The sequence below is a fragment of the Callorhinus ursinus genome, unplaced genomic scaffold, assembly GCF_003265705.2.
Source record: "Callorhinus ursinus isolate GAN/ISIS: 27379988/994484 unplaced genomic scaffold, GSC_fseal_2.0 scaffold10, whole genome shotgun sequence".
Lineage (NCBI taxonomy): Eukaryota > Metazoa > Chordata > Mammalia > Carnivora > Otariidae > Callorhinus > Callorhinus ursinus.
Genome location: NW_027397072.1, coordinates 53,508,143 through 53,652,321, shown reverse-complemented (window position 1 = coordinate 53,652,321; position 144,179 = coordinate 53,508,143). Strand labels below are relative to the sequence as shown.

The 144,179-nt window shown below is 40.5% G+C and overlaps 2 protein-coding genes and 1 non-coding gene across 8 annotated transcripts; 1 reads left to right on the top strand and 2 right to left on the bottom strand.

The window, feature by feature from the left end:
• Positions 1-53,442: 53,442 nt before the first annotated feature.
• GFPT1 (glutamine--fructose-6-phosphate transaminase 1) lies at positions 53,443-109,387 on the bottom strand. The gene is made up of 19 exons (XM_025868547.2): positions 109,196-109,387; positions 96,722-96,829; positions 94,044-94,151; positions 88,450-88,575; positions 87,001-87,059; positions 85,129-85,263; positions 83,688-83,749; positions 82,230-82,309; positions 79,018-79,123; positions 76,814-76,977; positions 75,791-75,886; positions 72,133-72,230; positions 67,647-67,767; positions 66,659-66,816; positions 60,599-60,713; positions 60,204-60,331; positions 59,268-59,435; positions 58,471-58,632; positions 53,443-57,215 (listed from the first exon to the last, which is right to left on the bottom strand). The coding sequence occupies exons 1-19, from the start codon at positions 109,200-109,202 to the stop codon at positions 57,171-57,173; spliced, it is 2,046 nt and encodes a 681-aa protein (XP_025724332.1). The 5' UTR covers positions 109,203-109,387; the 3' UTR covers positions 53,443-57,170.
• A 9,211-nt stretch (positions 109,388-118,598) lies between these two features.
• On the bottom strand, positions 118,599-144,168 carry NFU1 (NFU1 iron-sulfur cluster scaffold). 6 transcript variants are annotated; one of them, XM_025868545.2, is made up of 8 exons: positions 143,906-144,168; positions 140,591-140,691; positions 136,454-136,589; positions 131,529-131,595; positions 127,093-127,207; positions 122,680-122,740; positions 121,105-121,181; positions 118,599-118,759 (listed from the first exon to the last, which is right to left on the bottom strand). In XM_025868545.2, the coding sequence occupies exons 1-8, from the start codon at positions 143,965-143,967 to the stop codon at positions 118,749-118,751; spliced, it is 630 nt and encodes a 209-aa protein (XP_025724330.1). In that variant the 5' UTR covers positions 143,968-144,168; the 3' UTR covers positions 118,599-118,748. The 6 variants fall into 6 exon arrangements, with proteins under 6 accessions (XP_025724330.1, XP_025724327.1, XP_073753726.1 ...); XM_025868542.2 differs by having other exon boundaries at positions 121,007-121,181; positions 143,906-144,136; XM_073897625.1 differs by lacking the exon at positions 143,906-144,168 and adding an exon at positions 143,039-143,258 and having other exon boundaries at positions 121,007-121,181.
• On the top strand, positions 125,394-125,500 carry LOC112821379 (U6 spliceosomal RNA). Its single transcript, XR_003207431.1, has one exon. It is a non-coding gene; the product is annotated as a U6 spliceosomal RNA (small nuclear RNA).
• Positions 144,169-144,179: the final 11 nt, after the last annotated feature.

Genomic DNA, 144,179 nt, shown 5'->3' with positions numbered 1-144,179 from the left:
CCAGTTTCACTGCTATTTGTCTAAGGAAAAATTTGTTTCTATTGCTATCAATTTATTGGACTTCCTGAATTGAAAGTAAGCATGTATGTTTCATCAATTCTGAATAATTTTCAGTCATTATCCCTTCGAAATTTGCCTCTCTTCCTTTCTCTCTCCTTTCCTTCCAGGATTAGCCATATGTCAGACCATCTCAGCCTGTCCACCATGTCTCTTAACCTGTCTTTCATATTTTCTACCTCTTTGTCTCTCTGTTACGCATTCCAGATCACTTCTTCAGATCTGTCTTCCTGTTCATGAATGTATCACCTATATCTAATTTTCTCTTTAAATCATCATTTGAGGTTTTTTTTATTTCAGTTTTTATGTTTGTCTTTTGTTAAAAGTTCTTTTTGGTTGGCTTTCAAATATGCCTGTTTATCTTTTTTTTCCTTTAAATTTTTTTATTGTTATGATGTAAATCATTACTTTTTGATGTAGTGTTCCATGATTCATTGTTTGTGCATAACACCCAGTGTTCCATGCAGAACGTGCCCTCTTTAATACCCATCACCAGGCTATCTTTCATAATCTTTGTACCTTAAATTTTGAATCACCACTTTTCTTTCTTTAAATATATTAAACATGCGTAACTTATATTTTGTGTCCAATAATTCCCATATCCAAAAGCTTTTCTGGCCTGATTTTGTGGTTTGTTGTTCCTGCTGACTTTTGCATATAGTGCCTTGTCTCCCTAAATGCTTTTTGACTTTGACTCTGAGCCCACATTCCTCAGAACTTTACTCATGGAAAACTCTGAGGTTTGTGTTGTGATTGCATTTCTCCAAAGAAAATTTATGTTTGTTTCTTTCAAAAATCTGGAATCATTGCCAATCCAGAACTGTTTTAAAATAAATGCTAACCTAAAGGTATTTAGAATCATGCAGGCAGTGTAAATTTGGGTTACAAATTGAGTTAGTGCCAGCCTGTGGTTAAGAATTCTCAAGAGAAAATTTTCTCCCTTAACCTAACAGGGACGAGCAAGCTATTCCTTGCTATTCCTATCTGTAAGTCAGAGTACTTTTCTAGTTCATTCATAAGCTAAGTTGCCTTTTAGGTTCCCAGCTTCTTACGTTGGCTTTTGTCTCCTGTTCACTCAACCAACATGTGATCATCAAAATGAAGGCTGGTCCTTAAAGAAATGACTGATTCCAGGATTGGTACACCAAAAAAGTACAAGATAAGACTAGAACATAGATGTACAATAAAGATAAATAAATGATAGATAGATGACAGATAGATAGATGAAAAAAATCTTCCTTGGGGGGTGGGGGGCCTGGCTGGCTCAGCTGGTAGAACAAGCGACTCTTGACCTTGGAGTTGTGAGTTCAAGCCCCACATTGGGTGTAGAGCCTACTTAAAAAAAAAAAAAAAAAACTTCCTGGGGCACCTGGGTGGCTCAGTCAGTTGAGCATCTGCCTTCGGCTCAGGTCATGATCCCAAGGTCCTGGGATCGAGCCCCACCTCAGGCTCCTGCTCAGCAGGGAGTCTGCTCTCCCTCTGCCCCTCCCCCTCCCCCTGCTCATGCTCTCCCTCTCTCTCAAATAAATACATAAAATCTTTTTAAAAATCTTCCTTAAAACATAATGTCCACAAATAAATGCCAACTACAGAAAGAATAATATAATTAGACAATTGGCATTTTGGCAACCACAATAGTAATAATTGTTTCAAGCAAGAATGATAAAGAGATATTGAAACTAATGAACAAAAGTATAATGAGAAACAGGATATTTATATAGTCTCAAAATATATCAGCAGACATACTTAGTAATTACAAAAAGATAAATAGTATCTTTATAATGGAGAAACTGGGCAGATACCACCTTCAGCAAGTTTAATCACAGATGAAAAACTGTTATCATGTGCTTCTGTATAGGATGCACTGAGAAGGGCACAACATCACTTCTGTGATATTCTTGCCAAAAATGTATAAGCCAAGTCCAATCATGAGAAAATATCACACAAATACAAATTGAGAGAAATTCAACAAAATAGCTGAACTATTCTCTTCAGAAAGAAATATCCAAGACCAAAGAAAGACAAAGGAAGACTGTAGAATTATTCTAGATTAAAGGAGACTAATGAGACAAGAAAACAGATGCAGCCTGTGATCCAGGGTTGGATACTGGATCAGAAGTTTTTGTTGCTATTATTATTATAAAGGACATTGGGACAACTGAAAAAAGTTTGAATGAGGTCTACAGATTAATTAATAGTATTTTATTCATGTTAATTTTATGAGTTTGATGACTGTACTATAGTTACATAAGAGAATGTCCCTGTTTTTAGGGGAGGTAGATAGATGATAGATAGATAGATAGATAGATAGATAGATAGATAGATAGATAGGCACCTGGGTGGCTCAGTCGGTTAAGAGTCTGCCTTCAGTTCAGGTCATGATCCCAGGGTCCTGGGCTCAAGCCCCATGTCGAGCTCCCTGTTTGGCGGGGAGTCTGCTTCTCCCCCTCCTTCTACCCCTCTCCACCCCCGCACTTGTGCTCTCTCTCTTTCATTCTGGTCTCTCTCTCAAATAAATAAATAAAATTTTAAAAAAAGATAGATAGATAGATAGATAGATAGATGATAGAAAGATAGATAGATAGATAGATAGATAGATAGATAGATAGATAGATATACACACCTATATAGATATGTAGATGTCCAGAGAGAGATGGATAATAGATATAAATACAGATCCAAATATAGATGTAGATATAGGCATATAGAAGGGGAGTAGAGAATAAAACAAAAGTGATAAAGCATTAACCACATGAACACACGGGAATCTGGGTAAAGAACATACTCCAGGATTCTTTGCACCATTGTTTTACTTGGAACATTTTTGTAAACCTAAAATTATTTCAAAATAAAAGTTAAAGAAATGAATGCTGATTTGGACAGAGTCCAGAACCTAGACTGGAAGTAGGTCTGGTCCTGGTCTCCAGTCTTGCCCATCTCCCGGATTCAGGCTATGCCAGAATGGAGGAAGACTAAGAACAAAGTCAGCATCAGTGGTGCTGGAGAATGACGTGGACTGAATGAGCTAAGAGGTGAGGGAGAGTGAGGGTTGCAGGCAGATGTGCCACCGATACCTGGCACTTATGAACAGCAACAAAATCACAAAGATATGCTATGAACTATCAGATTAACAGATTAACAGAAGCTCTTGGAGAAACAATAGTCTGTACAATGGTTTCCAAACTATCCAGTGTCTCGTATTAACTTCAGATTTCAGAAAAGAAAGAGCAAATAAATCAGTTGCAATGTAATGTGAACTCATTTGATTTATTAATACTTGTTGAAACTCTCCCAACACATATTGGTCTAAATCCTCTAGAATTTTACTGTCTAGTACAGTAACCATTAGACCCATGGGGCTATTCTAATTTAAATTATAACCATTAGACCCATGAGGCTATTCTAATTTAAATTATTTTTTTTAATGAAAGAAAATTTAAAATTCAGTTCTTCAGTCACACTAGCCACTTTTCAAGGGCTCAATGGCCACATGTGACTACTGACTACCAGCTACTGTACTGGGCAGCATAGATGTAGAACATTTCCATCATTGCAGAAAATTCTGGACATTCTGGAATTCTACAGAAAACATTATACATCACTGTTCCAGAAGCTGAAGAGCTCATCACTAATGAAGATGGCTGTGATTTTTTTTATTTCATTTTCTTTGACTCATGGAAAATACCAGACAAAACATGAGAAAAAAACCTCCAATAAAACTCAAACATTCCACTTTCTGTAGGATTCAATATTAGGAGAGTTCTTTCTGCCAGATGCAAGAAACTCATCTAAAAGAAATGGAAGTATAAAGAACCTTGAGGAGCGCCCAGCTGGCTCAGGCAGAAGAGCGTGCAACTCTTGATCTCAGAGTTGTGAGTTCAAGCCCCAAGCTGGGTGTAGAGATGACTTAAATAAAAATTTTTTTAATTTAAAAATTAAAAAAAAAAGAGCCTTGAGACTGTTGCAAGCATTGTCAAGAAGATTCTGATACTCCTATGTCCTCCAACTTCTTAGTTGATCCACATTTTCCCCCACCTTCCACACCCACCTCTGCACTGTGGAAAATACTGTTCATGTTTCATTCATTACACTTAATGGTTTGGCAAGAAATGCTTGAGCAAAACAAGCTACCAATAATAAAGCCTGTAATATTATCTAAGGAAGTAAGGAAATTGACTTAAACATCCAAATTAGGGAGCTAAGGAGTTAGAACTCTGACTTAACAGGGCTGGAAGGGAATTGTGAAACACTGAACCTTCAGAGCTTATGGTCCCTGCACGTCAGAGCTGACAATAGCTGATTGCTCAATGCAAGCTGAAGTCAACCACCTACAATCTCCAATCAATATCTTAAATGCCCTCAAATGGAATTAGAAAAAAAAAAGAGCAGACTTTGATACCATTCTTGAAACACTTGAAAGCATGCAAAATAATACCATAGATTGTTTTTATATAGTACATATAATAAAAATATGAACATTCCCATAGTAATAATAAACATCAACTTCAAATAGTAGTGACCTCTAAAGAGAGGGAAGAGAAAAAAACATCAGGAAGGGAGACACAGAGAGCTTCAACTGGATTTGTGTACATTTTCTTCTAAAAATCTGATGCTGGGATGGCTTAAGGTTAAAGTCTTATAGAGCTATCATATTGTATTCTTGGAATGTTCCTGTTTGTCTGAAATATTTCATGACAAAAAAAAGATTAATAAAATAAATTCTACTTCTCCCACTTAGTATTTGTGTGATCCTGAGTTTCCGTTTTTTTCTAGTTGCAAACAAAACCAATATAATATCCACCAGATGGGCTGTTGTGAGAAGTTCAGAAGACCCTCAAACCAATCAAGACACCTGTGTGGAATCTGGAAGGAGGCCTCCTCGGGAGTGGCCAGGCACTGGGATGTGTGGTGGTCCAGACCAGCCAATCGGGCATGTGGCATGCTGTTGTCATGCTCTGCTCCAAAATGTGAGACCAGAGATGGCCCATTTTCCTTTGGACTGGAACAGATTGGAGAAATGAAGCTGGGTCCCAACCGTTCCAGTTAAAACAGAAAGGAGGTTTGGATTTGTAAGCCTCTCTGCTTACTTTGGCTGGCCACACTTACTGTTTCCACATCTGTCCTGGGGTCAGGGGAAGCCAAATATGTGAATGTAAATGTACACAGTGGTTCTACACATCCGCACTTCAGGGACTCAGGTTCCACACTGCAGCTCTATAAAGGCAGCAACAGGCAGCCACCTGAGCAGACTAGAGGCTGGAGATAGCTCAGAGAACAGAGGCCAGTTTGGAATGGTTCCCAACCTTCCCTCACCACCACCACCACCACCCCCGCTGTGGTGCCCTCGGTCACTGAACTCTCAGTCAAGTGGCCTCTCTCCACCCCAACACTTCTGAATGCTATCCTCCCTTTCTTCTGTTCCCCCTAGAGTCCTCATTTCTGGGAAAACCTCTCTCCATTCCTGCTTCATCACTGGCCTCCTCCCCCTGCCCTTCGGAAACCTGGCTCTTCCCTGAGGCCACCTCCCTCACAGCCCTGGCCCCACACGCCAAAGCTGCCCAGAGGCAGTACTGGAATCTTCCTCACTTCTCCTGCCACCTCACACCCATCCACCTCTTCTCAAGGATTTCATCAACCAACTTTTTAGGCATGGTCCTCACAAATTCTGATGCTTCCCCAGACTCTGACCTTGGCTTTCTTCATACCACATATTCTCTTCATATCCATTCCCATGATTTCAATTTTCCTTATGAGGAAAATGAGTTAGTGACTCCTAACTCTGTACCACCAACACAGATGTCTCCCGAGCATTCCAGATCATCTCATCCTCCCAACCACTCCTGGACATGACTACCTGGATATGGTACAATTGCCTCCATGGCCACATCCTCTTTCTCGCCAATGTCCAAAGCATGCGTATCTTGAACACCAGTGGCTCAGCCACCTAATTCTGGCCCCATCTTCTCCTTACTGCCACATCTAATTAGTGACCAAGTTCTGTTGATTTTGCCTCTGAATAAATAATAACCTCTTCCACTGCAGCCCCATTTCCCTTCTAACTTTAGGATCTATGGTGCAACCATCCCCTAATTTGCTCTCAGTTTCTCTGACTTTGGCCTTCCAAACAGGGGCTCCAGAGTTATGTGTCTAAAACACAACACTGATCATGTCACACCCCTACAATGGACAATGGAGTTCAATACATTTCTGAAAGACAGAAAACAATACATAAGGAGCTGGCAAGGGATGAAACAGGATGGAAGATGCTACAGCCTACAGGACTCATGGAAGGGCCGCAGCTGAAGAGGGAGACCCTTGCCCTGAATAGCCCCAGAGAGGTTCCTGACTCAGAAATGCCAGGTGTTAGAGAATGGGAGGAGAATAGAAGATGAAAGGCTGAAAACAAAGAGATTAATGGAAAGTTTGTATACAGAAGAGTTGTCCCCCAACTTGTGCAGAACTCCTAGCAGACCAGTATTCTCTAATCACCCCCTCTCTACTCCAGACAGACCAAACAGAGGGGTTTTCCCTTTTAAGAGTAGACAAACTGGGGAAAACTAGGTGGCCAGAGTAGGGCATTTGGAGTCTCCTTGGTAAGATCCAACTTCCTGTCCATTGTCCTTCCTTAAAGCAAAGCCTACCAGTTGAAAATTCCTCCCCCACATGTAGACTTTTTCTATTGCCTCATCCTTGAATATAACTAAAACCTCACTAGACATTTAAGAGAAGCCTACCTACACTGTGAAAGAGAAAGACCAATATAAACATTAAGAAATGGGTAATTCAGAGACAAGAAGATCTCTAATTAGGATCCTCAGTGAGATTTGTGACATCACATAAAATATAACAAGATACTATGAATAATGGGAATAATCCAAGAAGAACTTTAAAAATCATCAGAAAGATTGGAAAATAAAGTTAAGAAAATTTCCTAGCAAAGAGGATAAAAGTAAAGGAAAATGTTAAATAAAAGAAAAAAAGACAAAAGACATAGAGGATCAATCTATCTGAAGTGTAGAAGTCCCAGGGGAAAAAAGGGAGAGTATAGAAAACAGAGAAGGGGTGGAATTGTTTTTAAAATAGTACCCCAATATCCCAGAGTTGAAGAATTATTTTTTAAATTTTTTTAAAGATTTCATTTATTTATTTGAGAGAGAGCATGAGCGGGAGGGAGAGGCAGAGAGAGAAGCAGACTCCCCACTGAGCAGGGAGCCTAATATGGGGCTCAATCCCAGGACCCTGAGATCATGACCTGAGCCGAAGGCAGCTGCCTAACCAACTGAGCCAACCAGGCTGAAGAATTATTTTTTAAAATAGTACCTCAAGGGGCGCCTGGGTGGCTCAGTTGGTTAAGCCACTGCCTTTGGCTCAGGTCATGATCCTGGAGTCCCGGGATCAAGTCCCACATCGGGGTCCCTGCTCAGCGGGGGGTCTGCTTCTCCCTCTGACCCACTTCCCTCTTGTGCTCTCTGTCTCTCATTCTCTCTCTCTCAAATAAATAAAATCTTTAAAAAAATAATAAAATAAAATAAAATAGTACCTCAATATCCCAGAGTTGAAGGATACCCCAATATCCCAGAATTGAAGAATCTTTAGATTAAAGGGTCAACCAAATGCACTGCAAAAAAGGAAAGGGAGGAAAAGAGACAAAGATACATGTTATGAAATTTCAAGACCCCCAAGGATAAAAAGAATAATCCTAAAAGCTTCTAGAAAGGAAAAATAAAATTGTCTACGGGGAACAGAACCAGACTGGTATGAGAAATTACATCACAGATATGGGATTCTAGAAAACATTGGAACAAAGCCTTCAAATTTCTGAGAAAAAATTAATCAACATAGAATTATATACCCTGCCAAACTATCACTGAATTATAAAATTAAGATATTTTGAGACCTTCAAGGAAAGAAAACTTTACTACCTTTTTATTAATATACTTGAGGATGTGATCCAGCAAAAAAAAAAAAAAAGAGAGAGAGAGTAAAACAAGAAAGATCCACAGGATCCTGGAAACAAGAGATGCAACCCAGAAGGTTAAGGATCCAGGATAAAAGCTATTCACCACAGTGAGAAAGGAATCAGGAGATTGGAGCAAGACAGCAGTGACCCCTCAGAGAATGAAAATCAAGGAGAAAGATGGATTATATAGATATGATACTATTCTTGGTTAGTTAGAAGAACTGAAGCTTGTAACTCAGGAAGACAATGCAAGAAGAAAAGAAAGTCAGTGGAAAATTCCAGGAAAAAACTAAAACTGACCCCCCAAAAAAAAAAGTAATCAATGCTCTAGTTGAATATGTAATAAAAGTATATAATATTTATAATGTAAACAATTTTTATTATTGATTTTTAACTTTTGGATCAACATATAGGCAAAGCATAAAAATTAATAATGACTATAGTTATGAATGTATTAGCCTTAGAAATGCAGGGGGAAAATGCAGAGGGAAAATTACAGATGACAAGAGATTTAGGTGGAAGAGATGTAAGTGAAGGAGAGATGAAAATGAAAAAGAAGAGAAGTCAATGGGTGCCTGGGTGGCTCAGTCAGTTCAGTGTCTGGCTCTTACTTTGGGCTTGAGGTCATGATCTCAGGGTCTTGAGATTTAAGCCCCATCTCAGGCTCCACACTCAGTGGGGAGTCTGCTTAAGATTCTCTCTCTCTCGGGTGCCTGGGTGGCTCAGTTGGTTAAGCAACTGCCTTCGGCTCAGGTCATGATCCTGGGGTCCCGGGATCGAGTCCCGCATCGGGCTCCCTGCTCAGCAGGGAGTCTGCTTCTCCCTCTGACCTTCCTCCAACTCATGCTCTCTCTCTACCATTCTCTCTCTCAATAAATAAATAAAAATCTTTAAAATTAAAAAAAAGATTCTCTCTCTCCCTCTTCTTCTGCCCCTTCCTCTGTGTTCCCTGCTCACGTGCTCTTGCACTCTCACTCTCTCTCAATAGATAAATAATTAAAAAAAAAAAAAAAAGAGGGGCCCCTGGGTGGCTCAGTTGGTTGGGCAACTGCCTTCGGCTCAGGTCATGATCCTGGAGTCCTGGGATTGAGTCCCGCATCAGGCTCCCTGCTCAGCAGGGAGTCTGCTTCTCCCTCTGACCTTCTTCCCTCTCATGTTCTCTATCTCTCATTCTCTCTCTAATAAATAAATAAAATCTTAAAAAATAATAATAAAAAAAGAAAGAGAAAAAAAGAGAAGAGATGCTGTCTATAGTTGATAGAACAAGAAAAAAAAGGTGACCAAAGTCTTTAAAGTTATAAAGATAGTTAATGAAGGAACTAAAAATAGTACTGTAACTATATCACTGAGTTCAATCTTCATCTCTTATTGCAAGAAGCCATTAAATAATGTCTAAATTTAATATATCAAGAAGTGGTAAGTAGATATTAAGTAGAAGCTCTGATGAAATATGACAGATTGAACACAACATGTTAGTCTCTACTAGCTCCCAAAACCCGACTAGATACGGTAAAAAAAAAAAAAAAATTAAGGCATAAACACACAAAGAAAAATAAATTGAAGTGTAAAATAAGTTGAAGTGATGGATACACAACTCTGTGAATATAATAAATCCATTGAATTCTACACTTTAAATGGGGGAGTTGTATGGAATATTAATTGTATCTCAATAAATTTGATTTTAATGCAAGAGAATGGACGATGAGAAAACAGCGAGAAAATTTCAGAAATTGGACAGCAGATGGATGAGTGATAAATAACACACAGATCCTCTCAAAAAAAACAAAAAACTGTATTCCAAGACCACAATGTAGAGAGAGCCTTGAAACGATTTACCCTATGGATGCCTCAAAAGATCTGGGAATCTGCCATACCAGTACTGGAAGTGAGAGTGAGGGAGGAGTCAAAAATAGGAGGCTGACAAACAAAGAATCAGTTAAACCCTTGGAAGTCCTCCTCCACGCCACACAACCGAGCGGCTGCCAATGGAGTGTTTATTCTCATACTAATGTAAACACAGAATACTGAACTAACTAAAATATTAGTAATGCTGTATTAGAAAGATGGGGGATGGGAAGTGCACATTTGGAATAGTGGGGGCCAGGGTAAGTGATATGAAAGAAGGTTAAAACCTCATCTTTTTTTAACAGGAAGTCAATAGTAAATGACTAAAACCCAACAATCAAGAAATAGCATTGCAAGCAAATTAGTTTAGAAATGCGGAGGAAGAGGGGTGCCTGGGTGGTTCAGTCGGCAAGTGTCTGCCTTCGGCTCAGGTCATGGTCCCAGGGTCCTGGGATTGAGCCCCCACATGGGGCTCCCTGCTCGGTGGGGAGCCTGCTTCTCCCTCTCCCACTCCCCCTGCTTGTGTTCCCTCTCTCGCTGTGTCTCTCTCTGTCAAATAAATAAATAAAATCTTAAAAAAAAAAAATGCGGAGGAAGAGATCACACTAATTGAAAGTGGTTGCCTTGTGAAGCGGGAAAGTTGGGGGGGACTGTCAGGAGACTGCCTTTGTTGAAAGTATCTATTGTCCTTCCTTTTCTTAACAGCTTTATTGAGATATAATTAACATGCCGTAAAGTTCTTCAATTGAAAGCGCACGATTCAGTGGATTTCAGGGTGTTTACAGAGTTGTGCAACTGTCACCACATTCTAATTTTAGATCATTTTCATCATCTCAAAAAGAAACTTGTACTGCTGTTTTAACAACAAGGCTTGTAGGACTCTTTCACTCGTTAAACCATGATAAAATAAAATAATATAAAAACTAAATTTAAAAAAGAGACAAAGCCACAATTATGAATGGTTTCCTCTGGGAGGTAGGGCTTGGGGTGGGTAGCCTGAGAGATAGGAGCTTTTCATTGTTGGTTTTCTGGAATATTGTCTGCTTTTTTATTTTAGTAGTGTACACATACTGTCTTTATTTTATCATTTTCTTCAAAACTTCCAGCAATTCCTTAAGGACCATAGAAAGTGAGAGATCCTGTGTGAGGCAGCGTGTGTTAATACCCTTCAGAAGCCCTGTGAGGTGAGGACTGTCCCTCTGGTATCACAGGTGACTTCAGCAGAAAGCAGCCACCAAGTGGTGATTTGGGGACTGTGGCTGGGCAGCACACCTGCACGCTGGGTGGCCGCCGCCTGGGAGATAGGGCTGTCACCACAACAGAGGCGCTTCTCAGAGATCCCTGGGGCCGGGCCTGGGGGAGTCTGTCTTTGGTGAGAAGGAGGCAGAGGACCACGCCTCAGAGCACTTGGATGTGCAGCCTCCACCATCAGACACCCAGGCCAGGGCTTGTGATGTGGGAAGCGAGCATCCATCTCCCAGGAGGAAAGACAAACATGGCATCTGACATCTCAGCCACAGTCTTCTCTCCCCAAAGGGCAGTTTCCACTCCTCTTGTGATTAGGTCCTTTTTAAGTTTTGCATTTTCCTACACTTTAAAAAAAAAAAAAAGGGAAAAAAAGACCAAGGAACGGTGCTGGCCACATAGGCATTGTTCTCGCCTCCGCCTTAAGCTCTGTTTCTCATCTGGCTGCCGAGAGAGGTGGCCATTACTCTGCCAGCAAGCTGTCTCTGGGAAGAAAGGAATGGAAAATGTGAGGATGTTTTCTTCCAAACTCCCAAAGAATCCTCACCTCAGCATAACCAATGAGAATTAGCTACACAACGAACCACATTGGAAAAAAAGAAAAACAGAGTCATAATGCCTCAGTGCCTGATGGCATCTGAATTTATAGCAAGATCTCTTTTCCTGGACCCCAACATGTTGCCGTGTAAGAGAAGGACTTCCCAAATAGGACTGAAGGAGTGAATCTCTTGGGTGAGGACCGCTTTTGCAGGGTCTTGATGGAGAGATAGGACTAGCCACCCAGAAATGACGAGGAATTTGACTTAGATTTGAAGCCGGAGGTGGTAAACTGTTCATAACCTCCAACTCCTGACCAAGCCTGCCCAGTCACGACCACCTCTTACTTGTCCCTAAATGTAAACCCCATTGCCCCTGTTCCCAGCCTATCAGCGGTGCAGCCTTTGGGAACCCAATAGCGCTATAACACATGTGCCCCAGAAAAGTCTATTTCATTGATTTTTTTTTTTAACCAGGACAGCGGGGTGAGATCTCTGTTATAAGATTCAGGCATAGAACAGGTAAGTTTTTACTGGGAAAAAAGAAAAACAGTCAGTAGGAGATCTTACTAGGAAGACAGCCCGGCTAAGGAGATATGTGTACCAACTTTGGGCAATACTCAGTGGAACAAATAGCAAGGAAAATGGATCAGAAGTGATGCAATGCAATAAACATTGATAGGGAAAATAAAAGTAAATGATACAATAATTTATAGCTAATTTTTCCTTTAATTTATTTCATTTCAGTTACTGACAGCCATTTTATCTTAATTACGGTTCTTGAAAATAAGAACACTTATATGCAATGCAAATATGCAACTAAAGGATTACACACCATGAAGAAGTGGGATTTATCCGTGGGATGCAAGGATGGTTCAACACACACAAATCAATTAATATGATACATCATATAAAAAGCATATAATCATCTCAATACATGCAGAAAAAGCATTTGTCAAAATATAATATACTTTCTTTTTTCCTTTTTTTTTAATATTTTATTTATTTGTTTGACAGAGAGAGACACAGCAAGAGAGGGAACACAAGCAGGAGGAGTGGGAGAGGGAGAAGCAGGCTTCCCGCCATGCAGGGAGCCCGATGCGGGGCTGGATCCCAGGACCCTGGGATCATGACCTGAGCTGAAGGCATATGCTTAACACCTGAGCCACCCAGGCGCCCCAACATACTTTCATAATAAAAACTCTCAACAAATTGGCTATAGAAGGAACATATCTCAATATAACAAAGGCCATAAATGACAAGTCTACTACATACATCATACTCAACAGTGAGAGGCTGAAAGCTTTTCCTCTAAGATCAGGAGCAAGACAAGGGTGCCCACTCACACCACTCATAATCAACATAGCACTGAAAGTCCTAGCCAGAGAAATTAGACAGAAACGAGAAATAAAAGTCATCTACCAATACATATAAAAATATTCTATGGGGCGCCTGGGTGGCTCAGTCGGTTAAGTGTCTGCCTTCAGCTCAGGTCATGATCCTAGGGTCCTGGGATTGAACCTCATGTCAGGCTCTACTCAGCAGGGAGACTGCTTCTCCATCTACCTCTCCCCCCTGCTCGTGATCTCTCTCTCACTCTTTTTCTCTCTCTCTCAAATAAATAAGTAAAATCTTTAAAAAAAAAAAAAGAGAAAACTTTCCAAAAAAAAGATATTCTATGTTCATGGATCAGAAGAATTAATATTGTTAAAATGTCTATACTACCCAAAATCATCCATAGATAGATTCAATGCAATCTCTGTCAAAATTCCAACAGCATTTTTCACAGAAAGGGAAAAAACAATCCTAAAATTCATATGAAACCACACAATACTCTGAATAGCAAAAGCAAACCTTGAGAAAGAATAATAAGGCTGGAGACGTCACAGGGTCTGATTTCAAAACTATATTACAAAGCTATAGGAATCAAAACAATATGATTCTGGCCTAAAAATAGACACTCAGACCAACGGAATAGAATTGCAACCCCAGAAATAAACCCTAACATATACAATCAACTAATATTTGACAAGGGAACCAAGAATACTCAATGGGGAAAGAATAGTCTCTTCAATAAATTGTGCTGGAAAAACTGAATAATCACATGCAGAAAAGTGAGATTGGACCCTTATCTTATACCACTCACAAAAATTAACTCAAAATGGACTAAAGACTTAAACATAATACCTGAAACCATAAAACTCCTAGAAGAAAACATAGGGAAAAGCTCCTTGACATTGGTCTTAGCAACAATTTTTTGGCTATGACATCAAAAATTCAAGCAACAAAAGCAAAAATAAATAAATGGAACTACATCAAAACACTTCTGCACAGCATGGGATGCCTGGGAGTCTCAGTTGTTAGACGTCTGCCTTTGGCTCAGGTCATGATCCCAGGGTCCTGGGATGGAACCCCACATCGGGCTCCCCGTTCCATGGGAAGCCTGTTCACCCTCTCCCACTCCCTCTGCTTGTGTTCCCTCTCTCGCTGTATCTGTCTCTGTCAAAAAATAAATAAAAATCTTTAAAAAAAAAAAAACCACTTCTGTGCAGCAAAAGAAGCAATCAACAAAATGAAAAAGCAACATACAGAATGGAAGAAAAATATATTGCAAATTGCCAATTATATATCAGATAAGGAGTTAATATCCAAAACATATAAGGAACTCATACAACTCACAGCAAACTAAAGTCCAATTAAAAAATGGACAGAGGAACTGAATAGATAATTTTTTCAAAGAACACATCCAAATGACCAAGAGGTACATGAAAAGATGCTCAACATCACTTATCATCAGGGGAATGCAAATCAAAACCACAATGAGATATCACCTCACACCTGTTAGAAGGGCTATTATCGGGGGTGGGGGGATGCGGTAGCCAGGTGTTGGGTATTAAGGAGGGCATGTGTTGTGATGAGTACTGGGTGTTATAGGCAACTATGGAATCATTGAACACTACATCAAAAACTAATGATGTACTATATGGTGGCTAACTGAACATAATAAAAAAAAAAGAAAAACAAGGGCGCCTGGGTGGCTCAGTTGGTTAAGCGACTGCCTTCGGCTCAGGTCATGATCCTGGAGTCCGGGGATCGAGTCCCATGTCGGGCTCCCTGCTCAGCAAGGAGTCTGCCTCTCCCTCTGACCCTCTTCCCTCTCATGCTATTTCTCATTCTCTCTCTCTCGAATAAATAAATAAATCTTTAAAAAAAAAAAGAAAAACAAGTAAAGACTGAGAAACAATCACAACTAAAGGAGAGTGGAGAGACATGACAATTAAATACAATGTGGTACCCTACGTCAGAGCTTGGAACAGAAAGAGGACAATATTGGAAAAACTGGTCAAATCTAAATAAAGTCATGAGTCTCGTTTTTAAAAAATAAATAAATAGGGTGTTCATCCCCAATTCCATAATGCCACGCTAACAATGAGAAAACATCAGACAAACCTAAAATAAGGGACATCTTAAAAAAATATCTGACCAATGCTCTTTTAAACTGTCAAGGTCATGAAAGACGTGACAAGACAGAGGAACTGTCATAGATCGGAAGAGACTAAGCAAGATCATAAATGCAATGTGATATCCTGCATTGGATCCTGGAACAGAAAAAGGACATGTGTGGGTAAATTGGTGAACTCTAAAAGTTAGTAGTACTGTGTCAATGCTAGTTTTAACAAATGCACCTGGGTTACATAAGATGTTAACATTAAAGGAATAGAACATAAACTCTCTGTATTATTTTTGAAACTTTTCTGTAAATCTAGAAGTATCCCAAAACAAAGAGTTTATTGAAAACAAACTAAAATTATAACCGGAGTAGTTTTTGTTTCCCTGACTTAACCCTGATTGCTAAAGAATGTAATCATCACTGAATATAAAGTAGGGGAAGTAGACCAACAGTTTCTAATCTATGTAAATGATTTCATTAGTTTTAATCCATTGCTATTGGAATACAATGTAATTTCCAAGGATGATAAAAGATTGGCAAATCATTAAAAAAAAGTGGGGGGCTATTATCAAAAGACAAGAAGCAACACATGTTGCCAAGGATGTGGAGTAAAGGGAACTCTGTGCACTGTTAGTGGAAATATAAATGGAAAACAATATGGAGGTTCCTCAAAAAATTAAAAATAGGACCACCATATGATCCAGCATTCCTACTCTGGGTATATATCCAAAGGAAATGAAATCAGACTCTCAAAGAAATACCTCCACTCCTTGTTTATTGCAGCATTATTTATAATAGCCAAACTATGGAAACAACCTAAGTGACCATCTACAAATGAATGGATAAAAAAGATGTGGTACATATATATGTGGAATATAATTCAGTAAAGAATAAGAAAGAAGGAAATCCCGCCATTTGCAACAACATGAATGAAACTTGCATCAATGTAGATGGAGCAAAATCTTCACACCCAGACCCTATGTCTTCCTCTTCCTTCCCATTCCAGTGGTAACCACTATCCTAACACTGGTATTTGTCACCCCCATGCATACTATGGGATCTGTAAACATATAATATTGTTTTGCACTTTAATGTATCTAAAACAGTGGCTTTTGGACTTTTGTACCATACTCAGTGTAAGAAATGTGTTTTGCATTTTGATACACATGCACATGTACACATGTGTATATGTATCCATATATACCTGTATGTGTGCATGTGTACATAATCTAAAACAACACGGTCATGGAAATACCTCCTGTTCAGCTACTTCTAGCACATTCTGATATTTTCTTTCTATTCCAATTTTATTTTGTAATGCTGGCAGTGACCTACTAAACGGATTTCACAACTTATGGATGGGTTATAACCAACAATTTGAAAAAATAATTAGGATGTCATTGTAATAGCATCTTAGACCTTATATTTTCATTCTAATATTTTTTGAGAGTTAGAACCATTTTGACATAGGAGATCCAGTTGATTCATTTTTATCTAAGTGAACTCTATGCCCAGTATGGGGCTTGAACTCATAACCCCAAGAGCAAAAGTCACGTGTTCTACCAACTGAGTCAGCCAGACACCCCTCAAAACCTTATTCTACTTATGATTAGATTGATTCTCTATTTTCACTATTCCAAAGTGGCCTGCAGTAAACTTCCTTACATATAAACACCTAAGTTTCTCTAGAATACATAAATGGAGGTGAAATTGCTTAAGTCAAAGACTTACATCTCTTTAACTGTAATAGATACTGTAAAATTTTCCTAGAAATTGGTGTATGAATTTACATTGCCACCAGCACTATTAAAGTTTCTATTTCTCCACATCTTAACCACCACCTAGTGTTATCAGACTTTGCATTTTTGTCAATCTGATGATGTGAAATTATTTTATTTTGCATTCACCTCATTACTAACGAAGATTCCTTTCATGTTACCATCATTCACTCAATTTTCCTTTCTATAAATTTCCAGTTTTTCTTTTTAATTTTATTTATTTATTTGACAGAGAGACACAGTGAGAGAGGGAACACAAGCAGGGGGAGCGGGAGAGGGAGACGCAGACTCCCTGCTGAGCTGGGAGCCCGATGTGGGGCTCGATCCCAGGACCCTGGGATCATGACCTGAGCCAAAGGCAGACACTTAACAACTGAGCCACCCAGGCACCCCTATAAATTTCCAGTTTTATTGCCTGTATCCTTATATTCATTTTCAAGACTTTTTGTATATTCTGCACGTTCTTTATTAGCTATATTTGTTGCGAATTTCTCTCATTTTCATGCAGTCAAATTTATCAATCTTTTCTCTTACTTTTTTCTATTTTGTCTTATTAAGTTTCCAAACCCTGAAGTTATAAAGATGTTTTCTATATTTTCCTACTAATATCTTAAAGTTTCAAATTCTACATTTATATTTTAATCCACCTAGAAGTGTGTGTTTGTCTGTGTGGTGAGGTAGGAACCCCATTTTATCTGTTTTCATAGCTTATTGTCCAAAATCAATTTATTAAATAGTCCATTCTTTCCCTGCTGCTTTGTAATGCTATCAGACATAAACCAAATTCCTAATATACATGAGTCTGTTTCTACACTCTCTATTCTGTTCCATTGTAGATTTCTCTACCCTTATGCCAATATCACACTTTTAAATTACTATATAGCTCTGTATAATTTTTTTTTAATTTGGTAGGGCAAACCTCTTACTATCATCATGATTTAAGATTTTTTGGATATTTTTGGCCTTCCCTCTTTTGTTTGAATTTTTAGACCTATTTTGTCAAGTTCTATGAAAAACTCTCTTGGGAATTTTCATTGGAATTGAATTAACTTTAATTTAATTTAGACAAAAAACTGACATCTTTTATGCTACCAAGTCTTTCTATCCATGAATATCGTATTTTATCTCCAACTACTTTGGTCTTATTTTATGTCTTTCAATAAATTGTCTTGATTTTTCCATAACAGTTTTGCACACTCTTATTATATTTATTTCTATGGGTTCATAGTTTTTGTTGTTGGTGCTGTTATTGTAAATAGTATTTTTAATTAAATTTTCTACATTTTGTTACTGATGATTTTGTATATAAATCCTGTTCCCAGCAACCTTTTCAAATTCTCATTATTTCTAATATATTGCCTATAGATTCTCATGGATCTTCCATGTTGGCCATCATATCATCTCAAATAATAACAGGTGTTTTTTTTTCTTTCCCCACTTTTGGCTTTTTTCTACAACCAAAATAATCCCAACCAAGCTCAGGGTACTAACAAGAGAGTGGACTCTACTGTCTCTAGCAATACTGCAGTGGAACATGAGCAGGTGGAGGAGGCAAAGCTAACATCGATTCATTATACTGATGGTGGCTGATTATCAGGCATGTCCAGTACCAAGTTCTCTACTATGTATGCTTGAATTGAACAATTGTACAATTTTTAAAAAACAACACACTAAAAAAAATTAAAATTAAAATAAATAAATAAATAACTTTTTTCCATCTCATGACTCCACTCAGATTCTCCATTCACTCTCTCCCACTCTTTGCTCTTATGGGGCTGCTCACAGGAACCCTGCTGGTCCAGCATTTCCAGTTCTTTCCAGTATCATGTCTTTATAACAGAAAGATTATTTTGGTGTCCTAGGAGACCAAGCTTAGTGTCTACATTCCTATCCTCATGATAATCTTAATGCTAGCTAGCATATTTTACAAGAGTACATAAACCATGCTAAGCTTCAGTGGGTTGAAATATGCCAGGACAAGATGTGTGCCTCCCATTTTCTCTTTCCAGGTTCTGGCTTTTGGACTTTTTTGGTTTTGTTCTTTTGGTGGTGGGGGGTGGAGTTTCAGAGGATGTTGTTGGGTTTTTATTGTTTTGTTGGTTGATTGGTGGCAACTTATTTTCCTCAGTTTAAACCTAATTTTTTTTTTTTTGAGAGAGAGAGAGCAAGCATGAGCAGGGGGAGGGGATGGGGGGAAGTGGCGGCGGGGGAGCAGAGGCAGAAGGAGAAGGACAAGCAGGCTCCTCGATGAGCATGGAACCCGACGCAGGGCTCAACACGAGGCGCAATCCCAGAACACCAAGATGGTGACAGGAGCCAAAGGCAGATGCTTAACCAACTAAGCCACCCGAGTGCCCCAGTCTACTTATTCTTAAACTGAACATGAACTCAAATATGTTTTATTATCAGCGTTATGCCCATTCTTTCTCATTAGTGTTATTCTTTCCTTGTGGCTTCTACATTTTCCTTTTATCTCTTTAATTGTTTAAACATCCTTATATCAATGGTCTCTTTCAGATTGTATTTCTATGATCTTAAGTTTGGAGTTGCTGATCCTCCTGCTTGTTGTGTCTCTAAGTTCCTGTTTATAGTGAATCTTTCAACAGGTATTTTATCATTTTTTACTGGAAGTTCATCTTCAACTTAGCTAAATCAAGCTCTCCTATGACCAGAGTGATTTTCCAACTGCTTCTGCATGTATCCTAGCAGTAACATAATTTTTATGTGCATTTCTTTTAATTCAGGATATCCACAACTCATAGGCAGGATACATTCAGTCTCCAGAACCTCTCAAAGCATAATGTTGGGATTTCATTTTTTTCTCAAAAGGCTTTTATATTTTCTACTCAGGACCCAGGCAGAGGCAAACTTCCCTGGCATCTTCCTGATTCAATGGATGGATTTTTTTTTCCTAGTCCTCCTCTCATGGAGAGGTCAGCCCTGCAGTTGCCCCACCTTTTTTGCTTTCTTGTTCAGGCCTCTCCATGGCACAGGCCCAAGGCCTTAACTCGCATCTCTGCATGGGCCCTACCCCAGCCTAATAAGAGCAGAGACAGACACACCCACACCCCTGGCTCTCTGCAGCACCACTCACCACTTCCGGCTATGTTTTTCCATTCCCTCTTCATTTCCAGCAACTGAACTAATTTGGTTTTTGTTTTATTCCATATTTCTATGTAGTAGGAAGGATTCTACATTAGCCCACTCCTCCTGGGTCCCCTTTTCCCTCACAGAGGCCCAGAAACCAACCAGGCCTTAAAACCTCTTATAGAGACCAGAAGCAGATGACGCTGGGATCTAGGGTAGATCCTACCTGCAAAGAGTATCTCCAGAATTTGGCAAGAATCTTTTTGGGAAGAAGGGGCTGGGCTTGTCTGATTACTGACTGGACAATTTCTGCTTAACAACCACCTTTCTGTTCTTGTGCTGGAACGAAATCAGAATGCTTCTTCCCTGCCAGTTTCAGAGGATGAGATCATCTTTACAAAGTCCCTGGGGAGCCATTAAGTCAGGAATCTTTTACAAAAGAAACACAAGGCCTGTGAGACTTGCTGAAGTACTGTCGTCTTAAGAAACAAACCAGATAGGTCTCTTTGTTGTTACTGTTGTTGTTGTTATTGTTGTTTTGGGAAAGAGGTCCTCGAGTTTTTGTTTTTATTTTTTAAGGAAAAATAGCAATAAACCAGGGACATTGGCTCTTTGTGGAGGGAACACATACCTTCATGGGTCAGCAGGCTAAAGGGTCATAGCGAAGTACTCTGACCGTGTTCCAAATGATCACTTTCAAACAGAACTGGTGTGGGAAGTCAAGAGGAAAGTCAGCAAGTATCTCAGGAAAGGAAGGTCAAGAAAAGCAGACCCCAGGTCTTGAAATCCATTACAGAGACAAACCCCTTACCAACATTCCCAGTGATGGCTTTCTGCTACATGGACACGAATGTTTAAAGCCCAGTGGGCACCACACCTATGCACCCAGGCTTGAGAATAATCAGCCCCCGACTAACTGTGTAGAAATCTCCTTCATAAAACTCCTGGCCTTTAGCCTTACTGACGTCTTCCTCTCATGGTATTTCTTTTCTCCTGCTCTTCAAAGCTCAATACTGTCCTTAGAGTCAAAACTGGCTCCAAGGGAAAGTTTGAGTAATCTGTCAATCCACACCTTAGTAGGAATTTAACCCAATGTATTATCCATCTGGAGATGCTGTCTCTTGAAAATCATCATCTCAGTGAGATAAAAATTCACCTGAAATTATGGTGCAGTGTGAGGGCTCAGATGAGACCCTCCAACTCCAAATCCCAATCTCTTTCCAAACCTCACCACTATTTCCAGAAAGAGTAGATTGGAGCCTCTTCTCTGAGCTGTGAGGCCCAGACAGGCCTGCAATCTTGAGCTTTCTCTGTCTATGGGAAATGGAGCTCTGGCCAGGCATTAGTGGTGAACACTCACAGGTTTAATTTCCACCACCTCCGCCACTGAATACACATCCCCACCAGTCAGATCTGTCTGCTGGAGTCATAAAGAAAATAGGAAGGATGAGAAAACTCACTTATTTTCTCTTAAAGAGTTCTACCTCACGGTGAAGTATCTTTGGGGAGCCATTAGCTACTTCCTTGTTATCCCTTAGGGAGATTTCAGCATCCCAGAGAAATAACCAAAGGAATTTTCCTGAAACAATCACATTCACATCAATCCAAAGCCTGATGCACTCAATTCTTTTGAGGGTGTTAATCTCATTAAGAGCCTCTTACATAAACTTGCTCATACACCAGCCACAATTTCTGCTGAAGGGTGAGGCTGTGGGCCCATATTTGTAACACTTGACCCCACAGGTGGGCCAGAGCTGACGGAAACATGAGTGGAGACCTCGCCCACGAGAAACCAACCCACTGGCTAGGCTGAGCCAATCAGATTCTCCCTTTCAAAAGAGAGTCCCAGAAGGTAAGAGGGAGGCAGGCCCTGCATCTGGAATTCCAGACCAGGCCAGAGTTGTGCCCTGGTGAGTTGAGTGAATTGCAGACAGATGTTCATAGATCTGAGAGGAGGAGGCTACTTCCTAAGGTCAGCCAGAGCCAGGAAGCAAACTGAGGAGGACTCATGTGCTTCTCCCTGCACACAGATGCCATGTTGGAAGAGAGTGGGGAAGGAGGAGAAATTCTGAAAGACAAGTAATTGCCCCACAAAGGCTAGAGCCCTCACAAGTACAGTGCATCCACTGCAGGCTGCTGTGGCAGAAGCCCTGTCAGAGGGAGGGCATGGGCAAATACATAAAGGGGGCCCACATGGTGAAGAGATCAGGGACCACAGAACACGGAAAAGGCCCCCTGGCTGCTACCTCTCCTTTCATTTCTCTCCAGAGGTTTCTGGTGTCTCTCCTGACAACAGTGTTTACTAACCTTCCTCCCCAGCCCTTCCCCCTTTACTTTCAGCTGGAGGTCTGCCTCCTGTCAGTAAAAAAATCAAAGCACCTGAGGGGAGGGGGTGCCGATGCCCCTTGCCCTCCACAAAGTCCCTGTTTCATCGCCCACCCATCCTTTCCTCCTCATCTGAGGAAATATGCCTCCTCCTTTACAAAGCTGCCTCTTCCACATCGTGTATTGATCCTGAGGCCTTGGACGCCCAGGACCCCTCCACCCATCATCCACCTTCCATCTCTCGCTCTCTGACAGCACCCTTCCTGTCTGCCTGTAAGTGGGCTCCAGGCTCTCCCGCCCTTCATTCCCCTTCCTCAACTCCAGGATTCCCTCTGGTGACTGCCTGGCTTCCCTCAGTGTCTTCAAAACTTCCTGAAGGAGTAGTCTATACTTCCCCAAGTCTCGTTCAACCCTCAACTCACTATGCCCATCATATTTGGGAAATGGCTCTGGAGAAACAAGGAGAGCTCTCAATTGCAAAACACTATGTCCTGGTTCCAGGCTTCCTCTGGCAACCTCTGGTGCTGCAGACCATCCCCGCCATATTGGGGATGGTCCAAACAGGATATGGACGGTACCCAAGCTTGTTTGCCTTTCTCAAACCAGCCCACTCCTCTATCAGTAGTCCCTTTAGTCAGAAGGAATGGTGCAGTACACCGGGGCCAGTGACAGAGAAGAGCTACCAGCGCAAGCGGCTGTGTGTGAGAGGGCCACCCCCAGCAGGAGCAGAGGCCTTGATGGTGGCTGAGAGCCTGGCAAGTACACTCTCCAACTCTCTCCTTCCCTCCAACACCCTGCCTGCCCTCTTCAGGGCCCATTGCTGCAGTGTGGCAGGCACTCCTCCCAGGGCTCAGGGCACTGTGAGAGAGTGGGCATGGAGGGTCTGGAGGGGAGAGAAGGACCCAGCACTCCCTCTCCTCCCAACTCTTCTCGCTTGGTTTCTGTCCCCCGACCTGATTGTTCCCCTAATACTCTAACCACTCTTGGTCAGGCTTCACTGGTCTCTTTTCTTCCAGCATCTTCAATGTCTTGTCTCATCCTGTGCCTATTCTTTCTTCTCTTCACAAACTCACTCTCTCTCTCTCCCCTTAAGCAATTTCATTTCCACAAGGCACCCACTCTGACCTCCAAGGTGGAGCTGACCCAGATTTGCATCTTCACCTCTGACCTCTCACTGACCTCTTGCTGACCTCTCCTTGAACGCTAACCCCACTGGTCATCACGCCATTCCCCACAGGAAAAATATGAGTGCCCCCAGCACAACACCTCCAAAAGAAAACTCATTCTTTTTTCCCTCAGACTCTTGTCCATGTTCCCCTCTTCATTAACCGCGGGTGGGCACCTTGATTTCTTTTCCTTTACAAGCTTTTGCTGCTCACGGCATGGTCCAGACGCTGTGGTATGGCCACACCGGGAAGTGCGTTAGAAACGCAGCATCTCAGGCCCCAGCCGGGCACTTTAACAAGATAGCAGGGTGGCCAAGATTCACAGTCAAATTGAGAAGTGCTCGTTTACAGCATGTATTGTGACCATTCCTTCTTCCACTTAACACTGTGTTAACATACGCCAGCCTACAGGCTCCCCATCCCACAGCTCTGCCCCGCCCAGAAATCCTCTCTGCCGCTGCTCCAGCCTCCATCTTAGAGGAAGAGCCGGAAGGAGGATGCTGTGCTGATAGACTTCATTGTTTTAAGAAATCCTTACCTGTCCCCTCAGTCCTTCTTGCCTATATCCTTGGAGGACTCTGAAAGGCACCCAGGTTACCCCCTTGTTAAAAAGAGAGAGAGAGAACCAGAAAAGACCCCAAATAGCCAGAGGAATGTTGAAAAAGAAAAGCAAAGCTGGCGGCATCACAATTCCGGACTTCCAGCTCTATTACAAAGCTGTCATCATCAAGACAGTATGGTACTGGCACAAAAACAGACACATAGATCAATGGAACAGAATCGAGAGCCCAAAAATGGACCCTCAACTCTATGGTCAACTAATCTTTGACACAGCAGGAAAGAATGTCCAATGGAAAAAAGACAGGCTCTTCAACAAATGGTGTTGGGAAAATTGGACAGCCACATGCCGAAGAATGAAACTGGACCATTTCCTTACACCACACACAAAAATAGACTCCAAATGGTTGAAAGACCTAGATGTGAGACAGGAGTCCATCAAAATCCTAAAGGAGAACACAGGCAGCAACCTCTTCGACCTCAGCCGCAGCAACTTCTTCCTAGAAACATCGCCAAAGGCAAGGGAAGCAAGGGCAAAACTGAACTATTGGGATTTCATCAAGATAAAAAGCTTTTGCACAGCAAAAGAAACAGTCCACAAAACCAAAACACAGCCGACAGAATGGGAGAAAATATTTGCAAATGACATATCAGATAAAGGGCTAGTATCCAAAATCTATAAAGAACTTATAAACTCAACACCCAAAGAACAAATAATCCAATCAAGAAATGGGCAGAAGACATGAACAGACATTTTTCCAAAGAAGACATCCAAATGGCCAACAGACACATGAAAAAGTGCTCAACATCGCTCGGCATCAGGGAAGTCCAAATCAAAACCTCCATGAGATACCACTTCACACCAGTCAGATTAACAGGTCAGGAAATGACAGATGTTGTTGGGGATGCGGAGAAAGGGGAACCCTCCTACACTGTTGGTGGGAATGCAAGCTGGTGCAACTACTCTGGAAAACAGTATGGAGGGTCCTCAAAAAGTTGAAAATAGAGCTATCATGCGATCCAGCAATTGCACTACTGGGTATTTACCCCAAAGATATAAATGTAGGGATCCGAAGGGGTACGTGCACCCCAATGTTTATAGCAGCAATGTCCACAATAGCCAAAGTGTGGAAAGAGCCAAGATGTCCACTGACAGATGAATGGATAAAGAAGAGGTGGTATATATACACAATGGAATATTATGCAGCCATCAAAAGGAATGAGATCTTGCCATTTGCAACGATGTGGATGGAACTGGAGGGTGTTATGCTGAGTGAAATAAGTCAATCAGAGAAAGACATGTATCATATGACCTCACTGATATGAGGAATTCTTAATCTCAGGAAACAAACTGAGTGTTGCTGAGTGGTGGGGGGTGGGAGGGATGGGGTGGCTGGGTGATAGACATTGGGGAGGGTATGTGCTATGGTGAGCACTGTGAATTGTGCAGGACTGTTGAATCACAGATCTGTACCTCTGAAACAAATAATGCAATATATGTTAAGAAAAAAAAAGAAGAAGAAGAAGATAGCAGGAGGGGAAGAATGAAGGGGGTAAATCGGAGGGGGAGATGAACCATGAGAGATGATGGACTCTGAAAAACAAACTGAGGGTTCTAGAGGGGAGGGGGGTGGGGCCATGGGTTAGCCTGGTGATGGGTATTAAAGAGGGCACGTTCAGCATAGAGCACTGGGTGTTATGCACAAACAATGAATCATGGAACACTACATCAAAAACTAATGATGTAATGTATGGTGATTAACATAACAATAAAAAATTTAATGAAAAAAAAGAGAGAGAGAGAAAGAGAGAGAAATGACTTGGGGTTTCCAAAATGAGAAGCCCATGTGTCTGAAAGAGTCCCAGCTGACATTTGTCATGGTGGCCATGTAGAGTACCTGACACCTCACTCAATCTTATCAGGATTTTTATCTCTCTGAGCCTCAGTTTCCCGATCTATAAAATAAGGAGATAATTGTAACTCCTTTAAAATGTTTCCAGAAGGACTAAAAGTGGCAAAACAGAAAATATGCCCTCCAAATGGAAGGTGATCAAATATTCATTGAATGAAGAAAGGAAGTTGTTTAACATATTAGAGCCTCAGTTTACTAAAATGTACAATGAAGCATACAATACAAAGGTCACTAAATGTCGGCTCCCCAGCTCTTCTCTCTCATACCCTCGCACAGTCTCCACGCACACTCGCACACGTGCACGCACTCATACCTGCGTGCACACACGTGCAGGCACATGCGCTCACTCCTGTACACTCACACATACTCATACTTGCACAGGTGCACGCGCATGCACATGAAACAGCCAGCAGCAACCCTGGCCGCTCTCCCCTCACGTCTCCTGCATGGCCTCCTTCTCCCCCCATCCTCTCACAGCGTCCGCTCCAGAGCATCTACAGGCGTGCCCACTGCTCTCCCGCCCCCCCAGCCCTCCCTCCACACCGGACACAGTGATTGTTCCAAAACACAAGCCTGAATGTTTCCCTCCGGCTTGAAAGCCTCACACAATAGCCCGGCCAAACCCACTCTGCATCCCCAAACACACTGCGCAATGTCAGCCCCTGGGCTTTCACACACAGTCCATTTTCTCTGTCAAAAATCCTCGGCTCCAGGCAACAAATTCCTACTTGCCAAGACCCAGCTTAAGCGTGGCCTCCTCTGGCTTTCCCTGCTGCTTCGCGCCAGAGGTGGCCCCTCCTCAAGGCCCCAAGCCCCCACAGCAAGAGATGCAAAGCTCTGATGTCACCCTGTCCCCCTCCCCTCAGGCCGCGAGGGCTCCTCCAGGGCAAGGCCCACCATCCTGGACTGTGTGTTTTCAGTGTCCACCCTCCCAAAGCCGGGAGCACAGTGGGTGCCCAGTAAACGCTGGTTGTAGGTGCTGAGCCCAGGAGAACGTGAGGAATACTCCAGGCCAGCCCACCACCACCCCCCACCCCCGCTACCAGTCACAGTCATGGGAGCCCCAGCTCCACCAGAAGGACCACAGAGCCTCCCGTTCCCGGTGGCAAACCGAGGCACCAGGACACTTCAGGCCTTGTCCCCTGAGTTGGACCTGCAGAGCTGGAGTAAGAATCCACACGATGAAACTTGCAAGAGGCCAACTCCAGCGTCCGCAGCACTGCACCCGGACCGCCCCGGCCAGCCCCCAGGCCGCGCCTCCCACATTTCCCTTCGACTGCCTTCAAAGCAGAAAAACAACCACCCTTTCCAAAAGGCAGGAATGTTGGGAGTTGCTTGCCCAGAAATAAAGATCCAGATTTCCTTTCCCAGCCTGAGAGATTTCCCCAGACTGGACATCACCACGTGGGCAATGCAGCCCGGGCCCCCAGGACAGCGGGCCTGACCGAGATGCCTTGTGAGTGCCAGCATCACAGAGGCCCTGTGGACCAGGACACGTGAAAGGAGCAGAGCGGGATGTGAGTGGAAGCGAGTTCTGCCCACAGCACCGCTGCCTGAGGGAGAGGCCACAGTCCTCTCCCTCACCCTCCTTCGTAACAGGCGCCATCTCTGCAGATGCCACAGACGCATCCAATTTCCACTAGTTCAGGGAAAGCTTGCCGCGGGCAGGTACAGCGCAAGGAGCTTGGAGAGGCTCGAAATATGAGACCTGACTGGGCCTCTGCCCTCAAATATCAGTGAGCTCCGTCCTGGGCTGGGTATCAGTGAGGGTCTGAAGGAATCAGACAGCAGTTTTGCCCTGGGGAAGTTGGCCTCTCATTGGAGGCAGGGCAGGAGGGCCCACATGTGGAAAATAAAGAATCTCACGATGCAGGATGTAACCAGGAGCTAAACCCGGTGGCACGGACATGAGCTGCCCTGCAACTGCAGAGAAGAAATGGAAGGTGCTGTGTGGACAGGAATCATTGGGAAGGTTCATGAAGGAGCACCTGGAAGGATGGATAGGCAAGGTGGGGAGGGCATTTCAGATGGGGAACAGCTCATGCAAAAACACAGAGTATGATCTATCATGGTGCATCTGTAGCAAAGACATGGGTTTCTGCTCGTTACGTTGGTGAAGGTTTATTCTGACTGATGATTCACTTTGAAATCAGCCCTGCCAGGGCTGCATGCTGCCTAGGAGCCTGGGCGGGTTAAGCCATCTCCCTGCCCAGCCATGCGATCAAACCACAGAGCAAAGCCAAACCACGGGGAGCTAGTCAGACAAGGAGAGGAAAAGTCAGCTTGAGAACAAGCGCTCTCTCCTTCTTCAAAGTCCAAGGAGGAAACCTTGTCCTTCCAATTCTCTGCAACTTCACCATCTGTGCTTAAAAACATCAATGTTAGTAGGAGAGACAGCTGCAGAGAACAGGGGAGAGCCGCTCAAAGATTTGTCAGCTTATTTATCCACCTAATCTTTCCTCGGTTTCACTGATCCATCAAAGTTCCCTGCAAGATGAAACATCCTGCGCCGGAAGACAGCTCTGTGGTAGGCAGCTTCTAAAATGGCTCCCTAAGACGGCCCCACCTCCTGGAGGGGTGTAGCCCCTCCACTCAAATGTGGGCTAGACCTGGTTTCACACTTTTTTTTTTAAGATTTTATTTACTTGTCAGAGAGAGAGAGCACGCACATAAGCAGGGGGAGCGGCAGGCAGAGGGAGTAGCAGGCTCCCCACTGAGCAAGGAGCCCGATGCAGGACTCCATCCCAGGACCCTGGGATCATGACCTTAACTGACTGAGCCACCCAGGCATCCCCTGGTTTCATATTTCTCATTAGGAGAAAAGAGTCGAAAGTGATCGGATGTCACTTCTGAGATTTTAAGATGGTATTTTGTCTCGCTCACACTTTCTCTGGCTCCTCTAGCTTGCTTGCTCTGATGAAGCCAGCTGCCACACTATGAGCTGCCCCACGGAGAGGCCCACGTGGCAAGAAACATGGTGGTCTCTGGCCGACCACCATCAATGAGCTGAATCCTGCCAACCACCACTGAGTGCACTTGGAAGAGGACCCTGCCCAACTGAGCCTAGAGACGCTGCTAGCCCTGATGGGACCTTGACTGAAGCTTGTGGGACCCTGAGCCTGAGGACCCAGTCAAGCCATTCTTGACCCATAAAAATTGTGCGATAATAAATATTGTTGTTTTGAGCCACTAAATTTTGGGGTCATTTGTTACCCAGCAACAGATAACAAATCCACTCTCCGATCTGGCCTTCAGTGGTTATTAATGAAATCGTTCATGTGCCTGAGCTGTTGCCCATACCAGATACAACCAGAAATGTTCCCCGAAGCTAAATCTTTTCTCCCAGACTCACGGTTAACTAGCACGTCTCCCAGTAAATTTCGTATGCAGTTTTCATATGGTTCAACTTGAGAATTAATTTGTGTGTGTAGAAATGGGTTGGGGGACGCGGGAAGCTTCACATTATGCCAACTCTTTCATACTTAGGCAGACACTGCAAGTCCCTTTGGAGAAAACCCTCCTTCTCATAGGAGGCAGTGGACGACCTCTTTGCACAGAGCAGCAACCTGCAGACTCAGGCTAGGGTATATTCAACGAGTTTCACAGCAGGTGCGGGCATGAGAGCGGACCAGGACGGATGCTGGCTGATTCATCACATCCCAGGTAAGCCCCTGGTCTTGAGGAAAGGGTGTGCCAGAACTCGGGGAGGCTTGACAAGGCTTTCCTCTCTCTCTGACATTCTGTGACAGGCAGCATTCTGGAAAAAGGGAGTGCTGCAGGCCAAGGAAGAGCCCAGCTGCTTGTCCCAAACCTGGCAACATGGACAGGATGGATGGTCTTCTCTGAAGATCAAATTGGGAAAAGACACCAAGGGCTCCAAAGAGGAACCCGCCAGAAGGAAAAGAGGAAGCAGTTGTTTGTTTGCTTGTTTGTATGTTTGTTGGAGGGGAGGTAATCTGGGCCGGCCTGAAGGAGCCAAAGGCCATAGAGGAGGTTAGTTCCCATAAGCCTGAGGCCGAGGCTGGAGCCTGTCCAGACCCTCCCATTCCCTTGTGGCAGGGAGCTCGGAGCTCCTGTGCCTCCCGTCCTGGCGTGCAAAGCTTTGCAGGCCAGTGACTAAGCCTGTGAGTGTGTTCTTGGAGGGCTAAAACTTAGAGCACAGTGTGGGACCTCATGAGTTCAGTTCTGAGCAGATTTTGGAGGTGAGATCTCCAAATTAAAATGCCTAGCACCTGAATAAATGGGTCTTGAAATCATGGGAGTTCAATACTGCAGATAAGGACTTTTTTCATTGTGGTACTATATACATAACACAAAATATACCATTTTAACCATTTTTAAGAGGACAATTCAGTAGCAGTAAGCACATTCACACTGTTGTGCAAACACCACCATCATCCATCTGCAGAACTCTTCTCATCTTGTAAAAGCAAACTCTGTGTCCACCAAGTGATAACTCCCCACTCCTCCGCCTCCTCAGCCCTTAGTCACTACCTTAGTAACTGCCCAGCCCTAGTGGCCCTTGTGTCTGTATGCATTTGCCTATTCTAGGATCCTCATATAGGTGGACTCCTACATTTGTCCTTTTGTGTCTTTCTTTCACTTAGCATAATATTTTCAAGTTTCATGCCTGCTGTAGCATGATGAGAACTTCATTCCTTTTCAAGATTTATTACTATTCTATTGTACATACACTGTTGATCCTTGAACACACTGGGGGCTGGGGTGCCGACCCTCAGCACAGTAAAAAAAAACCACATATAGGGGCGCCCGGGTGGCCCAGTTAAACATCTGATTCTTGATCTCAGCTCAGGTGTTGATCTCAGCATTGTGAGTTCAAGCCCTGCACTGGGCTCTATCTGGATGTGGAGACTATTTTAAAAAAATGGGGGGGGGGGGGGCACCTGGGTGGCTCAGCCGTTAAGCATCTGCCTTCGGCTCAGGTCATGATCCCAGGGTCCTGGGATCGAGCCCTGCATCGGGCTCCCTGCTCGGCGGGAAGCCTGCTTCTCCCTCTCCCACTCCCCCTGCTTGTGTTCCTGCTTTCACTATCTCTCTCTCTGTCAAATAAATAAAATCTTTAAAAAAATTTTTTTTATTTTTTTAATCTGCACATAACTCTTACCTCCCATAAACTTAACTACTAATAGTCTACTGGTGGCCAGAACGCTTACTGATAACGTGAACAATCAATTAACATATATTTTGTATATGTATTATATACTGTATTCCTACAATAAAGTAAGCTAGAGAAAAAAGTATTAAGACAATCTTAGGAGAAACTATGTTTACCATACTGTACCATATTTATTTTTAAAACTGCATGTAAGCGGACCCACTAATTTCAAACCCATGTTGTTCAAGGGTCAACTGTATACAACATTTTGATTATCCTTGCATCCGTCAATGGACATCTGGATTGCTTCCATCTTTTGGCAACTGTGAATAATGCCACTATAAATATGGTTGTACAAATATCTATTTGAGTCCCTGTTTTCAATTCCTTTGGGTGTATACCTAGACAAGTAATTGCTGGATCATATGGTAATCATTCACTTAACTTTTTAAGGAAATGCCATATTATTTTCCACAATAGCTGCACCATTTTGCATTCCCATCAGCAAGGCACAAGGGTTCCAGTTTCTCCACATCCTCATGAACACTTGTGTCTGTTGTTTTTCACTGTAGCCATCCTAATGGGTGTGAGGCGATATCTCTGTGTAGTTTTGATGTTCATCTCCCTGACAATGAGTGACTGTTTTATGTGCTCCTTGGGCATTTGTATAGAAAATATGAATTTCTGAATCATCAGCAGATAGGTGCTAACATCATGAGTGGTGCCCACTGTGACTTTCCCACCCAGTATTCATCTCTTCTCTTTCTTATTAATACTGCCAGTTTGTTTTGTTTTGTTTTTTTTCAGGTCTGCATTGTGCCTGGCTAGACTTCTCACTTCCCATGACACTCTCATAGCTAGAAGAGGCTGTGGACTTTGTTCTGAAACACAAGTTCTGGGGGGGATCAGAAAAAAACAGCTTTGAGGAAATGTAACACATTCAGCCAGCATCTTCCTTTTGCCACTTTCCCGTCTTCTTTGTCCGACCTGGAATGCAGATGTGATGCCTGAAGATGTGGCAGCCTATTGTGCCAGAAAGAAAAGAGCCATGCCTGAAGGCTAGCAAAGCAGGTGTGTAAAAGTCAGCCCTGAACCGATGGCCTGCCCCCACACTCCCTGTTCCCTGAGAAAGATGAGCCCTCTGCTTCTATCAGCCACCATTTGTTGGGTTTCTATCACATGCAGCCAAACACAATCTTAACTGACCTATCCTGGGAGTGGATTCGCTCAGGTGAGTGTGCAGAGGAAAGAAGACAAGAGAGCGGTGCCCTGGGACTTGCTGGGAGATGACAAAAGGCAGCAGGAGTCACCCAAAGCAGGGACTAATGAGGAGTGATGAAATGAATGTTTTAAATATGAGGTTATGAAGAAATAAACCCACACTTATATGGTCCATTAGTATTTGACAAAGAAGACAAGAATATGCAATGGGAAGAAGTCTCTTCAACAAATGATGATGGGAAAACTGGACAGCTACATGCAAAAGCATGAAACTAGACCACTTTCTTCCATCATACACAAAATAAATTCCAAAATGGACTGAGGATGTAAATGTGAGACCTGAAACCATAAACATCCTAGAAGAGAGCACAGGCAGTCATTTCTCTGACATCAGCCGTAGCAATATCTTTCTAGACATGTCTCCTGAGGCAAGGGAAACAAAAGCAAAAATAAACTATTGGGACTATATCAAAATAAAAGCCTTCTGCACAGCAAAGGAAACAATCAACAAAATGAAAAGACAACCACTGTATGGGAGAAGATATTTACAAATAACATATCTGATAAGGGGTTAATATCCAGAACATACAAAGAATTTTATATATTCTCAACACAACTCAACACAAAAAAACTCAACACAAAAAAACACAAATAATCCAATTAAAAATGGAAAGAAGACATAAATAGACATTTTTCCAAAGAAGACATATAGATGGCCAATAGACATATGAAAAGATGCTCAACATCACTCAGCATCAGGGAAATGCAAATCAAAACCACAATGAGGGTCATCTGGCTGGCTTAGTCAGTAGGGCATGCAATTCTTGATGGCGGGATTGAAAGTTTGAGCCTCATGGTGAGTGTAGAGATTACTTAAAAATAAAATCTTGGGGTGCCTGGGTGGCTCAGTTGCTTAAGCATATGCCTTTGGCTCGGGTCATGATCCCAGGGTCCTGGGAATGAGCCCCACATCCAGCTCTCTGCTCAGCAGGGAGCCTGCTTCTCCCTCTCCCTCTACCTGCCACTCCCCTTGCTTGTGCTCTCACACTCTGTCAAATAAATAAATAAAATCTTTAATAAAATAAAATCTTAAACACACACACACAGCGCCTGGGTGGCTTAGTTGGTTCAGTGTCTGACTCTTGATTTCAGCTCAGGTCACGATATCAGGGTTGTGAGAAGGAGCCCTGCGTTGGGCTCCACGCTCAGCCAGGAGTCTGCTTGAAATTCTCTTTCTCCCTCTCCCTCTGCCCCTACACCTGCTCAAGCACACACACATGTGCTCACTCACTCTCTCAAATAAATCTTTTAAAAAAGCACAAACACACAATGAGATATCACCTTACACCTGTCAGAATGGCTAAAATAAAAAATACAGGAAACAATAAGTGTTGATGAGGATGTGGAGAAAAAGGAACCCTTATACACTATTGGTGGGAATGCAAACTGATGAAGCCACTATGAAAAACAGTATGGAGGTTCCTCAAAAAATTAAAAATACAATTACCATATGATCCAGTAATCGCACTACTGGGTATTTACCTAAAGAATATGCAAACACTAATTTGAAAGGATATATGTACCCCTATGTTTGTTGTAGCATTATCTACATTAGCCAACTATGGAAGCAGCCCAAGTGTCCATTGATAGATGAATGGATAAAGAAGATGGTGTGTGTGTGTGTGTACATATATTTGTATATATACATACAATGGAATATTATTCAGCCATTAAAAAAAAGAATGAAATCTTGTCATTTACAACAACACGGACAGATCTAGAGAGTATAATGTTAAGTGAAATAAGCCGGTCAGAGAAAGACAAATACTATACGATTTCACTCACATGTGGAATATAAGAAACAAAACAAAAGAACAATAAAGAGACTCTTAAATCTAGAGAACAAACTGATGGTTACCAGAGGGGAGGCGGGGGTGGGGTGGGGATTAAGAGTGCACTTACTGTGATGAGCACTGGGTCATCTATAGAGGTGCTGAATCACTACATTGTACACATGAAACTATTCCAACACTGTGTGTTAACTATCCTGGAATTAAAATTTTTAAAAATAGAAAACAAATAAATATGAAGTTATGATAGCAAATGAATGAAGGAAAGAACATCAGTAAGTTAGAAGCTGAAGAAACATCCAGTAAGGGAAGCACTGGGAAGCAGGAATTCAACAAAAATGAGATCCCAGGGTCTCAGAGGTATGCCAGGTTGAGGACTGACTAGGAGGAAAGGGACAGAGTGTGAGGAGTCCAAGGAGGTATTTTTAAAGATGAGAAACACTTGAAATGCTGATGGTTAGAACCAGAAGACAGGCAGAGGTTGACAGTTTAGAAGAAAGAGGATCCTGCTGTCTCCTTTTTTTGGTTAGTAACAGAATCCTCCAGCTTTTAACTGGGCCCTGGTTTCCCAGGACAGTCATGTTTCCCAGCCTCCCATACAGCTAGGTGTTGTCATCTGACTTACTTGAGCCAATGCTGTACTACCCAAACTTACAAGTGACATTTCAGGGTTATTTCCTTAAAGACACTTGCTCTGCACATTCTCTCCCTTCCTATTTGCTGGGAAATTGCAGCAGCTACTTTGGACCCAAGAAGGACATCACTCACAGAGATTGGCAGAATTGGTCCCCTGGCCTGGGTTCCTGGGTGACCCTGCCCTTGTAGAGAGGGGCCTCCACCCGCCCTAACTTGCCCACCTACCTCTGCAACAGAATGTGAGGGACTAAAAACTCTTCTGTCTTAGTTAAGCCCCTGCATCAGGAACTCTGTGAGAGCAGCCTAGCTTCCTAATACAGATGGCAGAACAGCCTACAGAAAAGCCATCAGTCTAGGAGTAAATGAGGCCATGTATGAATGGATTAAAGTTGGTTTACAAATTTAAATGTATTCAGTTTAAATGTCGCCTTTTATTTTGAGATGACAGCCTTTCTAAGTTTTTTTATATTCAAATGTATTTCCTCTTAAGCACATCAAAGGTTGAGTGAGGCCCAGGTTGAGAGGAGGGAACTGACTGTAAAGGAGCATGAGAAAACTTTCTAGGATGAGGAAGCCCTTCTGTATCCTGATGATGGGAGTTAGTATACAATTACTTATAGTCATCAAAATTCCTCAAATTTTAAATGGATGAATTGTATTGCTGGCAAACAACACTGCGACTGTGATTAAAAAAAAATCATTACAATGAAAAATGCTCCTTCTTTTATAAAAATATTAAGGAAAGTGAAAATGGGTTGTCTTTTTTCCAGATGTATTTTGGAAAATAAAAAGGAGGCAAACTTATGTGGATCCCAAAATTTTTTCAAAATTTTCAGGGCTGAAAAATTGACAAGCCTGAAGCCCCTGTATTAGTTATCTATAGCTGTCTAATAAGTTACTCAAAAATTTAGCAGTTTATAGTTCTAAACACTGATTATCTCACAGTTCCTGTGAGCTGGGAATCTGGATGGGCTTCCCTGGGTCCTCTGGCTCAGAGGCTCTCAGTCAAAGTGTCTGCTGGGGCTGCAGCCTCATCCGAAGGCTTGACTGAGGGAGGGTTTGCTTCCAGGCTGACTCACAGGGTTGTTGGCAGGACTCAGTTCCTCTCAGGCTCTTGGACTGAGGAAATCTGTTCCTTGCTTTATGAGCCTCTCCATGGGGCAGCTCACAACATGGCAGCCTGCTTCTAGGAGAGCAAGTAAGTGAAGGAGCAAGAGAGGACAAGACAGAACCAAAGACTTTTTAAAGGCTGCCTCCCACACAGCCATCGGTCTGAACATGGGGGAGCCAGGTTTGGTAGGACAGCAAGCCTCCTCCAGTGTGACAGGGAAAAGTGGGGGAGAGGCCGGGAGCTGCTATTCCTGTGTAGTTATGTGTAGTTACATCATTATGTTGTGTAGTGTACTTATGTTGTTGGAACCTGAGGCAGGTGTATTACTGGTTCTATTTTCTCCCAAAAATAGGGTAGCTGCCAAGAACAGAGAGCAAGTAGTACCACAGGAGGTTGAAGGGAATGGAGGGCTTTAAAATTGCTGGTGTGGGGAAAAGGGGACAGACATGAGCAAAGAACCCCATGTGGTGCTCCAGCTGGGACCTGAGCCTGGAGGCTTTAAGCTCCAGAGAAGCTACATCCTAAGGCTCCAAGCAGTTTGGGTCCAAAGCAGGAGTCCATACTGAAATCCACCCCTGAGGAAGATTCACCTTTTTCTGAGAAACCACCTGTGTGCAGCCAAGGCCCATCTGTGATCCCGAGGGGAAGTGGGCAGCCACCAGCCACCACCATTCAGGAACCTGAATGTGGATGTTCTGGGCAAACATGAGTTTCCCGGAAGCTCAGGGGCTGGATTCGTGCCGTTCTCCACACACGGATACAGGCCATGCAGCTGCTGGTGCACCTCGGCCCTGCGGTGCCCACCCTACAGGGCCACCCTTCCGGTGGGGCTGTTATCCCTCTCCAGAACTGGACGAGCAACCTCTCTGTCAGATGTCCTGGGAAAGGCAGATCCTTGCACAGGGAATGAGGGGATCTGAGTCCCAAGCTGCAGTGAAAAGGCATTTCCTCTTCTTTCTGGGCCTGGGGACAAAGTAAGTTCTGTCCCAGGGGTGAATTCAAGTCTCCACTCTCTCTCTCCTGCTTGAAGGCCTGGGTGCAGTGAGTATAGACAGGGCCCACCCTTGGGAGGAAAGAGGATGGCCATTACATCGCTGCAGGGAGATGCCCCTGAGGACAGGCTGATGGCCCTAAAGAGCCCCCACATCTGGTGGGGGGGATACGCAGGCGCTCTGCATCTCACTGCCCTCCGCTTGTCCAGGCCTCCGGTACAGCCCTCTTCAAAATGTCGGCCTGATCTCAGCTGCATTGCTGGGCACAAAGAGAAAAGCGTCCCCACCCCTCTGCAGGGGAAAGCAGGAAAGACAGACAGCCGTGTCTGGTCTTCCGGGCCAGGGCAGCCTCGTACTGATGCGATGTGGAGGCCGAGCCAGGACCACCGAGACGGGCTCTTCTACGACAGTGCACCAAGTGAGGCTCAGGAGAGTGAAGGCTAGCTGTGGGGGTGGAGGCCGGGGCCCTGTGTGGGCAGGAGGCTGTGAAGCTGACTGAAACGTGGTTTGACTCTAGTAGGAAACTGCTTCAAGTCACACAATACCGGTCAAACAATGGCAAGCTGCTCAGGCATTTTGGGGGTCAAGGCCAAGGCAACGGTTGACCCATTTGTACCTACAGGTGGATGTGACTGGCACTCCCTGCCTGCATCTCTTAGCCCAGCTCATCTCAGGTCAGATCAGCTCTCCCCCCGACCGCCACCAAGCCAGCTACTCCAAGCCCGCCATGAAGATAAGCCCCCAGCGGGGGCACCTGGAGGCTCAGCCCTTGGGCCTCTGCCTTCGGCTCAGGTCCAGGGATCGAACCGCGCGTCTGGCTCCCTGCTCGGCGGGAAGCCTGCTTCTCCCTCTCCCACTCCCCCTGCTTGTGTTCCCTCTCTCGCTGTGTCTCTCTCTGTCAAATAAATAAATAAATAAATAAACCTAAAAAAAAAAAAAGATAAGCCCACAAGCTGGCTGCCTCAGAGGCCGCACACTGGCCCTTCTCTGCCCCAGGGCATTGCTCACTGAGCAAGAAGCAAGGATTTGAATCAGCAGACCCAACTTTCAAATCAGGGCAGAAATCTTGCTCCCCTTGGACCCTCGTTCTAGCTCCAGCCAGAGACTGTGGAATTGTATAAAACTTCTGGACATAGGAGACTCCATTTTGAAGTTCCGTTTTCTTTTCCAACTAATGAACTCTTGAACTGGGCCAGAAGCGGCAATAGTTTTACAAGCAGTTGCTCATAAAATTTCAGCAGAGCAACTGGCATTTAGGTCATATGAGGACAGTAAAGCTAATTAATACATACCAGGGATAGTTTCATTTGATAGCACCAATAAAATAATCAATACGATCGCCATCAGAAGTGGCTCAATGGGTCCACACCAAATTAAAAGGGGTTTTTGTTTCTCTTCTTTATCTAAATCATGTAATTACCCCCTTCCTTCTTTCTCATAAAAAAAAAATCCTTGCTTTCCTCAACATAGGATTCTGGTTACCTCAGAATCTGTGCTCCCCCCAAACTGTAATCCCGAGAACCCAAATAAAGTCCTTTGTTCTTTTTCAGTGTTGCCTCCTTTTCTCAGTTAATAAGACAACGGTGCCCCGGTCACACCACAGCCCAGGGTCCTGAGGCAGACAGCGCGCTTGCCTTGAGGACACCAACATTCTTCTCTCGTCCCCACTGGGCTGTGGACTGAAAAATAAGCCCAGCCTGGCTGTGTTCCTTGTGCCAAAGGGGTAGCAGCCAAGGAGAAAACAGGCATAAGAGAACAATTTTAAGGAGAAAGATATTTACAGTTAAATTTCACTTTCTTGCTTTCAACACCTGAACTAGAAAGCCCCAGAAAGCTGCAATTTACGATCAAATGGCAAAAGCGCAACCTTCTGGCTGGGGGAGGTAGTTGTGCCAGCTTCCCGAATTCTCTTCGCAAAACCAGCTTCCTAAGGATTTAAAATGGTGGGCACGAGATGGGCTTTAGCCAGCAAAAGGTAGGAAAGAGAGAGGGCATGGGGCTTTGCACAACTGTAGGAGGGCGTGTCGCGTGTAAATGCAGCGCCTAATTTTACACACGCACCTGAGTGGTCACCCAGCAGCCGGAGCCCACTTCTCCGCTGCTCCTCTTTCCCCAGGCAGCCAGGACTCCTGGCCCCGCTCACCCAGGCCACAGCCATTTCCTGGATCCAGTCAAGGAGTCGTGAAGAAACCACAGAAATCTAAAGGACAGAGAGAAACGCAGCTTTCAGCCTAGGGGCCCGTGCCCTGCGGACACCAGCTCGTTCACCCCTGCCCTGACCCTGAGGCAGGATGGCCGCATCTTGCAGGCGACTATCTCTGTGTTCAGAGCATTCTGGGGGATTTTCTGAGCCAGGAGCGGGTAGGGAGCTGCTCCAAAGCAATACCGTGCTCGCCCTGTCACTGCGGCGGGTTGGGGCCGCCAAGAAGCGCTGGTCCCTGCGACCACGGGCCCTTTGGGGTCTCCACACGCCCCCTTGTGGTCACTGCGCGCCTCTGCGGCTTCTGGGGCTCGGCCACATTGCCGGTTGTCCCGGCCACACCCGGGGGTGCGGGAGACAAAAGTCTGTGGCCAGCCTGGAGGCCCCGTCAGCCGCCCTCCCGGAGGCAGGTCTGGGCAGCCTCAGCACCTTCCGCTCGGCCGGGTGCGTCTGGGGCTCCGGGCACAAGTGGCCGCCGCCGCCGCCGCGTGGGAGGAGCCGTGAGGCGACCTCTGCCCCCCTCCTCCTGTACCCCAATCCCGGCCGGCCGGCGCCCGCGGGGCCTGAGAAGCGCCTGACGCCCGGAGGCTGCTCCCCAGTTTTCCGGGAGGCGCGGGGGGAGGCCGCGGTGGGTGCGCGCAGCGAGAGGGGACAAGGGCTCGGAGGGCGCCCCGGGCCGCAGCGCGCATGCCTCCCCGGGGCGGCCCTGCGCTTCCGCTCCAGCCCGGGCTCCGGACGCGCCGCGCCCCGGTACGGCCGGCGTGCTGCGCCCCGCAGGGAAGGAAAGGATGGAAAGAGGGAGAACGGGCCTTGCCTGGTGGCCGCATTTGTCTCCTTGCTCCCGACTGCTGTGGGACTGTGCCCGCCCTGAGATTGGCCGGGGAGGCACTGCCCCCTGGTGGCCTCTGGCCGTCACGGCCACTGTCTTCGCCCTGGGCACCGTTCCGGTTTCCCTCAGGGAGCTTTATTCGGTCCTCTCGAGCGAGACTGTGCTTCCCCCCAACCCCCGTCACACTTCCCTGGCGGTGGTACGAGAGGGTCACATAACAGCACAAAATAGCACTTTTCTGGTTCAACCCCCTCTGCAGAATTGTGGATACTGTGGACCCAGACAAGTTCCAACCAATTAGTTCAACAAATCCGAGGGAGTCTGGGCCAGTCTGTGACATAAGGTGACCCCTTCGCTGAGCATCGCACTCCCTCTCTTCCCAGCACTCAGTTCTGCCCTCTAGCATGGCCCCTGGCCGAGGCCCTCGGGGAATAAAGCCCTGCCGCTCAGTACCCCCCGAGCTCAAAGCTGCCCTTTCCCTCCCACCCTAGGTGACATTCCTTTGGGCCCTCATGCAAATAGCCCTTCAGTGTTACTCCACCGCCCCCCCGCGGTTCCCAAATTAGAATCAAAACTAAAATCCTTGCTATATTGGCAAGGTGCCTTTTTTTTTTTTTAACATTTTAAATCAACAGTACTCTCGGATACTATTTTTGACCGGGAAAGCGTTAATTGGTTATAAAGGGGAAAAGCAGAGAATGGGGACATCTGGATCCCAGCACTGGTGGTCACCAACCGTGATTCTGGAGGTCTCTTTGTGCCTGGCTGGTCACCCGTTAAAACGGCAAGGAGTGAGTACGGAAGCCTGGAATCGTAGGACCGGTGGTGTTCGCATGGGGAGAGGGGAATAGGGGTACCTGGAGGAGAAACTTGAAAAGGAAATGGTACAGCAAAGGATGAGACAGTGAACATCATGGTGGTGTTTCAGGCTCACCCCCTCCAGGCACCGAGCCCTGTAGTACACGGAGGGTCTGGAACTTTGGGGTGACTGGGGAGGAGCTCATGAAGCCAGGCACACTGGCCCCAAGAAGGGGGCACAACAGGCGTGGCAGACATCCAACTCAGACCTGGCAGAAGACGTGAATGGATCTGTTCCCCAAAACATGAGCAAAACTCCTGAGGACTTTCTGAAATGCCTGTGTCATTCGGGGTGGTGGGGGACACTAAGGGACTCTGAAGTTGAAGAAATAAAGCTAACGGATAGACCCCAGACTGGCTGCCCCTGGGGATACCCAGGAGACATTGTCGGGGTTCATCTGGATCACTGGAATCCTGGTGCCATGCAGACATATGTCATGCACTCTGGCACCCTTAGAATAGAACCAGTTTATTCATTAGGGAAACGCAGGAAGGGACATCAGCCGAGAAGTCTGGAGCTCATGGTTGGACATGGATCCTCAGGCTCCCTGCTGGCTTTGGAGACCCCAGAAGGCAGTGATGAGGCAACAGCTGAAGAGACACCCACAGGCTGCTGAGCCTCTAACCAGGCCTAGAGACATGTGCAGATATTCAGGAGGGAGAAAAATGCAAACAACGTTACCCAAGCTTGCAGAGATTCCTGGTCACTCCATGTTCCTAGAAAAAGGATGCCTGAAAGCACTCTTTAAGTTCCTCATCTCATACCTCAAGTTTCTAAAAGGTCTGAGTCTTCCTGGAGACTGTGGGGAGCAAATAGTGTCTGATGTGCCAGAATCTGGGACCCTCTAGAGGAATGAGCATGTAAGCTGGATCCAGCAGTTCCTGAGGCCTGCCAGATCCACCCTGCCTTTCCAGTGACACGATCCAATAAATCTACTTTTGTGCTTCAGTGTAAGAGAGGATTTTTCTTTACTCATAACCAAATGAGTCCTCTACAATACAAGAGCTTGTTAAGACTTCACAAAGGATTAGATATGGGCTAACAAGAGGGTGACATCTCAGGCAATGGCAGTATGAAGTGTGACTGGGCGGGGGGGTGGGGAGGGTGGGCACTAGTCTCTTAAGAGAGATGAAGAATTTAGGTAGTAGGAGTACAGGTCTATGCTTCTGAATGCTCAGTGGAGGCCCAGTAGACTTTAGATCACAGAAGGTCTGTTTTACACTTTCATACGGCAGGTCAATCTCTCTTCCAATCACTAAACACCTCTCACCCTTGCACTTCAGATCTCAGTACTTCACACTTAATTGTGAAGTGTATTGGGTGCCTCAAAAAAACCCACACACAATAATGAAATCCTACCCAAGTCCAAATGGCATGAACTAGCTACACACAAAGAGCAGAGGCCCCTGTGGATTGAGGATTATTAAATATGAAGTATGTTTGTCAGGAAAAACCTTTGTTTATATAAACAGTAGAAGCACCACCATGGTAACCCTGCTCGGTTTGCTCTGCAGCCCAGAAAGTCTCCCGGCCAAATTCCCGCCTCCTTTTTCGCTGCTAGCCTACATTTTTAAAAAAACATCCCCAGCCAAAATTCCATGATCTGCCTGCTTGGTTTCCAGGCTCAGAAAATATCATTTTAAAAGTGCTGGGGAACCGGTTGAAACCACTGCCAAAGCTTCTAAATGAAAGCTCATTTCTCACACACAAAGACACATTTTGTTTGCCAACTACAGTACGCTTTTCCTTTTTTATGCAACCCAAGTTTCCTTGGGCCCCACAGGCCTGCAGGGCCAATGAAATAACCTCAACATATGGCCAGCAATAACCCACACTGGCCCTGGGTTTGTCTCCCACCTGCTCCCGGGGGCTCTGGCTTCCAAGGAAGTGCTGCTGAGTAAGAGGTGTCGTGTGCCCCTGAACAGATCCACCACTAGACGCAGTGTAGCCTGTCTCTGCAGGGCTCACTTGTCACATCTACACCCTGCCTGGCAGCGAGGCCATTTGGAAGTGTGTGGTGAAGCTGTGGAGAACCCCTTATTTTCCCTTGTGTTCTGCTCAGTGAATGTGCCCGAAACCAGACTGCTGTACCCACTGTCTTCTTGACACTTTTAGTGGAAGATGCCCCTGCTATCCAAAGAACCCAAGCACATATCCAAGGGCTGGTCCAGGTGGGGGCACCTGACGCTTCTACAGCAGCTAAACTCAAAGTCATCCTGTCTAATCCACAGGAGGCTACACAGGCCTTCATCCAAGTACGCTTCCGGGGGGGCCCAGTCCCCCCGTTCAGGCATGTCCAAACATGTCTGACCCACTTATACCCAAGTAGGGACCACTCATCTATCCAAGAGTGACCATTAGTGAATGTAGCAGGGACAGCCACCCTCCTGTCTGCCGCCTGGCTCAGGCACCGGGGAAAGGATTGCTCGGCTCCAAAGACAAAAGTAAACTGACATCAGATCATTTTCCAGCAGCTTTTCCCACTTCTTAACATTTGCCACATTGCATCCTACATTCCCATTTCCAAAAGGACAGGAGCATTAATAATATAAGAGAAAGACATAAAATTAACTGGAATCAAGAACTTTATTATTTTTAAGCCTGAGACTTATGGCTGAGCATCAAGTATGACTTTGACCCAAAATGTTGTCCTCGAGATACCAGGGAAACCAGACCTGCAGAGATACAGTGATGTTGCACTAAATCGAGTTAAAGTTATTAACTAAGTTTGGTCAAGTTTTGGATTTTTTTTTAACTTGGCTTGTTATAGTTTTTGCTTACTTCTTAATTAAACTTCTTAATTCAGGGGCGCCTGGGTGGCTCAGTCATTAAGCATCTGCCTTCGAGCCCTGCATCAGGCTCCTTGCTCAGCGGGGAGCCTGCTTCTCCCTCTCCCACTCCCCCTGCTTGTGTTCCCTCTCTTGCTGTCAAATAAATAAAATCTTTTAAAAAAAAAAAAATAAAGTTCTTAATTTAGAATATGCAGTACCTTCTCTCTCGATTACCTACTTCCCATTCACATTTCTGGTAAGTTCCACCTTTCATATGCTACATATATTACATATGTTACACATATTACAGGATTAAAAGTCCTTTCATACACATTCTCTCAAGTAATAAGTGTTTAAGAGCTTCAAGGCCCCAGTTCATTCTCAACTCAGGCTTCAATTCACACATTTCCAACTCAACCCAGGGTAGGTAGGAGCCAAAAATGACTTTTAGAGAACGGCAAATTGGCCTACCCTGGTGTGTTCAATCCAGGCATCACACCAAGAAAATGATGCCTCTGCTTAGTTCTAGCACCAACTGAGGAGCGGGAAGAGAAGCTGAATAACCTTCTGCATAAATCAGGCCTTTTACATCATTACTTTCTTCAAAGTGATGTAAATATTTGAACTATATTAATGATTTGATACAAATTCCAATGTGTTTGGGGGGCAGGGGGATTCCCCACACCACCAAGCAATTATCTCAATTTTTTTTTTTAAGATTTTATTTATTTGAGAGAGAGAGAGCACAAGAGAGGGAGGGTCAGAGGGAGGAGCGGACTCCCTGCTGAGTGGAAAGCCCAATGTGGGGCTCGATCCCAGGATCATGACCCGAGCCAAAGGCAGATGCTTGACCAACTGAGCCACCCAGGCGCCCCACAATTAACTCAATTCTGATGCTATCTACCCAGAGACAGCATCAGATTCCACAGGAAAGGGCTCAGTCCCACAAGACTAACCCCACTTCACGTGACAGTTGCATTCCCAGGCTGTCATCTGTGCTTCTGACCAGACTGGCTACAAATCAGAGGTTCCCACAACCCCCTCGTTGGGTTTAATTAAATTTGCTAGAGCGGCTCACAGAACTCAGGAAACCTATATACTCACTAGACAGCCGGTTTATGACAAAGGATATTAAAGGATATGAATCAACAGCCAGATGAAGCGATCTGTACGTAGGGCAAGTCTGTAGGAAGGGGCCCGCAGCTCCTGGCCCTCTCTGGGCACGCCACCCTCCCTGCACCTCCCTGGGTGCGCCAACCCTGAAGGTTTCCAAACTTTACCCTTTTGTGTTTTCATGGAGGCTTCACCACAAAGGCATGATTAATTCATTAGCCATGGTGAGTGGCTCAGCCTCCAGCCCCACTCCCCTCCCTGGAAATCAAGGGATGGAACTGAAAGTTCAATCATCTAAGCACATGGTTGTTTCCCCTGGCAACCAGCCCCTATCCTTAGGTGACCAAGGGGCTTTCCAAAAGTCACCTCAATAACATAACAAACGACACTTTTAGGACACTTAACACTTAGGAAATTCCAAGAATTTTAGGAGCTCTGTGGCCACAAACTGGACGAAAAACCAAATATATATTTATTATAAACCACAATACCACAATATGCAAGGTACTTTTGCTCTTATTATTTCACTCAGAGTCGTACCTGCAGGGCACACTGTGCTCCTTCCCATACCATGGTCCAAACAATAGACTTAAGTAGGTTGGCCCATGAATATAAAGAGATAAACAGCTGCTGGACATTGTAATGAGGATAAATCTAAATGAACATTGTATAAAATAATAAGGTCTTATGAGGTTAAATTAAAAAATATAATTAAAATATATGTTAAAAATAACATGTTAACATATATTAGGAGGAGGGAAATGAAGTTAAAATTTCCTCAAGTCCTTCCATAATCTGCAAGGACAACGTAGATTAACTTTAGAATTTGATTCCTAATAAATGAATATTGTAATTTCTACAGTAACCCCTAAAAGAACAAAAACAGACTGTAATATCCAAACAAACAGAAGTGAAAAAATGGGATGATGAAAAAATATTTAATCCAAGAAGAGACAAAAAAGAGAGAAAGAGAGAGGGGGAGAGAGAAACCGAACAGGACTGGCAGGTCAAAAAGAAAGCACAAAATAAAATGACAGAGATGAACCTAAGGTATGTTTTTAAATGTAAATTAACTAAATGATCCATTTAAAAGACAACCATTTCAAATTGGATTTTTAAAACTCCAACAATATGCTGTTTATAAGAGTTTAAATCTAAAACATAAGGGTACAAAAAGGCTGAAAATCAAAGGATGAAAAATATGTATCATGCAAATATTAACCAGAAGAAAGTTGCTGTGACTATATTACTAGGTGACAAGCTGAATTTTATTTCGTTTTTTAAAAGATTTATTTATTTGAGAGAGAGAGAGCAAGCAGTGGGGAGGGGAGGGGCAGAGGGAGAGGGAGAGTGTCCCCAAGCAGACTCCCTACTAAGCGTAGAGCTCGATGTGGGGCTCCATCTCATGACCCCGAGATCAAACCAAGAGTCGGTCACTTAACCAACTGCGCCACCCAGGTGCCCTGACAAGCTGAATTTTAAAGTAAAAGTTTATAACTAGAGGACAAAGAGGGTTCTTTCATAAGAAAAATTTTCAATTCATCAATAGCTTTAAATGTGCATACATCTCATTATAACATCAAAATATGTAAAGCAAATATATAAGAAATCTATAAAGCTGTTGCATGAGAAGAAATGGGAGAATTCCACCATTGCAGATGTTAACACACCTATCTCAGGAACTGAATGAACAAGCAAACAAAACAACCGACAAGGGTATAGAAGATCTGACCAATACAACTGACAACCCTAATGGGCCTATTGAATACCATTCCAGCAGCAGCATTAATACATACACTAAATTCAAGCACAGAACACCTGAAAAACTGACCATATACCATACTAAAAGCAAGTATTCGAGAGATTAAAATAACTCAGAGCATGTTCTCTGACCATGTTAGATACCGATAACAAAATGGTAACTAGAATGGTACGTTTGAAAATTAAGAAACACGTCTAAGTAACCTATGAGTCAAAGAACTCATAATGTAAATAAGAATATATCTTGCACGGAGCAACCCAAATATTACACATCACAACATAAAGCAATTTGTAGGGGAAATTTAAAGCCTAAAAATGCCAGATTGAATTTCTCCTAGGAAGGCAACAAACCCATTTCATTAACAGATTAAAGGAGGAAAATAATGTGATGTCAGTAGAAGCTTTTGATAAAGCAGCCATATAGGATCTAAAGACAAACAAACTCTTAGCAAACTAAGAATAGGGAAAAACAAAAAACAAAACAAAAAATTTCCTTAACCTGATAAAGGGTGTCTACAAAAATCTACAGCAAAAATAATACCTAATGGTAAAATGTTGAAAGTTTTCCTTTGAGATTAGAAGTACAAAGAAATTCCCATTACCATTTCTATTCAAATTGTACTGGATGTCCTGGGCAGCAGAGTAAGGCAAAAAAAATTTTTTTAATGTGTAAGTATTTGTAGGGAAGAAACAAACCCGGAATTATTCACAGGTAACATAATGGTGCACATAGAAAATATCCACTAGAAATAAGCGAATTTAGCAAAGTTGCAGGAAACCAAAGTCAACATACAGAATTTCATTGTATTTTCTATACCATCAAAAAAAGAGCTAGAAAATGTAAGTTTTTTAATGTTTTGTACTTTTTTTTAAAATAACATTTATAAGAAAATTATCAAGTACCTAGGAATAAATACAACAAAAGATGTGCAAGTTCTCTGAATCCGTTTCCCTGCAGCTGTTGTAATAATTTACCACATATTTGGTGATTTAAAACAACAGATTTATTCTCTTACAGTTCTGGAGGCCAAATGTCCAAAATCAGTATCACGGAGTTGAAATCAAGGTGTTGGGAGGGCCACACTCCCCCTGGAGACTCCAGGGAAAAATCCATTTTCTGTCTCTTCAGCTTCCGGTGGCTGTGTACCATTCCCGAATCTGCCTCTGGTCAAAATGCCAGACAGCTTCTTTGTCAAATCTCTCTCCCACTTAGAACAATAGTCTTTATAAATTTGATTCTGTCATTTGTCATTTTTTTCTCTCACTTAGGATAGCATGTTTGTGATTTTGCATTTTAAGCTTGTTTCTTGGAATACTCGTGGGAAGGCTCTGAGGCTTGTAACTGCAAGTTCATTGCTCCAGAACATTCAGGTTTGCTTCTGCCAGGTGCCTGAGGGCTCCATCAACTCAGGGTCACTGTGAATTCTCTCTCAGACTGAGGTTTTTTAGGACAAACAGGTGGGGCCAACATGGACACAAAACCTGCCCGGGGTCTAGATGGGGTAAGGAATTCCCGTGGGAGACTCATCCCCCACCCACCACAACCAAGGCTTTTTCCCCTCGCCATAACCCTCTCTTGACATACTTCCTGGGTTTACTCTTTTGCCAAGAATGTTTCCCATTTTGCTGACGTCCCCCCCTTTCTTCAGACTGTGGCTTTGTCTCCTGGCCCCCATGTGCAGCCCATTAGCATTGAAAAGATCTAGACGCCGGGAGATCAACAGACGCCCCCCTCCCAGGTTTGCCATGGGCTTCAGTACTTCTCCAAGTAATGCTTTCTTACTTTTTGCTTTGGAGAATTTTTTTCCCTTGAGTTTGCTTTTGCCTTTTCTATCCAGCATTAACTTTTCTATCTCGGGAATTTCCTCATGCTATCGCTACAGTATTGCCAGAAATTCCTGCTGCCACCTTTCTACACACATGGGCCCCAATTTAGGTACAAGAATGGAGAAGGGAGGGAGGGTCCCAACCTAGCTAAGAGAGAAGCAAAAAGTTCTGGCCAAGAGTCGTAACGACCTAGGTGCTTGCTGAGGGCAAAGGGAACACAAAATGGGTAATGGAAGAGAAAATATACATATTTGTGTGTGTGTGTACTTGTACAGATTTACATAAACTACATACTCTTGACAGTTGTACAAATGAGGGCTTAGTATGTTGCCTTTTCTTGATATATATATATATATACATTTATGTAATTTACTTTGCCCCCTCCCCCCTTCTAATTATTCTACTTAAAAAGACTATGACTTTTTAAACAAAGATTTATTTGTGAGAGAGAGCACAAGCAGGGAGGAGGGGCAAAGAGGGAGAAGCAGGCTCTTGGGTGAACAGGGAGCCCGATGCGGGGCTCGATCCCAGGATCCTGGGATCATGACAAGAGCCGCAGACAGATGCTTAACCGACTGAGCCACCCAGGTGCCCCAGACTATATGACTTTTATATCAAGGGGGATTTTGACTAAGGGAGAAAAGTGAACATCTCATAGGGAGAAATTTGTGAAATGTATCTTCTCTTCTTGGGAAGAGGATGTGTCTTTATTCCAACAGGGATAGTTGCAGCATGTCAAGCAGAACCACGATATTCTTCTTTCTCTTCTTTGGAAATTTACATATGGATACAAGGGTGAGTAGAGATGCTGGGTAATCCAAAGGGTGAACTGCACTGGTCAATATCTAAGTTCTCCCTTCTACTGGATACTTAGCCAGAGTTCCAATTAGATTTCACCAGCGAGCCACGTGTACAGAATTTGGAAAAGAGAAGTAGAAATAAGTATTCTCTGGTGGTAAACTGCAGACAGGTTAATGGGCCTCAGGCAGCTAATGTGGGGTTGGCCAACAACTTCCACCTATCTTTCTGGCAGTGGCCCACCCCGGTGCTACAGCAGCTGAGACCCCCAACAGTAGTGGCTCCTTGCAATTCCTACCCTGGAAGATGGCACAGTGGCCTCCCTCCCTCCTTGCCTTTCCCCAGGCCTTCTTCTAATGGCTGTGTAAGCCCAATTCCCCACGTTAAATCCTTTCTTACTAGAAATGCCAGTTGGTAGTGATTATGATTTCTTGATCAAACTCTAACTCAGCAAGTAAAGGCACTGAAAGAAAAAATAAATAAAAATGCTATTTAGAGTATAACTTAAGGTCAGCAAGCATTTTATTAAGCAACTCCTCTGGCAAAGTCATTATGCTTAGGCAATGAGAAATAGTGTCACTTAAGCAGAGCCCATTTGTCTGTAAGTCCTTCTCATATGATCTATGGGCCTAGAGTACCCAGGATACCGGGCAGCGCAAGGTAAGAAGGGAAAAGCAAGAACTGTTACATTTTGTGAAGAGTTGTCCAGTTAAATAATGATCCAAGTTTTGGGGCGCCTGGGTGGCTCAGTTGGTTAAGCAACTGCCTTCGGCTCAGGTCATGATCCTGGAGTCCCAGGATCGAGTCCCACATCGGGCTCCCTGCTCAGCAGGGAGTCTGCTTCTCCCTCTGACCCTCCTCCCTCTCGTGCTCTCTCTCATTCTCTCTCAAATAAATAAATAAAATCTTAAAAAAAATAATAATAATAATGATCCAAGTTTTGAGGCATCCTATTTGGGCATAAGCCAAGCCATGACAGATTCTTTAATTTAAAAAATAAGTTAAGGGGCACCTGGCTGGCTCAGTTGGTGGAGCATGTGACTCTTGATCTCAGGGTCATGAGTTCAAGCCCCACCTGGGGTATAGAGATTACTTAAAAATCTTTAAAAATAAATAAATAAAATAAAAAATAACTTAAAAATCAGCCTTATCTTCTGATAGGATGTCAACATTCTCAGAGCTGCCCTTCCTCAGTTTCAGCATATTGAGCCCACAGGAACTGAGGACCATTAACACAGGAATGTCACCCTTCAGGAAGGCCAAGTTGAGGAGACCAATGTGTCTACAAGTCAGCTAGCTTTTGTCTGTTCTGGGGAACTCCAGATTCTGTCCCCTTCACTCCTGGAACCAGGCATTCGCAAACAAATTTACACAAATATGTCTCTGCTGAGAAAATAACTCAAAGCACTTAAGTTATTAATGTTGTGTCAGTAAAGTCAATTCTGCTTGCAGAGGCCACTTCACTTAAACATAAAAAAAACACAAAAACCCTACATATTAAGAAGTTTTAAAGTTAATTCGTTTCTTTCAAACAAATACTTTGAACTTTAGTAACACATGGGTCCAAGTTAACCAAGAACATGAGATAAAAATCTTACAAGGGGGGGCGCCTGGGTGGCTCAGTCGTTAAGCGTCTGCCTTCGGCTCAGGTCATGATCCCGGGGTCCTGGGATCGAGCCCCACATCGGGCTCCCTGCTCGGCGGGAAGCCTGCTTCTCCCTCTCCCACTCCCCCTGCTTGTGTTCCCTCTCTCGCTGTGTCTCTCTAATAAATAAATAAAATCTTTAAAAAAAAAAAAAAAAACAACTTACAAGGATTTCCCAAGGTTCCTAGGTTTCTACATAGCAGGAGTAAAAGTAAATTCAATATTGGGTTTACATTTTATTCAAAGGATAAATACAAAATTAGGAAAGCAAGAGATAAAAGTCAAAGCAAATATGCTCAATATTTCAAAACAACTCTACATACAAAGCAAATAGAGGGAAAAAAGCCCCCATGAATCGAATTGGCTACCTGTATTCAAGTCTACCAGAATCTTGAATTTACTATTTCCCTTGCCTGGGAACTACCACCGTTCATTGTCTCAGAAATTCTCCATCCCATTAGGGGCACTGTTTGAAGACCAAGCTTTCTAACAGTCCATCTCACACTGAACTTGCCACAGAACATCCATGACTGAGAATGCCACACTGGCATCAGTGAGGACAATATGAGGACAAGAGTGTCACCTGAAAGGGGCTATTGGCAGAAACAAACTGTAGTGACCCTGGTACATGTGAACCTTTGCAGCCTGGATGTTGTAGGGCAACCTAAAATTAATGGACAGCCACTTCTGCATCCCACAAATTAAGAATGTATTAGCTAAGAACCACGGGGTCATTTCCCCTGTAGGTATAATGAATCTAGAATTCCCCATAAGTATCCCGGCAATTCTCCTTCTAAGACCTCACTGTATTCACCTCCATTTCGGAACACATAAAGCCGAGTGACAGAGGCAAAAATGAGCTCCTAAAGACTCCCCAGGGGGTGCAACAGCTGTGAGTTCCAGGATACACCTTATTACGCTCTGGTTTTTAAATTGTTGGATGCTTCTAAATCACTTAGTATACTGCAGAAATTAAAAGCATATGAAAACATGCCAAAAGCTTTCATCCTAATAGGTATAAACAGTCTTTTTAATCTTACACAAACAGAGGTAGACTGATAAGTGAGTGGAAGGAAAGAACCTCTCTCCAAAAAGCATTTCTCTAATTGTTTACAAGCTCCATTTTTTATTCCATATTTTCAACTGTACATCCATACATTTTCAAAAATCTCTTGAAATATGAAAAGGAAAATATGGCTACATAACAGCATTAGGAGAAATACATATCAGAAAACACATACGTGAACCTTGGAATTTGAGCCAATAAATCATGTTAGTATGAAGTTCAAAACGTGGCCTTTCAATCTTGGAAATAATCTCTTGTACACATGCTAACCAAAAAGAGAATCATGAATTTATCTTATTACACACATACTTCCAGGGAAGGGTAAGATGGTTAAACAACCTATAACCTGGCAGCTTGTCTGTATATTATTACAAGATTAGTTTATAGCCCCAGGATGTTTAAGGTAATAAAGTTCTTACATCATTTTTTTTCCTACATCATTTTGTAAAAGGAAGGAGAACTATTTACCTTCAGATTAATGAGAGAAACTTAACTCTTACTTCTTTCCTTCATCCAAAAAAGTTAAAAATTTCTTTTTCTTAAATGCCACTCCAATGAAAAACAGGCCTCTAAATTTTCAGGGAAATTATTTCTTGGCCTTTAGTAAGTACTCAGTAAATACTCCTAGCCAACTGAGGAGAATTCAAAGATAACTGTTTAATAAAAGTAAAGCTGGATTTTATGCCAAAATGTGGCCCATGGAAAAAATGACCCACGCTGTCTGGCAGCCCCAGGCTTTGCTGCAGAGCAACCCCGAGACAGAGATGAGACTGGGCCCAGTTCTACAGGAAGGCAAAACAGCCCAGCTATTCATTCAAACTACCCTGGCATAACTCTGTCTCCTGCAGAACACAGCGAGTGCTGTAAGCACTACGGATAGAGATTTTCGCTTGCTGTTTATAAAAGGATCCTGTAAAAGGAATCTTTGTTCTATAATTAACAGATTGCCAGATACTACAGAAACTCTAGAGTACATGCAGTCTTGCTATTCACCCATCTTAAATATCCTTCTTTTGCAACTATCAATTCACTTACGCAAAGCTGTTGATCACTGTATACACTAGAAATTCGCTAGAAACAACACATTCTTGCAAAAAAATTTTACAAGACTTGAGAAGGTATAATATCTATGGAGTATGACATCAAAAAGTAGCGCCTTTGTTTTATCTAATGATCCTTTCTAAAACAATTGGCAAGTTGAGGTGGAGACGTGAAACTTTTGATTATATTTATCCAATCATCTCTACTTTTAAAAAGCAATAGTAATGAATTCTAGCATCAGAAAAGTTTACTAACAACACTGGCTACATTCTTAGTGCAATACAATCTTTAACACACCTACAAACATGTATACACTTCAAATATTGGCAAATTGCTTCAAAATGCAATTCTCAGTAAGTTTTGGTAATTTATTCACAGTTCTAGGTTAGAGTTACTGGACTTACAAGACATGAGGAAGAAATGACCAAATGGCTCAGTAAACTACACATTTATCGTAAAGAACAGAAAACTGAAACAAAGATTCTAAAATCTCCAGCTCACAAGCAGTATAATTTAAACAAATACCAAAAGTTTTATTTAAGCAAAAAAAAAAAAAAAAAAAAAAAAAAAAAAAAAAAAAAAAAAACCAAAAAGTCAACCACAGAACATTTAAAAAGCTAACAGGATCATTTCTGTATTCATTCTGAGTACCATAAAAAAGGTAATTCAAGAATTTCCTAAAACATTCTCATTAGCCATCATTTATTGTAGATTCCATAACATTGATATCAAGCTATTACAGACTTACAAGTTAATACAGCATACCTTTACGATCTTGCTAGTCAACTACGATTTTCATTTTAAGCCTGGAAATTATTGATTCAAAGCAAATGTTATCAGTCCTATTGGTTGTCATGTCATAGATGTGAAGATATGGTTAAACTCACCAAGCAAGGGAAATACTGATATATTAATAATCCTTAAATATTGTGAGAAAAAACTGATGCGTTAATTCTTCTAAACTTGAGATTCTAACATGAAGAACAAAGAAGGTAATCTGTAGTATGTTTTCATGAAGAAGACACTCTTATCTGGCAGTCTGGTAAACAAAACGCACTAAATATGTGGACACAAGGCTAAAATACCTTCCTTTACCATTCCCTTCCATTTCTTTGGCCTTCACAAATTCCATGTGAGCTATGATTTCTTTTTTGACAAATACTTTTCAGTGACATTGTGCTTTTTAGAAAAATCAGTTGTCACATACAATAGTTAACATTAGTCTTTCCCTTTTATTGCTACAGTATATCCTAAGTTTTTAAACAGATAAAACACTTGACTCCAAAGGACTTCTTAAAATATGTTTCTGGTCTTCCTTCTTTGAAGACAATATAAATAAGTGCCAAATGAACATTACCAAGGAGCTAAAAACAAAAACAAAAACAAAAACAGGGCTCCTTTTCCTCCTGTCCTGATTAGCTTAAGTCAACAGACCTGTATTCAGAAGGGTAAGTTGGTATCATCTTAGAAACAACTTTCCACAAAACTAAGAGAGAAAATCTGTGTTAGCTCTCTTAACCCCCAGTCCCAGCTGCACACCACCCTGTGTCCACTCCTCTTGAGTAGTATTCGATGCTTGCTTCTTTCTCCCTTGTGCATTTTGCCTTTACCTTCCTTAGCGTACCACAGATAGATGGTCTACACAAGTGTGCGGTAAGAGTGCACTCTACAAAATGCATCTTCCACCTCTTGTGAACATTATATACCCCTAAACTTGGACCATTTTTTAACAACCCAGTTCACCTCCACTTTTCCACTCCCTCACCCTGTGTCTCGCAATGATCTTCGTCTTCACCACTGATAAGTCTGCCTGGGGACAAGCAGACTTTGCTTTCAACAAGATATCCTTTCCAGTTCCTGGCACAGTGACTTGCCCATAATAGGATGCTGACACAATTACAGCACACTAAAAACAGTGAACATTAATTTTCCTCTTCCCATTCCCGACACAGGGAATTAAAAAAAGACAGAAAAGCCATGTGACTGCAAAGTAACCATCATTTACTGGGCCATGTACGAGATGCTACCCATGACCCCAGGCTAAAGAGGGCTCATGGCTGAGGTAAGGAACTCTAAGTTACATATGAGTGAATTTAAACTTTAAATGTACTACAAGAAAGAACTTTTTATATAAAGGACTCCTTTTGTAGCATATCTTTCTTGAAAAATCAGATTTTCTTATCTGTTAATATTACATTCATTTTAACTGGGCATGCACAGTTATTAGTGATTTGCCTCATTAGAGTATCTTTTTTTGTGTTCATAATTAATACATAAAAGCATTTAAAAATCACTACATTAAATAAAGTAAGAAGCAAGAAGGGACAAGAAGGAGAAACCATGTTTATTTGGAAAATATCACTTCTTTGTTCTTCAATATCGGCTTTTGATATCCAGTTCAGAACTTATCCTAGCTTGAAGTGTGTGTGTGTCTGTGTGTGTGTGTGTGTGTGTGTGTGTGTGTGTGTGAGAGAGAGAGAGAGAGAGAGAGAAAGGAAGAGAAAAAGAGAAACTGAAAACTAATGATTGATTTCACGTATTTGTTCGCTCAGAATGCTGACTCAAACTTCAGACCATTAAGAAATGCTACAAACCCATACAAATCACAGATATAAAATGCTAATTTAACATAAGAATTGACACTATACACATACTAAAACTAGCAGGCCTAAACAAAATAATCTCAGAAACAATTAAAATGGATAAATATAGCTACATATATATGATACCAATAGTAACCTTATTTTTAAAAACAACCAGGTTTCTAGTCTCCACCTAGGAGGACAGTCCTTCCAAAGTACCTCAAAATATGCAAAGTATTTTTCTAACCCCCTAAAACAAGCAGAATTCTGTGCTCCCCTTGCAGCAATAGCTATTAGAAAATCTTAACCTCACCAAGAATTTCAAACACAGAAAAAAGAAAAAACATGAATTTACTTAAATAATTATGCTAAATATCTTACCTTCACAATTTAAAGGCAAAAACTCTAGAAAGAGGACTTCACCAAAACACAAACACACTGCCCTGTAACCCCCAAGATTTGGCCAAAAAGCCCCATAAAGAAATTACTACTCACAACATGTTGGATGTCAAACTAATATTCTACTCTATTTTAATCTAAATTGTTAATTTCCATTTCTGACGTAAACCAGCTGAAGGCACCTTGATACCACTTTACTTATTTGTATCTTCTTCATTCCTAAATATATTTCAGGGGTAGAACACAGACAATAGAGAAATATACCTAGGAAATAATAACTGTGTTCGATGCAATCCTTCACTAGCATCAGTGTAAAGCACTCAGCTTTCTCTAAGCCTGGCTCAGCATGTACATTTACAGTCAAATGATTAGTCAAAAGCCTTGCAAATCTTCCAAACTACAAAGAACTGCCAACTGGCAGGATGGTACTAGTTTTATGCAAAAAGGCAGTAAAAAGTTAAAATTCACTGCAGGAAATTTTTCCTTGGGACAAAAATTAGAGAATTCTGCATGTATCAGTACTGATTTAATCTCAGACGTATGACAGCAACTTTGTGTGGTGATTTCAAAGAAGAAGTCATTAAAAAAAACACATGAAACAAAAAACTACAGATACAAGGAAATAAAAATCAGTTTTAGAAGATGGAAAAACTAGAAGTAGGGCACCCCACCTGGAGGTCCCCCATCTTCACAAGAAAAATCATGTTGTCAGTTGTCCAAAGCAGCTCAAATTTAAAGTTTCTGCTATGAAACTGTGCAAATACTTGCTGTTAAGAGTGGAGAAAACCAATGTACTACCCTACTCGAGCTTCCTGCATTAACTCGACCTCCAGATAACAAGCAACAGGTCTGAGACACTCAGGTTAACCTAACTTACATAGAAATCCCACCAAGAAAAGCTTTCAGTTTTTAAGTTCTACAGTTTGATTTAAAAACAAAACACAAACAAATTTCAAAACAAACCACAGCATCTTCTCTTTATACGTAAACTTAACAAAACCTTAATTAAATGTCCAACCATTAGCAGACATTGCCACTGGCTTTAGATATTCCAAATTAAATGTACTACACTTTCTTTGGGCTGAATGAATAGAAGCACGGTAAAACAAAGGCCAATTATTCTAAAAACACACGATTCTCCCAGACTGAAGTGAAGGGCCCAGAAATCCAACACCCAGCATCCTTTAAAGAAAATGAGAGCTAAATCTCTGTGGTAACGATTCCAATATAAATTCCATTATTTAAACACCCCCACAAACTACTGGAAAAATATGAGGTAATTTCACAAAAATCACAAATTGAGTGGAATAATTATAACCGATATATAAATAAGGATTTACTAAAAAAGGCTTCAAAGGGTGAATTTTAAATCAAGGTGTTAAATACAAAAGGTGTCTTGTGTTGCTCAATCGCCCAGAGTTGCAGACGCTCCTTACTCTACAGTTACAGATTTGGCAAGATTCCGGGGAAAATCAACCTGCAAAAGAAGCAATATTTGAAAGACTGTATCGATTGGGGGGGAGAGGAGCAGTGACTCTAAGCAAATTACTTTTGTGTATAAAACCAGAAAACAACGTGTTCCTCAACTATCTTAATTACAGACTACAAAAAACTAACATTAGAAAATAGAGTCAAGGGACGCCTGGGTGGCTCAGTCAGCTAAGCAGCTGCCTTCGGCCCGGGTCATGATCCCAGGGTCCTGGAATCAAGTCCCACATCGGGATCCTTGCTCAGCAGGGAGCCTGCTTCTCCCTCACTCTCCCTCTGCTTGTGCTCTGTCAAATAAATAAAATTTAAAAAAAAAAAAAAAAGAAAAGAGTCAAGGGGCGCCGGGGTGGCTCATTCATTGAGAGTCTGCCTTTGGCTCAGATCATGATCCCAGGGTCCTGGGATCGAGCCCCGCATTGGGCTCCCTGCTCCGCGGGAAGCCTGCTTCTCCCTCCCCCACTCACCCTGCTTGTGTTCCCTCTCTCGCTTTGTCTCTGTCAAATAAATAAAATCTTAAAAAAAAAAAAAATAGTCAAATAATGTACCTTAAGAATCTTGAAATGAGGAAAAAGCATTCCAAAGGAGCCAGTTCAGCACAGGAAGTGCTTCTGTGGTCCTCTATAAAAGGGGCAGCCCACTTGGAGAGTCACGGGCCTCAGGCAGCTAATGTAAGACTGGCCAACAGCTTCCACGCATCTTTCTGGCAGTGGCCCACCCTGGTGCTACAGCAGCCGAGACCCCCAACAGTAGTGGCTCCTTGCAATTCCTACCCTGGCGGATGGCACAGTAGCCTCCCTCCCCTGCCTTTCCCTAGGCCTTCTAATGGCTGTGTAAGCCCAATTCCCCACCTTAAATCCTTTCTTACTAGAAATGCCAGTTGGTAGTGACTTATGATTTGTGTGTAAGAGCAGGACGCTGGGCTGGGAGACTGGGAATGCTAAGTCCTGCAATGTGCAGGGGGCGTCCCAAAGACCTGCCAGCCACCCGGAAGGAAACAGAAAACACATGGAGACTCCCCAAGGAGGTAAATCTCCAATCACAGAGGTAGGCTCCAAGGTTCCTTCAGGTTCAGCGGGTAAGATAAGGTTATGACGTAACCTACACACTGGACTGTGCAAATGTAACAGGTGACAGATAAATATCTGAAGGATTTCTCAAATGCTATTACTAAAAATTTAGAAGGAAACTAAGAGTGAACCAGGTAAAAAGCGAGCTCAAGATTTCTCCAGGGGCCCATCACTTACGTCATAGCCTCTCAGCACAGCAAGGTGGAAAGCCAGCAGCTGTAAGGGGATCACACTGAGAATGCCTTGCAAGCAGTCCACCGAGTGGGGTACCTTGATTGTTCTGTTTGTGTTCTTAATGGTCTCGGTATCCTCCTTATCACAAATCACCACTGGGCGTCCCTGGGAAAGACACACACACACACACACACACACACACACAAAATCAATGGTAAGCAAAGGCAGAGCTGTTGCACATGAACGTGCAAATTCTGCACTGAGCATATACACGTGGCCTCCCTGACTCAATCCTAGGGGTAACTGAGATTGAGCTCACTTGCAGCCAAGGAAACGGAAACTTTGTGGGATTCTGTAGTTTGTTTAAACTCACACAACTGAGAAATACCGAGCTCAGTTACCAGACAGTAATATCTTCGGGACTTTATAGAAAAGCCAAATGATCTGAAGAAAACGCAGGTAAGCACAACACCTGTAATAGTAACGTAAAACCCAGTTTCTCCTGAAATATACTTTTAAAAATATTAACTTAAAAGGGAGCAGCACACACCAGGAGAGAGGAGAGGATCTGAAGACTAGGACCTCAGTTTTGGTCTTGGTTCTGCTTATTATGAAATCTAGGAGCTGGGCCCTGTCAAAACTCTTGAGTATCTCCGACTCTTCACACATAAACCTCAACATGTTGTGTAAGCCTCCCACTACACACTGGTCTATCACTTTAAATGTCATGAAATTCAAATAAGCTTTAGTGACCCAGCTCTTAGATAATTCCCAGCGCCCTCCTAGCAGCCCCTACTTACCTGCCTGGCAACCACCTGCTGAAGAGCATTCTGACACTTGGCATAAGTGTGATCTCTCATGATAATCATGATGACAGGCATCAACTTATCCACCAAAGCCAGAGGGCCATGTTTCAATTCACCAGCAAGGATGCCTTCAGAGTGCATGTAAGTGATTTCTTTGATTTTCTAACAGGAAAGAACTAGATTAGTCTTCAGTCTGTTATTCAAAAACCCATTCTTACGTAAATATTACATAAAACATCTGCTGTCCAGGGATGCGTGGGTGGCTCGGTTGGTTAAGCATCTGCCTTTGGCTCAGGTCATGATCCCAGGGTCCTGGGATTGAGTCCCAAGTCGGGCTCCTTGCTCACCGGGAAGACTGCTTCTCCCTCGCTCCCTGATTGTGCTCTCTCCCACTATCTCTCTCTGGGTCAAATAAATAAAATCTTAAAAAAAAAAATCTGTTGTCTGAAGTCACTATTCATCCAAAAGTATAAAAGGCTCTGACCTGTAAATATAGGTTAATAGATTATTTCTGAACTATCAACAAGTAACTGGAAGTTTGTTAATTAGAAATTTTAAAACCACAAAAACTTTGTGAAGATTTTAAATGATCATGAATATATTCCTATTACTCCGTAACTGTTCTTTTACTTGCCTCATGTTTACTTCCATGAAATCCCACACCTAGAGAATTTTATCTTTTATTTATTAACATTTGGACAACAAATTAACCCAAGTAACTTGCTAAACCCAAATCATGGTGGTAAAATGTACTTTTCTTGATATTCACTTTTGAATTAAGTATTGTGTTACCCTTTCTCAAGATAACAAATCAGAGTGCATAAATACAGAGACATTTTCAAAAGTCCCACCTATTTCACTGGATCTAAAAGTATGACTATGTGCCAGGTCCTTAAGTCCACAGACATAATTATAAGTGAGAAGACTTACCAGTGCCCCTTCAAGACAAGTAGCATAATGATAGCCACGTCCCATTATCAAGACTGACTTCTGATGATAAAGTTCTGTTGCCAGTTTCTGAATTTCATCATCCATGCTCAGTACTTCCTTAATTAAATCTGTTAAGAAGTCATATTAACAAAGTCTATGAAAAAAGGGCAATGAACTGAACTGATATAATAACAATGATATATTGGCAGCAACCAACAAAAGACCAATGTTTCTATTCTGTAATACCAGTAAAGGATTTTTAAACACAGAGGTGCCAAAGAAGAAAGATCTTTTTGACTAAGTAGCTAAAACCCACAGCTTCAAGGACAAGAAGAGACTTCACTCATTAGCCACTCCCTTAGACAACAAAAATCTACTGTGTGAGATCTTCGTACCAGGCAACCGCTTCAATCCAAGCATGATCTCTTTGCGTCTCTCTTGCATGGAGATCCTGTCATCACACATCATGAGGGCAAACATGACAAGGGATACAAACTGGCTGGTGTAAGCCTGGAACACCACAGAAAAGCAGAACTAGTTGCAGTTGCATTTTAAGAACATGGAATTTTTAATTAAAAAAAAAGATGAAAATAAATTATTCTCCCCCATTGGTTTTATAAATATATATTGTCCATTAAAAAAAAAAAGTGTTAGCTGACAGCAAACTGAGCCAGTACTTGGGAAATCTATCACTATTCTCCTTTCTTGAATTTAACAAATGACTTAACTTTTATTTCCAAATACAGAAGTTCCTATAATGCACCGGATGCTTACCAAATCCCTAACACCCTCAGAAAAGAACAGAAACATGCAAAGGAAGATGAGCAGAGTATAAATCTGCACATGCATAACCAGATTAGGTTTTTCACATAAGTCAAAAGCAAAGCATTGAAGGACTTTCCCTAAGGTACTTGTACTGGTTTTGTTGTTTGTTTTTTTTATTGTTCTTTGATTTTTTTTTCACCTTTGCCTATTGCTTTTTCCTCACTCCCTTTTTTTTTTCCAGTTCAGCTCAAAAAAATTTTTTAACCTTAATTGTAGAAAAGTGGGTAGAAATAAGAATTGTCATCATTCTTAGGAATAATTATATTTTAATAACATGGTATTAATAACATTTGTGAATACTGCCTCCTAATCTTTACTGCCTTTCTTCTTTCTTTAAAGGGTTAAGAAAATTAATTGGTAAGTATAATTTTATAACTTGCTCTTATTCTTAATTTAATTGCAAGCACTTTCCCAAGGAAGACTGCCTTCTTTCTTGTTTACTAGTGTTTGATACGCAGTTTTGAAACTGGAGTTTTTCATCTCTTTAGGTGTCAGATGGCCCATCTGTTAAAGGTACATTTACAAGATTCTCATGAGAATCAAATGAGACCAATGTAAAGCATTCAGCATAATGCCTGACAAACAGGCTCAAAACAAACTTTTACTGAGAAAAGCTTGAACTAAGAGACATTTATTTTCCTAGGATAGAGAACTGTGAATGTTTTAAAACATGCAGTCAACTACCAAGACTATTTTCATTCCCATTAGCTGTATGAGAATGTGAGAGATGTTTTGCCACATTCTTTGCAATACTGAAAATTATCTTTTTAATAAGTTTATACCATTTGCCTGCTAGACAATGGTCTCTCACTACTACTTTATCATATATACCTTAAATCTGAAAAGACTTTTATATGTTTTCATGTTCATTAGCCATTTATGTTTTCTAAGAATTGACTATATGTTCTTGTTCCTGGACTTGGAGTTTTGGGTTTTTTTGTTTGTTCTTAGTTGGTGTTAAGAAGGTCTTTACTGTTATGTTTCAAATACTTTTTCCCAGTTTCGGTTAAACCTTTTATAATGGTGTTTAAATTAAAAGTTTTATTTTTTAACTTTTAAGTAGTATTTTTAAGCTTAATCCTTCCATCCTAACATCAGTTAAGTATTATTAAATTTTCTTAATTCTATTGTTTTTATTGTCTCTTATTATTTTTTTTTAGTCTATCTGAAATTGATTTTAGTGCAAGGTGTTTTTATTCTTATAAATAGCCAATTTTCCCTCCATTTCGCCCACACTTTCTCTACTGGCTTGCGCCATTTCCTATAATCTCAGTCCTCTGATACCCTAGAGTCACGCTGCAGAACTGACTCTGTCCCACAGATCTGCCATTTCTTTACAAAACAATCTTCCCATCCAGAAATATGGTATTTCTATCAATTTGTGGTAAAAACCTAAAAGTCTATAAGGTTATATAGTTTTCATCTATTCAACAAGTGTTTATGGAGCATCTTAGACAGTGCTTGGTAAAGTTATTTTTAAGCATTTTTATAGCTATTGAAAATAGAATCCCGCCTCCAAACACACCCCCCCATATCTCTTCTAAGTAGCCACTGTCAGTTTATAGAGAAAATATTTGTATATATTTTATATAAAACACTTTATACGAATTCTTACTCATTCTAAGAAATCTTTCACTTGCTATTCTTAAGCTCTACAGGAGTCCATCCTATCAATTGCAAATAAGAAGAATCTTATTTCATTTACTCTTCTCTATTATTAGTCTCCTTCTGCTTTACTGGGTTTCCTTTTACTTTTTTTTTTTTTTTTTAAAGATTTATTTATGTGAGAGAGAGCATGCACGCACAGGGCAGGACAGGGGCAGGAAGAGAGAGGGAGAGGATCTCAAGCAGACTCCCTGCTGAGCACAGAGCCCAAAGCGGGGCTCCATCTCAGGAACCTGAGATCATGACCTGAGCTGAGATCAAGAGATAGATGCTCAACTAAGTCACCCAGGGACCCCTGTACTAAGTCTTTTTTACAGTAGTTCTGATACTTTTTTTTTTCTGATACCTTTTTAATTCACCAGCTATTTAAAGAAACTAAATTTTACATTTCAGGCATATGAGTTTCTTATTTATATTTTTATTATTGAATCATTAGGACTATTGTGGTGTGGCCAGCTGCAGTATTATGTGTAATTATAACACAGGAAATTTATTCTGGGTTTTCTTGTAGATTATAGGCTGAATTTCTATTACTCTTCTCTGGATAAGGAATCACTTCATAAGTGACTATTTTCCTGTCATAATAGGAGGATAATGAGCCTCCTGTAAAATAAAATCACAATCTGCTAATGCTCTGGACCTTCCCAATAGTTAAATGAGACTCCCCACTTCCTCTTGCTGAGCCTCCTAGTCGTCAGCTGCTCATACATTTCTCCACAGCTACCTGTCCCTGTGCTATGATGTGGTCTACCAGAAGGTTGGGATTTTTCCCCCATAGCACCAGCGTGGATTTGCAGTCTCTTGCCTTCAGGTTAATGAGCACATCTGTATTCTAAATTCCAATCCCTTCCAGTCTACCTTTTCCTACTGACGCTTACTTTTCAATAAACCAATTAATCACAAAACACATGATCAGGACAGGATGAGAGACCCAGTATCTGGGACCCCTGGCATACCTAAACTCTTTCCAACTTAAACTGATCAGATGAGTTCCAATTCCTCGAGCCCAGGACTAAAAATATTACTCTACAGAGTAATGTTTCCTTATTTGGACTTAAGACATCTCAACACTGATTTTTAAGTATAAATATTAAATAGCTTTAACGGATACATTTTTCCATTGCGTTTCCATTACAGCTTAATTTCCAATTTCATGGTTTTCATTTCACCAATATATACCAGAAAACCAATTATGAGAAAAGTAAGTTACACCTCACACTTAGAATTTACTGAGGTTTGAAAGAATTCACCAGGAAAATGTTGACTCTGAACTTTTAAACTTGGTTTTACTTTATATTCAGCCAAAAGCTTATATCAGTTTATTTTTAAAAATCAACATAAGTCAGTACTGTGGTTAAATTTTAAACACCTGCAATAACATAAAAAACTGCTCCATCTGCACACTTATGCTATTCTTACAGAAATATCAAACTGTCTATGGTCTGATATTATGAGAAACTTAGTCATCTCTCTCTCTAACCCTGAGTTTTTCAGGTGAAGCTGGGGATTTATAAACAAGATTATAGAATTCTTGAGCTAGGTCCATCACAGGGCCAGGGATTAGGACCAATGATGAACTTCTTTGATCACCTATTAACATATAAACTTATATTTGCCATTCAGAAACGCTCTAAGATTAAACATTGCAAAACTTTATAACTCCAAGCCCAGAATGTCTAAGGCAGTTGAAGAAAACAAAATCACTTTGGAGTCCAAGAAAAATTAAAGTAAGACTAAACTGCCATACTTACTAAAATTTTTAAGGGAGCTATTTTTTTTAGAGACATTAATTAAAATATATGCTATGAAAAGATGTTTTTCTTATACAAGATGTAACCAAAAAAAAAAAAAGATGTAACCATTGGGGAAAACTGGGTAAGAAGTACATGGACTTCTCTACTATCTTTGCAATTTCCTATAAACCCTATATTTATTTCAAAATAAAAAGATTTCTAAAAAAGGACCCGCAAGAAAGAGAGCTACTGCTAGAAATAACAACATGAAAAAAAATCTCAAAAACATCAACGGTGAAACCCTTGTTTCACCATATGTTAAACAGAAGGAGCCAGACACAAAAGGCCTGTATTATACAATCCTATTTATAAGAAATTTCTGGAAGATGACATAGTGTAGCAAGAGAAAGCAATTGTAGCTGCCTCAGGCTGAGGCTGAGGTAAGAGTGGGGGTTGACTGTAAAAGGGCATAAAGGAACTTTTTTCAAGTGAGTTAGTCTTCTAAAACAGGACTGTGGTGACAGTTACACAGCCAAATTTACTAAAACTATACACTGAATATTGGTGAATGTTACGGTGGTGAAATTTACACCTCGATAGAGCTGAAAAAAATGGCAGAATCTAGGTGATGGGTATATGGGTGTTAATATGAAATTCCTTTAACTTCGCTGTGTGTTTGAAAATAATCATAATAAAATGTTGAGAAGGGACGCCTGGGTGGCTCAGGTGGTTAAGCATCTGCTTCCCTCTGCTCGGCTCACGATCTCAGGGTCCTGGGATCGAGCCCCACTTTGCGCTCCCTGCTCAGTGGGCAGTCTGCTTCTCCCTCTCCCTCTGCTCCCACACCCCGCTTGTGCTCTCTCTCTCTAATAAATAAAAAATCTTAAAAATAAATTTAATACAATGTTGAGAAAACTGAAGTTTTTGTGAACAACAGAATGAGAAATCAAAAACATTGTACCCTGGCAGCTCACAGTTCAAGCAAGATGTTTGGAAGGCAGCTAGGCTCACCACTATACCACCAACACAGACTCAAGAAAGATTTTTAAAAAGGTAAGTCAAGAGCACCCATTCAGTGGTATGACCCCATATCCCACATATACTATGGTGAAGGCCTGTTTCACCATGTGTTGTGAATAATAAAGGGGCCTTGGAATTCCAATCCCTGATCAAAGCTGTCTGAATACTGTTCCAAAAATCCATAAGCTGCTGCTGAGGGCAGCTGGTTATTTATTCAGGCACAGAATGGAAACCGAAGCACAAACATCTTACATGTTTTAATTACCACATGGAGAAAATGCAGGTTTCAGCTTTCTGTAAATTATAGTGTTAGCAACATCAAAGTAACCAAGAAACCAAAAACCTCAGAGTTTTTACATAAGAATCACAAATTAAAAAAAAAAAATTCAGATGTGGTTCTGTACATGTTAACATCATCTTCCACACACACCCTTAATTAGAATCAAATCCACCAGTACCTACGCATCCTATTAGATCATCAGCAGTAAATATTATGCTTAAGCAGAAAACCAGAAATGTTGAAATCATAAAGAGTAATACAACTGTGGAAAGAGAACATCTTTTGTATTTTAAGATTCTTATTTTTATTACTAATACTAAATTTATGGATATTCCAATTTCAAAGAGCCAAACAGTCTCAATAGGCCTTAAAAAAAAAAAAGGTGTTTTAAGTCTCCACAGGTACAGTGGAGAAACAGATATTGTCATATAATACTCATTTTAATTTTTTTAAATCGGCAAATTTTATACCAAAAAGTGTACACCCCCTTACAAACTTTCACAGGTAATATGTGTATTTTGGTATATTTATTAGAAGCTATGAGTATGTAAATTAAAATGTCAAAAATGATTAGAATTAAGGTGAAGTTTTCTAATCTGTTATTTTTCTAATTCCCTACTATACTTAATAAAAGAAGAACATCAGACTTACCATGTACCCTGCTGCACCGGCAAGAGGAATATAAGTGATGAATGGAAACAGCCAGCATGTATGTTGCATACACTTGGCCCTTTTAACCTCTTAAGATGGGAGTGAGGGACGGAAAGGTAAGTGTTGTATCTACTACTGACCATTAAACCTTACAATAATTACAATGATTGGTAAACTACAGGAGTTCTATAAGTGCTAACAAATGAACTATACGGTACAGATTAGTGTGTTTCCACCAGTACTATGATGAGATAACCAAGAGAACTAAGTCAGGAACTTACCTTCGTGCTGGCCACACCAATCTCGGGCCCAGCATTAATGTGAACGCCACAGTCTGTCTCCCTCGATATGGAGCTGCCCACAGTGTTCGTGATCCCCACAGTTAGAGCTCCTCTCTCCTTACAGTACCGAAGACCCATTAGGGTGTCTGCTGTCTCACCTATGTAAAAAGACAAAAGTAACACAAAGAGCAGTCAGCAGATACTGTTTCTTAGATGCAAAAACAAAAAACTTTCACTTTCAACAGTACTATTTTGGTTTTTGATTTTAAGATTTTTTATTTATTTATTTGCCGGAGAGACAGTGTGAGTGAGAGAGAGAGAGAGAGAGAGAGAGAGAGAGAGCACAAGCAGGGGGAACGGCAGGCAGAGGGAGAAGCAGGCTCCCTGCTGAGCAAGGAGCCCAGTGTGGGACTCAATCCCAGGACCCTGGGATCGTGACCTGAGCCGAAGGCTTAATCGACTGAGTCACCCAGGAGTCCCAACAGTATCATTTAAGTAAAATTTAAAACATGCACTAGGGGTGCCTGGGTGGCTCAGTTGGTTGAGCGTCCAACTCTTGTTCAGCTCAGGTCGTGATTTCAGGGTCCTGAGATCAAGCCCCACGTCAGGCTCCATGCTCAGCAGGTAGTCTGCTTGAGATTCTCTCTCTCCCCTCTCTGAACCACCCCCGCTGCCCCACAGGTCGCATGCATGCTCTTTCTCTAAAATAAGTCTAAAACAACAAAAAACATGCACTTTAATAAATTTGTAAAACTTTTAATAATAAGTTCCTACTTTTTAGGACTCCTTTCTTTCTTTGTCTTTGAAAACTCAGCTCGAGTATAAAATGTGTTAATTTTACTAACTCACAGAGAATTACATAATACCAATATAAATTATATTTGTCAGCTCATCTGCAATACCTGTTTATCGTTAAATATCAGTTTTTGCCAAGATATGCTATAACTGAATGACTTCCTTGTCCTTCAAGTCTTTAAAATTAGCATACCTGACTGACTAATGAAAAAGCAAACATCATCTCGAAAAACTGGCGTGTTTCTATCCAGGAAATCACTGGCAAGCTCCACCATAACAGGCAACTCAGTCAGCTCTTCAAGAACTTGACGTGTCTGCAGAGAGAAGATGATTTGGTCATATCACCTTACTTCAAATACTCTTTATTCTCACTGGACAATTTGGATTCAGTGTACACTTGTTTTTTCTGATTACAAAAATGACACACATGCATTGTTAGAAAATATAAACAATACCTATTAAAGCATAAAAAATAATCAAAATCCCACCAGCCAGGACATAAGCACTGTTAACATTTTAGTACAAGTCTCTTTGGATAGTTATCAGTGCATGTACTCCTAAAAGCAAATACACCTACACAAATAAACTGTTTTGAGAAGTAGAAAAAGCACTGTTCTGAGTCAGCCTATATATTATCTTTAACTTCCCAATTTCTAATCTTGAAATGACAATTCATATAATACCAAGTCACTGAGAGATTTCAAATGAGATAACCACAGGTATAGAAACACCTTGTGAAAAATTAAACACTTCAAAGTACTATGTATTCAGGCACCTGGGCGGCTCAGTCATGAAGCGTCTGCCTTCGGCTCAGTTCATGATCCCAGGGTTCTGGGATCGAGCCCCACATCGGGCTCCCTGCTCCGCGGGAAGCCTGCTTCTCCCTCTCCTACTCCCCCTACTTGTGTTCCCTCTCTCACTGTGTCTCTCTCTGTCAAATAAATAAATAAAATCTTTTTTAAAAAAAATACTATGTATTCATAAATTAGTACTGTTTCCAAAAAAAGTCAATACACTTTAGAACTCTTGTTTAAGAAAGCTCACTATTTCTAAATTTTGTAGTAAGGAGGATGAAGTAGGCGGTAGTATGCTTCTATTCAAACAGCACCTTAGCATTTTTTTTTTTTTTACTAATTTCCATTCTAATTCAATTCCTTTTACTCTAAATGTGAAAATTAAACAACAGAAAAAAATAAATTTTAGGCAGCAAAAATTTTAGGCCCTACAGATGCATACATTTAGTTGTAGTGGAGACCACCTGCTTCTTTAGGCAAAGGGCCCCACTCATCTCTTGCCCCATCATGGCATTCCTCCTTCACCGGAGTGAAGAACTATATAGGCTTCCTTACTTCATACCCCTTTAACTTTCTTGTCCACAAAAGTAAACTAAATGGTTTCATTCTATAACTTTGGTTGGCGCTTTTTAACAACGTTAAAACATCACTTACAGAAAGTCTTCAAAGATAAAATCTTATTTTTAACTAATCTTTTCCATTGCTGTACTTTACTTAACTAATTATACATAAATAAGTTACTGACCCTAAAATGCATTTTTCCTCAAACAAAAATCAAACTTTACCCCCTCATTTACAATATAAATGTTACACTGAAATTATATTCTTCAAAATAAAAAGAGAAAGATACCAATCTAGCAACTTAACCAGGTATTTTAAAATATACCCCACAAAAGTAATCTCAAGGTATCTGTGCTAATAAATGTCTTTTTCTTTCAGTGGAAGCAACCCTTTATAAATATACAGCATGACATATTTGCATTTTAAGAGACTAATATACTGTTATAAATTCTATCGTATGTCACTGTAAAAACTGAGAGACAAATAACATTTTGAAAAGCAAACTATACTTAGAATGATTTTAGTTGACTGTTATTCTTCAGGATACATATTATATATTAAAAAAGCATTTATACATGTGTCACTTTGGACTCCACCAAAAAAACACACACAAAAAAACAAAAACCAGATAGAACTGAAGACACTATTTTGTATGATAAACCCCAAAGGGACTTCTAATGTTTGTTAACTATAGTAGTCTCAGCATCTACCAAAAAACAAAACAAACCTTACATTTTCTCAAATTTCATAATTGGAGAATTCTAACATAGCATATACTTTCTGCCCTAAAATTCAGGTTTAGCATTAGATGAAACATTTAATTTTTTTTATTTCTGAATAGAGGGCTCACTCTGTAACAACAGATCTAAGCTACCAGGGAACTGGCCAATCCCTTCATTTACACTCATGTCTTTAATTATTTTTTTTCCCCATGTTTGAAACAAGCACTTTCTTCTTTTTTTAAGATTTTATTTATTTATTTGACAGAGCGAGAGAGCACAAGCAGGGGGAGCAGCAGAGGGACAGGGAGAAGCAGGCTTCCCGCTGAGCAGGGAGCCTGATGCGGGATCATGACCTGAGCCAAAGGCAGACGCTTAACAACTGAGCCACCCAGGCACCCCGAAAAAAGCACTATCTTAGAACTCTCCCCTTCAATACTGCCTAGACTTTCCTTTTTAGACCATGTGATCTGAGAAGTGGGTGGGTTAGAGAACTGAGATGCAAGGGCTGGACAACCACCCAGTTTCCATCACTAGTTACATGACTGGCTCCCACAAGTGCAGATCATAGATATTTTTGCCCCCAAATCACTATGTCATCAACTTTGGAATCAACTCTAGAAGTAGAAACTGAATGTGTAAGGGTCTTCTGTACTTACGGGAGTTGACCACAACAGCATTATAAATGGTGTCTTGATAAGAAAACCATATCTGGATCTGATTTGATTTATTGGACTAAAAGACCAATACTCCTAAGCTTCTGCACTGACAACCAACATACATCTTTGATACAGAATATCAGCCTCCCAAAAATTAATTCAAAATGGATTAAAGACTTAAATGTAAGGCCTGAAACCAGGGACTTCCTAGAAAAAAACATAGGAACAAAGTTCTTGACATGGGTCTTGGTGATGATTTCCTGGATATGACACCTAAAGCATAAGCAACAAAATAAAAAATAAAAAGGTGGGATTACATCAAACCACAGCAAAAGAAACCAACAAAGTGAAAAGTCACACTACAGAACAGGAAAAAGTATTTGCAAACCAGGTATCTGGTAAGAAACTAATATCCAAAACATATAAAGAACTCATACAACTCACCTGAAAAAAAAAAACCCAATTTAAAAATGGGCAAAAGACCTTAATATACATTTCCCCAAATATAAACAGCCAACAGGTTCACGAAAAGATGCTCAACATCACTAGTCATTAGGGAAATGCAAATTAAAACCACAATGCGCTATCTCCTCATGTGTTAGCATAGCCATCATCAAAAAGACAGAGATTAACAAACGCTGGTGTAGATGTGGAGAAAAGGGAACGCCTATGCACTCTTCGTGCGAATGTAAATTGGTGCAGCCACCATGAAAAACACTATGGAGGATCCTCAAAAGATTAAAAATAGAATTACCATATGATCCGGCAATCCCATTTCTGGGAGTATATCCAAAAGTAAAGAAAACACTAACTTGGAAAGATATCTGCACCCTCATGTTCACAGCAACATTATTCACAAAAGCCAAGACACAGAAACAACTTAAGCGTCCCTAATCGCTGAATGGATAAAGAAGCTATGGTGTGTGTACACATACACACACACACACACACACATTATTCAGCCATGAGAAAATGAGGAAATCCTACCATTTATGACAACATGTATGGATCTGAGGGCATTATACTAAGTGAAATAAGGATCACAGACAAAAACATATACTGTATGACTCAGTTATATGTGGAATCTAAAACACAATACAAAACAAAAACAGACTCAGAGAAAAAGGGATCAGACTTGTGGTTACTAGAGGTAGGGGTGGGGGGAGAGGGGGTTGGAGGAAGATGGTAAAAGGTACAAACTTCTGGTTATAAGATAAACAAGCACTAGGGGTATAATGTACACCCTGAAGATTATAGCAAACACTGCTGCAGGATATAAAGGAAAGCTGTTAAGATGGTAAATCCTAAGAATTCTCTCAGCACAGAGAAAAATTTATTTCCTTTATTCTGTTGTTTTTCCTGTACCTCTATGAGAAGATAGATGTTAAGCAAACCTATTGTGGCCATCATTTCACAATATATCTAAGTTGAACCATCAAGCTATAGGTCTCAAACTTAGACAATGATGTCAATTATTTCTCAGTAAAACTAGAAAAAAAACTAAATAATTTTTTTTTTAATTTAGCTTCCAAAAATATAAAGAACAAAGTCTGACAAGAAGCAGACTTCCTTCATTTGCAGAAATGTGCCTACCAAGTAAAATCCTGTTGAGGTTCATATATGTTACCAGCCATCTGTCTGAGCTAAGAAAATAATAACCAAACCTAATGACTGCTCCTACAGAAAAACTTTCCCACTCTTTGCCTTCCATGAAGTCACTGCAGGTGGTCTACCTGTATATCTAAAGATCTTTCTAAAGCAAATCTTCCATTGATAAATAATTCCAAGCAGCTATATTAACATTTCTGCCCCAACCTTCCTGATTTTTGTCTTAGCAACATAACAAGGTAACATCATGTTTTAAAAAAGCATAATTTTACATGGCGTGTTACAGACACCTTCTGATACCCAACATCAAACAGTTAAAATCTTAAGAAGCCACTTACTGCTACACCAGCATGGTAACTTGTCCCACAGGCAATGAGAATCAAACGCCGACACCTCTGGATCTCCTTAATGTGATCCTTCAAACCGCCCAAATTCACTGAAATAAAAGTTTGTGAATATAATTATTTAGGAAAGAACCACGGGAAATAGGTAATCACTTTTCGTGAGTGTCCACTGCCAATCTGGGAAACAACACTACCATTTTAAAGAATTATATACGGTTTTGAAAACTAAATTAAACTGTCCGCCCCAAACTTGTCTAACCTTACTCACCCCCTTGTAGACCCACACACCTACAGTTTTTATCTCACTCTACCCTGTCTGGTCATTTTTCCATTCCTCTCTTTAGATTACAATTTATCTCAATGGCAAAACCACAGGGGCACAGATGAGAGAACACTAGGTGCTGATGGCTGGAGGTGGGGAAGGGACTGACCACAAAGGGGCAGAGGGGGTATGGAAGGCGACGGAACTGTGCTTCATGTTGGCTGCTGTGGAGGTTAGGGTTATGATCACGTGGTGGAGGTTTGTCAAAACTTATAGAATTATACATCAACAATGGTGAATTTTATTATACCTGATTGTATCTCTTTAAGCTACCTGGGAAAAAATGGACTTAGTTACTTACATTCATTTCCCACATGAACAGTGTTCCCCCTATGCCCAGAACAGTGCTCTGAACACAAGAAAAACCCCCTCTCCTTTCAGTCTTTCCCACCTCAGTAAATGCCACCCCCAAGAACCAGACGGCAGTACCCTCGACTGCTCCTATCCCTATCTACGACCACCCCAAAGGTCCTGTGAGCGCGCCTTCCAGGGGGTACTCTAACGCCATCATGTAGTCCAACATCTCCGCCCCCAACCAGAGCAACACTCCTAACTACTCTCTCTTCTATCCCCGCCTCTGAGAGCCTGTCCGCCACACAAAGCCTGAATAAAATCATCTTTTAGAATGATTCTTTAAAAACATTAAATGAGGGGCGCCTGGGTGGCTCAGTCATGAAGCGTCTGCCTTTGGCTCAGGTCATGAGGTCCTGGGATCGAGCCCCACATCGGGCTCCCTGCTCAGCGGGGAGTCTGCTTCTCCCTCTCCCACTCCCCCTGCCTGTGTTCCCTCTCTCGCTGTGCCTCTGTCAAAACATAAATAAAAATTTTTCTAAAAAATAAATAAATAAAAACATTAAATGATCTCAAAACCTTCCAATGAGTCTGTCCTCTTTCTGTCTCTACGGCTATTTATGGGTTCTTCTAAGGGCACCTTGTGTACAAATACTTCAACACAAGGCTTGTTTCCTACCTGTGAGAAATTTTCATTCAACATCCATTTACTAATATTTCCTAAGCACCCACCAAGTGAATATACTTCCAAGACTTGTCTGAGAAGACAGACATGCATGCCCCTGGGGCAGCATCCTCCTGCCTCTGACACACCCTTGGTCTGTCTATTCTGCCCCTGCTCTCTGTCTCCCCACACTTTTTTCTACCTTCATTGGTCATAATATAAAACCAAAGCATATGTTTTGCTTTTTATTTTTGAGTAAGTTTATGGTCTCCCTTTTTAATTTCAATACTAAGAGGGCATATTATATCTCTCTATTTTTAAAAAATCAGCAAAGTAAAAAATAAAACAACCACAAAAAGCTTCAGCAGCTTCCCAAATAACTTGGAATAAAATCTAAACTCCTTATTATGTCTTCAAGTGCCCACATGCCCTGTCTCCTGCTTAACTCTGACCTTATCTCCTAGTACTGTCCCTCCCACCCAAGCACTGCGGCCAGACTAGCCTTGCTGTTCTGCCCTTGACCAAGTGCACCCCTGCCTGTAGTATTCTTCCACAGACCTTGGCATGTATTGCAAAGGTCTGGGAAGAAAGCAAACAATATTAAGAGGCTGGGTTAAAGTCATGCAACGGCAAATCAGTTTGGAGATGACTCAGTATAAAAGCAGACAATCGGAGAGATGTGTATTTGAGATGATGACCAAGAATGACAGGAAGTAAGATTGTGAGATTAGTGGGGTGACAACTATTTCCCTAAAAACCAGCAAATTCCCTACTAGCTGAGGGAGGTCTGAGGTAGTTCTGAATGCAGTCACCCAAGGTCTGAATGGATGATGCTTTTGAGAAAAGCCTAATTCTGATAAGGTGGGCCACAGCTACTAGAAGCAGCAAGAGGGCACCCGGGTGGCTCAGTCGGTTAAGCGTCTGCCTTTGGCTCAGGTCATGATCCCAGGGTTCTGGGATCGAGCCCCACATCGGGCTCCCTGTTCAGTGGGGAGTCTGCTTCTCCCTCTCCCTCTGTCCCTCCCCCACTTCCTAATAAATAAAAAATATTTTTAAAAAAACAAAAATAAAAGCAAGAGTGCCCAGAGGACAGGAGCAAGGATGGAGCATGTTCAGTAACACTGCTGAATACCAGAGGCTAGTCTGGCTCCACAAAGGACCAGCAATGTGACCTCTGGCAAGATGATCAAACTGACAGAGCCTCAATTTCCTTAACAATAAAAAAAGATAACGGCTATCCTGTTTGTATTAAAGAACATTTATGAAGGAGATAACATTGATAAAAGTGCTTTTTAAAATTCTGAAGTTCTGAAAGTTTATCTGTCTTCCCTTGTGAAATAAATCCTTTTCTGGATCTTTCTTCCATAAATACCATAGGTGGTCCTTACCGCTGCTCTCCCAGTTCTTCAGGCTCAATCGCCTTTAACAACCCCCTCTCCCCACATCCGCAGATACACCTCCTGCTTCTCTCCTCCCCTTCCCCATCGCTTCAGCCCAGACAGGACAACATCCTAAGTGGCAACTGCATCTCAAGCTTCCCAAAGAGAGGACCAGGTCTCACCACTCTTGGAATTTACAGTGCCCAGAACAATCCCTGCTACATAGCAAGCACCCAATAAAGGTTTTCTGAAGTGAAAAGAAGTTAAATGTTTTTTAATGATACACTGGAGGACATTCCCCACCCCCAGGAAAATCATGCTAATACTCCTTTAACTGACAATTTTCAACTGTAATTTCCTAGCCAGTTTTTACATTTTTTATAACCACCTTATTAAGATATGTCATATACCATAAATTCACCCTTTTAAAGTGTACGATCAGTGGTTTTTAGTATATTCAGAGTTGTGCAACCATCACCACTGTCTCATTTTAGACCATTCCATCACCTGTCCCAAACCCCACAGCCATTAGCGTCACTCTCCAGCCCCGTCCCCTCAGCCTCTGGCAATCATTAGTTATTATCTCCCCTTTTTTATTGCGGTAAAATATACGTAGCATAAATTTAACACTTTAACAATTTTTGAGTGTACAGCTCCATGGCATTAGGCACATTCACACTGGTGGCAACCATCACTACCATCCGTCCCCAGAACTTTTTTCATCTTCCCAAACTGAAACCCTGCACTCATTAAATGACTCCCTCTTCGTCCCCTCTCCCTGCCCCTGGCAACCACTCACCGACCTTCTGTCTCTATGTCTCTGATGACTCTAGGTGCGTCTCACTTCAGTGGAATAATATACGGGAGGGCTTGTAAGGGCACTGCTGGCGGCTGGCAGCCACCGTTTTCTGTGAGGCTATCAAGGACAATGAGTTTTCAGGCTGCCGAGGCCAAACCCTGCAGAAGGCTCCGAAATAATAATTCGTATTTAATTACCAGTATAGTCATCAAAGTTGACTCTTCCTCTCATCGTGTTCACAACGGACTCTGGCTGCTCAAAAATTTCCTTCTGCATAAATGAACTGAAGTTGCCTAAAGTAACAAATTATATTATTAATTTATGTAATTAAGAAATCTGTACCAACTAAAGTCTACCTCTGTGACATAATCTCAGTAAATGAAACAAGAGCTCATGCAATAGAGTACAATATTCACATGTGACATTTTGCCCTATGTGAAGAAAAATAAGGAGGAAAACACACTTTCTTAACTTCATAGCTAAAATCTACAGTTAGAACAAAACAGAGGAGGGGTACAGACTTAAGTTTGAGTCAGATCTAGGTTCAGATTATGGTTCTATCCTTGAACACCTAAATGGCTCTGGGGAAATTCCTTCATCTGTAAAATAAGAACAGCAACTATTTCATAGCACTGTAGTGTGTTAATATAGGAGAGATCTGACGTGTAGCAGTTATGCAATAAATGTTAGCTTTTAGCCCACCTAGACCCCATCAGAAAGGAGAATAAAAATCATGACCGCAAATAGTCTTAACAGTTAACAACAGCAAATACTATGTAGGCCCAAGTGTGTCAGGCCCTGTTCTGAAGGCTCTATACATAAATTAGCTCTCTTCATCCTCAAAACAACCTTAATGAGGCAGGTCCTATTATCCCCATTTATTTATATGAGAAAACTGAAGCACAAGAAGAATAAGAGAGGAATAAAGAACGGAACACAAACTATGCTTATAAAGTACCTTAAAAATATCAACTACTATTTAAACAATCTTTTTTTTAATGTCAGAAACAACAAACCACAAATTAGTTTGAAGAACAACTACTTTAAGACCAGCAGGTAATTTTTCCAAAAAATCATCCCTTTTCCTGGGGTTCTCCCCTCACTAATCGTGTGGAAGATTTCAGTCAGCACTGTGTCATCAGATTCCTACACTACCACAGCAAGTAGAAGGTCTCCTTTCCATTAAGAACACCAAGCTACCATATGACAAAAACTTTCACCCTTCATGATCTGCTGGAGTTCCATCTGGAGGGTCTGCACAGCTCGTCCAGGGTGGTCTCCTGCAGTTCGTTTAATTCGATGGATAGAAAGACGGCCGTCCACCACTGCTGCAACATCATCATCTTCGAGAAAGATGACACGATTGGTATGTTCTATGACAGCGCTATAAAATGTTCAAGAAGATATTACAATCAATAATCAAGGATGATTATTACAAATAAAACTAACATTAGGACACACGGACCAAGTTTAAATACAAACTTGGGGCACCTGGGTGGCTCAGTCAGTTGAGCATGTGATTCTTGATTTCGGCTCAGGTCATGATTCAGGGTCATCCCACGCTCAGCGGGGATTCTGCTTGAGATTCTCTCTCTCTCTCAAATAAATAAATCTTTAAAAATAATATAAAATAAAAAATACAAATCTATCATCCTGCAGTATCTCTGGTAACTTTCTGGTTACCAAAGCCATTCCCTACAGGGCAGTGGGCAGTTACTGTGGACAATGAACAAAAGGATCTCTGTGCAGCACCCTAAACCAAACTAGATTCGATCAAATCAGAAGCCGTGGCTATTTCCTCCTCATTCTATCCCGAAAATCCTTCAATTTTAACTCCTAAATATTTCTCAAAGCCTCTCTCTATGTCCACGGCCACAAGCCAGTTCAAGCTACCATCAGCTCTTGGCTGAACTACTGCAGCAACCTGCTAACTTATCCAACCACATTCCCTCCCTCCATCCATTCTCTGTTTCTGCCAAAATGAGTATCAACAGGTAACTCAAACCAAGATTTCTCTCTCACCCAACAAACCACTTACTGTCTTTCCTTTGGCTTTTCAGAAAACAACAGAACACCTTAACATGACCCTACCTCCTTCTCTAGCCTCCTCTCCCACCAAACTTCCTCTATTCCAGCCATACTCACACCCATCCCGAGCTCTCACAGACTGATCTGCAGAAAATGTTCTTCCCTCTACCTCTTCACCTAACTAACTCCTAACATCTCCTTATCTCTCAAGTGTCACTCCCTTAAAGAAATTCACCCATAGGAGGCTAAGTCATCCTGTTACAGGCATTCTGTCGCTCTTGTCACAGATGGAATTCTATACTTGTATGATTGATTAAAATTTGTCTTCTCCATTAAGGAAAAGCTCCTCAAGGACAAGTGTTTATAATATATATACATACATATCTTTTTTTTGAGATTTTATTTTTTTGGAGTAATCTCCACCCCCAACGTGGGACTCGAACTCACAACCCTGAGATCAAGAGTCACAGGCTCCACTGACTGAGGCAGCCAGGCCCTCCTCAGACAAGTATATTTTTATCTTTACTCACAAGTATCTCCTAAGCCTAGCACATGGCTTTGCTCAGAGTGTTCAATATGAACGTATGAGTGAATGACAAAAGGATGGTAAGCTTCTGCAATTTCCAGTTTATTAAAGCCCTAACAGTCAATTCTGTAACAAACCTACTTAATGACAACTATGATACATCCTAGCACTGACTACACTCCTGCAAAGATTAGGAAACAGTGAAGGTTATTCTCCCACAGAGATGATGCATTCCCGGCAGTCCTAAGCTACGACACTTTCTCATCTTCAGATTCCCTCACTTTCAGGCACAACAAAGGACTCAAATGCTTGCTGGCAACTTGACTCCACTTGATCCTCATCACTGTTAGTATTCCATTTATAAATGCATCTAAGCATCCCACGGTATTTCTCGCTCTACATGTCTTAGTTTAGTACTATTTCTTTTATAAAAGTGATTATGTTGCAAATTACTTCCGAATTAAAAAAGGCAAGTGTCTTTATTGGACTAAAACTGTAATGGTTTAGCAAGCATACTGTAATTGGTGGGACACTAAGCCATCCTGTTCCCCAATCTAAAATCTCTCCTCCCCATAAAAACCTGGGTAAGGCTCCAGTCCAGAAAGAAGAGGAAAAATCATACAAGAGCTCAGAGTAAATATGCATGAACAAGTCTCAAGGACTGTTCTCTTTTCTCGGTAAACTGACCTATGGGCTTTGAATTGAGAGGAAAAGTATTCTTAGAACCCCATCTCCAAAAAGGACACCTACATTTTCCCTAATTGACAAAATTCTCCCACACAGGATGACTAGATAGGTACAAAATGACTTCTGGTTTCAGTAACATGAGAAGTTTTACTAAAATTTTCTGAACCAATGAAGGAAGCTCACCTCGCATCAGAAGCAAAGTAATATTCCACTGCCTTTTCTTCAACAGGGAAAAGGCAAGTTGTGCTGTCCACGCGAGAGAGATTGCAGCTTCCCTTCTTGTCCTTCCCTAGAGCATGAAGTTAACACAAATCAGCAATCATGTGGGAAACCATGGCCAATGTGTAAATAGGCCTAATTTTCTATAAAATCAACAAAAAACCATAGCAACACAAAATAATTTCAGCAACTTTAAGATGCTAGGTCGATCACCTTATTTCCATGCAAAAAGCGAACAAGAACAGACACAAGGTGTAGAGTGAAACAGCAACTATCCAAGAGAGCATGGCAGATAAGAGTGCTACATTACAAATTTTTAAAACAGAATGTTTCTTTTCCAGGTAAAAGGCAAATAATTCACTAATATCACTCAAAGTATGTATCACCTAATTTTAACTTCACACAAAACTTGATAGAATACATCTAAGTTTATGTAACTAAACTTATAAAAATTACATTAAAATATCAAAATTGTGCAATGAATAAAATGAAGACTGATGGATGGCATATTCATTTTTATTATCTTATAACAAAACTCTAGATTTTAACAGTAAGTCAGCACAACAAATCAAGTTGTAATCTACACTAATTGTGATTTCAAAACAAAACAAAGATACTTTTAATTCTCTAACCATCATATACCATATGTGGCACCTACTGCTAAGGACCAGAAATATCATAAACCTAGAACCTCTTCTTTCTTAAAATTGGGTTTTCTTATATTTCTTTTAAGTTAGGATAAAATACGGTCCTTCTGCAATAATAATATCCTTTTAATCCTAGAACTTTAGAATTCTGGCAGCTCTATTTGTCAAGTCATGAATGAAGAATTTTTTTCCTTTTTTGCTCATTCACAACAGAAGTCAAAACTGGAAAGCAAAGTGAAATTTGACAAATTTGCCAAATATAGGGGGAGGAATCCATTAATTGAAGACTGTATAAATGTCACAGAGACCAAAAAAAAAAAAAAAAAAAACACCTTTTTCTGAGATCAGGACATTTACAGACCTTGTAACTATGGACACAATGGCCAGAGGACACAATAAATATACTTGTAAAAATTCATATTGCATCTATCCCCTAAAATGCACGTCTAGAAAGACTTGCTTATAATGTACATCCAAAGTTCTCCACAATCGTGCTAGTATGATGTGTTTTAGACATGAAAATGAAACACTTCTTTAGCTCTTTCCATCCAAATTCGATAGCAAAAAAAGATATCACACTTTAAAAAATACGTGTAAGATGACATCCTATGACTACAAAAAGAAAAAACAGATCAGTGTTTGCCAAGGCCTGGGTATGGGAACAAGGACTGGCTACAAGGCTCCAGCTGGATGGAACTTTCATGGGGATGGAACTGTTCTGTACTTTGATTGATGTGGTTATACAACTGTTTGCACTTGACAAAACTCATGAAACTGCACACCAAAAAGTTAATTTTCCTGATGTAAAAACTTACATCAGGAATTAAAAAATATACAGAAGGATAGCTTAGCACCGATATTTTCAAAATAAATATAACCAGCTTTAAGTTATACAATGCCCTGATGGTGTCAAGTTTCACTACATTCCTTCTCCAGATAATTATTTTTCAAGTAACGAGGTATATTTTATTATTATACCTAGAAGGATTTAAGATATCATTGCCTATTTAAATGAAAAGAACATTACCACCCGATACCTATAGGACTCTTACAATCTGTAAAATGTTTTGCTGTACATCGATTTTCTCATCTGATTTGAGTGGGACACAATCATTACCATCCCCCCCTTATTTTGTCAGTAGTTACACCTGGAGAAAATAGCAAAAATCTAAAAGCCCCCTTTAGACAGACTCTTCAGTAAGAGGCTAAACTTTTGAAACAAAACTTTGCTGAGCCACACATTACCTACCTACTAGGAGTTAGAGAAATAAAGGTTACTAAAATGTAATTTGTAATCTTAAAAAGATGTCTCATGTTAAGTTTTTCTTCTAACTTAAGACCTTAGCCAATGTTTTTCCTTTTTTTTTTTCTAAGAGCAGCCTAAGAAAATGTACAAGGTAACATAAAAGTAATGTATTCAAGAGCAGGATTATTAACAGAAATCTGGAACTCTGGATCCAAAATCCGGTACTCTTATTGGTAAACTAGTTTTTCTTCTGCAAAGGGAAGGAGAGAGAGGGTAAGAAGAAATCCTACTATTTCATGACTTAAGGCTACACAAGGAACAAACTTTCTGCTTTAGATAAAAGAGCTAAAGCAGCCACTATCTAAAGATGAACAGGTTTAGAGTCCTTTGCTAATTTTTTTTTCAAGAAACCAAGAATTATATATTAATAATATGGGTTTCAATTTTCTGAATTTACCACTCCCTTTTACTTGGAAATCTTTTAATGAGAAGTAAATGAAAAGAGCATGCCATTTGTTTTCTAATTATATCAATAAAATGATCCAGAATTCGTATGGCTGAAAGTCCTATAGAGAAAAATAAACTTCAAACAAAAAAAAAGACTCCAACTTCAAACAAGGCAATCAAGATGGTGAGTGTGAATCTAAAAGTAAAATGTCATGCATAAAATAAAGGTCATTTAAACATAATTTAGTAAAAAGTTAGGATAAATTAAATAAGTACCACTGAATTCAATCTACAGTAGCCTAGCACACAATGCTCTTTTCCCAATCTAAACATCTTATTTATAGTAATGTGTCTTACATGATTTTAATTTAAAAAAACTTTTTATAATTTCAAAAAACAAAAGCGGTTTTCTAAATGCCAAAAGCAGACAGACAAAGTATACTCTGCAAATTAGGAAAATGTCAAAATATGCTTCCCCATAAAAAAAGCACATTTTTAGAGGCCCAGCACATTCATTAACCCCCAGAACGAAGAATTAGTAAAGAATGAACGCGAGAGGGGAGGACCCCCCCATGCAGTGCGGCTCCCACCTCTTTCTCCCTGTGATCCCCACCGTGGGAATTTTGATCCAATCTGAGTCCTAGCTAAGGATATACAACAGAAAAAAATCCTCCTCGTCAGAGAAGTCACAACCACAAAGCCTCTTCATATCTACACAGAACTATATGCACATATGTGTGGATCTGACCAAAGAGGCATTTATTTCAATCTAATGAACACAATTCTGCACTCAAACTTAGAGGGTCCTCTCGGCATGACCCAGGAAGAGTTTTTACCTGTTCTGTAGAGTATTGGAATGTGATCAGTAGAGAGTTTATGTTCACTTCGTACACCAATCAAAAGAGGGCTACCTCGTCTGTTAGTGCAAAATTACACAGAATTAAATCATTTTCATAAATAATGCACAAATGCACATTTTCATGAGCCAACACTCGTCAAATAATGCTTAAATTTTCCCTCTAAGCTCAACTTCAGGTATAACAAAAGAATAACAAACAGAATTTTTAAAAAATAGTAACAGGGTAGGCAGACTATGCTCCCGAGGCCAAGTCTGTCTATTTTTGTTACACAAGAGTTTTACTGGAACACAGCCATGCTCTTTCTTTTCCCCATTTTCTATGGCTGCTTTCAGCTACAATAGCAAAACTGTGGTGCTACAGAAGCCATATGGCCCAGAAAGGTTAAAATATTTACTCTCTGGCCCATTACAGAAAAGTCTGCCAATGCCTGTTCTAGAACAGTGTATTTGAAATGTTTCTCCTTTTTAAAATGTCAAATGGAACCTTGCTTTCAACAGTACACAGAATTCTGATATATGAATGTTTAGCACTTTCTCCTTAGTCACCTTGCCTTCATAGTAAAAATAGCTCTTTCGGGGCGCCTGGGTGGCTCAGTCGTTAAGCGTCTGTCTTCGGCTCAGGTCATGATCCCAGGGTCCTGGGATTGAGCCCCCACATCGGGCTCCCTGCTCCGCGGGAAGCCTGTTTCTCCCTCTCCCACTCTCCCTGCTTGTGTTCCCTCTCTCACTGTGTCTCTCTCTGTCAAATAAATAAATAAAATCTCTAAAAAACAAACAAACAAACAGTTTTCTTGCCAAACATTAGGGGTTCTCACTGTTCTACTAAAAAGGACATCAGGATCAGGCCTAAACAGCTTCGCAAAAGTAATGATGGTACAATTATCTAGGAATCTTTTTGGAATATATACTTCCAAACAATATGGAGAAAGTTAATGTTTCGGGCCTGAAACTAGAGAAAACTCAATATCCAATCTGTAGTGTCCCACTACAGATAAAAGGCCAGTTAAAAATGCCAAAATATATTTGCTTTATTAACGGATTCTGTTAAATGGAAGAGTGATGAAAAACGGACAAGGAAGAACATATGAAAATAAATATATTCACATGGCGTCTCTGAGAAAGGGCAAGTCTTTACAGTGAAAGGGTAATCATTGTGTACAGAAAACACACTTATAATTTAGATGTTTCAAAATATATACAGTTTTTTTTTTTTAAAGATTTATTTATTTATTTGAGAGAGCGAGATAGAGTACCTGAGCGGGGGAGGGTTAGAGGGAGAAGAAGGCTCCTCACTGAGCAGGGAGCCCGATGCGGGACTCGATCCCGGGACTCCAGGATCATGACCTGAGCCGAAGGCAGTCGCCCAACCAACTGAGCCACCCAGGCGCCCCTCAAAATACATATAGTTATTAGTCACTATTAAATTTGTATGTACCTTGTGCCAACTGCTTGACCAGGAAAATGAACACTTTTAAATACCAGTGCAAAAGCACCTTCCTATAGAAGGAAAAAAAATGCATTAGCATTATTTATTATAATCAATTATCAAATGTGAAATGCCTAAAACATATTGGCTTCAGCACAGAAATTTTTTTACACGCTGCTCTTTTGCAGTAGGTTATAAACAAGTCTAAAATTTCGGTAGACACTTATTCCTGAGCTTTGGTGTATCCAAGACACACTTTTTAACCAAGCCCACTCTTGAAATATACTCAATAGATGATAGCTCCATTATTTTGTACACATTTCTCAACAGATACATCCTATCTCCCATACTATGCATTAGAATTCAGGGAAGAGAGAATTAGAAAAGATTCCAAGCTCAATATCCAAAACCTATTCTCCGGTCCAGTGATTTTACACCACTGCTAACTTCCATGCTTGTTGACCTTGATATTGGAGATAAAAATATACACAACCACAATTACTAACATGCATATCATACCATCTCCTCTAACCAACCTCCTCAGGGACCGGGCCTAAAGCAATCAAGAGTGAATAAAAGAGGAACACGAGGTAGGAGACAACACAGACTTGGTTACATAATGAGCAGAAACAAGAAAAGGCTAGAAAGGCACAGTACTCTGCCTTGGGTAAAGGGAAGGAACAGGCCTCTATCTTCTCCATCTTCCTGACTCATCCATTTGCTGCAGGCACCATCAGATTTGAGTAGAGGGAGGAAGTGAAGGTTAGACCTTCAGAAAGAAGTGAAGGGCTTTTAAATGGGAAAACTAGAGTTATGAATGGGGATGGGGGCAGAGATCACAATGCATTTGGACTTCTGTGGATCTTTGGTATCTTTAATCTTTAACTAGGACAATTGGGATGGGATCAAAAAGGCGGCCATTTTTTTCTTGGGCTGGGAAATACTTTACTATAGTGTTACGAAGCCAAGGAAAAGTCCCCATAAGGGAAAACAAGGAGTTGACTATACTGGCTCAGAGACATGCAGACATTATCCCAGAGTAAAGAGTTTGCATTTTACTGAAGCTACCCTTGTGCTAAGTTACTGACTGAAAAGAATACTTGAGTGAGTAGGAAGAAAGCAATGAACCCCGACTGTGTCTATCGTATACGTGTTTGGGTGGTATGTTTAGGTTTGTGTGTGTGTGTGCGCGCACATAGCTTTTGGACAAGCTCTTTGATTTTGGATTATTTTTAATTCCCATGACACTAAACTATAGTGAAAGAAGTAGAATTTTAAGTGTGTGTGAAGGAAGTGGGTCAATCAGTCTCTCAAAATTATTCAAGTTGAATAATATATATATAGGAAATAAAAGCCAAAAATATTTAAGAAATTAGCATAGTTTCTGCTTATCTTAATTTTAAGAGTTTGTGATTAACACCGGCAATAATTACAAAGTGTGGTTTAATACCAATTGTTGGATAACTCTCTCCACCAAGGTAGTAAAACTGATGTCTTGACTTTCCCGATTGTCATACATGTACTTAACAAGCTTGGCAATTGTCTCTGTGTCTGTTTCAGATTCAAAGTCATAGCCTTTGCTTTCCTGAAATTAGAAAGGGGGAAAAAAATTGACACATTTAAGGAAATAGTCATGATACCCAAATCTTTTCTATAGAATTTTTTTCCTCAAAAATTTCACTAACCAATTTCTAATATTTTTTCAACACCATACCCCATTACCCATTGTTCAAAATTAAAGTCACCATCTAATCATAGTGAACCCAAAATGGTGAGGTATTTTGTGTAATTTTGAATATACACTTATAATTATATAAATCTATATCTATGCCACATATAAATAACATTTCAAATAATTAAAGTATAATATACAACAGTCACAAAACAATAATTCCATAATGAATATAATGATTCTTTTGTGGATAATGAAATTGCACTATCCAACACAATAGTCATTAGCTACAGTGGCTATTTTTTTTATTTTTTTAAGATTTTATTTATTTGAGGGCGCCTGGGTGGCTCAGTTGGTTAAGCGACTGCCTTCAGCTCAGGTCATGATCCTGGAGTCCCGGGATCGAGTCCCGCATCGGGCTCCCTGCTTGGCAGGGAGTCTGCTTCTCCCTCCGAACCTCCTCCTTCTTGTGCTCTCTCTCATTCTCTCTCTCTCAAATAAATAAATAAAATCTTAAAAAAAAAAAAAAGATTTATTTGAGAGAGCAAGAGAGAGAAAGAACATGGTGGGGGATTGGAGGGTAGAGGGAGAAGCAGACTCCCTGATGAGCAGGGAACCCAACTCGGGGCTCCATGCAGGGCTCAATCCCAGGACCCTGAGATCATGACCTGAGCAGAAAGCAGCCGTTTAACGGACTGAGCCACCCAGGTGCCCCATATATATGGCTATTTAAATTTAAACTGATTAGGGGGCACCTGGCTGGCTTAGTCAGTAGAGCATGCGACTCTTACTCTCAGGGTTGTAAGTTTGAGCCCCACATCGACTGTAGAGATTACTTAAAAATAGAATCTTTAGGGGCGCCTGGGTGGCTCAGTTGGTTAAGTGACTGCCTTCAGCTCAGGTCATGATCCTGGAGTCCCGGGATCGAGTCCCACATCGGGCTCCCTGCTCAGCGGGGAGTCTGCTTCTCCCTCCCCTCCCTCTCCCTCTTCCCTCTCGTGCTATCTCTCATTCTCTCTCTCAAATAAATAAAATCTTTAAAAAATAAATAAAAATAAAAAATAAAAATAGAATCTTTAAAAAATTTAATTAAAAAAATAAAAATAAATTTAAACCGATTAAAATGAAATAAAATTTCAAATTTAGTTCCTCAGTCATAGATCAATAACCACATATGAGTGTTGGCTACTATATTGGACAGCATGGATACAGGCTTCCAGTGCTGCAGAAATTTCAACTGGACAGCCCCAAGAGGCATTCATAAAGGTCATCACTATGACTATTACTATATAGTACATGGTTATTTAGGGCAGAGAAACTTCATTTAATCTGTCCTAATTCTTCTTATATATCCCAGAATCTTTTAAAAATGATAAACAAGGTCTCTCACAATGCAAAAGACGTCCTCTCCACCCCAAATTCCAATTTTATTCGAGTTTTGGGGTCATTTATAATAAAACCAATAATTATTTCCTATTCACGTAAGAAACAAAACTATTTCACTGTCAACAAAGACAAGTCCAGTAAACCACATACCCTTATAACCATTATTTGATCATACCTAGATGGTGCTGCACATTTCAACAAACCACTTCACTGCTTTCATTAGAACTTTCTCAAAGCCTGTGTCTTTTTGGTCACTTTACTTACCAAAAACTTTTTCAAGTCTTTGTAGTTGGTGATAATGCCATTGTGAATAACAATAAATTCTAAAAGAGATAAAAATTATTGATGACAAAAAATTATAGGTCTGGTAAACATTATAAATAGCCAGTACTGTCAGATTTTTCTCAAGTCAAAAAATTTGTCACATGTTATAATTCCAAGTATAATCAAGTATCTTCTACTTTTCACTATCAGATTATCCTTGGGTAGATCAGTAGCATTATTTATGTGGTTTAGTGGAAGCACACATTGCTGGGGACGTGGACATAGAGGGGAAATATAATAAACTGGGGTCTAGAGACATCAACTTCATTTGTGGCTAAACTACTAAACCCAATGTCACTACATGAAAGGGGCAAATTTCCTGGGCCTGTTTCTTCATTTGCAAAACAAGAAGGCTGAATTATATAACTATTACTCTCACTTCTTTGTTCACTCATTTTTATGCATAAAAATTTCCTAAGTTTAAAGTAAAAGACTTTCAAACTAAAACAACTATCTGATTTACATTAAATGAGTTTAAGAACTGAAGTTAAAGAATAAGAAAAACCAGTTATTCAGATTTATAGTGAAATTTACTTAGGTGAGGTCCAGACAATTCTTAACATGTCAGATAAACTGATGTTAAAACAGTATTCCAAAATCAAATACATATGTAGCGGGATAATTTTCATCTTTTCTGATTAAATAACTGAAAAATATAAATGCAATATTTTAAATCCATGAGTTTATAATAATAAAAGAAACTCGTTCATCTTAGAACATTAGAACCATTTCATTTTTGAAAAATGGTAAATGAAGTGGAAAAAAAAATCAAACATTTATCCTGCCTTTCCTGTACATAATCTTTAAGTCTAGGTAACTAAGCAGTTAGATATGGAGAAGTTTCTCTTTATAGAAGTATTGAGATAAGTGAAAAAGGAATGAGAGTATTTGACTATCACCATTTTACAAACCCCTAAAGAAATAATTAATGTTGGCAATGATCATCTATGGCCACTAATAATACAAAAAGAAAAATGCCCAAACATCATATACCTCCAGATGTAAATCAATACCATACCAATCTATAGTAAAGAGAAGAGACAGAGAAACATGGTAATGATACCATGGGATGCATACAATTAGCAAGATCTAGACTGCAGGAAAATCTACAGGACAAACACCACAGTAATCTGCAAGGAAAAAGGAGACAAAGGGAGAGCTTCCAAAATAATCTGGGTGGAGGGGTATAGAGAAATATAACGGACTATGTATTAACAAATGTTAAAGGTGGGTGACAGACACATCTGGTTCTACATACTCTCTACTTGTGAATATGTCTGAAACTTTCCAGATTAAAAAATTAAAACAACAAAAGCATAAGAGCCTTCATTCTTCTCCCATTACTGACCCCTCTACAATCATTCCAAAGCATGTAGAATGTGTCCATACCATTATTTTTATCAGAGCGCTGGGGATGGCTATTGACAGGATTGGGTTCTCCATGTGTTGCCCAACGGGTATGTGCTATTCCAAGGTGTACATCAAATTCTATATCCAAGTCCATATCCTGTTGTTCTGAAGAATATGAAAAATTCCATTATTAAATCATGCTGTAGAGATAATGCTAGAAGGTATATTTAAATATAATTATTACAGTGCTGCTCACCTGGAATATACAATTATTGAAACTGAAGATCAGCCATATTCAAAATAGTAATTAAAAGATTCAGGAGTTAATGCAGCTCAAATATTTAGGGCAAATGAATCCAATAACACCCAGGGAGATAAAGCAAATGTGACAAAGTACTAATAACTGGTAAAACTAGATGAAGTATATGGGTGATTAATGCACTATTCTTTCCACTTTTCTGAAGACTTGATAATTTTCAAACTGAAGGATTATGGACAAAAAAAGTTAATGTGATTTTTTCAAATCTATATTTAATCTCTGCCTTGAAAAAAAATCAGTACTGCTTTAACTAAACATGTAAAAATAAACTCACATTCTCAGTGCCATACAACTTTATGACTGCAATTTCTTTGGTCCTCAGTGAATGTAAACATATCTCACAATATAAACTGCAATTATGGAGAGCTTCTAAAATCAAAGAATAGTCTTTGAGAATAGAACACCATGAAAGTATGGGGTTATATAAAGAATATTCCTTTATCTTGAAAAGCAGCTATTCTGATTCCTTTTCCCTATAAGCTATCTCTTCCTGCTTTTTCCAAAGGAAAAAAAAGGCAGTTCTAGTATTTACTAGTAATGCCCCCCTTCTGATTTCCTAAATATAAAATTCATTTGGCAAAGAAACCAAATAACCAAGCCTATGAGAATTAGGCCTAAATTAAGAGAGCAAACTGCTCAGAAGTCTCAAATAGGAAAGTCCCTGTGTTTTATTTTAGCACAGTCTTTATGGTTTTTATATTGGCTAATCAGACATCATTCTAACACACAAATGTGATCAAAACACAATGCTTAAAATCCTTGAACAGATGCCCATTGCTTAAAAAGTGGTTTGCATTCCTAGCTACCCATATGAATCATCTTAATCCTGCTCACAGGGATTTATAAAAAGATCCTCAAATTCTCACATAGAGCCAGAGAGCCATTTTCTCACAAGATAAAGTCCCAGTGCCTTTCTGTGGGTACGAGGCCCTCCACCATCTGGCCCCAGCTGCCTTTACATTCTCATTCCCCCACCTCGCCCATCACCCCTCAAAGCCCTCAACACACCTTTTGCAAATAACACCCACCATTTACTGAGAACTTACCTGATGCTAGGACTTAAGACTTCTCATTGCCCTATCCCTAACAGTATGACCCGAGCAACCATCAACTAAACTACTTCAACAGAATCCTGACCGGTCTCCCAACATCCAACCTTCCTTCTGTACAATCTAGTCTTTGCACACTAACCAAATGATCCCATTAAATCATGTCAATCCCCTAATGCAAAATCTTCCCAATGGCTTCACATGGCACATGAAGTAAAATCCATCTTTCTGAAGACCCTACATGACCTCGTCCTCAGTCACCTCTCCAGCTCATCTCCTGCACTCTCCCCCTCACTTACTGTGCTCTAGCCCACAGACTTTCAGCAATAAACAGGCCATGCCCACTAGAGTCTTTGCACTTGGGTGTTCCTCTGCCTAAAATTTCCCCCTTCAGACAATAATGCATTCTCTACTTACATGTCACCTCTACTACACTTTCTCTTCATAGCACTAATCACTACCTAACGTTATATATTTGTTTGTTGTCTGGCCCTCTCACTAGACAGTAAGCTCCATCAGGCCAGAGAGTTTGCCTATTTTGTTCTCTATTGTGTCACCAGGGCCTGGTACAATGGCTGGAACAGAGTAAGTATTTAAGAAATAATCATTTTGTTACTGAATCTTTACAATGCTCTGTTAGGTACTCTTATCCCCATTTTATAGATAAAGAAACTGAGGCTCTAAGAGGTCAGAGAACCTGCCCTAGGCCCAACAGGAAGCAGAGATAGGATGTGACCCCAAGTCCAGCTGACTCCAGAGCCAGAAATTAAAACCACAATGGTATACTCTGCTGTACTATTGTGACATTTGACATGTGTCAACCTGGCTTCTACCAGGATTTAAGTTCTAGCAGCTTGCCTTATTATCTTTGAATCCCAAGCAATAAGCTATATAGCACAGTTACTCAAATTTTTTGTTGGATGGCTCAATCAACCAACAGATAAAATCATCAGTGTATTCTTTCCTGGCTTAACTGTGTCCTGAATAACTAAGGTGACCTGATAAACAACCTCCAGAAAAGTAAAGTATTACTGTTTATCACAACAGGCTAATGCAAGCAATGAAAACATCTGATTACTTTGTTATTAGGCTAATTATAATCAAGGCACCCACCCCCCACCCCCACCCCATGGCCATGCTGGCAAGCAACACTGAAGAAAGTAACAAGAGTCTACAGACTGAATCCAATTCAAATTCGCAGTAATTATCATACCTATTTCACTGTTGCCAAAATTACCTAAAGCCTAGTAAGAAAAAATCATTACGATGATAATAAGCATATTTCTAAGAAATTTCATGTTTTATAGATTTATCATGACTCCCAGTCCTTGACCCTTCCTATTCACTGTTACCCCTGTTCTAAAGCCCTCTGTTGAGCCTTAACTTTAGATAACTTCCACACCCAGTCCTCTCTTCTCCCCACCCACAAACTGCCAAAGAACACTGAAGAGAGTTAGAAAATTCTATAAATTGAGTCCATTTCAAGTTTATGGTAATCACTAAACTTATTTTACTGTTGCCACACAGGAGCATGTCCCCATGTTCCTTATTCATTATGCCAAAAGCTCACTCAATTCTCCCAACAGCTCATGACATCTCTCTCCTTAAGCCTCAATCCTACCTGGACAGTACCTCAATATCCCCTTTACTGAGCTTTTTCCCTTCACCTCATATAACTGCTGCACTTCGCTTTTCTTTTACCTTTGACTGCTATAAAGGCTAACTTCCTACCTGTGCCTTGACCCTTCTGAGCTGTGATGCCTCTGTAATTTGCTTATTTGCATCTTCTGTCTTTCCCCCCACATGCACCCCTATATCCACGTGCCTTTTCTCAGATGTCATCCTTCTTTAAAAAAAAAAAAAATAGTTCAAACATATTTAAATGTGTAGGCAATAATAAAACACTCAAATACCTACATCCAGAGGTAACAATGTTAACGTATAGCCACTCATGCTTTAAATCTTATGATATATTTTAAAAATCTTAAATTTTTGTTACAAATAGCAGCCTTCCTTTGTCCCCAAACTTCACTGCGTTTACTGCCGACACCATCTAATGACAGCACCTCTTCCTCTGGACAGTACTTACTCCTGTGTTTCCATCTCCTCATCTGCAAAATGAGGACGATAATACCCCCACTTCATGGGTTATACTGAGGACTAGTAAGACACTTAGTAGAGTGCCTAGGACACAGAAAGCAACAATAAATGTTAGCTATTACTATCTAAGTCAGAAGTTACCAATAACCAATCTAATGGCCTTTCCTTTGATGACTTCCTTCAAAGGAAGTCTTAACAGGTCAAACACTGAAACTTACTAGGAGTGATAAAGTGAACACCACAAACATCCATATACCCACACCCAGAGTTAACAAATGCGAACATCTAACCATTTTGTGCTTTAGATTCTAAGATCTAAAATAAAAGGAGGCAGTTGATGCCTCCCCTATGCCCTGGCCTCATCCCGTTCCTCCCCAAGGGATTCTCGAGTTGGAGAGCTTGCCCACCTGTGCCTTTAAACATCTAATACACTAACATGCGTTCACAAATACTAGTATTCTTTTGTGTTTCTTAATCTCCCTTCTCTTACTGGTAGACATTTAGGCTGTTTCTACATTTTGCTGTAACGAATCTTGTCATGTCTCCTTGTCCATAGCTTCTTTCAAGTAGATGCCCAAGAATGGAAGCGGTGGGTCACAGGGTATAGGCACCTCGCATTTAGACACTGCCAGCTTCCTCTTCAAAGTGATTTATCACAAATTCACCAGTAATGTCTGCAAGTTCCCATTTCTTGACTCCCTTCCTGACTTTCCTTCAGGAGGCGGCATATTTCAATATGTTGATATGCAAAGATGGTGATTCTGGTTACAGTCTGTCTTCTAGCCTCCCACACTCATCTACCAACAATGCAGAGTAAAAGGACTACCCACCATGCTACCAAAGTTGGCTTCCCTATTCTTACCTTTGCCTGCGCTATTCTACTCAGGAGGTCCTCCCTTCTCACCTTGACTGCCCAAATGGAATCAGCAGCCATTCCTTCCATATACCAAGTCTCTCCAACCCCAACCCCAAGCAGGAACTAGCTCTCCCCTGAATCCTTAAGCAACTTGTTTATTCTCACCTAGGGAAACTACTATAATCAGCCTGGTATACAGGATGCAGTACACACAGTAGGTCGAATATTTATACTACAGTTTTTGAGGTATAGTTATTTGGGTGCCTGCCTCATCCCTAAACTAATCTTACCCATGATCCATGCAAAATAAGTATTGATCAAGTATGTTCAGCAAGTACTACAAAGCTAAACATTCGGCTTATGTGGGGGAAAAAAAAGTGACTAAGTCCATCATTTTTCTCTTCTACCTGCACTCCTTTACCATGATTACAGTGGCATCCATTTGAGCAGGTACATAAAAACAACTGTTTCCTGGGTTTTGTGGAAGGTTTTTTTTTTTTTTTTTTTGAGAGAGAGAGAGAGAGCGGGGTAGGGGCAGAGGGAGAGAAAGAATCTTAAGCAGTTTCCACATCCAGCACGGAGCCTGATGCAGGGCTCGATCTCATGACCCTAAGATCACGACCTGAGCCGAAACCAAGAAATCAGACACTTAACTGACTGAGCCACCCAGGCGCCCCTGTGGAAAATTTGTTTTAAGTGTTTTTTTTTTCCCAGTCAATTTACTTCAAAGCTTTTGTTTTTAAGTTTCCTGTGACAAATTAAAATGTATAAGCATAATGTTATGAACTAAATACTGAAAAGTATATCCTCTTTAATGAAGCATGTATCTCTGGACAACTACTTCATGCCAGGGAAGAAAATCCTGAAGGAAAAATACGACACTTACCTGATTATATCAGATCTACTAAAAACAGTCATCTAGACTGACTATATGTCCAAAGGACATATAGTTTACTCCAAAGTGAAAGCAACCAAGTGAAGACACTAGAATAAGGGCACCACTAAAAATACCTTTTGTCCTATGAAAGGTCCTTCCTCAGGAATGGTGTTTACTTCATTTTAGGATACTGAGCTTGCTATGAACACAATGTACCTATTTTCCTTCCCTAGTTAATATGGTCATTTCTGAAACTAAGGTACATTGTACACTAGTAGAGACAATAACAAAACTATCTTTCTTCCCTCCCCTCAACTTTAAATACCACTATACTTAAAATGGACCCCAAAATATGGGAAGAGAATTTGGTAGGGAAGGGAGAAGGAAGCAAAGGGAGGGGAGGGGGGACAAAATTCAAACTAAGTACATTACTATGAACTTCTTCATCCAGTGCCTTGACTTTCCCTTTCTTCTTAATGAGCTGTATCTTGCAGGCATTGGCTTCCCAATCCTTGTCATTGCCTCCATCAACTCCCACACCTAAATCATCCAGAGGCAGAAAAGCAAGATTTAGAAACTTAGATTACCATCGTGAGGCAAAATTTTTAATTAAAAATTATTTTTTCATCTAATTTATTTGTTCATCAATTCACATTTACTGACATTATATGTCAAGAAACACGAAAGCTGCTAGAAACAAAAATGAAAATAACTCCATTGTTTCCCTCAAATTTCTAACAGTCTATTCAGAAGACAGGGAAAAAATAATTACAATACAGTGTGGGTTTGAGTTATAATAAAAGTGCTACAGGTTTAAAAAAAAAAAAAACAAGTCCTACAAGTTGGGTGGCAACCGGAGCACAATGGCGAAACACAGAAGGTCAGCACCCACTTCAGAAGGGGAAGAAGGAAGGAACATCAGGAAACAATTCTCAAAATTCTACTTAAGTTCCTAAAAAATTTGAAAAAGTGACCTGAAGGTACTGGAAAAGCACTGAGTAGTTTCAAATCAAGAAATCACATGGCAAAAATGTTTCGAAAACTCTCTTTGGAAAGAGAGTACAGACTGAAGGGGAGAAAGCGAAGAAGAAACCAGCTATCAGAAGATCTAGCTAGGGGCGCCTGGGTGGCTCAGTTGTGTAAGCGTCTGCCTTCAGCTCAGCTCATGATCCCAGAGTTCTGGGATCAAGCCTCACATCGGGCTCCCTGCTCAGCAGGAAGCCTGCTTCTCCCTCTCCCACTCCCCCTGGCTTGTGTTCCCTCTCTCGCTGTGTCTCTGTCAAATAAATAAAATCTTAAAAAAAAAAAAAAGATCTAGCTATAGGGGCACCTGGGTGGCTCAGTCATTAAGCGTCCGCCTTCAGCTCAGGTCATGATCCCAGGGTCCTGGGATCGAGTCCCGCATCAGGATCCCTGCTCCACTGGAAGCCTGCTTCTCCCTCTCCCACTCCCCCTGCTTGTATTCCTACTCTCGCTATCTCTCTCTCTCTGTCAAATAAATAAATAAAATCTTTAAAAAAAAAAAAAAAGATCTAGCTATAGCCAAGCAAAAATGAGGAGGCCGTGAACCAAACGGTGGTGATGAAGACAGAGATTAGTGATACGGAGGGTAGAACTGTCTGGATGCAATGTGAGAATGCAGCCTGAGTCCGGGATACCTCCTAGGCTCACTTGTTGAATGACTACTGAATAAAGGAACACAAAAAGTACAGAATGGGGAGTGTATTCAGTTCAGTTCTGGATGTGCAAAGTTTACAGTATCATGGTTTCTCCAGGAAGAAATTTCTAAGGGGCAGTTGGAAATAAAGGTCTGTGGCTTGGGAAATTCAGGTGCGTTATAAGTCACCGACATATAGGAGGCTGATGAAGTCAGAGCTCACCCATGAAGATACAAAGTAAGAAAAATGGGCCTAGGAAACAATCTTGAAAAAACATTAATATTTAAGCAAAAAGTGGAAGAAAAGGAACCCTCAAAGCAGACAGAAAAGAATCAGCATGTTAGGAAGAGAATATATGTTGTCAGAGAGGCTAAGGAAGGAGAGAATTTTAAGAACAAACAAGCTGAAGAGTTCACTTTCCATTAACCGAGGAAAGTCATAGAAAATAAATGCCTATTAACATTGGCCATATCAAGAATAAAGACTTAACAGAGCAAGCCTGACACCACTTTCCTTAGAAAGGTCTGCTTGCAAAGTTGGCCCCTGGTTGGCGTCTGGGAACTTGGATTTCAGGATGGTTACCTAACTGATTAAGAATGGCTTACTGCACCTAACTGTGCAAACAATGTGGCTTATGCTGAACATCTGCTTCCATTCTGGGAGTCTAGAATTTTGGTATGCATTAGGCAGAGGGTGTCTATGTGACCGGCCTCCAATAAAAGTGTGGGCACTAAGTGACTAATGAGCTTCTCTGATATACATTTCACACACACTGTCACAACTGGCTGGGGAATTAAGCATACACTGTGTCACTCCACTAGGAGAGAACTCTCAGAAGCTTGTGCCTCATTATCCTCCAGACTTCACCCCATGCACCTTTTCCCTTTGCTGATTTTGCTTTGTATTCTTTTATTGTAATAAAGCATAGCTATGAGTTCCACTATATGCTCAGTCATCCTCGGGAGTCACCAGAACCAAGGGCGGTCACGGAGACCCCTGACACAGTTAAGGAGCCAGAGTAGAACACAAAGTTGACAAAAAGTTATTTTTATTTGCTTTGTCATTTATTTAAGGTAGAAGAATCTCAGGTTAAGTGTATATGCCAACATCAGGGAATCCTTGGAGAAAAAGAAATTACAGGAAAGAAAAAAGACAATTTATAAAATAAGGCCTTCAAGAACTGTGTTCTACCATGAAAGTGCCCCAGGTGATTTATGTTTTTACAGTAACATTCTTAACAAAGGCAGATATCCTTAAGAAGTAGGAGAAATGGTAATACTATTGAAATTATATGTATAAACCCTTTAAACATGACAAAGGACAAAAATTCTTGTTTTTAGGTTTACTCAAAACAGATATTACTAAAGAATCTAGTCAACTAAAACAAACAAAAAACCTCTTTATTTAGATTCAAGAATCATGCAAAACTTATATTTTTTTAAAAGGAAATACCAGCAGAATCATATCCTCTGTACTCCAGTCTCTGAAGGCCTTTGATTAGGGTCTCCAAGATTTCTCGTCTTGTGCGAGGAACATGGTAGTTTAAGTAAGCAAATATACCTGCAAATGAACAAATATTTAATAAAAAATATGACTAATGAAGCAAAATTGACATAATTATGACAAAATCCTAATTTGCATAATTTTGTCTAAGATGTGCAGAAATATGAAGCTAGAGTCATCTTTAAAAAAGAAAAATTATCACTTCAAATTATTTAAAGGTGGTGAAACTTTTACAAAGGTGTATTTCTCCTTAGTATAAAAGACTGAAGCAAAATTGTCAAAATAAATGTTTAGTGTTTGCAAAGAAGCTTATAAGGCTAGTCACATATCTTCCATCACTGCCACTTTGTCAAGTAAAATTTAACTTTAAAAAATTAACCAATCAACAAATTTGTGGTTTATGTCTTATGTATTGAGCACTGTTTACAGGAAAACATTTTCTGAAATAAGTATTTTAAGCAACACATGGACCCTACAAAACTAGGCAGATGGAATAATTTTTCTTATTTCCAATGATTATGGTATCAGTAACATATAAGAATAAACATAAATAAATATTAATGATGTGAAAAATACAAACTAAATAACTTAATAATAGGGGAAAATGGACCAAAATATTTATATAATCCTCATAAGGGAAAATGGCATTTGTTGAATGAATCAGTTGTTCACCAGATACTACCAAAAGATAAACAACTATTATGATAAATGTTAACACCTACTGAGAATTCATAAAAAAGGAGCACTTATTTGGAAAAGCAAAATTAGAATAAAAGGACTAGTACTACAATGTGAATTGAACCAAAAAAGCAAACAGGCAGAAAACAGGTAAAGGAAATCCACATTTTAAAAAACAGCAGCATGGGGCGCCTGGGTGGCTCAATTGTTAAGCATCTGCCTTCGGCTCAGATCATGATCCCAGGGTCCTGGGATCGAGCCCCACATTGGGCTCCCTGCTCAGTGGGGAGCCTGCTTCTCCCTCTCCTCCCTGCTCGTGCATGTGCACACTCGCTCTCTCTTTCTCTCATAAACAAATTCTTTAAAAAAAAAAAAAACCATAATGTTAATATCCAACAAAAAGTCATCATGTGCATGATCACCATGATTGATACAGTGCAGTTTTTTCAGATAAACTATCATGCTCTTCAAAAAAAAAAAAAAAAGGAAATCCACATTTAACACTACAATCCAAAACAAAATGAAAACAACTGTCTGAACTTTCCCAAAAAAGGCAGTATGAGACCAAACACTATAGAAATCCTGTATTTTGTGCATATATTTATTTTTATTTTTTAAGATTTTATTTATTTGAGAGAGCAAGCACATGAGTAAGTGGGGGGAGAATCGGGGAGAGAATCTTCAAGCCAACTCCCCGCTGAGTGTGGAGCCCCACAAAGGGCTCGATCCCACAACCAATGAGATCACGACCTGAGCCAAAACCAAGGGTCAGTCGCTCAGCCAACTGAGCCACCCAGGTGGCCCCGGTTCATTTTTTTTTTTTTAAAGCCTTACATTTGTAAAGATTTTTTTTTATCATGTGTTGTACAAGCACGTCACTTGCACAGCACCACAACCCTGAGTGAGGGCGGCAGTTCCTATTGACTGCTACGCCTTCATAAACTATCTGGAAAATGAACTCAACTAATAACCCGACTCTAAACGAAACTTCTGTGTGGTTCTACATTTTCCCCCACCATGGGTCACTGGCAATTAATACGGATTAAATGAATTCACAGAAGATGAATCTTCTCCCAAAATAAGATTGTAATATAAATGATCTAATGAAACACTGATTCTCAACTAGTCTACTCTCTACCACAGTGATGAGCATCAGCTAAATAATCTGCTAAAGGAGGATACAATCAAGCTCATTTGAAAGTCATTAAACAATAAAACACATTACACTGCTAGGAGCTGTTTGCCATCTGAGGGGCTCTAGGAAATCCTGAAGAGGAAATCCAGAGTTGCCAAATCCCAATAATGCAGCACAAACCAGAAAACTCACTACTAAGTCATCTCTCTTTTTTTAAGAAATGTAATTCTGATGGTGAAAGTAATACATATAGAGAATTAAAGATTAAACATAAGTGAATAACAATTTTTAAAAAGTCAATGTAAATGCTGATATAAAACCAACTGTTCGTAAAACAAATCAGAGACTCAACATATTTTTTTTATTTTTTTAAAGGTTTTATTTATTTATTTGACAGAGAGAGAGACAGCGAGAGAGGGAACACAAGCAGGGGGAGTGGGAGAAGGAGAAGCAGGCTTCCCGCCAAGCAGGGAGCCCAATGCAGGGCTCGATCCCAGGACCCTGGGGCCACAACTTGAGCCAAAGTCAGACACTCAACGACTGAGCCATGCAGGCGCCCCTCAACACGATTTTTTAAAAGAAAATTCAGAGTATTGCAATATTAAATTCACGATATCCAATACATGGAACTCAGTAATAGCATTCACCTTTGATACTGTTTCTAACTTCAATCTCTGGTTTACACCGGCTTAGTGTGTTGCTCTTGAGATCCTGAGTATCATTTCATGGCGAAAGGGATCTTCTAAATACCCAACTCCAAACAAACTTCTAAAATGGTAACTATTTGAGAAACTAATAAAATTCACACTAAACATCTGTTAGCTCATAAAGTACTCTGGCACTGAAGAAATCCTGCGACTCTTTTAACTCATGTATGTCCTCAAACCTTCCACCATACCACTCTGCCTCAGCTCCTCCTCTGCAAAATGAATGGGTTTGACTGAGAGGTGGTAAAATAGGTTTCACAGCAAGTACCAAGTTATTAATTGGTAGTGGCTGTAGAAAACACTGATTTCAGTGGCCCCATTTCCTAAACAGGAAGGAAAGCCATGATTGATAAGCAACACGTATTACTAGGAAGTGCAAAGTGATAGCACAAGGGCGACATATTGCCTGACATTTGAGGACATCTACAGTCCTTGCCAGCTAGATGTTCTGTAGTTTCTGAAAATTCTTGTGATTGCTTTAGAACTATTCCAACTGAATTTGACATTTTTAAAATACCATACACACTACACTTCTGGGCCTCACTTCTTTGTTAAAACATTTACATGATTTTGTTCTGTGTACAGTGTATCTACCAAATTAAAATTGGAAACCTGGTGAAGAGCCTCATTATTTTCAGAGTACAGATGACCCTTGAACACAGGTTTGAACTGCACAGGTCCATTTATGTGTGAATTTTTCCATAAATACAGTACAGTGTTGTAAATGTATTTCTCTTCCTTATGATTTTCCTAATAACATCTTCTTTTCTCTAGCTTTTGTAAGAATACAGTATATAATACATGTAACACGCAAAACATGTATTAATGTTTTCGGTTGAGCTTTGTTTACATTATTGGTGAGCTTTCCAGTCAACACATGGCTATGAGTAGTTAAGTTTTGGGGGAGTCAAAAGTTACACTCGGATTTTCCACTGCAGGGGGGTGAGGGTAGGCACCCCAAACCCCATGTTGTTCAAGGGTCAATTGTATTCTGTTAAGAATAAAAGCAAAGTAACATATAAAATTTGAGGACATTTTTCTGCAAAACTGCATTTTTTTAAAAGGATTTTATTTATTTATTTGACAGAGACAGAGAGTGGCAGGCAGAGAGAGAGGGAGAAGCAGGCCTCCCGCAGAGCAGGGAGCCTGATGTAGGGCTCCATCCCAGGACCCTGGGATCATGACCTGAGCTGAAGGCAGACGCTTAACCAACTGAGCCACTCAGGCGCCCCACAAAATTGCATTATTATCATACCTAAGAAGATAATGCTAACACCACCTGATACAATGTTCATATTTAAAACTTCCCTGGGGCACCTGGGTGGCTCAGTTAAGAGTCTGTCTTCAGCTCAGGTCATGATCCCGGGCTCGAGCCCCACGTTAGGCTCCCTGCTTCATGGGGGGCCTGCTTCTCCCTCTCCCTCTGCCCACCCCCCGCCTGCTCACGCTTGTACTCGCTCACTCTCTCTCAATAAATACATGAAATCTTTAAAAAAAATAAAATTTCCCTATTATAAAAAGTCTTTTACAGATGATTTGTTCATTCTAGGATATAATAAAGGATCATACCTCACATTTGATTGCTATGTCTCAAAAGTCTCTTTGAATCCAGAATGGTCTCTCCCCTACTGCCCGGTTTTCCCCAAGACACTGACTTACTGGCAAGCTGAGGCCAATTTTCTTGTTGAATGTCTCACCTTCTGGCTATGTCTGTTTCCACACAGTATAGTCTAACCAATTCCTCTATTCCTTCTATTTCCTGTAGACTGGAAGATAGATCTAAAGACTTGATTGAGTTAAAGTATGGAAGCAAGAATTATTCACAATGTATGTATGCATTTTATATTGTCCATAGGTCCCTTATTAGTGATGTTAAGATTGTCACTAGTACAGATAATTAGATCATCTAGCCTATCATATTCTGAAAGCATCTTCAGAATACTTCTTCAGATATTGACAGCAGTGATTTTAAGACATTCATATTCTCTTTCTTTCTGATCTATAAAATGGTGCATTTCCCAATCAGTGGCATCTTAGATTCAATAAAATACCATATATCATGTTCCAACTCAAAACCTGCCTTTTCCTTGAGAGGAAGCACTACTATTATCTATAATCATCACTGTCATTTTTTGGTTCACTCTTGGAACAAAGAAAAGAAGAGGAGGAACAGAGGAGGAAGTTGGAGCAACACTTCTCCCTATATAACCAGACAAGAATTGAAAGGAAGGACAACCTATGTAGAGAAGTTTTCTAAGAAAAAGTAACAGAGTTGGGTGAAGAAAAAAAGGGGGGGGGGAGGAGATAAACCTAAATCATCCTTGCTTAGAGAAATGAGAGATAAAGAAGAGACTGAACCTGTCAATTTAACAGACCAGCCCCTTGCCAAGACTGTTGACCCGTGACCCCTAAACAGTACACCTAATAAGATTGGTGGGTTATGTGTATTCATGGGGTAGCTGGGAAAATATAATGGCAAATAACCAGCCAATCAGGCATGCAGGGCATGTTCACAAGGGAGGCATTCATAACTCAAAATAGTGTTTATTAGAGTAGAAATCACTAGAATGAGCCCCATTTTAGGTCTCTGACTTGTCTTCTCAAACCTCCCATAAAACAGCTCTGCTTTAGGTTAACTGCTAAAAGCCTAAAAATCAACTCTCTGCAGCTCTTGGGTGAATTGCTCCAATACCACACACAGTAGCTATATGGAATGCAGGAGATTTTCCACTCCTACATCACCACACGCTTCCAGGGTATAAGTTTTCTTATTAATGGAATATTCTTGAAGTAAATATCTCCCTAAATGATGCAGAAGTTTGCACCTACAGGCATCATTCTTGGAAAACTGCAACTTAAATTCAACGACATGAAAGCAATAATAAGCACTTTTCCTAAAATATTCAAACATGACCTGGATCATAGACACACTTGGTTGAAAGGCCATTAAACCTTCCTGAAATGAAAACTGAATGCAACTTAGCTGACTAATTAAATTATTAAAGATCATATGCCTGGTTGAATTTATATCCTTGTAAATAAGAATACTTTCACATATTTTTCCTTTGACAACTTCAATATTCTGAGACCTCAGACATCATAATTTATTAGTGGTAAGTGTTCAAATTCATTCTGTAAATTTTAGTTTCTGAATCAAAATCCATCTGCAATGCCACTTAACTTTCATTTTTAAATTTTTCTTATAATGCAAGTTCTATTTCATTCACTATCATCTTTCAAGATTCAAATTACACAAATGCTATAGAATAAATTGTGAAAATCTGGAGCGCCTGGGTGGCTCAGTTGGTTAGGTGTCTGCCTGTGGCTCAGGTCATGATCCCAGAGTTCTGGATTGAGCCTGCTTCTCCCTCTCCCTCTGCCTTCTGCTCCCCCAGCTTGTGTGCTCTGTCAAATAAAATAAATCTTTTTTAAAAAATTGTGAAAATCTCCTTTTTCTCCCTCCCTACAAGGGAGATATCTACTGTTAACCCCACACAAACTGTCCCAATCCTTCAGCTATGAACCTATGTATATGTACAGTCCTTTAGTATACATATATAAAGCTAGATGAACATGGTTTTAGAGGGCACTTTTTTTAACACATAAATGTGATGACTCTATATTGTTTTTTTTAATATATTCAGTCTTTTTTTTTTTAAAGATTTTATTTATTTATTTGAGAGAAAGAATGAGAGAGAGAGAGAGCACATGAGAGAGGGGAGGGTCAGAGGGAGAAGCAGACTCCCTGCTGAGCAAGGGAGCCCGATGTGGGACTCGATCCCGGGACTCCAGGATCATGACCTGAGCCGAAGGCAGTCGCTCAACCGACTGAGCCACCCAGGCGCCCTATATTGTTTCTTTTACTTAAAATGTTGGATATCTTTTTATGTCAGTATATACACATCCACCCTATTCTATTTAACGGCTGTGTACTACTCCATAATAGATTTATTTTACCTAATCATTTCCCTCCTGTTGAGGTTTTTCTAACTCTTTGTAATTACAAACAATGCTGCAATTAAACATATACACATCAAAACTTGATGCTTATCATAAAACATATTCAATACTATAATCATGGAGGCATATCCTACACACAAGTTTCCTTTTTAAAAAGAGGAAATATTGAAATTATGTTTTCTACAATCCTAAAAACACCAAGAAAAAATTATAACATTTGGAGTGACACAATGAAGAATTTCAATTATTACTGTTTTTTAATTATTTAAAATCTTTTCCCTCTTTATAAATGCTGGTTCAAGTGTGCCCTACTTTGTTGTAAATACACATTGCCACTGGAAGGAGCTCCGTAACACTTCTCTCTTGCACATTTAACACTCTGGAACTCAAAGCACTGTTCACCCTGACATCTCTAATTACACACTCCCTCACAGCCTACCTATGGCATCATCTTACCTGAGAAAAAGCATGCACTTCCTGCTCACAAGCCTTCAAACACTCCATCTTTCCCACTTCCATCTAACCAATCTCATCAGACTACAACTTTTCAGCAACCTGACAAGTCAGCCCCTCTGGGCCCACCATGCTCTTACTCCTGAGTCCCTGAGCAGGCCTACATCAGAGTCCATCCACTTTAAGTCCATCCATCCACTTCAGGCCCACTTTTGTATGGGCCCTCCCAACAGCTGGCCAATCCTGTTAATTCACTGCTTGTCCAACTTTTCAAACTTCCCCAGATATTATTCTAAAACTAGAATCTAGACTACTCCATTTCTCTCTTCCCAGATTCTCAATTTCTGGTAGATTCTCACAGAATTGAAGCTTTCATCTTCATCTTAACAGTATATACCCTCCTACCCTTCCTACATGGTTCCAACATGCCAGAGGCTGTTCACCCTGGAGACAAGCTGTGGATACAGATACAGCCTGGTGAGAGATCCACAACCCTCTCCCCTGGATTTCCAAGGGCCAACAAGAGCTCACCAGACACCTCTGGAACACCTAAGGCACAGGCCCCTTCCTCTGGGCAAACCCACTCCAGGGTGCCTTATCCTTCCCCATGAGCTCGAAATAGAGAAATATATCTCACACACTATTCCTCGAAGCCAGTCTCTCCTACCTGTAACTCTTGATAAGCGACTCCTCAACTTTCTAAAAACAGAACCTTTTATTTTTTTTTAAAGATTTTATTTATTTATTCATGAGACAGAGGGAGAGAGGGAGAGAGAGAGAGAGAGAGAAGCAGAGGGAAAAGCAGGCTCCCAAGCGATGCGGGACGCGATCCCAGGACCCTGGGACCACGACCCGAGTGGAAGGCAGACGCTTAACCATCTGAGCCACCCAGGCGCCCTATATTACATCAAAATATTCTGAGGATCCTACACAATAGTGGGTTGAATTTTTATTATCCAATGATCTAGAACTTCTGTACAACTTTACAGACAATGCTTAGAGTATGAATCAATCCGTGAAAACCAATAATAACTTCACAGCTTATAGGTCAAGAACCACAGCTCTAGAACTCAACTTTTCAACTCTATCAGGGTACCTCAGTTCCACAATACTCCCTCCTCTGCTGGTATGCATGCCCTCCTCCTCAACACAAACTCAGGTGCCTCTGCCTTCATATACTCAACTTCTCTAATCATTTCTTTACAGCCAAATGCAATTAATTTCTCTCTGCAATATTAAACATGAATGACCTTCTACGTCTGCAGATTCTGTCCAAGTCAATACACTACTTTGGAACTCTTCTGCCTCTAATCATTGCTCTTTGGCCCCTTTTCCTGGAATTTTTACTTCTTCTTTCAAACCCCATGGCAACAGTTCTCAGCCTATTTCTGCCTCCATTCACTGCTGGGTAAATGCCACCAATGATACCTCTCACAGTGCACTAATTCTCTACCAGCTGGCACTATTCCTCAACCTAAGAGTACTGCTGCTGGAGTGCCTGGCTGCCTCAGTCCACAGGGCATGTGACTCTTGATCTTGGGGTTAAGTTCGAGCCCCACAGTAGGTGTAGAGATTACTTAAAAAAAAAAAAAAAAAAAGTACAGCCCCATTACCTGGAACATCCCTCCCCTAACTAGTCTCTGAATTTCTATTCAACCCACTTGTAGACCAGAACATGGCAATGAACAATTAACAAGAAATGCCTACTAACACTCACAGCTGTTGCACACCTTGTGTTGCACCTGCGTATTCACTGTTCCCTCCAACCAGACAGCAATTCCTTGAAGGCAATTCCCTTACGTTGGTTATCTCTCCGAAGGACAAAGCACCAACTATATAAAGCCATCACTTCAAATATCTTCTTATGCTCTCTAGGTACTTGAAATGTACAGCCAAAAATTCCTTTATAAAATTAAACATACTCTTAACATACAAAAAAAAAATTCCTAAACCACAGAAAGAGAACACTATTTTGCAGGATGCTAAACAGGGATAAGGTGAAATGTTCCATAATTAAAGGTTTAAGAAATACGGAGTTAAAGTTAACAGGTTTATTTGTAGAACTTTCTAGAAACTTTTATCTTACTAATTGTGAATCTCCAAAAGCAGAACTTCCCACACTTGTGTTATAAAACTCTTTCCCACCTTCTATTGCTCATAACCAGCACCTATTAACTTCTCTCTTTCCAGGGAACACAATTGAGGAAATACTTATTAAGAAATAAATTATTTTCTTTCACAACTACTTTATATCCAGTATGATTTCCAAGGATATGTTAATAGAATTGGTTTTACGATTTATCCTAGGGGCCAGCCTCAGCATCCCTCAATTACCTCCAAAGCTATTAGATAGTATTATTACAAAAATCTTTTTAAGGATTCATTTCAGGATACTTTTAAATTATAAGGTCCCTTACTGCTTTTAAATATGGCTCCATTTACAAAAAATTCCATTTATATACACCACTGGATCAGAGAGTATACCCGCTCTTCCAGGGACAATGTCTAGAGGCATTCAGAATGATCCCACGTATGACATACCATCACAGGCTGTCCAAAATACAGGCTCTAACAAAACTAGGCTGTCCCAAACCCCTGGTAATAGAATTGTTTACGTTTATACCAAGGAGGTTGGAAAAGCACCAAAATCCACATGTGGCATGTGCCCAGGCCAACTTTCGAGGCGTTTGTGCTGTGAGACCTACAGTTCTTATGAGGTTGTCTAAGATGGAAAAAACACATCAGCAGAGACTGCGGTGATTCCATGTGTGTTGTGTCAGTGACTGGATCAAGCATGCTAGGCTTACTGAGGAGAACAGTGTTTTGAACGTGTTGAAGCAACAAGCACAGAGTCAGAAAGCTAAATTTAAAAATGCAGTTTTGAGTAATAAAAAAAATCAAAAGAAAAAAAGAAGGGTATAACCCTACATTTATTAAAAAAAATTTTAAAAAAACAACAGTACAATCTGTTAAAAGCTGTGGGTAGCTTAAGTGACTTGCCATTTACCAAAACAAAAGGTAGTACAAATAAAAAAGGACAAAGTGTATTCTAAAGAACCAAGAATAAAAGGAAGATAAAATAAATTTGGAAAACAGGCACACTATTATTCTTCTCTGGGAGATTTACAACACTTACTAGCCCACTAAAGGTTCCAAGAAACCTTCCAAAAAAAAAAAAAAAAAGCCAGTTCAACACTGTTTAATCTATTGCTTCCCAAATTTACTTGACTGTAGAATCTTTTTCTTTTCCTGATTAACATTATTAACATCCCAACATAAGCTGGTAAACATTATGACAGTGTTATCAGTGTATCTGATTGGAAAAAGCGTATCACAGAATTTTCTGCCTTCATTCTTCTGCTTCAACACTGTAAAGTGTTGAAATAAAATAATCTTTTAGAAAAACTTGGAATAGGCAGCAGGTAATCAGAAGGTAAACTTCTATGGGTCCGGGATGGGTGATATAGGTGATGGAGATTAAGGAGGGCACTTGTCCATGATGATCCCTGAGTGAGGTATGGAATCCCTCAATCACTACACCGTACAACTGACACTAATGTAACACTGTTAACTACACTGGAATTAAATTAAAATGAAAAAGGTAAACCTCTAAATTTTCCTATCTAATCTCATTCCCACTCACTTCCCCTGCCTAGAAATTTTATTTCAATGATTGAGATATGGGAAGAAAATAAATAAGTCAGGGGCACCTGGGTGGTTCAGTCGTTAAGCGTCTGCCTTCGGCTTGGGTCATGATCCCAGGGTCCTAAGATCGAGCCCCGCATCAGGCTCCCTGCACAGCGGGGAGCCTGCTTCACCCTCTCCCACTCCCCCTGCTTGTGTTCCCTCTCTCACTGTGTCTGTCAAAAAAATAAAATATTTAAATAAATAAATAGTCATCCTTTTAACAGTTAAGTTTCAGAATTTACATTAAAGAGGAAATAAATTCTGAACTCTATTCCTGGAACCATGCAAAACTCTGTTCCGGATTAAAAGCAGGACCTTGGAAATGTTTCAAATACTTCAAATATTTCCTTTTAACTGGTGGTTTCCTCGGCAATAAAACTATGAAATGGGGATATTGGCTGCGTGAAAACTCCTACTTATCTAGTCTCCACCCCAAAGCCTCACCCTTATCTGAACCTTTCTAAAGCAAATCTGATTTTTCCTTTTATGGTACTTTTTTTTTTCCTGAAACAAGATGAAGAAGAAATGACCCGCAACCAGAAAGCCACGTACTTAACTAGGCACACACCTCATCATTTAGGAAAAGTTAATTACCAAATGAAGCATCTTGGGGATTAACAGTTTGCAAATTCACTACTTCGCAGCTACAACCTAAATAATGTTTTTCAAAACCACTCTACTAACTAGGCACAGCTAAAGTATAACTGATTCCAAAGTCAGCTCTAATCTAATAATTTCAGAAACTATTTATAGATGTTTCTGTTTTGAGTGTTTTTTTTAATCTACTCTAAATTTAAAACTGCTCATTTTTGGAAGCTGAAATTATCATAAAGTTAAATACAAGAAAAATATACACTAATGAGTACAAGCCACCTCCTCCCAGGATATTCTTGCAAAAGGCTGTGAAGAATAAGTTTCCCAGATAGCTTCAATTCTATTACAATACTACTTCCCTTAAAAAAGTGTTCCTTCTTCCAGGTGTAAGGTTATAAATTTCAATAAAAGCAGCAGGAATACTTTCCACCGACAATGGCCAAGTAAATACCTATTTTGGAGTTTATCAATCATTTCAGATATAATTCTAACAGTCCCCTTTACTAACAGTTTTAGGGAATATTAAAACTACTAAGTCCCAAAACATGGAATAAAAGGTGTTCATAGGTGTTTTAAATGTGTGCACGTGCACGTGATAACGCATGTTACGGTCACTTTCGGGCCTCTTCCACCACAGGATTAGGTTCTAAACCCACTCACCAAGTTATTGATTGGAAATGGTTTCTGTTGAGACAGGGGGTGGCAGGAAGTAAGATTACGTGGAATGCCATTGTAGTTCTAGCTGTATATAGTTCTGTTTCTATTGGGCCTGCCCGAAAGAAAGCAACTAAAAATAAGTATTTTTAAAAAGATAAAACCTAGAAGAAAGGAAGATAAGTTCAAGCGATCTCACCTGATGTTCCACAGGTTGCTCACTCACCTGATGGGCTCTTGAAGGCAAACCGCTCCACACCTCAGTTCCCTCGGCCCTCTCTCCTTTTCCAAGACATCTATCTACATTTTGGTTCCCTTCTCCGCGAAAAACCGCCCCCCTTGGCCCCCCCAGATCCACTCTAGAGCCCGCCCTCCTCTCAGGTGCCTTCCTAGGTCCACCACCCCCATCCCGCTCGCAGAGGCCGGCCTCCGCACCCAGCACCCAGACTTCACACCCTCACACTCCCGCTCCCGCCAGCGCCTCCGGCCTCGGCGGCGCCCGCACCGCACCCCAGCACCGCCCCGCAACACGCCCCCCGCTCGCAGCCCCCTTACCGCACATGATGCAGAAGGCACGGTCCGCGGGCGAGCGGCGAACGGCTGGCGAGGTCGGGAGCGCGCACACGAGCCTCGGGGGCGATTGGCGAGCTTGGGGGCCCGGGGCAAGCCAACACGACTCCCTCGGGGATGCGACGGCCGAAGCAACGACAGCCTTCTCGGCCTCCCGGGCTAGCCCGCAACTGCCGACGGGCCCCGCCCCTCGGCGCGCACCGCGCCGCCGCCGCCGCCTCCCGCGGATCCCATTGGGCCTCGTCCGCGCCGCTCACGCGCAGCTCCCGCCTCCCCGCGCCGCCCCGCCCCGCCCTCGAGCCCACGCAGGCGCTGGCCTGCTGGCGACTGAGACGTGGCACCAGCCAGCGGCCGCATCCGCTTGGGGTTCCTGGAGCCGCCCGGCCGCCGGGCGAGCAGCTGGAGGAACCACGCCATGGGGGAGGAAGAAACTCAGCGGCTGGCAGGGAAAGACGGAACGTTAAGGAAAGAGGAGGATGGAATTGTCAGCAAAGCAAATAGCATTGGAGCACGCGCCCAATGCAACCCAAGGCCCCAGGCTCCGGCAGCCCACGAAGCGGCGGAGAAAGGGGAAGAAAGCGGGAGACCTGAAAAGGGGGTTCTGGGGAACAAATAAACAAGTCAGGCTGGAAAGGGACATAAGGCTGAAGAAAAATTGCAAAGAAAACTGAATGAGGTAGGGAGGAAGGGAACCAAAATTCTTGATGTAAAGCGCCGTTCAGGTTCGTCCAGTCTTTCTGGTGACAGGCAATTCAGTTCCGGACTTAAGCTCTGTGTAATACGCTTGGCCTCTAACGCCCTCCGCACCCCACCCCACTCCCATTCATTGCCTCCCTAACCCCCAGATTTTGGCAGAGCGGATTCGGGGGTGGGGGAATGTAAAGCTCAACGATACAACACTGTGCTCCTGGGCTTGTGAAACTTCTGGCCCAGACTTCTGATGGCCCACCTGAGAAGACTAGGAATTGCCCAGATTTGACAGCCTTACGTTTGACTCACTGACGATTAATTCTGTGAATTAATGCACCACTCCTGCCAAGAGAGACTTAATCAGAGAGAGATGATGTTTCTGAGAATTTATTATCCAAGCATTTGCTCTAGGAAGATTTAAATGGTATCTTTAGTCAAATGTAGATGGTTATCATAACTATTAATGGCTCTAGATTAGGATCAAATAAAAACTTGATTGGCATACAGAACATGGCATGGATTTCTGACCCTAGTTATCTGGGCTTACCTCACACCATTGTTCTCTTCCTACCCCACCTTCCAGCACTTTACACTCCCAACAGTGCTACACCGTTTCCCTACTGCGCCAACATTCTCAAATATTTTGTACACATTAGTTACTCTTCATGGAATCCCCACCCCATTGGGGAAAACCTATTTTTTTCTCCCTAGACAGACTTAAGGACATGGATTAAGCACTCATTCTTTGACCTGCCCCCTTTAAATCAATATACTTCTGACGTGTGTGTGTGTGTGTGTGTGTGTGTGTGTATTTCCCTCCGAGGCTGTTTCTTGAGGCTAGAACAAGCCTTTGCATACCTAACACCTAGTATAAACCCTAGCACAAAATAATGGATCAAAATGTTTTTGTGGCACCTAACTGGCTCAGTCAGTGAAGCATGCAACTCTTGATCTCAAAGTCATGGGTTTGAGCCCCATATTGGGGGTAGAGAGTACTTAAAAAAATAAAAGAATAAAATATCTTAAAAAAATGTTTTTGAAGGAGTGAAAAAAGCCATATTAGTGGAATTGACCTCCTATGACTTGTTATATGATCAAGTGAACGAAGGAAGGGCTTTTCAGATTTTCTTAGAGGGAAAAATAAATGCCTTTTTATTACTTGCCTCAAAGAGAGGCTAGAAAAATGTTACATTTAACTAATCGAAGTCTTTATCACCTAAGAGCCCTTTAATATTTCAGGCCCTTTAGCCCCTAAATGACCCCAGAGCAAAGTTAAAAAAACAGTGAGCTGTTTGTTAAATAGACAACACATTTCTTAATTCAAGAGGCAAAAGACTGTGGATGTACATCTTAGCCTCAGAACCCTCATCTAAGAGTTTCTAGTAAGACTGCAGTGATATTGCCAAGGAGTCAAGGTAACAAAGAGAAAAGCAAGGGGTTCAAAGGTATTTTAGTTTGAGCATGAGAATTTTGGTGCTACTGCTGGCACTTTCTTTGTGTCATCATCAGGTTTGCTAGCAGTGCACAAAGGTGTTGTTCAATCACACTTTGACTCCTTGGTGATTATAGTTAATAATACTGTGGGTTCCACATTTTTTTAGATATACCAACTAGAAGCCCAATGGCCTTCTGCCCAGCCAGGATGTATGGCAAGGAGGAGGTTGAGAGAAACTTTGAAAGTCAATATTTTCCCAACCCAATGCAACAAAGAGCCCTTTATAACTATGCTCCAGTCAAGACACTAATATGAAAGAATTCTGTTTGACCCCCATCTCTATAGAGCTTTGCCTTAGCTGGACCTTTGGGAATAGGGGCTGGAGAAGAAAATAAATGATCTGTGAAGGAAAGGAGACATCTGGGTCTAATTCAAACATCTGAAGAAATGGAAAGGATTTTCTCTCCTCATCAAAAGTTCTGAACTAAGCTTTAAAAAAAAAAGGAATGACGGTAAGGATGGTGTCATCATCTCTTTAAGTCCATTTCTCTGTTCGTAGATTTCTCCTGTTAAACCTGATGGCTCTGTCTCCTCCATGCCATATAGCCTGATGGGCAGAAGGCCATTAGGGTTTCCAGCTGCCATTTCTAAAGAAAAGGAACTGTAATTAAAATAGCTTTATAAGATTTTTAAACGGGGGGGCAGGGAGATGGCTCCTGGGTGCCTCAGTAGGTTGAGCCTCAGACTCCTGGTTTCGGCTCAGGTTGTGATCTCATGGGTTGTGGGATCAAGCCCCATGTGGGACTCCCCACTCATGGGGTAGTCTGCTTAAAGATTCTCTCCCACTGCCCCTCACCCCACTTGGGTGTGCACTGCGCACACTCTTTCTGCCTCAAATGGATAGAATCTTAAAAAAAAGATTTTTAAATGTCCTCACGTTTGTGATTTTTGTTATCCCTTACCTGAATTCCAATAACAAATAGCAATAAAATTATTATAATAAAAAATGCCTAGATACAAACTTCCAGTTATAGGTCTGGGGAATGTAATGAACAGGATAGTAACTATAGTTAATAATACTTCATTGTATATTTGAAAGTTGCTAAGAGAGTGGATCTTAAAAAGTTTTTATCATAAGAAAAAAAATTATAATTATGTTTGGTGATGAGTGTAAACAAGACTTATTGTGGTGATTCTTACGCAATACATACATATACCCAATCATTCTGTTGTACACCTGAAACTAATATGTTGTATGTCTGTTATATTTCAATTAAAAAAAGAAAGGCCTGTGTGTAACAAGAATATGGGGAGCAGGGATACAAATGTCCCAGTTTTTAGGGAGTCTTGTGGAGAAATGTACCCTAGTGGGCAGAGAAGATGGTGGTAAGTATCAAAGGAAGAAGAAACAGATGGAGCTACTAAGGCCTATGAGATGGAAGAAATGAACACAAGAATAAAAGGCACCAGTCAGGGCCTCAGCAAGACCCCTTCAGTGAACCCCTCTGGTTCCACCACCATCCCAATTCATCCTATATACCTTCACACCAAAGTGACCATTCAAAAACACAAATCTAATTGTTTCTCCCTGCTTCCAATTCGGTGGGTACCCTTCAGCTGCAGGATTAAGTCCAGACTCCTATGTACACACACACACACACACACACACACAGTTACCCAGGATTTCATTCCTGCCGGTTCTATCAGCATCATTTCCCACTACTCTATTCAAGCAAGCATCTTCTGGTCTAGCAATACTGAACTCATTCCCTAAGAATGGACTACGATGCTTTTTTCATCTTTGCGTGTGCTCTTTTTTGAAAGGAAGCATTAAAAAGGTAACCATATGTTACATAGGGCATGACTATAGAGAACTAGTCACAAAATGGGATTATAAGGTGACCACAAAGTTCCTTTGTCCAAAATTACCTCCACTCCTTACCTATCACATTGCCTAAACTCTTATCTGTATTTCTATATTTGAGGCAGAGCACCTCGCCTTCCCCCAGGAGGTCTACAGTAAGTCATTATCTTCTATTAACACTTTACAGTGACACTACATATAGAGTTAATTTTTATTTGGATACCAGGTATGAAAAGGTCACTGAGGAAATGAGAGTTTTGATGTGGATGAAGTTGATTCTGAAACCAGAAAGAAGGCAGATCTGGAGAGATCACCTTGGCTGATGACACTGGTCAAAAAAGGGACAACATAAGGGCATGTGGAATTGAGTATGATAATGCAGAAAGAAATGGCCAAGATATGGAAGAAGGAATCAGAAATAAGTTGGTGATGAAAGCGAACTCTGCCCTCTATAATGGTTAATTTTATGTAACAACTTGGCTGAGCCACAGTGCCCAGATATTTGGTCAAACACTATTGTGAATGTTAGTGTACTTTTGGATGAGATTAATACTTAAACCAGTGGACTTTGAGTAAAGCAGATTGCTCTTTATAATGCAGGTGGGCCTCACACAATCAGTTGAAGACCTGAATAGAACACAAGACTGACATCCCTGGAGCAAGAAGGAATTAGGCGGCAGTCAACCTTTGGACTTCAACTGCAACACTGGCTCTTCCCTTGTGTCCAGTCTGACAGCCCACCCTGAAGATTTCAGACTTGCCAGCCTCCATAATTACATGAGCCAATTCCTTGAAATAAATACTTATAGAGAGATAAATAGATAGATACAATTCATTTTGTTTCTCTGGAGAACCTTAATACATCTACTTAATGTTGATCTTCCTGATTTTCTCAGTGCTGAATATATAAATTTCTTTTAAATTTCTGAAGGATAGAGCTTTTAATGACAAAGAATAGAAATCCACTCAAAGTAGCTAAAGAGGGGATTTAATGGCTAATGTCATTGGAAAGGACAGGGGCACAGCTTCAGGCACACCTGTATCCAGGGACACAAATGGTATTGTGAGAACTCCCTTTGATTCTCTCTCCCTGACCTTACGCACAGGGAAATGACCCTCAAACACCTCTGGAATCACATCTTTATAGTTTGCAGTCCAAGGGGAGAGAGGCTATTCCGCCATCCTCACTTTTCATATTCTAGGCAAGGATTCGGATGGGTCCAATGCAGACTCCTATGCCCCACTCATTCGTGTGGTAGAAGGCAGGACACTGTGATTAGACAATTTGACCAGCGCCACATAGAGTCACCAGAGGCACACAGAGCCAACAAGAGAGCCAGCAATTCCCCCAGCACCATGTAGACTCCTTTTCCTCAAAGGAAAGGGGAAGGTGTTTCTAAAAAATGAAGGGACACCTAGAAGACACAAACAAAAGATGCCCACTACATCAGGTGAACACAGCCTTGACTGCCCCACCAGGAAACCTCAAGCTTAGGAACAAAGGATGTGGACTCCCACTAGAATTAGTATATTCCCCTATATTCCTCTCTGCGGTGCCTCCAACTTTTCCCAATAGGCAGAACCTGGGGCAGAGTTTTCTAGCTCTGCTAGACTCTACTGCCTAGAAATTGTCCACAAATAGGAAACCATGAGATTAACCGGTCCTATCTACTGTTTCTGTTCTGTAGAATGTGATCAGAGCTGGAATGGAAACAGACCATTCATGGAACTGCCCAGGGCTGAAAGATCACTAGAAATGTAAGGTGACAGAAAAAAAAAAATACTATTTCCTAGTTTCTTTCAGGTGATACAAAGGCATTTCTGCATAGCCTGCAAGAACCCTTTCAAGATTGCATAGATAACTCTGTTGTGGGGAAATGGAGTATAAAGCTGGGTTTTCCCAAAGGGATATAAATTCCCACTGGACTGAAGAGCAGCTAGCTTCCTACTGCTGGAAAAAGGGTGGTGGTGTAGGGAAGGACACATATGCACATACCACTGCTTTGGCTCATTAGAGTCAGGAACAAATAAAAGATGGAAGACTTTGGCCCACTAGAAAGCAGCACCTATGAAGGCAAGGAATGCTCTCCTCCATCAGGTGTATGTGGGTCTAATCCCCTTAAGACAAAATATAGGGTCTGCAGCCAGAATGCCAGGGTTCATATTCCTGGCTTTTCCACTGAAGTTGTATGGCAATGGAAAATGTACTTCTCCCTGTGCCTCATGGGGACAGTAATAGTTACCGATCTCATAGGGTTAAATGACTTCATAAATGTAAGGTGCTTATAATAGTGTTTGTCACATAGTGAAAGCCAATGAAAGTTTGCTATTTTTAAATATTTTGCTCCTTGTCATTCTGGATAGCACTCCATCCTAATTCTCATTAGCAAAAAATCCTCCAAGTGCTTGGCCGACTCTTGGCCAACAATCTGAGTTTCAAATTTCCCATGTTTATAAAGGTTTTCAGTAATACTTGCAAGATTTTATACATTTTGGGGGACTAATTTTTGTTTTCACCAAATACAACTTAATATGAATGATTACTTCCCTTTTTTGTGGACCATTTAAGAGAAAACAAAGTATAATTTAAAAATTCAAAAGTAAAAAATTTTACCTGATTAAACTACACCTTCTAAATTAACTTTTGATTGAAAAAGTGGCTAAATTAATTTAAAATTATATTGTGTTCATTTTAAGATTGGTATTTGGCACCATCTGCCACAAATAAAAAAAGCAGTAAAATTAATGTACCAACTCCTCCATGATTTACCAAGGCTCTGTTAGAAGGAAATCAGCTTCAAGTGACAGTACCTGCCAACAGTAGTTGTTCAAAACAAGGAAACCTCTTATCTCACATGATACTCTGAAAATGGGTGGTTCCCAGGCTAGCTCAAAAGTCAATAATGTCCTCAAGGATCCAGGCCTTGTTTCCTTCTTCTTTGCCATTCTCAGTGGACTGGCTTTTCATCATGATTTCAAGTTGACTGTCATAGCCTTGGACATTAAGTTTTCACTCTACAGCATACCAAACAGGAAAGAAAAGAATCGAGGGGAAAAGAGCCCTCTTTACATAGATTAACTCTCTCTCTTAATCAGGGAAGAAAATCTTTTTAAAAAAATACTCCGGGCGCCTGGGTGGCTCAGTTGGTTAAGCAACTGCCTTCGGATCCTGGAGTCCCAGGATCGAGTCCTGCATCGGGCTTCCTGCTCGGCAGGGAGTCTGCTTCTCCCTCTGACCCTCTTCCCTCTCGTGCTTTCTCTCATTCTCTCTCTCTCTCTCAAATAAATAAATAAATAAATAAATCTTTAAAAAAAAAAAACACTCCAGTAGACCCTCTCTTCCAGCTCGTTGGCCACAGCTGGGTCATATGTCCACACCTAAACTAATGACTGGCAAAGAGAAAAGGAGTTAAAATGCCTGGTTGAGATTAGTTATAATTAATCCCCTGAGGTGGGATCTACCTTCCCTGGTCACATCACAAATGATAATTGACAGGGCACCTGGGTGGCTCAGTTGGTTAAGCGTCTGCCTTCGGCTCAGGTCATGATCCCAGGGTCCCAGGATCGAGCCCCACCTAGGGCTTCCAGCTTGGCAAGGAGTCTGATTCTCCCTCTGCCACTCCCCCGGCTTGTGCTCTCTCTCTCTCTCAAAGAAATACAATCTTTAAAAAAAAAAAAAAAAAAAGAAATGATATTTGAAAGGGCCTCCACCACTAGATTCTGTAGCACTCCGTTCGGCCCACTGTTTGCTTCTGTACCATTTCCAGGGAAGGACTTTCACTTTACACTCAGGCTGTATTTCTCTTCTTGCAGTTACTAAATACATTTCACAGCTTCCAGATTCTGTTTACACTGCTCTGTATGTCTAGGAAGGTCTTCCCCACCTTTCCTCCTTGTTCCTCATGGCTGCTCCCTTTTGTAGAAAATCTTCCCGTTACCTTGGCCTCTCAGTTCCACGATTTCCTTTCCTCCAAGAATCCAATTCACTCCCCACTTCAGCCACTTATTTCATGGCCATACCCAAGACTTGTCATTAACTCTATCTCCTCGTCTCAATTTCCTGTAGCTTCTTAAGGGCAGGTTAATGTGTCTAGTCTACAAAGCAATTCCGAGAGTCTGACCTGAATTCATCTATAATAGCTCAGGCAACAAATTCTCCAACCCCACTGTCTGGTTCTATGAACCAAAGGACAAACATATAAACTTTAAATCCCAGCATTCACAAATCCTGGTGTTCTTCCTGTTTCCATCCCTATTTTTTTTTTTTTTTTTTTTTAGATTTTGTTTGAGAGGGAGAGCAGAGTGAGAGAGAGAGAGCATGCACAGAAACAGGGGTGAGGGTAGAGGGAGAGGGACAAGCAGACTCCGTGCTGAGCAGGGAACCCAGTTTGGGGCTCGATCCCAGGACTCTGAGATCATGACCTGAGCTGAAGGCAGACGCTTAACCCACTGAGCCACCCAGATGCCCCTCCATCCCTATCTTAATATTGATACTTTTGGGAACCAGAATTCCAGAAATACAATGTGCCACTGCTATTTCCCTCTTATTGTGATATTGTCTGTGAACTACTGTCTCTGAATTATTATAGAAAATGAGAAAGAAGGGTAATTTACTATGTTGGATATCTGAAAAAGCAAGTACCTCTATGGTAGAAAGATAACTGACCAAATTTCTGGCATGGCACGGATTATAAATCTCTGAGTCAGGAGAAGCCAGTGGAAGAAGAACCAAAGCAGTTTCTCATCTTTTTTTTTCCTTAGAGATTCTGCTTCACAAAATAAAGCCTGAGCATACTAAGGCAGCTTTTCCCTCAATTCAGCCTGCTGTGTCTTCTACCAATGGAAATTCTGTCTACGTTCTGGAACTTGGTTCTTTTATTAGTTTTCAGCATTATGACTACTTTTTGGGGGGAAGGGGGAGAGAGGGAGAGAGAAAATCTTAAGCAGGCTCCACACCCAGTGCAGAGCCCACAGTGGGGCTCATTCTTACAACCCTGAGATCATGACTTGAGCCGAAACCAAGAGTCAGACACTTAATCTAGTGAGACACCCAGGCACCCCTAACCAGATACCATTTTTAAGCCAGAAATTGTTTAGTATTTTTTTAACAAGATAAAAATCCAGTAAAGATAGTTTCAAATATTTCACAAAAATCTAAGCCATTTTAGAGTATTTTTATAAGCATTCTCCTTACTTATTTCTGTATTAAAAAAAAAGTAAATAAATTAAATGAGGGAAAATGAACTGCTTCACACATTATGCAAAGAAGGAACCATGAGAAATAAAGAACAAACATTAACATATCCCTGGATAAAATCCACGTGTACAGAAGATGATTCAGGATGTTATAAATAACTCATATGAGGTAAAGCAAACATTGCAATATTTATGTATCAGTCTCTGAAAAAGGGGCATATTTTATTAATCCTCAAGTTCCTTAGCAGATTAACAATAAAAGCTTTGTATATATTATCAATAAGTCCAACTGCTGGGCCCAAAGAAAATTCTAATTATTTTAAGGTGAGTTTGCTTCTTTTTCATCTGATTCATCATCCATAACCTAAAACCAAGAAAAAAAAAAGAACTTAAGAATTAAGAAAAAGATTAGAAATTGCTATTTTCCTGATTATACCATTACTTGCTTACCTGAAATACTCTACTCTATAATAATGCATGTCAATCCAATAAGACCAAGTCTATCAACAGCCCCCAAAACACAAGTTTGTCTCATAACCTGGTATCATAACAACATAAAAGCAAATTTAATATTGCAAATTAATTAAGCATTGGTCTCTTTTTCTTGTCCCAAAAAAATCTTCCAGGAGCAGAGTCTCAGCTGGACACTGACTATTACAATTAATTAACTGGTATTTCCTAGCCACAAGACTAATATGATTAACTTTTTTTTTTCCCAAAAACATTCTATTTACTTAAATATATTCTTAGGAGCTACACCAAACTATTATAAAAATATATATTAGAAAGATGAATCCCTAAAAAAAGTAAAGAAATAAAATATCATACTAGCAACTAATTATTTTGGTCTTACTCAGATAAAAATTCATTTTAAATCTTAGAAAAATGTGAGGACCTTCATTTCTAATAAGTTAAATTATTAGAAAAATACTAATGAATACCTGATTTAAAAATGAAAAGAGTAATCTTTTTTTTAAAGATTTGAGAAAGAAAGCATGCGGGAGCGGGGGTTGAGGGGGAGTGGGGGGAGGGGCAGAGGGAGAGAATCTCAAGCAGACTCCCAGCTGAGCGTGGAGCCCATGCCAGGCTCGATCTTATGACACCAAGATCAGACTTGAGCCAAAACCAAGAGTCGGACACGTAACCAACTACACCACCCAGGTGCCCCAAGATTAGTATCTTTTCGTGAGTTAATATATTACTCAGAAAATAAAGAATTGTCCTTCAGAGAGGAAAAGAGTTATATAAACTCATGAATTTTTTTTTCAACATACCTACTATAATTAAACACCAATTCAAGTTTATAACCTGACTACCAATTCATCACCCCACCCTGGACAAGTGAACAAATGTCCCTTTGTCAATTCACCAAAGTGTCAAGTAATGTAATTCTTTAAAGAGGCATATAAGGCATAGAGAAAATTATGAAACAAAAATAAGTTTGTTTCTTTAAATCTGGAAGAATTTGGTTCTGATCTGAGACTATCATGGAAAAATAATTCTCTCATATTTTCTCTTCTGAGTTGAGTAAAAATAGATATTTACTTCTAAGGAATTGATATTTTATAATTAATCTCAGCAACACACAATTCAAAGAATTTTGTCAATCAATTCCTATTTTAGGCAGAACATTCCTAAATTTGGAAACATTCTTCCAAATACTTATTTAATACAAAGAATATGTATACAACATGTACAACACAGAGGGCTAAATGTTGGAGAGGAACACTAAGACCTGGATATGATGACAAGTCTCTCAAGGAACTTACCCATAAACATAAATCTGAAACAGACACACTGAAAGAGGCTTTGGACCGAAGCAGAGCCTAAGTCCACGGAGAAGACCAATAAGGCCTTCAAAGAGAAGATGCCATGTATTGTACCCAAAGGACAGATTTTAGTACTACCCAGAGATGAGTGGTTCCCAAAGGAGCTGAGGAGATACCCTCGCCTTAAAGGCACAGAATGATCTGAAGAGTTTTTTCAAATTTCTCATTTCCATACATTCTTTTTTCCTCCTTGATAATCTCCTTCCATAAGGCCAACCCTCTTGGTTGAGAATTGCTGCAATGAAGGTCACTATTTACTGCTTAGAAGGATCTGTGCTATATTCCTGAGGTACCTTGGGGCAGAAAAAAATGCTGCTATCAGGCTACAACTCCACTCAGTACTCTGTCTGACTGTACAACAAAGTATGATTTCTTGATGAGTTTCTTCCCTGGATGAGTATGATGCAGTGGAGCTCTTCTACTAAGGACTTCCAACTCTCATCTATGAAATTCACGTTTTGAATCCCCTTTTCATAATTTTTCTACAATTGGAGCAGCAGTATGACCTCTGAGTCTCCATTTCCTTACGTACAAAATGGGAACAACTTACTCGATACTGTGTTGTGAAAAGATTAAAGGAGTAATATTTGTAAGAAGGCCTGGCAAATAGTAGGTATTCATAATACTCAAGTGGATTCTAAAATAAGGACTCTTCAAGTCTGATAATAATTTAACACTGAGATCCAGCCCCTGAAGAATAGGTCAGGTCATGAATTTCTTCTTTTTATCCCCAAATATTTAGTTTAATATTGAATCTCAACTGTCATATAATATTGGCAGACCTGTTCTACACCCTCTACTTCTGGAATATAAAACTGCAGCATGTTCTGAATTCCATTTTTCAGAGTAATGATTGAACTGGGGCAGCTGGTGCAAGAACCTTGGAGTTTCAGCTGTACAATGCCATCTTCAAAGCCTTTATAGATAACGTCTCCTCCATCTTCCTGAACGGTTGGCCTGTGGTCACAGAATATTCGTTATGTATGTAAAAGAACTGAAGTTTCCATCAAAAATATTTAAAACAACCCAGGGCTTAGATTTATATTGGTAAAATTCACAAAGTTAGAGCTACTTATACAATAGAGAACAAGAAATTTAGCTAGTCTCATTTGTAACCTTTTTAAAAATTTCAGATAAAATGCCAAAATTCATTCATACAAATATTTGCTTCACTTATTATATTTAATCCTGCTTATTAATAATCTTTTTAGGGATTTAAGATCTCAAATGTCCTAATAATTACAGCAATTACCTAAGATAATACTCATTTCTTTTGAATGAACAGAGGCCGACTAATATGACACATGCTGAATTTTTTTTTTTGCCAGATAAACTTTGCCTCGAAATATAACATTAATACAGAAAAATGCACAAATCACGTATGATCAATTAAATGAATTTTTACAAAGTGAACACACATTTGTCCCAGGCCAAGACACAAAGCTAGCACCCCAGAAGTCCCCCTTGTGCCTCCTGGCAATCAAAGGTAACCATTTCCTAATTGCTATTACCATTGATTAGTTCTGCCTGTTTTGTAACTTTATAATTTATAAATATAAATTCCATTTAAAAAACGTATAGCATTTACTCTTTCATATTTGGCTTATTTTGCTCTTTATGAGATTCTTCCACATCGTCACATAGTGTTCCATTAAGCGAAAATGCCAGAATTTATCCCTGTTGTTGTGGCTGGACTTTTGGGTTAAAATCAGATTTTGGCTTTTACAAACAGTGCAGCTGTGAAGATTCTTGCAGATGTCTTTTGGTAGACATATATATGACTATTGGGAATACACCTGAGCATGGAATTGCTGGATCAAGAATGTACATATATTCACATTTAGTAGATACAAACAGTTGCCCTCTGCCCAGGTTCTCATACTCTAGCCTCACACCAAAATCAGCAAAATGACCCACGGGAAGCCTTCATGAGCTTCCCTCCTCTATAGGATCTTGTGTGCTTTGGCAGCTCTCTATGGTTTACAGACAAAAAAAAAATGTATTGTATTTTATTGCATTTCTGGGAGTTCTCACCAGGACCATTGGTCTGCTACAAGCAAAAGTGGAAGCCTGTGGCTCTCCACTCATTTAAATTTATTCTTTATGGGCATAGCCTGAAAAAAAGTACTTCTTCTCTTCTCACAATCTACCCAAACACTGTTTAACTCATTTTTTTATTTTAAGAAATTTGGTATTATAACAATATCAAACCTAGATGGTGTCTGTGAAAGATAAACTCCTTCACTGTGTTTAGACAGACTGTCTTAAAATTTTGAGTGAGTATACAGAATGTACAGGCTTTAAATTCAACTGCCATGGTTACCTATTACGGTTTACATTCACTTCTACTTATTTATTCGAGTTTTTTTTCCTCACAGACAACTAAAAGTATACTGCTATAATGAAAACTGCCTCTGCAGTATATTTGATTTTGGGCAGAATGATGAGCACATACCGTATTCTAGTATCTAACAATTCCTTAATCATTGCCACAACTTCATCATCTTCTTCAGATCCTAGAAACAATTACAAATAAAATAAATCAACGGTAGAAATTTTATATCCATGCAAATACAAGTATTAAAACAGGATGATTTTAACTTAATGTCTCATTAAAAAAATAATAAAAGCATAGAACATGTAACTGGGTATGGTGATATAAGGGAAATGGAGATGATAGTTGGGAAGATGGAAAGATCATTCGATTCTCTGAAGAAAAACTTTTTTTTTTTTAAAGATTTATTTGAGGGAGGGAGAGAGAAGGTGCACATACACGGGAGAGAGGGGCAGAGGGAGAGGGAAAGAGAGTCTCAAGCAGACTCCGCACTGACTGCAGAGCCCGGCGTTGGGCTCAATCCCATGACACTGAGGATCACAACCTGAGCCGAGGTCATGAGTCTGTCACTCAACTAACTGTGCCACCCAGGAACCCCTTGATTCTCTGAAGAAAAATTAAGGAGCACTGGTCAACTCAACACTTGGCAATAAAGGTGAGTAACTGACATAACTCGATCTACTAATGATGTCAGGGTTTGAATTTTTTTGGTTTGTAAACTTTCATCATCCTCGAGGATTGAGAAATGGTAGAGAAAAAAAATTGCCTGGATTCTGATGGAAAGTTTGAGACACAAAGGCACACCTACCTTGTAAGTTAACTTACATTTTTAATTTTTCAATTTAGTGGTTTTCAAAATGATAACCATACTAAATATAGATATAAACCTTATGGAAATTTTCAAAATGTTAAAAAATCAGTTTTTTTCATTTTGTGTCATTTTTGTTTTTCTTTTACTTTATAACATATACTGATCTTCATTAACACCTTTTCTATGGGTTTAAAATTTTTTTGAGAAATTTACCTTTAGGAAAACTAAAAATACAGATAATTCAAATTATAATACATACTAGAGTTCTGACAACAATGTAAGTAACAATTATCAATATTAAATTATATTAACTTTGAGTCTTTTTTAATAAAAGAAATAAAATATAATAAAATTAAAATCTCTTATGTCAAGACACCTGGGTGACTCAGTCAGTTGAGCATTGGACTCTTGGTTTCAGCTCAAGTCATGATCTCATGGGTCATGAGATCGAGCCCACATCAGGCTCCACACTCAGCAAGGAGTCTGCTTGAAAGATTCTCTCCCTCTGCCCCTCCCCACACGTGAGCGTGCATGCTCTCACTCTAAAATAAATAAATAAATCTTTTAAAAAATTCTCTTATGCCAGCAAACCTAAGTTCCATTCCCCACTATCATTCCATAAACAACCACTATCATAGTGTAGCACATATCTTTCTAGTACATTTACATTAAATTTACATGTGCAAATTTACACAGATCACATACACACACTGTTCTATATCTTTTTTCTATTTAATATATCTAAAAGGCCTTTCCATATCAGCATATATAGATATGCCTCAATTTTTAAAATAGGTACACAGTAATTGTATGGATTTCTTTTCTTTTCTTTTCTTTTTTTAAAGATTTTATTTATTTATTTGAGAGAGAGAGAATGAGAGATAGAGAGCACGAGAGGGAAGAGGGTCAGAGGGAGAAGCAGACTCCCCACCGAGCAGGGAGCCCGATGCGGGACTCGATCCCACGACTCCAGGATCATGACCTGAGCCGAAGGCAGTCACCTAATCAACTGAGCCACCCAGGTGCCCTAGATTTCTTTTCATTTAGCTAATTTCTCAATTATTTCAGTTGTTTCCAATTTGTTACTATTTCTAACAATCTGAAGCATACATGCTTAAGTGTACTTTTGCAACATCTAAGATATTGCAACATCACATATCTACCTATCTATGAGATAAATTCCTAGTGGTGGGATATTTGGGTCAACAGTCTTGTGTATTTTTTTTAATTTTTTTTAAAGATTTTATTTATTTGAGAGAGAGAGAATGAGAGATAGCACGAGAGGGAAGAGGGTCAGAGGGAGAAGCAGACTCCCTGCTGAGCAGGGAGCCCGATGTGGGACTCAATTCCGGGACTCCAGGATCATGACCTGAGCCTAAGGCAGTCGCTTAACCAACTGAGCCACCCAGGTGCCCAAGGCTTGTGTATTTTTTAATCTGGAGAGGTGTAGTCAAGTGGCTCTACAAACATTCTATCAATTTTATGTATCATATACCCACCAAGAACAAATAGAATTGTTTGAGATATTATTTCAAGTTTGCACAAATGGTATATATGTAAAAGTATGTAAATAAATGTACCCTTCAATTTTCCTTAATCAGTTAGTATTTTCTTTTATATCTTTTCACATTGGTATCTCCAAATCTAGTTCACTCCTTTTAATTGCTGATGTATTTTTAAAATATTTCAATGAACATGCTTCATGTATTATTTTGTGTACATTTACAGGACTCATTTAGGATATATATCTAGAAGTGGAATCGTTCATCTAAAGATGACAGTACAAATTTTTGTGTGTACATGTATATGCACACGTAAATACACATGACAACATCGTTATGATACTAGGGGAAAGAAAAACTTCATCAACAACAAATTGTAATAGTCACAGCTAATACTAAGCTCCATATGCAATTAGTCTTCCAAGTGCTTTACACAAAGTAACTTATTCAAAAGGTACAAAAAGCACAAACCACAAAGGAAAAGATGAATATATGTGACTACATGAAAAAGAAAAATGTCTGTGCTTGCTTCAACAGCATAAATACTAAAGCTGGAATGAAACAGAGAAGATTAACATGGCCTCTGAGAAAAGTTTACATGCAAATTCATGAAATGTTCTGCCTTTTAAAAAACTGGAAAAAGAAAAATTTCTAAATGACAAAAATCCTAAACATAGTGAGAAGATAAGGAATGGTTAGGGAGACGTTCTTTACAATGAATATACCTAACAAAGGATTAATACCCAGAATATTTTTCAAAAACCTGCTAAAAAATACCAAAAAAAAAATACAACTCAATTTTTAAACAATGGGTAAAGATTATGAACAGGAAATTTACTGACAAGAAAAATAATGACCAGTAAACATATGAAAACCTTCAGGCTCAGTGTAAATCAAGGAACTGCAATTAAAACAGGGTACCAATTATACTTAACTTATTGATTAAAAAAAAAAGTAAAAGACACTAAGTGATAATGAAGATATAAGAAAGTCCAAATTCTTATATCCTGCTAATCTGCATGTAAATTAAAACAATTTACAATACAGCAATTCTGTTTTTAGGAATATACCCTAAAGAAATTCTCCACATACGCACAGAGACTTGTACAAGGATGCCCACTGTAGCAATGTTTGTCATAGAAATGAGCACAAACAATTCACTTGACCATAAGGAACAAATTCACTCACTGTAGTTTATTCATATAACAATACTATCTAGCACTTAAATAAACTAGAACATTTTTTTCAAAATGGTTGTATTTCAAAATATTATGCTCAGTAAAAAATGGCAAGTTGCATATAACACACATTATTTAAAGTTTAAAAAAACCAATACCATATATTCCCCACAGAGACTTATACATGTAGTAAAAGTTTAAAAACAAACCAGGTTTACATACATCTCTGGAAATAGAAAAGGGAAAGCAATGGATGGAGGTTATGAGGTCTCGGCTATGTCTTTAATGTTCTATTTAAAAATGGGTCTCGGGGCGCCTGGGTGGCTCAGTCGGTTAAGTGACTGCCTTTGGCTCAGGTCATGATCCCAGGGTCCTGGGATCGAGCCCCGCATCGGGCTCCCTGCTCCGCGGGAAGCCTGCTTCTCCATCTCCCACTCCCCCTGCTTGTGTTCCCTCTCTCGCTGTCTCTCTCTGTTAAATAAATAAATAAAATCTTTAAAAAAAAAAAAATTTAAAAATGGGTCTTGGGGGCCTGGGTGGCTCAGTCCATTAAAGCGTCTGCCTTCGGCTCAGGTCATGATCCTGGAGTCCTGGGACTGAGTCCCACATCAGGCTCCCTGCTCAGCAGGGAGTCTGCTTCTCCCTCTGCCCTTCACCCTGCTCATGCTCTCTCTTGCTCACTCTCTCTCAAGTAAATAAAATCTTAAAAAAAAATTAAAATGGGTCTCAAGCAATTATGGCAAAAAATTAACATCTGTTAAATCTGAGAGGAGAGCAAATTGGTATACATCATAATATTTCTGGTATGTCTGAAAATTTTTATAATTGAAAAACACCAGTTTTGCATAATATATTCAATTTATGCACAAGTTTTCAAAAATGATGAATAAAACTAGTATATGCGAAGTTCTGTTCCCTCTGGAATTGGTTCCAGATCTAAACAATGATAAAAATCTGTATTATCATGACTTCCAAAATCAAGACAAATGTGAAGAAAAGAAAAGTTCTTTTTTAATTAAATATTAATTATCCAACACAATACCTGCTTCTCCTGAAGATGTTTCCTCAGTAACTAAGGGTAAGCCAGAAGCAAAGAAATCCATGATTGTTGCATAAATATCTGGTTTCAGTAAATTCCAGTCTAACTCTTCACTTTCCTGTAAATATTTAAAGGAAAATGCTACATTTCTAATCAAGAGCAAAGACTAATACAAAATAATACTTTGTATCTTTCAAGAATCTTTTCCTATATATATCCTATACTGTGTAACAACAGCACTCATTTATGGAGACCTGTCAATTCCAGTCCTTAACGGATCTGGTTTATAAGGACTTTGGAAGATATAATGTTAGAACATTCCTCATACATTCATCCATTCATTCATCAAACTTATGTTAAATGTACCATGCCTTGTACAGGGGATACCACAATGATTAAAAGATACTTTATCATGAGGTGAAGAGAATTAAAACACTGAATGAATTCGGTGTTTAAAGAGAATGATAAAGAGACTTCCCATTCCTTTAAAGAAAATAGGATAGAGTTGCTTGATCAAATATACAGGATATCCCACAAGTATCCAAAAATTCAACTCATATATTACTTAAGAGTACTAAAGAAATCCAGTGACACAACTGTAGAACCAAAACTTGTAACATGTCTTATCTATGGTGTTGTGCTAGAAGACTTGTGGACCTCCAACAAGCCTGGTATCCTTAAGAAAGAATCCATACCTATGTCATCTCTATGTCTGGCCAACTAGTTGATTCCATCAAAAAAAGGCACAATTACTAAACACCCAAATAGTACTAATATCCAAAAAGAGAAAGGGAACATGTTTTCTTTTAGTTTTATATATATATATTTAAAGATTTTATTTACTTATTTGACAGAGAGAGAAAGAGAGCATAAGCAGAGGGAGTGGCAGGCAGAGGCAGAGGGAACAGCAGGCTCCCCGCAGAGCAGGGAGAGCCCGATGCGGGACTCGATCCCAGGATCATGACCTGAGCCGGAGGCAGTTGCTTAACCGACTGAGCCACCCAGGGGCCCTCTTTAAGTTATTTAAAGGAGAGCTCTTTAATTAGATGCAGTCCATTTAGATTCTCAGGAGGCTGTTAGCTAGTGGCTATGCTTAAATACTATTAAAAAACAAGTCTACATAAATAAAAGGGGCTATTTTTGTCATGAACTAAGAACCAATCTAGGGGCGCCTGGGTGGCTCAGTTGGTTGAACATCTGCCTCTTGATCTCAGCTCAGGTCATGATCTCAGGGTCCTGGGATCGAGCCCCGCATCAGGCTCCTTGCTCAGCATGGAGTCTGCTCGAGACTCTCTCTCTCTCTGCTTGCATGCACTCTCTCTCTCTCCCTCAAATAAATAAAATCTTAAAAAAAAAAAAAACAATTTAGACACGGTATACAGAAGACAAGATAAATGGGCACTGCTATGGCTACAAGAGCAAAACTACTGAGTTGCCTTAGTGACTGGGAATGGGAACTGGCTCTGGATAACATTTTAATAACTTATTTGGAAGATGGATCGGAGGGCTACTTCAGATCTTCAGTAAATAGTGGGCTCTACTGAGTAGGGAAATATTGGTAATAAAAAAAGAAAAATATTCTGAAGTTGTCTGAATGAGAAAAAAAAGGCAGGTACATAAGCTTCAAATACATTTACTCATTTAGAAAAAAATAACAGGGGTGCCTGGCTGGCTCAGTCAGTACAGCATCTGACTCTTGACCTTGGGGTTGTGAGTTCAAGCCCCACACTGGGTGTAGAGCTTACTTAAAAAAAAACATTGGAATTATCAAAGTTATTTCAAAGAACAGAATAGAAAACTATCCTTGGGGTGCCTGGGTGGCTCAGTCGTTAAGCATCTGCCTTTGGCTCAGGTCATGATCCCAGGGTCCTGGGATCGAGCCCCACAACAGGCTCCCTGCCCTGCAGGAAGCCTGCTTCTCCCTCTCTCTCTCCCCCTGCTTATGTTCCCTCTCTCACTATGTCTCTCTCTGTCAAATAAATAAATAAAATCTTTAAAAAAAAAAAAAAAGGAAAGAAAATTATCCTTACTCTGCAAAAGAAATAAATTATTCACTTTAAATAAATAAATAACAAATTATGCATAAGGAAGTCTCTGAATCATCAATTACAAATCAGAAAAGGAAATAGGCAATAGCTGAAGATATCAGGTAGATGAGATAGTCCATAAGAAAGGTAACTGAAAGGGGTGCCTGGGTGGCTCAGTCGGTAAACATCTGCCTTCAGCTCAGGCCCTGATCCCAGCGTCCTGGGATCAAGCCCCGCATTGGGCTCCCTGTTCTGCGGGAAGCCTGCTTCTCCCTCTCCCACTCTCCCCGGCTTGTGTTCCCTCTCTTGCTGTGTCTCTCTCTGTCAAACACATAAAGTCTTAAAAAAAAAAAAAAAAAGGTAACTGAAAGAAAACAAATCTACTATTCTGCCTATTAAATTTCAATACATGCCCTAACTTAAATTATTATTTATTAGTTATGTCACTTCACTTAAGAAAAACTAGTGGGGCTGAAGAAATTCCAAAGAGTAATTAAATTATGAATGAGAAAGGAAATAAAAGATGACTTATCAAAATCAAAGAAAAAAACTCTGTAAGATATCACATTTTCATCTAAAAAAATTTTTATATGCCATAGGCTGTATATAAAAGGACAAAAAAAGAACTTGTTAAAATAAATACATAATTTGCCATTTGTAAAATGAAGACAAGAATACCTAGTTTAAATAATTAAATTAGGTAATATATGTAAAGCACTTCTGCTATGTGAATGCCATACCAGCCATGTTGGAAATATTAAACAAGAGCAGATCCTCCCCCCACCCTCAAAAAATATCAAAGAAAGCAAACTGAAAAAAACCAAAGATATATCAGATGTCTCTAAACTGGGAAACATGAGGGATCTGTCAGCATGGGTTTACTGACCACAATCCTTTTGGCAGAAACCTCTTAAAGCCTGAAAATTCAGTCTATGAAATCTTACATCATTGTTTCCTTCTATAAAAATTTCTTGAAGTGCACACTATGTGCTAGGCATCGTTCTAGGTGAACTTAGTAAGTCAGGCAATCCCTAGCTTTACGGAGTGTACATTCCAATGTAGCAAAGACACATAATAAAGATAAACCAAAAAAAAAAAAAAAGTGACTAAGTGATAAGTGCAATGAAGACAATAAACAGGGTAATGAGCTCCTGGAGAGACAGCCACTTCAAACGATATGGGCAAGAAAGGGCTTTGTGAGAATTTAGAGCCAATAACACTTTAAACAACACGACAAAACCTTTTACAATTGGTATATTTGCAAGAACAACTATGGTCACCGGGATTACCACCACAGAGGAAAACTAATTCCCCTGCACACACAGAAGCTACAAGAGCATACTGGACTTTTGTTTACAGGTCACTAACCCAGTCCACTTTCATCAGTCCTATCAGTGCATCAAGAACTCAGAGTAATCCTTTCAAATTGCTTAAGAGGACTACATGAAAACTTTGGATTTTTTTTTAAGATTTTATTTACATATTTGAGAGAGAAAGAGTGAGCAAGCGAGAGAACACAAGCTGGAGGGGGGGCAGAGGGGGAAGGAGAAGCAGGCTCCCTGCTAAGCAGAGAGCTTGATCCCAGGACCCTGGGATCAGGACCTGAGCCGAAGACAGCCGCTTCACCAACTGAGCCACCCAGGTGCCCCGAAAACTTTGGATTTTGACATAATATTGAACAAATGATTAAGTTCAGTGTATACATATCAATTAACAGACCTAAAAGTATCCATAGTTCAAATTTAAACACTTCATTTCTAATTAATCTAGTAGACTTAAAAATGAAACCACCTTTTCCAGCAGATACCAGCTATTGGAATGGGCAGCATAGTTAGATCAACTTTCTGACATTTAGAGGTTAACCAAGTGCTGCAGAACGACACAGTCCCCTGCTCTTATCTGTGAAGTTCTGAAGTATTTCAGCAGATGGGCCATGATGAAAGAGCCCCCTTTAAAAGAGATACATATTCATCTGTTGGTCAAATACATAAGCATATAGTTTATTTGTTTGCTTTTCTTTTTACTCTTTCAATTTAAATTAAGAACTAGTAAAAACATCAAAACTACCAATAAAATCTCAATTATAAAAGAAAAAAAAAGAATTAGTAAAAATAACACTTGGAGCCTAAATTCTAGTTCTGCCCAGGTTGAGTCATGGCCCTGCTGTAGGGCAGATACATAACCCTGGACACAATCCTGCACTTAAGCCTCTGAAGCTCAAGTTTTTCTCTTCTGAAAAATGAGGGATTTGGACCATAGTTAATTTCAACTTGAAAATTCTATTTAATAACTAACTTGAGAAATGTGAGAAGTAAACGTAGAGGTTTTTAATAACAATATGTATAAAACACATCAAATTCAGAAAAAAACTAAAAGAACTTCATACATTATTTTACATAATCCTATGTTTACCTTTGTAACAGTGATGAAATCTGGTCCAAAAAAGACACTTTTTACTCCTTCAATTCTAAATAACTGCCTGTGAATAAATAAGAAATAAGAGATAATAAAAGGCTTTATTACAGAAAAGTTTAAACATATACAAAGGTAGACAGAAAAGCAGAAGAACCTTTACATACCCATCACCAGCACCAACAATTCATGGCCAACAATTACCAACTCATGGCCAATCCTGTTTCATCCCCTTACCCTATGATCTAGCAATCCCACTCTTAGGTAGTTACCTAAGACAACTGAAAACATGCTCCACAAAGATGTGTCCATGAATCTTCACAGCAGCTTTATTTATAAAAACCAAAAAGAATATCTGGAAATGCCCATCAACTAGTGAATAACTGAACAGACCATGTGTACCCATACAATGCAGGACTACTCAACAATAAAAAAGAATAAACTAACGGTACATGCAAAAACAAGGAGGACTCTCAAAAGCATTAAGCTAAAGGAAAGAAGCCAAACACAAAAGACTATATGGGGGCATTTATATGAAACCTAAAAATGTAAAACTGTGGTGGCAGAAAGCTCAATAGTTACCAGAGTGATAGGTGTGTTAACTAACTTTACTGTGGTAAGCATTTTGTAAGGCATATGCATATCAAATCAGTACACTGTATACCTTAAACTTATATAATGTTTTACATCAGTTATAGCTCAACAAAGTTGGAATTCATTGCCATGAAACAAAATAGTTACCAGGGTATGGAAGTGAAGCAAGAAGATTGAATGCAAAGAGAAATGAGGGATTTCTGCAGTAATAAAAATGTTCTGTATTTTTATTTTAGTGGTGGTTACTGTATATATTTATCAAAATATATATAGTATATATTTGTATATGTATATATTTATCATGTATATATTTATCTGTCTATATTTATCAAAACTCTATATATTTATCAAAACTCTGGACTATACACTTAAAATTGGTGAATTTCAGGGCGCCTAGGTGGCTCAGTTGGTTAAGCGACTGCCTTCGGCTCAGGTCACGATCCTGGAGTCCCGGGATCAAGTCCCACAGCGGGCTCCCTGCTCAGTGGGGGGTCTGCTTCTCCCTCTGACCCTCTTCCCTCTCGTGCTCTCTGTCTCTCATTCTAATAAATAAATAAAATCTTTAAAAAAAATTGGTGTATTTCATTTCATGTACATTATACCTCAATAAAACTAATTTTTAAAATCCTCTAAGAGGAGGAGGGGAGGATTATAATTTGAAAAGCCTCTACAAGGGTGAAATGCATCTTCCTTTCCCAATCACTGATACATGTACCATACCAGAACAATTTCCTTTTTCCCTCACCCCTTTTTAGGAATAAAAGCTGACATACTCCAAAAAAGGTTACAGTTTACCTTTTCTTTGTCTATCATTGCATGAGTGTTACTGGAATTACTATTTTAAAATTATTTAGGAATTTGTCTGAAACGATGTCATCTGGGTCCTCTAATTCAATATTAAATTTACAAGAAGTTACAAGGTACTTGGCTGCATAATATGATCCAATAAACCCAAGCACAGACCTATAAGTAGGTCCCTTGATTGGCTCTCTGCCTCTGCACTGTTAGCAAAACTTTTTTTCTTCAAATGAAAGGACCATGCAAAAGAATCAACCTGATCTTTGGGGTCATGTCATGGGGACTGCTTTAGGCAAGAGTTCACAGGTTCTATGCTTTAAGAAAGAAAACGCTCAAAAGGAGTTTCAAACATTATTATACATGCTTTGCCACTTAGGTTACTTTCCTCGGGACAATTTCAACTTCTACAATGTCCAAAATAAAATATGACACCCAGCATTGAACATATATCCCAAACATAGTCTGACTTATTCAGAATACAAAGACTGTTACCTCTATTGAGCTAGATACTGTGACTCTGTTGAAGTTTGACTGGTTTTGAGTACTGCAACATATCCAACATAATGAACTAAGAAGTCGGATTCTTCCATCTCACAACTGAGCTATTCATTTTAAACATTTAAATAATAAGCCTTAATATTTGTTCCTGTTAGATTTTACCTTACTTGCTTTAAACTATCATGTCCGCCTAATGAAACCTTTAAACATTTCTCCGAATTTTGCCATCTAACATAGAAGCAATTCCTCCCATCTGGAAACTGATAATCTTATCATCATTAATGTGTCAAAGATAAAGATAAATATGCCAACTACAGAGATATTACAGATACTACAGAGCCCTTGTATATGTCACTAGAGACAGATTTACACTCCGCTTAAATTTCTCTGTCTTGTCCAGAAGGATAGTAAGAAATAGGTCAAATGCCTCTCTGAAGTAAGATACACTACTGTTCATTCATTCTTACTTATTCATTCAACAAATATTTGAAAATTCACTGAATATTGACACTATACTAAGCACTAGAGATACAATGATGAGCAAGATAGACAGGTTTCTGTTTTCAGGAAGCTTTACATTCTGGTTTACAGTAAAAACATTCTCTGTTAAAACAACAAAAACAAGATTAGTTTTGCTTGACTGAAGGTAATAAATTCTGTGAATCCAGGAAATAAGCTACTTTCAAAAGACTAATTTGAAAAGGGCTTTTGCCAACTAAACATCAGACAAAAATAATCTCCAACTCATCTGTAACTGAACAGTCTTTTTTATTTTTATATTCTTTTAAATACAAAATACATAAATTCATTCTTGATGTAAACATTTCAAACTATTCATATAAAGTGAAAATGCCTCTTGACCACCCCTCCCCCAAATCCACTGTTATCGGTTGGGTGTACATTCACCTTTATGTTAGTGTTTTTTTGTTTTGTGTTTTTTGTTTTTATATAGATAATCATATTGTACTAAGTGTTCTACAACATACTTTCTTCAATTAACAGTCTTTTATTTTTTTCTAAAAGGGGGAGAGAAAGAGATGGGGTGGAGGGACAGAGGGAGAGAGAGGGAGAATTTTTTTTTTTAAGATTTTATTTATTTATTTGACAGAAAGAGAGACAGCGAGAACAGGAACACAAGCAGGGGGAGTGGGAGAGGGAGAAGGCCTCCCGCCAAGCAGGGAGCCTGGCGCGGGGCTCGATCCCAGGACCCTGAGATCATGACCTGAGCCGAAGGCAGACTATTAATGACTAAGCCACCCAGGCGCCCGGGAGAGAGAATCTTAAGCAGGTTCCACACCCACTGCAGAGCCTGATGCGGGGCTCAATCTCACAACCCTGAGATCATGACCTGAGCCGAAATCAAGAGTCGGCCGCTTAACCGAACAAGCCACCCAGGCACCCCAAAAGTGTGTCGAAGAGGTCAGTCTATGACAGTAAATGAGGGTTCTCCTCATCCTTTTTTAATATCTAAGACTATGGACAAAGTTTATGGAACTCTTCCTACTGATGAGTATTTCAGTTGTTTCCAACTTGTTACCACTACCAACAAGGCTGCAATGAACATCCTTGTATTACCTTCTATATGTATGTGGATGTTCTGTAAGGCTGTGTTTTTCAACTCCACTAATAGCTTGTAAAATCAATTAGGTATTGACCTGGATTTTATCTAATATAATAAAACAACAGAATAAAGAGAATTAGAAAGGAAATAAGAATGTTTTACACAGGGTCAAAACTGTCCCATCGAATACGTGTGCATGTATCTATCCACCTATGTGTGTGTGTGAACTGGGTTGTGATATAAAAGGCTTCTTACTGCGGCCTGTAAAAAAAAGTATGAAAAACAAAAGCTCTAAGGCATATTGTGAGAAGTGGCATGTGTAGGTCAAAGGAAATGTGCGTTTTTATTAATGAGAAATTTAAAAAGGGGCGCTTGGGTGGCTCAGTCAGTTAAGCGGCCAACTCTTGATCTCAGCTTAGGTCTCAATCTCTGGGTCCTGAGTTCAAGCCCCACATTGGGCTCCATGTTAGACGTGGAGCCTACTAAAAAAAAAAAATTAAATTAAATTAAAAATTAAAAAAACATTCCTTCAATAAATGTATTATTTCTCGCTCTTCTAAGTGCGACATATAAAACAGCTGTGTGTATAGAAGTGGTTATCTAAGCTTTACTTTCTACATATACCTGGCAATCAGTCTCAGGCTTAGGTTACCAAAAATTTTAATTGATGTAGACTGACTCTAATACTTCTTATTATAAATAATTTCTCTAGCTATCATTAAAAAGAAATTCATTCCAGGGGCACCTGGGTGGCTCAGTAGTTAAGCGCCTGCCTTCGGCTCAGGTCATGATCTCAGGGTCCTGGGATCGAGCCCTACATCGGGCTCCCTGCTCGGCAGGAGGCCTGCTTCTCCCTCTCCTGCTCCCCCTGCTTGTGTTCCCTCTCTCGCTGTGTCTCTCTCTGTCAAATAAATAAAATCTTTTAAAAAAAAAGAAAGAAATTCATTCCAATAATTTTGTTTGTCCTATATCATCTGACATATTTCTAACAGGTCTTTAGTGAATTTAAAAATTGTCTCTGACTTGTTTTTATAAAATCATGCTAAATCTAGTAACAATTATTATTTACAGTTCTGAGTGGAATATTTTAGACACTGCTCCATTTTGACACATCGAAAAAAATTCAACTATCCTTAAGAAAAAAATGAACAAGTTTTCACTTTTTTTTATAAATAGTTTTAAAGATTTAGAATGGAAATTTATCCTATTTTCATTTTGATGATTTTTTTTTTAAAGTAAAAATATAAAGTCATTTATTCCTGCCATAGATCTCTCAAATACTTTACTTTTCAGGAGAAGGGTTTCCTAGTATCAACTGTTATTTTTCTTTTATCTCTTACCTGAAAAGAAAGCATTCTTTACGTTGAAAACGGTGCAGTGCACATAAAAATGCAATCATTAAACGAGGCTGCCTTACTCCCAAAGTCAGTTATTTATGTTTCTTGGTAAAAGCAAATGAGAAATAGTAATATACCTAGCCAGAGGGGAGCGAAATGCTGCAGCTGGTGTGGGAAAATCCATGGTCCTTGTCTCAAGAACTGGTTTTCCTGGAATAAACTTTAAACTGTTGGGATTGGGGGTATCTTGTGTTTGAATAAACATGTGTCTCACTGAAAGAGAAAAAAGAAGAAAGAATGTTATTCCAGAAAAAACAGTAGTTAAGCTTATGGACTATGAAGTGCTCATTTTCAAAGAAACAAGACATAAGAAAAAAGAAAATAAGGCTTTGTTGATCAAGCTGATGAAATAATTTTTAAAGACAACAAAAAAGGGGCGCCTGGCTGGCTCAGTCGTTAAGCGTCTACCTTCAGCTCAGGTCATGATCCCAGGGTCCTGGGATCGAGCCCCGCATCGGGCTCCCTGCTCAGCGGGAAGCCTGCTTCTCCCTCTCCCACTGCCCTACTTGTGTCCCCTCTCTTGCTGTCTCTCTCTGTGAAATACATAAATAAAATATTTAAAAAAAATAAAATAAAATCAGTCTTCCTATCCTGTCATAATCCTCATATCATATGCTGAGGAAAAATAGTAAAATACCAACAAGCAACAGTTTTTTTTTTTAATTGGAAATAGATTAAATTTGGCAAAGTATAGGATTTGTATGGAAGTGATTTCTTTTTACCCATTATAAGGGATTCTAATTTCACAGCTGAGGGTGGTTTTTACACCTTGCCAAGCAGCCACCTAACTGACGTTGAATCATTTCCTTGGTGAAGGAGAAACTGAAACTAAACTGCCATACATTTTAAGTCACTGTCCTATAAACTTATCAACTGCTCACTTGGTGAACAGGCAAATCCTAAAAAAGAGAAAAATTTAAAACGATAACTTCAAAATCCAAATACTTGATTTAAAATATTTATACCTCCAGGGTGCCTGGGTGGTTCAGCTGGTTAAGCGGCTGCCTTAGGCTCAGGTCATGATCCCAGGGTCCTGGGATCGAGTCCTGCATCGGGCTCCGTGCTCAGCGGGGAGCCTGCTTCTTTCTCTCCCTCTGCCCCTCCCACCCTGCTCGTGCTCTCTCATGCTCTCCCTCTCTCAAATAAATAAAATCTTTTTTTTTAAAGATTTTATTTATTTATTTGAGAGAGAGCATGAGAGACAAAGAGCATGAGAGGGGGGAGGGTCAGAGGGAGAAGCAGACTCCCCACTGAGCAGGGAGACCGATGTGGGACTCGATCCCGGGACTCCAGGGTCATGACCTGAGCCGAAGGCAGTCGCTTAACCAGCTGAACCACCCAGGAGCCCTCAAATAAATAAAATCTTAAAAAAATAAAATAGCTATACCTCCAATGAATAAATTCCTCTGAAAAATCTATGTTACATGGGAACAAGTTTTCAGATGGAACATTAAAGAAAGGCCTGCTGACAATTTCTGTAAATATAAAAACAAGGTTCTTTTAACCTTAGATATGACCAATCATTTCTAGAAGCCTTTCTTAATAATTTATTGGTAATCAAAATCTCCACACACATTAAGCACTCTACCACAGTATTTGAAGAATTAAATCTGGCATTTTTCTACTCAGTCCATTTCTGTAAAACTATATATGCAGAAAGAAAAGGTTTCAGAAATACTTGAAGGTAAAAACTGTAAATATGGGGTGTCTGGCTGGCTCAGTGGGAAGAGCATGCAACTTTTTTTTTTTTTTAAAGATTTTATTTATTTATTTATTTGAGAGAGAGAGAGAGAGAGAGAGAAAGAGAGAAACAGCATGAGAGGGGAGAGGGTCAGAGGGAGAAGCAGGCTCCCCGCTGAGCTGGGAGCCTGATGAGGGCCTCGATCCCAAGACTCCGGGATCATGACCTGAGCCGAAGGCAGTCGCTTAACCAACTGAGCCACCCAGGTGCCCAAGAGCATGCAACTTTTGATCTCAGGGTCGTGAGTTCGAGCCCCACGTTGGTAGAGATTAATAAAAGAATAAATAAATAAAAACTTAAAAAAAACTACAAATATAAAAAAAATTTGAAAGCATAATCTCTGTATATTGTCTGAAGTAGAAAATATATGACATCACAACAAACTTTCTCTTCTGACAATGAACAAAGCTATTTCAAAATAGTAATTTGACTAGGTATTAACAAAATCATTTCAATTATAGTCTAAGCTGGGCTTAATTAGGTATTTCAGAAATGACTTCCAGGTCCATCATCCAGAAAGATGCCCCTGAGAGTGTCATAAGAGTTATAACAAAATAGAATGATCTAAAATAATTTTTCCCAGTATGCTTGGTATTAATAAGTAATAGATTAATAGGGAGGCAGAAGCTTCCCCCAAAATATACATTAATGGTCCTTAAAGTCAATATCAAAGACTAAGATCAGTGGGTTTCCAAGTTGAAAAACCTGATGACCACATGATTCCATACCACAATATTTAAAAGTCCAATTAAAGTAGCTTAACATGCTCACTCAATATTTATGCCTAAATTTTTATTCTGTGATTCAAGGAGCCAGGCAAGGTTTTCCTCTTTTTGCCCCGGTATACAGAAGAGGTAAGGTCTTTACCCTGATCCAACTCATGTGGTTAGCCAGAGTCAGCCACCTGCCAGAATATGGCCACAAAGTGTTCAAGGTAGTGACGGAAATGGGAGAGGGCCCAAGAGCTGAATCCAAACTCTTATATATAGATCCATAAGCACACATAGGCAGACATTTACACACAGACACACAGAGACAACTCTCAAGGTTCCCTAACCACAGGACACTGGTCACATTTCAATAATTTTCAAATCCTATCTTCATACCTACTTCCAACATTAATGAAAATAAAAGCATGTAACATCAACAAAATCATCAACAAAGCCCATAACTAATTAATTTGGACCCCCAAAAAAGAAAAACTACATTGAAAGTACTATTTTCTAACGCTTGGACGAAAGCTAGAAATTTACTGATTTTAGGTATATTCTTTTTTTTTTTAAGATTTTACTTATTTATTCCAGAGAGAGAGAGAGAGAGTGAGCACGAGCAGGGGAGGGGCAGAGGAAGAGGGAGAAGCAGACTCCCTGCTGAGTAGAGAGCCCAATGGGAGGCTCGATCCCAGGACCCCGGGATCATGACCTGAGCTGAAGGCAGACACTTAACCAACTGAGCCACCCAGGTGCCCTTTTTAGGTGTATTGTTAATAAAATAAGGAGGACAGCAGCTTAAAATACATATGATTTTTTGAAACAAACCTATTTGTAACTTCTTTTTATAATATTTTCATTTGAGAAATCATTCTTGAGCAATGTTCCAGAAGATGTGTTATTCAAAATACTGAGATTTCATAGGTCTATTGGATGCTATACTCAGGAGAAAGAGAGAGAGCACACACGAGCGAGCACGTGCAAATGGAGGGGCAGACTCCGCACTGAGTCAGGTGCCCAGTGACGTGGGACTCATGGAGCTTGATCCCAGGACCCTGGAGATCACGACCTGAGCTGAAACCAAGAGTCAGATGTTCAAACAACTGAGCCACCCAGGTACCCCTGTGCTCCAGATTCTTGAAATCTAATGCCAATATGTATAAGCAAATAATTATAGTAAATGTTACGTTACGACACAAAAAAATGCTATGTTCTTTTTATGCACGTGAATAGAGAATATACAAATTCTTGGGGCGCCTGGGTGGCTCAATCAGTTAAGTGTCTGCCTTTGGCTCAGGTCATGATCCTGGGGTCCTGGGATCGAGTCCTGCATCGGGCTCCCTGCTCCGCGGGAAGCCTGCTTCTCCCTCTGCCTGCCACTCTGCCTACTTATGCTCTCTCTCTCTCTCTGTCAAATAAATAAATAAATAATCTTTAAAGAAAAAAAAAAGAAAATATACAAATTCTTATTTTATGATCCACCAAACTGTATTTAAACACAGTTTCATTAGCTTCTGAGACATAATTTGTTCTAAAAGGTGAAATTTTGGGGTGCCTGGGTGGCTCAGTTGGTTAAGCGACTGCCTTTGGCTCAGGTCATGATCCTGGAGTCCTGGGATTGAGTCCCGCATGGGGGGGGGGTCCTGCTCAGCAGGGAGTCTGCTTCTCCCTCTGACCCTCCCCCCCTCATGTGATGTCTCTCTCAAATAAATAAATAAAATCTTTTTTAAAAAATTAAAAAAAAATAAAAGGTGAAATTTTACCTGTGTTACATAAGGTTGCAGGCAGTTGGAAAAGTGGTCTTTGTACAAAATGATGCAGAAGCTGTTTCTTAACGGTGTATGGATTCATCATAGGACATAATCTACGTTTAAAAGCAAATTAAAATGACATTTCAAGAGATAATCTTTTAAGCTCAGTTTCTACTTCATATATATATGCATATATGTGTGTGTATACATATAATAATGAAAACAACAAAGCTTAATTTCATTCTCCACCCACATTATTCCCATTTCCTTAGGCAAGCAATATCTGCAAACAATTTAAAAACAAGAGCTCAATGGGTGCCTGGGTGGCTCAGTTGTTAAGCGACTGCCTTCGGCTCAGGTCATGGTCCCAGGGTCCTGGGATCGAGTCCCACATCGGGCTCCCTGCTGGGTGGGGAGCCTGCTTCTCCCTCTCCCACTCCCCCTGCTTGTGTTCCCTTTCTCACTGTGTCTCTCTCTGACAAATAAATAAATAAAATCTTAAAAAAAAACAAAAACAAAAACCAAGAGCTCAAGTGGAAATTTATAGCCTTGATAACCAAGTGTACACAGGATAGTGCAATACCAGTGTAAGAAAAAGAAATGCAACTAAATTTGTGATTTACAACCTGGATTCCCAGACCTTAGCTGTGCATGAAGGATGCAAAGAACTACCAACTGTTTCTTTTCCTTTTTAAATTTTAAAAAAACTAGGTAATAGAATCACACAGTTCAAAATTCGAAGGGGACAAAATTAAGTACTGTGAAGTCCCTCCCTTTTCTGTCTCTACTACCATGTTTCCCTGGAAAGAGAATCAATACTGTTTTTTGTGGGTTTTTTTTTTAAGATTTTTTATTTATTTATTTGACAGAGAGAGAGAGACAGCGAGAGAAGGAACACAAGCAGGGGGAGTGGGAGAGGGACAAGCAGGCTTCTTGCTGAGCAGAGAGCCCAATGCGGGGCTCGATCCCAGGACCCTGAGATCATGACCTGAGCTGAAGGCAGACGCTTAACGACTGAGCCACCCAGGCGCCCCAATACTACCTGTTTGGAAAGGTATTTCAATACTTCAAAAAGTCTAATAGAAAGTGTACTATTCCCCTCCAACCTGCTAAAGAAGCCAACAATTTATATATGCTTTTTGACTGGAAACCCCTTAAGCCAGTGTTTGTAACTTTGGTTATTTCACTGTAATAGAGAAGTACTGATTGGCTATTTTTTCATGGGCTTTGACAAATTAAAAATGAAGAGAGAAGGGAAAAACAAATATTGGAAAGGGAAAAATAAAACCTGAAAAATTTTAGAAATCAGTTGCAAGTTACTTTAAAATCCAGGTTACTTTCTGTTTGTTTGTTTTTTAAGTAGGCTCCACACCCAGCATGGAGCCCAATGTGAGGCTTGAACTCAGAACCCTGAGATCAAGACCTGAGCTGAGATCAAGAGCCAGATGCTTAACCAACTGAACCACCCAGGCACCCCAAAATCCAGTTTACTTTAAAATATATTGCTACGGGGGTGCCTGGGTGGCTCACTCGTTAAGTGTCTGCCTTCATCTCAGGTCATGACCCCAGGGTCCTGGGAGCAAGCCCCGCATCCGGCTCCCTGCTCCCTGCTCCCTGCTCCGCAGGAAGCCTGATTGTCCATCTCCCACTCCCCCTGCTTGTGTTCTCTCTCTCACTGTCTCTCTGTCAAATAAATAAATAAAATCTTTAATATATATATATATATATATATATATATATATTGCTACCATTACAATTTTCATTTTGCATAAATTGCTGAAGAATTTTAAATTTATGTATGATCACTTAAAAAAACGTTCTCTGATTACTTTTATCTGCAAACTCACTAAAGAAAAGGAGCATCTTCATTTCTGTGACCCTCAGCAACTAGAAGGATGGCCTCAGTTCCTCATCTCTAAAAGAATATTCACAGCTACCTCAAAGACTGGGCCAAAGAGGGACCCAGATACTCCACGTAAAGTGCTTAAATCAGTGCCAAGCACTTGTAGCAAGAGCTCAATAAATGTTAGCTACCATTATTAGGATGAGATAGGTGCCCAATAACGAATTATTGAATGAAGTTTAAGGTTTGGGGCGAAAACATTTTTATCTGTGGCGAACTGCCTAAATCTTGACTACACTGGAATATGGAAATACACTGAAGACCAGTATTCTTGTCCCTGCGGCGCAGGGAAAAAGCAACAGAATGGATGAATACAGTGAGAGATGGATTTAAAGTGACAAAACAGTAAAGGTTAATAGTAAAATTATTCCAGGAAGACATCTATCCAAACATAACAGCCGGGGCCAGGAGGTGACTAACAAAGAATCTTCCAGCCAACTTACTGCATTTACACTTAAAGTGCATCATGAGCATTAAAAGTCCTTAATATTCACTAGGTGAAACCTTGGTGGGCCCTTCTGTTCTTTTGTTCCAGAAGCAAAATCAAGGTACAACACCTACTTAAGTCTTCATTCTTTTTCACCTAACCGACGTTGTTGCCAGATGTCATTGGGAGGTCAAACTCAAAGGCAGGTTGGGGCGCCCGGGCGGCTCAGTCGTTGAGCGTCTGCCTTCGGCTCGGGTCATGATCCCAGGGTCCTGGGTTCGAGCCCCGCATCGCACTCCCTGCTCCGCGGGAAGCCTGCTTCTCCCTCTCCCACTCCCCCCTGCTTGTGTTCCCGCCCCCCCGTTTCTCTCGAAAAAAAAAAAAAAAAATAAAAAAAAAAAAAAAAAAAAAAACCTCAAAGGCAGGTTGCACAGAAAGGGAAAAAAAACAAACAAGAGAGCAGAGTGGGTTTAGGTGACCGGGAGGAAATCTAGGGATCTGGATTCTCAGCAGAGTTCCACCGCTTAGAAGCTGTGTGACCTCATACAGGTCACGTCCCCTTTCTGGGCCTGCTGGGAAAATGAGGAAATGAGATGAGGTACCCACTCCCATTCTGTAGACATTCCGATTTGTGTTTAAAAAGCAGAGGGAGGGAATGCACGTGATGGAAGGACTGGAAGGACCACACGATTTTAAAAAACAGCTCCTCCGTGGGGCTTCTGCAGCCCGTCTTTGCGGGCCTCCCCACCGTAGGCACTCAGGCGCCGGGTTTCAGAGCCTGGCACGGGGCGCTGCAGATCCCGCCCGGACTGCGGGCGCAGAGCCGTCTCACGGATAGCCGCCCACCGCAGGGCGAAATCCCCAACGGCGGGGACCGGGGGAGGGGGCCCAAAGGCTCGGTCAGGGGTACTTCTTCCCGCCCCAACGGGGCGGGGGTGGCGACCGCTCTGCTAGGCCCAGCGGCACCCCCGTGCGGAGCTCCTGGCTCGTCACCTACCGCCTACGCAGCCCCGCGGCAGCAGCCGCAGCTCCCCAGCCCAGCCGGGCCGCCGCTGCCATCTTAGTCCCAGCGCGCAGCAGTGGGGCAGCTCTCTCCCTTCGCCGAGCGGCGGAAGCGCCGCGCAGGCGCAGGCGCTGGCCGGCCGGGAACAGGACAGGCTCCGCGAAGAGCGAACCCTGCCGGCCGCGAGCGGCGCGGCTACGGAGGAGCCGGAGGAGCTGGCCCGCGGCTGCCGACCGCCTTCGCCCACCTACACAGTAAGCCTGCGCCA

Bases quoted from the DNA above. Each gene is read 5' to 3' on its own strand.
- NFU1 (XM_025868542.2), bottom strand. From the start codon at position 143,967: ATGGCAGCGGCGGCCCGGCTGGGCTGGGGAGCTGCGGCTGCTGCCGCG. The intron at 122,741-127,092 runs GTATTGTGTTGG...AATTGTTTCTAG, and splicing joins AACATCTTCAGGAGAAGCAG to GATCTGAAGAAGATGATGAA. The intron at 121,182-122,679 runs GTATGTGCTCAT...CTGTGACCACAG, and splicing joins TTGTTAGATACTAGAATACG to GCCAACCGTTCAGGAAGATG.
- GFPT1 (XM_025868547.2), bottom strand. The intron at 88,576-94,043 runs GTAATGTACTTA...CATATTCTTCAG, and splicing joins ACTGGATGAAGAAGTTCATA to AACAACAGGATATGGACTTG. The intron at 82,310-83,687 runs GTACATACAAAT...TTGCACTAACAG, and splicing joins GGTCAAGCAGTTGGCACAAG to ACGAGGTAGCCCTCTTTTGA.